The 122,667-nt window shown below is 39.7% G+C and overlaps 1 protein-coding gene across 1 annotated transcript; it reads left to right on the forward strand.

Moving 5' to 3' along the window:
* Window positions 1–41,669: 41,669 nt before the first annotated feature.
* TMC1 (transmembrane channel like 1) lies at window positions 41,670–111,559 on the forward strand. Its single transcript, XM_082497790.1, has 22 exons — window positions 41,670–41,858; window positions 46,955–47,111; window positions 48,511–48,691; window positions 56,488–56,553; window positions 56,681–57,053; window positions 60,285–60,425; window positions 73,197–73,287; window positions 74,524–74,605; window positions 79,055–79,161; window positions 80,559–80,657; window positions 85,151–85,293; window positions 87,967–88,111; window positions 90,137–90,331; window positions 97,208–97,387; window positions 97,608–97,760; window positions 99,065–99,193; window positions 102,422–102,489; window positions 105,295–105,534; window positions 108,126–108,251; window positions 109,905–109,983; window positions 110,080–110,215; window positions 111,164–111,559. The coding sequence occupies exons 3-22, from the start codon at window positions 48,652–48,654 to the stop codon at window positions 111,427–111,429; spliced, it is 2,859 nt and encodes a 952-aa protein (XP_082353916.1). The 5' UTR covers window positions 41,670–41,858; window positions 46,955–47,111; window positions 48,511–48,651; the 3' UTR covers window positions 111,430–111,559.
* Window positions 111,560–122,667: the final 11,108 nt, after the last annotated feature.

Genomic DNA, 122,667 nt, shown 5'->3' on the forward strand with positions numbered 1-122,667 from the left:
TTTCAAGTTATGGCCTAACTACAGAATGCCAAGATTTGGGTATTGCCCTAAAATGCCACAAACCAGAGTTACAACCATGTCAGGGTCTGGAGGCTGAGCTGCCAGGGCCGCTGAACACCACCGCAGCAGTCAGAGATGCTGCTGGGCCAGGAGACTGCAAATTCCCTTGACACTAATTCAGAAAGCCTGTCAGCAAATGGCTGGCAAATGGAGGACATTTATCTCACTGTTTCATTATTGCTGCACAAATGCCACAATTCTTCTTCCTCAGCGGCTCTGCGAGGGAAATGATAATTTAAGTGCACGAAAATAAAACCAGGCTGCCACTCTGAACACTGGTAGAGCCAATGCTGAGATGAGAGTGACAACTGGGAACAAAAACTCCTTTCTTCTGTTCACAATTTTCTTGTCTTCAATTCATTGTCCAGCTTTCTTTGTAATGAAAACCAAAATTTAATAAAGTGCAGCCACATTTGCTGAGTCTGACTATTGTCTTACAGTTATCTGCTGCTTACTTATTTGCTATACATTATGTAAGGCCACAATTTCAATCCACTCCCAAACTGCATGAAAGAAGACAATGTGTGTATGCATGTGTGTGTTCAAACAGTCTTTTCTTTGTGTGTGGTGAGAGCATGCCAAGCACATTGTCATCATTACCAAAATGCAAATGAATAAAAATAATACAATATGCAATAATCTGTTTTACATGTGCACAGGGTGTGCGTGCAGATTCTACTGGTGTAGCTCAGCCTAAGCTTGAAAGCTGTGTTCTGCAGTGTCTTGACACAAATCTTTCTGTAAGCTATGTTGTATGCTGATGCCTTGATATTTAATTTGGCAAAATATAAAGACACCATGTATCTTCCCCATGTATCTCCCTGGGTAAGAGGGAGGAGGGTATAACAATTACAATCTTGCAGGAATAAGTGGCTCCATTGGAAAAGTGGTCAGAAATACAGCAATTGGAAACTTGCAGTATCTGGTTAATATTCAGCGTTAGCCCTAATTCTGAAAATACTTGTTAATTTATTTAAATCTGAACACATTTTCAAAGTCCAGGGCCCTTTACTGTCCTTCCTTGAACTGACAACATAAGAAAACAAAACCCTGGGCAATTTTCCTTCTCCAAGCCTACTACTATACCTTCTCTATGTTCTCTCAGGATCATATGATTTCCTTGGACTCTTTTAAAGGTAATATTGTAAGTATAAGCAATTAAAGTTGGAGCCTAACCTACCCCATCGGCACTGTTTGACTCTGTGCTAATGGTGAACTTTTATGGCTGACAGTGCAGTTCTTCTGTGAACCCTAGTGGTTGTCACAGTTCCTTGGGGAATTGTTATTAAGATGTAAGTGTTGCTTAATACTTAGTCTCTGTGGAACTATAAAATTACAGGCAGTTTTGCACAAGTGTCTTTTAAATGACAGCAAAGCATCCCTCTTTCTTCCATTCAGAACTGATTATAAAACTCCCTCGCACACATCTTCCCTGCTTTTAAGCTGAAACATGATGGGTTTTTCTCTCTCTTGAATAAAATTTATTTTAAGGAGGTGTCCGCAACAGGTTTTTGCATGTGCTGAATTTCAAATTATTTATACTTACATTCAGAACATGCTGGAGTTCACCCACGGCCATACACTGTACATACTTTGGTATACATGAGAGGAACAAAACAGGAATTTATTTACCATATATTTAGACTGGCATTTGCCATGGTGAACAAAACAAAATTAAAATGTGCAAGACTACATTTCTGACAAGCTTTCTGTTGGAAAATGCGCAGTAGAAGTGTGTAAATATGAAAATCCCGAAGAAATCAAGCCTATTTTGTCGCTGGAATTTCTCTTAAAAAAAGTTTACAGGAAAATGTTTGAGCCATATGAATATTTACCAATCAATATTTAAGCTGAAAATCTCCAGTGTTTAATAAATGGCTTTTCATTTTGAGCATTATATATGTGTACAACATACCTTATAATATATATATAATGCGATATAACAGTTGAAAAATTGACATTAATACAGCGTGATTTTAAGATGTTTTGACCATTCCAAAACTTTCCTTTTCTCCCCAGGTCCTGGAATTTCCTTCCTGAAGAATTTTGAAATTTTGGGTTGTTGGCTATACAAAGGGATAAAAAAATGAAAATCCCACATAAAACTTAATTCCTGGCATTGCTCAGTGCTAGTGATGACTGCTGTATTGACAGAGTTTTGGTGGTGGTAATAGATTGGATAAAGCCCTTCAAAGAAAGTGGAAGAAACTGATTTGAGATGGCCACAATATAGAAAATATGTTTAGGGAACAAGCTAACACAAGACTAGATGAACTAAAATGGCTTCTGATGGCATCTTTTACTTTTCTGATTCTGTGTCCCTCTACTATGTGCTGTTTACCCATTAAAATAAGATTTGCGTGCTCACCATCCATTTCCCACCTCACAGTCAGTAACAGCAAAATGAGGTGTATTACTCATGCTCAGACTGCTGCCTGGCGCTAGTGGGTGTGCTGTGATCTGACACCGTCAGAAGATGATAAACCACCATTCTGAGCCTCCTCCCTGTCCCAAAGTCACTGTGTGATTTAGGAGATAAGTACTATAGTAGTCAGATTTTCTTTTTCTCACCTTCCTGTGTGCCAGGTCGGGCAATGTTTTCCATGAAGAAAGAGGATGGAGGCAACTGAAAAGTTCGGGTAAATTGAATGCTGAATCACCTCAGGGCAAACGATAAGCCGCAGAAGTGCTTCTAATTTCTATGGTATTATCACCTTTGTAGTGGGAGGAAAGGAGTGCAGGTAGGAAGGTAGTGAATACAAGTATGTTGTCTAGAGTCTGGTCTTTTAAACCAGGTTTCTGGCATACTGAGCAACTGGCATGCTCTAAAATGGGATATTTATTGCAGGACCTGCAACTTCAGTCTGAAGAATAGATAGAAATCATAATAGAAAATATATCAAAAAGGCTGCATCAGGAAGCTACCTGTGCACTTCTAACCAACACATACAATTACCCATGGATGAACACGACATTTTAAGGATGCAGAAAAGTTGCCCAGTTAGATAAATCTTTCAATTGCTATTACAGGAAGCTTTAAACAGCAATATGAAACCTCAGATTTTGACTTGCAGTATTTTCTTTGTGGATTCTTGTTAGAATCTGCATGAGGTGTAGCAACGTTCAGGAAAGCCTGTTGTTCCTCAGTAACGGTTCAGCCATGCCTCCACTAGCAGAAGTCTGTCCCTGTATTTTTGTGTAATTCTGCTTTTCCTTTTAACAGCTGCTCACCATCCACCCCAGCAGCCACACTGTTCTATGTAGAGCTGCTTTGAAAATTTTTGAGGATGCTAAAAACTGCCACCTTTGTGAAACTACTCCTTTGCTGTGGCATTTGACAGGAATGATGTGGCGGAACTGGAAACAAGAGGAAGGAGGCGTAAACATATAGAGAAGTTGCCAAGGTCATGCCAAGGAGGTAATGCCATAAAATTAGGCAAAAGCTACACATTAAGAAAGGTTTTCTAATTTGGGAGCCATTGGGCTTGTGCATTGCCAAAGAATTGGTGGAAGTCTGTGTGCAACTTTTATAAAAGGACTTGCGAGCAGTGCTGAATATATGGCAGGGAATAAGACTGGCCTGGCAGAAGAAGGATAGATGAGCTAATACATCTTTTCTATCTTTAATTCTTATGATTTGTAATCCATCAGTCAGCACATGGTGTAAGGAGAGGAAGCTTGGTGCCTGCCAAATTGTTGCAGTTTTACAGATGGGTTTGTATTCAGCAATTATTTCATGTCTGCCAAGAACCACTTGCATAAAGTCCTTAACCCACCAAACACGGGGACATTTTGGCATGCAGGGCCTCGTTGATATTAAGGGAAATAACAATCCACCTTTTAAAAAGCTCATTGTTCTCCTTCCTGAAGGGCGGTGCTGCACTTTGTAAGCAAAGTGGTTGTACCAGCTCTGTAGTGTTGACTCCGTGCACTTAAAAATCACAGGACCTCTAAGCAGTTGCACAACTGTAACATACTTTGGCTTCTTTGAATGATCATTCTAGCTTTAAACTTTGAGTGTTCACAGTACTATTAATTTTTTCTTCTTCAGGAAAAACAAATGGTAAATTCTTTTATAGATAGCAAAGATCCCCGTAATAAATGTGTACCCTGGGAACTAATATCCATTGTAAAATCGGATGTGATTCTGGGTGTATGATTCACGTACCCGCATGCACAAAAATGATGCTTAGAGACCAAACTAGGCCGTGGTGTAGACTCTTACGTGATTTGGAAATGCAGAATAAGAGCTGTAGTTTTGATCACGGACTACTTGGCAACCAGTTCAGTCCTTGTATTTTAGCCTATGCTGATGGCAAGGGACAGTGTTATTCTGGGTTACCAAAGCCAAAGAAAGAAGAATTAAGAAAGAATTAAGTCACAGGGTGGGATGAAAGTATGTGGGGATGTGCAGAGTTGGTTGGCATTTGCACATCTGGCACCTACACTTCAAAGAAGAGAAGCTGTTGTCACCCCGTGGTGACCTGCATGGTACCTCATGGGACTGGGAGTCTAACCACAGCTCCCTAACAACCTGCTAGAAACACTCCTCAGGTCCAGCTGGGGATGTGGTCCTGTTGTAATAGGCACTGCGTGACATGGCTTGGGTCGTGTCTGCCTGGTTGGTTAAATCCTAGGCCCAGCATCAACAGCTTGCTTCTCAGTCTATTGACCTGAGATGCCAGCCAGACAGGTCGTGTTGCTCCTTTTGAGACAAAAGAAGACACACGTAGGTGCGTTACAATCATTTACTGTCTCCCGCGAGATGCTGTTCACTCATGTCCAGAAATTCTGGTCTGTTAATATTCAGGAAATGTGCATGTTCAAGCACTGTTTACTTTCTTGGCAGGTCCAAGGTTCCTCTGCTGCAAAATAATCTTGCAATGACAGGGTGTTTAAAAGGACAAATACCAGGCAAGGAAGTAGGCAAAGCCATCTGGGTCACTAAGGTGGAGATGACTCCTGTCCTACCCTTCTGTCAAGCTTCCAGCTTTTCAGGTTTTGAAATAAATTTGTTTACCAGTTCTTCTGAAAGCCCCAATGTCCGTGGACTATCTCTTCTATTAATCTTGGAGCAGATACATGTGTCAAAATTTTCCAGTTCCCTATGCACACTGATTCCAGGTTGAAGTGGTCTGGATGTTAGGTATACCTTCCAGGAATTTAAAGTTATAATCTCATCATTAAATTCAGCTGGAGACATATGTTAATAGGAAATAATTGCACAAGGAAACTTTACTGTGCAGGGAACAAAACATCTCATTAAATCACTAGCTAAGATCTGTGTTAATGTTATTTCCTTTTTTGCAAGCAAGTGAATTTTTTTCCTCCCCTTTCCATCCTTCTTCTGTGGAAGGCTGTCCTTCTGCATATTACTGTCCTGGATATAATTTATCCACAAGCAGAGTGGTAGGCTAAACCTTTAAATCCAGCTCTCCTTGCGGAACATAGAAGGCATATTGAGGCTGATTATTCATTAATAATTTATTTCTCCCTCGATAGCTATTTTTAACACAAACTCCACAAACAGTTGGGAATATAGATCAACCTAGAAAATGAGTTGTCCCATTGAAGTTAATGGGATAACTTGCATGAATAAAGTAGGTTTATGATACTGTCTACACACTGTGCTTTATGGCATGGGTTTTGCAGATGCGCAGTCTTAAGTCCTGCTCTGAACAGGTTCTTGTTTGAACTAAGCAAAAGCCAAGTTAATCCAAATAAAACTACAGCTGTATCCCTTTGAGGTTCGAAAATTGGACAGGTTTTTTTGATTCCTTTTAAAATTTTACTGACCATTACTGGGCCCTGACACAACAGGGTGTGGAAAAGCAAAACATTAGGTCAGCAATCATTTTTTTGCAGCATTTTGCCTACATTGAAAAGGATTATAAAATTTGCAAGAAAACCTCTTTCGTCATCTCTTTCCACTTTTAAATTTGGAGCCCTTTCCACAACAAAGTCTTGGGTTTTCAGAGGTCATTTTCAACCAGTGTAAGTAGTCCTTAAGGTCCTATATATTTTGGAAGTCTGCTCAACTCCAAAGTTTTTCTATTGAAAGAAAAAGGAAGGTTGTACTCCTTTAAAACAACCTTATGTACCACCAAGAGAGCTCACTGCTTGGTAGCAACTATTTGCCGTCTTCAGCTAGTTAGACCAGAAGTTTTTCTATTTAAAAAGATGTAGCAAAAGTGTTGATCTGGACTGTAGGCTGACCTTGTGTGCAGGTTGTCCAAGGGCTGGGGACTCCAAGGCACTGGACAGCCCTTTCCTGGGATGGGGCTCAGGAGATGGGACAGCTCAGGTTCTTGCCATGGCTTGCCTCAGCCAAGTCCAAGGCAACACCGGCACGAAGGAAAACGCTTTCCCTGAAACCTGACTCTGGCAGCTCTCAGGACTTAGAAACTCTTTGCGGAAAAAGTGGAAGCCCTCGGAATGGTGTCTTTGGCTGAGCCCTCAGACTCTTGGTTTGCAGGTATAAATTTGAGGCTCTTAAAACTTTTAGATTGCTTATTCATCCATAGCTGCCAGTATTTTAAAAAATCTGTCTCTTTTTCACTCCTCTAAGGAAGAGTAAAGAAGAGTAAGGAAGAGTAAAGGCAAGAAACTGCGGCACCCACAGCTGTGAGGATCCTTAGGGTTGCTACCTTCATTTTGTGCAGAATTCCTCTGAGCAAAATGTTCCAGTTGTTTTGAAACAATATGATAGAGGTGTGGATGTTTTCTCTGCCACAGGAAATATAAAACCATCCTACTAAGCTGCTGCTGTGGTTCCTTACACTGTTAGTAGAGGTTGAATGGAAAGCATTTTTAAAATTGTGAGTGTAATGGTCTGTATCCAGTTGTAGCTCCTGACTGATAGCGGTGCTCGGCAAGGAATTAGGTCTGGCCTGCCACCAGGATATGAGTGGGGGGAGCAGGGTGGTGCTGCATGTGGGACTCAGGCTTAGTTCAGTAACTGTGGAAGCACAGCTACACAACGCGCAAGGGCGAGCGCCGCCACATGATGTCATTTGACCTTTGTGGAATAAACACCAGAAAGTATGAATGGAGGAGCTATTGCGGGCTCAGAGGGCTGTCACGGCCACTTGTTCTGTGAACTTTGCACAAACAGCGGTGGGGAGAAACTCAGGAGCCCTGTGGTGTGATGCTGGGCTAATACTGGCTAAGTTGTGGACATGGTTTTCCAGCTCATGCTCTAGTTTCTTAAGATGGTGAAGTTACTGTAACACAAGGGAACAGAAGATGATTAAAAAAACACAAATAATTCATTCGCCAAGCTGCAATATTTGAATCACCAGTGTCCTGTATGACAATGTTCTCCACCTAATCAATTAGGATGCACTGACTAAATTATTACATGCACATAACAGCAAGTACTTTCAGTCTGTCTGCAAGCAGAGATGAGTAATCAGTATTGCAGATACGACACACTCATAATACTTTGTAAGAGTAATATCTCCATCCAACGCGCACACACACACAATGTCATGTTAACCTAGTTAATACTTAGTCAAAACTTGTTTATGCCTTATCATATTCCTCCTGCCCATTGAATTATGCATTAGAGATATTAATAATAATAATAATACTCCTATCATCCCTTGAAATAACAATAACAAAGTTCCAGTCTTGTGATGAATGCTAATTTGCAATTGATGTTGAAGAACCAGTTCACTGTCCAAAACAGCTTCTTTTTTCATAGTTGGCTTTATTGCTTTTGCTGTATTGAAACTCCTGCAATGCACTATTTGGATATACTCAAATTAGATTTCATGACAAAATAGTAGTTCAAGCAGAATAGTGTCATTTTGGCATTTCTTCTGGAAAAATCAGGCATTAATATTTTTATTTGGAGAAAATACCATTTTCATTGAATTTACATAGTGAATCGGGAAATTTTTCAGCAGGAAATTTGGACCAGCTGTAAAAATGACAAAATTATTATTTTTCTTCTTCCCTTCCAGTAAGGAATGGGCATCAGGGAGCATTTATTCCCTCCCAGTGATACATCTAACTGTGAGAATAAAGGAAGGAAGGCACTACTGTAGTGATAGGACCGTTTGTGTGAAAAGGTGGTTTTGCATTGACCTTGCTGTGCACTGAGCTCAAAAACTATTCTCACTTCAGCTGGCAATTAGGTACAGCCTTCATCCTTCTCCCGATAAAATTTGCGTCATGATTTTGCCTGTGTGAATAAACATTTCCTCTCTAACAGTGGAACAGGGCTGTCTTGAGATGTTCTGGTCTCAAGAAGAAGAGAACTGTCTCAGGTAGCTGGAACCAAATTCATTCAACTTTTAACTTGAAATAGCTTCTGAGTTCGGTTGTGAAGTGGGACAGACATCAGCAGACTGATTCTAGGTGACCTATGCTGCAGCAGGAGCAGATCATAAGGTGGGCTTAGAGCATTACAGGAGTTTTAAGTAATTGGACATGTTCATCACAGCTCACCTCTAGTACCAGGATGTGAGATGTGTATTAATGCTGTGAAGTAATTTTCTGCCCGAGCCCACGTCTAGTGTTTCCCTCTGTAAAATTCATAATGAAGACATGTTAAAAGAGAGATAATATCTGCAGAGGAATGAATGCAATTGGTGAGATGTTTGAATCCCCATTAACCAAAGTTGACTGGCAAAAAACCTAATAAAATAATTAGATCCTACAGTTTTAGAAACTTTTTAAAGCATTCCTTCTAAGAAGTTTTAAGGTGTTGTTTTTTTTTTTCCCACATTTACGCAGGGCAGTTTCACTGGGCACAGTGCTAGTTTTTCTGCAGTTCTCAATGAAGTACCCGAAGTACTCGTTTCCAGCAGCAAAGCCATCAGTGACAAGGTGATAAAGAGACATGGGCAGAGAAGGAAAATGAGGGAGAGAGGAGAGATGCTTAGGTTGATAAGCACCATTCCCATTCCCCTTGTTTCTTTCCCCTTCAGTAGCTGTGAATATGCAGGAAATAAGTAAATAAATGAGAAACCCCAAAACAGCCTGTCCCAACCTCCTCTTCTTATTGTACTCCGGGGCTGTACCAAATGTCTGGTGTGTAAACACGACCTGAGGGGGATATGCAGGCTATTCTCCAGGACCATTCCTACCTGCCACCCATGTGTTTCCCAGGGGTTAAGGGACAGGCCTCTTTGCTTGGCCATTCCTGCACCAGCCCCAGGTGGAAACGTGCAGGAGATCATGTTGGTTTTTGATGGCGGTAACTAGGGAGTAACCTTCACCACTTGCATCTGCCTCCAGCTCCAAAACATTTGACCAGTAGAAACCTATATGGGGTTCGCAGGGTTCAAATAAACAAGCGTCGGCTTATGCACTATATGTTAGTCAGATGTCTTGAGGGAAGTTATTTACAGCTAGTTATGCCTAACTCTTGGCCTCTCTAGCCTTCTACCCCTCCTTCCCCAGATTCTTGATTGACTTCCAAGGCATGACTAATGCATTTCTATAAATGCTTTGGGCTTCACACCCCAATTCTTTTACTTTGATGATTTGTTTCATCATATTCCTCTTTACTAAAGTTTCAGTCAACAAGAGTTTGCTGCCTGGAGGGAATGCAGGAGTAACAATGGCTTAAATTATTCCTAATCAAGTTCCAGCTCCTACCTGATGGAAAAGACGAGAGATTTATTATTGTCAATTTAATCCTTGTGAGACATCAGATGCTTTGGTGATGGGCATCAAGATAACAGTTCAACTACATAAACAGTGAATGAGATTAAAGAATGGTGGTATTAAGGATTAAAATGAAAGACTGTACCCTTCTGCCAGTGAATGCAAATCGGTCATCAGAACAGTCGCAAACACTTTCTGTTGTTTCATTTAAACTTGTCTAGGCCAGCATTTATCAAGGGATCTACTACTGTTACAGCTTCATTACAGTGAGACTCAAGCTTTATAATGTAGGAGAAATTATGTTATTTAATCAATCCTATCCCTGGTTTAAATACCATTGAATCCTGTCTGGTAAATTGGGCACCAGGCAGCGCAAGAAAGCTACCCTAAAGAGACACAGAAGAGAAGCTGCAAACGCTGGAAAGTGGCCAGCTGTGTGTCTCCCATCTGCATGCAACAGAAAGGGCAGGTTGGGATCTGGCAGGGGTTAGTAGCCGGTAGGAGGCATCTGGGGAAGTCCAACAGAGATCTTGTGCTCCCTCTAATCCTTGGTAATGGTCCTGTGGGTATGGGGTGATAATTATGACTACGAGTGTGATCTAAGCTGGGGTTCAGGATCAGGGACTAGAAAGGTCACTGGGATGCTTTATATTCTTCTTCCTCTACTCTCTTGTACTTGGCTGAAGTGACATCTTTCTCCATCCAGCACGTGCATGAATATTTGTGTTCTTTCTGCACCCTGTCACCCTAAAAGGCACCATAATCTTGCTGAGTTGTTCACAGAGACACAATCATTAACATGATTAATGGACCACAGTGTCACGATCAAGATATTGTGCTGACAATATGGGCAAACCAAATATTTGTGGAAAAATTAATTAATTTCAGCACAGGTGAATAATATGCTGAAAGTAATCTATCCAGCTGAAAAAGCAGGTGGGCATAGTCTACTAACAGAACTTCTGCGTTGCTTCTCTTTAATCTCATGGTATATGGAGATGCAATACTCCACTGAACACGGGATTGAAAGCAACTGAGTCTGGAACCTCAGCTGGGAGGAAAGGGTGCCATTTCCCACAGAGCAAGACGAAATAAGACTCTCATAGCCTAGTGCATGCAGGCTGATGGTGACAACATGGGCGGTTATCTAGGAAGGTCCTAAGCCTTTGATGGATTTCCAGGCACATAAATTGGTTTTGTGCAAGAGCTCTCTCACACAGTTTTCTAAGTTCTGGCCTGTTTTAAAGACTACAGTAGTCCATGTAATTAACAAAAAGCACACTTCTGCTCATGCTGAGATCCAAAAAGATCAGAAAGCAATTACACCAAGAGTATTTACCATTCCACCTCCCTTATTGCAGCTGCTGTTTTATCAGTTGTTGTTCCTAGATAAGAGCAGGTAAATTCCTTCCGATTTTTACACTGCAAACCTTAATTGGCTAAACTTCTCAGTTGTTGCTTTGCAGACATCATAGAGCTGATAATAGAGCTGAACACTAGTAATACCAAGTGAAGTTTCAGTTGCTTTCTCCAAAAAACATATTGAAAGCCAGACATTGTTCACAAAAAAAGAACTATAGTGAAGTGTCTGCCACATCTAACCCAGCTTATACTTCATATGCTGATAGAAGTGTTATAGCACTTAAAAAAACCCGTAAACTAGATATTTTGGTTGATATTAATTAGGTGCCATTTTATATTTGAAAGCTGCCCCACAGATATTTTCAAGTCTGTCCACTGCTTCTGATACTCCTCCATTTTAGATTAATTTGGAGGTAGTTGTTTTTGTAACATTTCCTTTGCCAGGGGAAAGAATTTTGCAGCTTGCTTGTGTGTTTCAACTGGCATTTTTTTAAGACTTCCTCCATTAAATTGCACATGCTTAGCAGCAAAGGAAGTGCATATTCTGCCATGTAATGTGCTAAGGTAAAACTAGTACATGCTGCTGCTGAAGGCCTGTGTGGTACTTGGATAAGGAACAAATTGTTCAGTGAATTTTTGCCTTTTCTATTCCCAAGCGTTATTAAAAAAAAAGAAGAGAAAAGAAAAGAGAAGAAGAGAAAAGAAGAGAAAAGAAGAGAAAAGAAAAGAGAAGAAAAGAAAAGAGGAGAAAAGAAAAGAAAAGAAAAGAAAAGAAAAGAAAAGAAAAGAGGAGAAAAGAAAAGAAAAGAAAAGAAAAGAAAAGAAAAGAAAAGAAAAGAAAAGAAAAGAAAAGAAAAGAAAAGAAAAGAAAAGAAAAGAAAAGAAAAGAAAAGAAAAGAAAAGAAAAGAAAAGAAAAGAAAAGAAAAGAAAAGAAAAGAAAAGAAAAGAAAAGAAAAGAAAAGAAAAGAAAAGAAAAGAAAAGAAAAGAAAAGGAAAGGAAAGAAAAGAAAAGAAAGAGAAGAAATGAAGAAATAAAAAGACTTAATCAGTCACCATGGCTTTTTAGGTTTCTGGCAAGGATAAGATGTACTGGCACTGGACTCAATGTGCTCATCAGTTAAAGTCTGTATTCTTATCCAGCCTGTTCCTCCTCTGATTAGCTCACGCTTGACCATGGAAAGATTAAATTTTCTTCCTGCAAACAGTTCCCAAATCCCATCAAATATGAGTATGGACATGAGTAACCTTTTGCTGAACTCTTGAGTGAATTGTCAGCAGTATGTGTATGAGGAGCTAGTGACACCCAGGTAGATAAGGACTTCCCAATGGACTTCCACACAATCCCCTCAGTATTTTCCAACTAAAGTTAAACTGTGTGAGCTGCTCAGAAGAAAAAGGATTATAAATGATGTGATAGGAGGCACAGGGTGGGCATTGTGGTCTGCCTCCAAAGCTGCTGGCTGCTGTGAGTCCAGCTTGACCTTCTGCTGAGCACATGGTGGCCATTTCAGTCCAGCAGGCAATAGCTGGGGAACTGGCAGAAGCAGGGGACATGCACAGTAAAGGGACTCCTATTCCTGTTAGGAGTAGGTTTCTAGGAAGTTGCTTCACTGGTGAGAAGCACTTACTGGGTTTCCTAAGAAGCTTGATCTGGTTTTAGAGAGTGGCTGTGTGGTGGGAGGGGGCACCTGGATGTCAATCAAAGGTTTCTCAAACTGCAGTTCAGTGAACTTTCCTGGAGTTTTGCCCCATGTTCCTGCAAGGTCACTGCCAGTAGGAGTTTAAGTGAAAAAAGATGAATACAGATTTTTTATTGTTTGAGGATTCTCTTTCTCAAAAGGTCTTGTCTGTCCTGGTTAAACTCCTTAAGGTATGAGAAGCCAGAGGGGCTTCACAGCTGGTTGCCATGGTGGTTTTTGGTCTGGGGTCTTCTAACACCTTTTTGGATTGTTTTCCTGTGTCCAGGCAGGCAGGCTGTTGACCGCTCTTATCTTGTTGATTTGCAGCCTCTGCTGAGGTTGTAGCCTCCTCATCTTCTGGTTTACACTTCTTGTGTGCCTGCGCTTAGTGGCAGAACATGGGGAACTGAAAAGTCCCAGACTGGGGGAAAACACTACCAAAACATCAGCGTGTTATGGATATTTTCCTCATACTAAAAAACTAAACACAGTGCTGCACCAGCTGCTAGGAAAATTACTAAGAAAATTAACTCTCCTGCAGCGTAAAGGCTTCAGCAAATCTAGCTACTCATGACAAGTAAAGCTAAGCAAACAGCATAAATCACACCATCTGATAACCTTAAGTAATTTGTTCTAATAAAAACTTTTATGTTACTTCAGTTATGTAAGCTAAACAACTAATATCTCACAACACTAAGCAAACATGATAACTAACCAAACAGACAAATTCAAAGATTGGAAGAGTCAGAAACTTTCACATTTCCTGGTGTAAGGACAAGAAGCTCAGGCACCTGGCAAGATTTACTCAGACACATAAAAGAAGAGCGATAGAAGAAGAGGTACCTCTTCAATGAATTTCTACTAAAGAACACTCCTGTAGGAGAATAACATGGAGTGAGGGAATGGTGGGTTGGGATGTTGCTGTCTGTTTTTAGCAGGGGCTGTTCATACCAGGGGTGATCCAAGTTGCTGAATACGGGAAAGCTTTCCTTCCTGCCCCCAGAGGGTTGACTGGTAAGACTCAGCTGATCGCATGATTGTACAAATTTCAGGAAATAGCATAGCATCATGTTGCATGGGAAATAGGTTAAGAAGATTTTTTTCTTACAGGAGTGACAATGACATACTAGGTACTTTCCAGACACACCAGAAGAGTCTCTAGTGGAAGGGGTCATTGTCTAAGATGAATACAAAGTGGCAGAGAAGAGGGACGTAGAACAGAAAAAGCTAATTGCTATGGAAACAAACAAGATTCCCCACAAGAAAAAAGTAAAACAAACAAAAAACCTCAAATACCCCAGTAGTGTGGTTTTGTGCGGGTTGAAGACAGAATTGAAACTGGAAATAATAACGGCCTGTGGAGAAATTAATGCATGGGCTGGCGGAGGACTATTAAAGAAGGCATATAGATGACTATGAGAAAATGGAGGTCACAGAGACATGGGCAATGGCTTAGCAGAGTGGTGTGACATGAAAGACAATTAATGTAACAGAATCTTGAAAATGAAAAAAAAAATTAACAAACAATCCCATAATTTCAGGAAGGACTGAGAAACTGGGCAAAGAAGAGGAAGGAACAGTGGAAAGATAAATAGCAAATAAAATGTAGCATGCAGAGCCTACATATTCTTTTTTTGAGTGCCATGACACATTTCCATTTTGTGGTCCTGTCTGACCAGCAATAGTGAGAACACTAACACAAATAACGCACCACCAAAATCGCCGCCAAATTCTTGCTTATTCTTAAAGGCAAATCACCTTCAGATAGAGTACCCAGACATGAGGGGAGGTGGGCGGAATGGTGGGAGGACCCAGAGAGGCCCTGGAATAAAAAGGGGTCAGGAAGATATTAAGAGAAATAAGCAAGCCACTGGACACATTGCTGTTCCTCTTCTAGCTGAGTCATCTTTATCTTCCTTGTTTTTACAGGTCATTCTGTGAAGACCTTGCATATGGAGGAATAATGTCCCTGTTAAATGGCTAGGGACAACAAACTTAATTTGTTCCAAAGGCTGAGGCTCTTAAATGTACTCTTACTATGCCTCCAGCCTACTTTTTCCTCCTTCCATTTTGCATCCTTGCTTATTTCTCTTTGAAGTAAGTCTTAGTTGACCTAGATGATCTTTTGAGGTCCCTTCCAATCCCTAGCATACTGTGACCTAGAGTGAGGTGCAGCCTGCATGGAGTATGAACCAGGCCAACATTCAGCTGCTTTGGTCCCATCCCCTGTGGGCTACACAGCTGCAGGAACAGAGTTTCTTTCTGTCTTATTCATCCTGGCACTTTATTCCACATGCATTGTCATGACTTCCATGGGAAGTGAGTACTCTTTGGTGTACTCTTAGCAGCAGTGCCATTTGGCCCATAGCCATGTGCCTGTGAAGTAGTGAAGTAAGTGCATTGCTTGAAGTTCCTTTGTCTTTGTGACCTTGGCAGCCCGTTTTTCCTATGGCTTTGTTCCTTTCCATTTATACCAAACAGTGTCTAAACTTGGATGCTAAAGCAGTGGAAGTGCAGACAACAAACAAAGGAAAAAAATCCCAAAGGAAACAAAGTGCTGTAGTTTGGCATCACTTTTTGCTTAACTGTGCAAGGAGATCTGAGAAGATTACCCAGGCAAAATGGACAGAGTTAGCTGTGAACTTCTCCCTGGTAAATGAATACGTGTAGCAGAGTTACCTGAAATAAAAGTGTTCCCAGTTTCTGTAATTGCATGTTAACATATCCATTGCCATAGCAGCGCTAGAAGATAAGGCCAATCTTGCAGCCTGTACACTTCTATCTGCTTATGTTATCATGACTGCACATGGCACTTTGACAAAGAAAATAGACAGGATGCATGCAAAGTAATTCCTCTGGGGTCTAAAACTTATAAATTGTGTTTTTTCTTTTCTTTTTTTTTTTTTTTTCAAGAAGGCCACAGTCATGGGTGAGAGTTGTGAAGAGAAAGGCAAAGGCGTAGAAGGTAATCATGTGAGTCAATTCAAGAAGTTGTTTGACAGACGACTAACGTAAATGAAGGAGTAAAGATTTTCTGTGAGATAAAGTGTTCTGTGCAGCCAGAAGGGGGAAGAAGAGCTATTGAAGTCAACATTATAGTAGTTTGCCTTCCTCCCAAGACAATAGCTCAAGACATAGAAAATGGAGACTGAGTAGGACTAACAGTCATGAGAGATCAGCAGGGAGGTGGAAGTGGAAATCATGTCAGTGGGTGAGAAGCACTGACTAAAAAAGAAAACTGAAACCTGTTTGGTGCCTCAGTGAGAGTGGGAGAGGAAGGCGGAGGAGGACCTACTGAAGAATCATTGCCGTGACTTCACTGCATCTTGCCATGGTGGACTTAGTTCTACTTATTTCAAAAGTACTGCAGAAAGGGTTGCCTGGATTATCTGATTGCAGCTGCGACTCGCCTCATGTTTTTAGTTGTTTTATCATAGATTCTGCTAGAAGTGTTAAGATATTATTACAAATATCTGCTGAATGGAATGATTCTTTTGGAACAAATAATTACGAAGTTGTTGGGGGGGCGGAGAGAGAGAATGTGGGGAGAAAAAAAAAGACTAGTTCTAACTAATTGAACTCTAATAGGAGTCTTACATTTGTATGGAAATATTTAGTAGTGTTTCTTTGCACCCCATTATATCACTAAGCTACACATCCTAATGGTCAACTCTATTACTTTCTGGACAAGAAAGGATTGCCAAATCAGCAATTTATTGACTATGGTTAGTAGGATACACATATTTTAAGCTGTGTGAAGCACAGTAGTGAACCACAATTGTTTTCAAGAGTAAATGAGCTTAGACTGCAGTATCCTCAGGGCAGGGATTTTGTGGCTTATGCTGTGCTTGCCTAAAGAAGCCTTTGTAGAGTAGCATGTTCACCTGTGGTGCTGCTGAAATGCTTATAAATAATCACCTCTTTGTAGCTTAGTGAGCCTTTTTTCGTCAAAGACTTCTGGCTATTAAATGATTGAGTTACACTATGAATATATCCTGCTCCGGGGAGGCCTTCTTTTCTGACGTGAATTCATTGTTTGGGATTCACAGCCTCGAGGACTGCAACTATTTTGTCTCCCACAGAACAATGGATAATGGGGAACAATAACTGCTAACCGTACCTGCTTGTATTTTTACATTGTTGTATTTTATGGCAGTGCTCTGACCAGCTTTACTTAATAGCGAGTGACTCTCTGGGGATGCCTGCAGTATAATGTCCTCTTAATTTCAAGGCGCTCATTCAAGGACTTGGCTAATCTATAAATATCTGAAAGAAATGGGTTTATATTATCAGGGAGAATCTTTTTTCTGTCAGTGCTTTCTCTTGACATTTGTGGTAGGTAGAGTGCTTTGTCCTGCACCTCCTGGGGTCCATCAACCACAGCAGCTCTGGGTCATCTAAAATGGGGACTGACCACTTTTGAATGTTTCTCTGCCAGATGAGGAGATTACTGTTAGCAGCTTTTTGCTACCATCTGCTAAGCAAAGGTCACCATCCAAAGGCTTGTGCCAGTAGAAGGGATCCCGTGAGCTGTGAGTTATCCACATCAGGAAAAGTCAAGTAGGTCAACTCAATCCACCTACCTGGATAAATCAATTTTGAAATGGACAAGGGAGTGCTCCTGTAATCCCTTTTCCAACACTGGTTGTGGCTGGCAGAGGATGGTAACAACAAATTATTGACAAGAACAACCATTTGCCAGCTAAGCATCTGCCTAACCCCGCAGAATATTTAGTTTATTTGGGTATTTTTTCTTTCCCTGAGGGTTCTGTGAGTCGGGGATACCAAACAAGAGCCTGCCATATATGAAGTATTCCCATATGATGTGTTCGTGACAGCTTATTCATACTTAATTGCATTTGCCATATTCAGCCAAGCTGACAATGAAACCTGAGGTGAAATGCTCAAGTAGCTCATGATGGATTTGGTTGCCAACACAATGCTTGCATAAATTAAGTGCAGGCTAATAATTTGTGCCCTGGAAATCTTAGAAGAATGATGGAAAGAGTGATGTAAGAGCTGAAGTCCACGTGGAGCCAAATGTATTTTTATCAGGCAGCCACTTACCAAAAGACCATCATGATCAAGGCTGGGTTTGCTGAGAGTGCAGACAGGGCAAAAAATAGCAGAAGCAATAGTTTCAGTATGCACCCAAACCAGCCATTCTGAGTTTGGCTTGGGGTCCTTTCTATTACTACTGCTTTTCTTGTGAATGTTAATAAGCAGATGCATTGCCCAAGAGCCCTGATAAAAAGACTTTCATCAGAAGGAGCTGGTATCGAAAGTATGAGTGAAGACGAGGAAGATAAAGATGATTCATCTGGAACGGGAAGGGCAATGTGGCTGGTGACTGTCATGACTGCACTTCCACTGTACAGCTCTGGGCAAAGCAAGGCCTTTTGTTACTGACATTAGCCTGTTCCATCCTGCTTAGGTCTGTTGTGTTTTTTTTGCTTTGCTGAACATCTTTTTACAACTTTAAAATATTTATTAAAATATCGGGGGGGGAAATGTCCTATAGTCATAACTGTCACAATCCAATACCACACAAAGACATTACCTCATGGAGGAAAAAGAAGGGACTGTTGTTACACCTCTCTTTGTTCCATGTTAACCTTCTCTCAGAATTTTATCTCTCAGTAGCCAGTCATCATGAGGGAGGTTTTTCTTGGAAGAACTTCTTTATTTGATGACATCTTGGGACAAAATAGGTTTAAAGCACAAGGATGTTTTACCTGCTGTAGATGATTTCACGGGATGCCAGGCAAGAGAAAAATAATTCATTTACATTTTTACATTTTCTGTGTTACTAGCTATAAGAAGTGTCCATTTTCTCTGCAGTATGACATAAGGTTCAGTTTCTGAACAGTAGACAGACAGCAATTGAGGTCAAATCCTCAATTTGCAGTGCTGGTTTGTGAGGCTTTTTTCCTTTTTAAGGTGCTACTCATTGGTCTATTGCTTTCCCACTGTGATCTTCACCCTTTTTGCTTTAACAGTTCTCTTTCCTGCAGAGTAAATAAATAATAGATCGTCTGGAGGTTATGTTTTTCCTCTGTGTCCTATGTGTAATATTTAGAAGTTTAAACATTTCAATAACTTTACCCCTTTTTGCAAATTAAAAAACAATCTGGGTTTTCAGAGAGTGATTTCCTTGAAATCCTTGAGGATATTCAGTTTTGCTGCTTGGAAAAACACATACACATTTTCAGAAGACATGCAGAACACTTTTCAGGGTTGTTGATTGGAACTGATTATAACTGCAGTTTGTGGTATGCAATCAGATTACATTTCAAGTCTTGTACTGATTTTTTATACCACCTGTTAAAGACCCCAAGTAAACAATAGAAAAAATAATGTAATTTTTTAGCCAGTTGATCATGACTACATTTGCATGGAAAAAAGCTTTTCGTAAATAGTCTTTGGAATGGAAGGAAAAATATAATTTAATGAAAGGTAGTTTTCATAATAAGGGAATTCAAACTGTGACTTGATGAACATTTCTTTTAGCAGTGGTGCTGTTGTTAAGGGCTCTTACCCCTTGCATTTATGCTTGTCCTGGTATACTTGAATAACCTTAATTCTGCCCTTTGTTGTCAGAAGTGAAATGCATACCCAACCCAAATGCACCTTTATTTGTGGGTTTAGTTCAATATAGTCACATACACTCTCAGTTATAAAGACACAAACTGCTTGTCAGGCCATACAGTGGATTGGATTAGAGAGCTCATCTGGGACAAAAACTTGAAGAAAGAAAAAAAATATTTCACAGGCAAATCAGCTCCATGGGCTGTAACAACTGAAGAGTTGAAGCAAGGATGCTTCAAAAGAAATCATTACTTTTTTAAGTTCTTTCAGCAGGTTAATTTCCCTGTGGCTGAATTTTGCCTTAATATTTAGTAAAGGGGTTTAAGGACATTACCAAACCATTTCATACAGTGATGGGGCTAATTTCTGCTTCCTTGCTGAAGTATGGTAAGAGTACCCAATGGGTATCAGATAGTGCCTGGAGGCTCAACATGGTTCTGTTGAAATAGTAACTGGCAATGTTTTGACATACATGGTCATGTAATTTCCTTGCCAGCTTTTTGCTTCTCTGCCCAGTGAAGGTAGTAGACAACATACACTTCACAAGACTTCAGCAGACCTTTCTGGTGTGAGCAGGAATGAACGGGACCTTGCCCAAACTCTGTCCCAGTGTGTCCTACTGCCTCCATGCTGTCCTTGGAAGGGATCCTTCATGGGGGCCCAAGTACTTCTGTGTCTGTGACAACAGGACAGAGAGACCGCAGAGTCCTACCTGCACAGGAAGCCTCTATTCTTCCTCCTCTTGTGGGTTCGTTTGTGATTTGTATCCTCCTGAAGCTGATTTAGGCAAAGAGAAATGGTGTTACTCCCTGGTGCCACAAGCATAGGCAAATAGTGTGCCAGACTAGCATGACGGAGATGAAGGATGTTATACTGATGTAATTCAATCATTGTAATTATATCTATCAATATAATAATTTTATTATTTGTTTGGTGATCATTGGATGGAAGATACTAAAGATATATGGAGAAAATGTAGCTATTCTCCATCTATTAATGAAGACAATTGATGACAGGTAAACGTTAACATTCTGCAATGTGTCTCCATAACTTTCTTTTCCCTTTCTAATGAAAAATAAAGCCTAAAAAAGTTGCACCCACTGTAATATATGGTCAGCAAGCTACAAAATGGGACCTGCTCTGCCGGAAGTCTCGTAGCGTATCTGTTGTACCCCGTCCTCTTTGTTATTTTGGTCTGCCATGTATCATACTAAAAGAATGATTAACATAGCTGAGTAGTGCTGCTGTTGTCTTTGACTTTTTCCTCCTTCCATGACTTAATGCCTCATTCTTAATAAACTTCTGAAGTAGCTTGGAAAGCCTGCCAAGAATTCTTCTGTTCCATGAGTAGCAAGTCTGTTTTGGCAGGCATATGATGTCATGCAACATTACATTTAGACTGGATTTGTTCAGATTTGATTGTGAGATCATTGCACATCACAGACACAGTGTATAATTCCTTGAGAATTTTTTTTTGTTTTTCTCATTTTTCTGCATGATGAGAGAGACACACAGATCTGTATCCTTGTTTTCATTACAATGGGATTGCTAAGTTATTCTAGCCATTATAATCAGAAATCATTCTGAGGTCCAGAGAAAGTCCTGAGCGGGTCTTAAACTGCCATCTGAGAGTCATGCTGCACTGGCAGCTGGTGAAATGTCCAAACACAGCAGGAACTAAGGATTTGCTGAGTAAGACCTCCTATATTCAAAGGAAAAGCTTCTTACTCTGCTTCCCATCTGCCTATGTTCTACCCACAATGGCAATGTGGCTTTGGACATCAGTTAGCATCTCTGCAGCTGTTCAGCACAGGTTTTGAAGGAAGTAATTGAGCTCAGTGTCAAACTAATTCTCACCTGTATAGAGATTACAGAGAGGAGGATGTGGGGATGAGATGCTGAAGCAGTTTGTAGCTCTACCTTGGCCCTTACTGGTATTAACAGAGTCCAGAAAGTTGTGCTCTTACAAGTGGACAGCGATCCCTCCTTTCTGAGCAGGCATTTCAGTGAGTGGTGCCCTCCTCTTCCCTCAGTTTGCACATCAAAGTGTGGTTTCTGTTAGCTAAAACAGAGACACGTGGTACATAACTGTTTGCAACTCAGTATGCGATATTATTTGAGACAGATTTCAGCCTGGATTGCAAAGGCCTCTCTTGTGTCCCTGGCTTGACTGCTTTAGATTTTGGGCAGGATTCACAAAGTGTGGGAACTGGCTATACTAAAACCCCCAACCTGATGTCTCGGAGTGGGAAAGGAGTGGTGGGAACCACCAATGTTTTTGTGGACAAACCCGAACAAACAGGCTTTAGAGAGGGTTTGGGGTTCTTTTTGGTAGCTAATATCCAATATTTAATATTCAGAAACTGCAACTTCATCTTGTAATAGTTCACTTGCTTCTGTGTTGTTTTTTTTTTTTTTTTTTTTTTTTTTTTTTTTATATATTACCTGCTTGGGCAGTATTTATCCAATATTTCTGTTTCTGCTTTAAATTAATTTTACTCCACCTCTTAGCAGATGTGTCTGTTTGATGAAAAGAAAATCAACCACAAAGGCGAGGTCTGGTGTTTCCAAACACATAGGTGAGAGAATCTTTTGTAAGATGAAAGTTGTAAACGTCCAGCAATACAAGGGGTACAAGTAGTCTGAATCACAGTCTGTCTCCTCATTCAGGAAACTGTAAACAGATTCTTACCCTCACAACTGTGCAGCAATTCTAAAGCCTGTAGAGTAGTTGAAAACCAGTTCACTGACTGAGTTGATCCTGATCTTGAAACAAAAGTTTTCTAAAGGTCTTCTTTCCAGAAGCTATATTCACAAAATGGCATTTCAGATGGCTCTGTATAAAGAAGGACGGGAAATTTGTACTTTCTAATTCACAAGAATACCTTTTATTTCTAGCTATTTTTCTCTGCTGCCTTAAAAGAACAGCTAGGTGTATAGATATTCATCCATCACTGCTCTTTGTTATACGATGGTTATGATCTGTTCCTTCTGTTCCATTTTGTACAAGTCTCACTTTTTAAATGCAGTTATGTGAAATGCATAGTTTTGGGTCCCATTTGATGAAACAGTTTTGGCAATGGGACTATGATAGCGAAGAAGTGAGGTGCTTTGATAATAAATAAGCGTACTGTGAGAGCGTGAAAGGCTTCCTTGCTTGTGCTGTGCATTTGTGGTGCAGCGAGTTGGAATTGTCATGCATTCCTCAGGTGTGCTGTACCATCAGATGTGCGCCACTTCTCTACACCGCTAGTCCTCGCGAAGTGCGCCTTGTATGGATGGCACCACAAAATAGCTAAAGCTTTAGTGATTACTGTGATTTCAGTGAAATCCACTTTGGGGAAATTTGACAAGTTGTTTGTATGAATATTTTCACACACTGGAGGTTTCTGTGAGCTGCAGCTACATCCAGTTTTAAAACAGGTTTACGATTTGGGGATAATTTCTCCTGCATTCACTCAGACTTGGTAAGATACAGCTTTGGTCTGTGATATCTGACTCAGTGGGTCGGGCAGTTTTGTGTATATTTTCCTAAAGGATATGACACAAAAAAGACAATTTTTTTTTCAACTCATAGGAGGAATAATTTCCTGATGGGGGCTGATGTGAATGAGTGAAAGGAAAGCAGAACCCTAACCCTATTTACCAGTAGAAGACGTTTATTAATTTGAAGCTACAAAGTAGTGTAGCTTGATAATTTCCATATTTTCTTGCTTTTATTGAATGGGAAGGAGGAGGACAGTGTGAGGTGAAACTCTTAATATAATTTTTTTCCAGGCTCGGGAATGCCAATCACTGTTCTCACTGTCAGCTCTTCCCACACAGCTGATGAGGGACAACTGGAAACTGCCTGAAGGACGAGGTGGATTCAGAGCTATACAGGTCTCTAGAACATATCTGTGTGCCCCTCATGCCTGTGCCTAAGCACCACATGCCATTTTGCTATAGTTTTTGGTTTATATCCTTCCCACTATAACAATATCTCTACAATATGGTCAATATGGTAAAGGTCTCAGCTTCCCCACCCTTTTTTTTTTTTTTTTTTTTTTTTAGTACGTAGGTGGCGTTTTCTTATATGTAACAGTACAGTGTCAAATCTAAGCACTCAGTTTTCTGCCTAAAAATTAAGGGCTTTATCTCAGCGAAAGCAGAAAGTATTTTAAGAACATTATGAGAAGACTTGCCTCAGGCAGGTTTTTAAATGAAGTTTTCTGTTCCCTAACATCGGGCACGTTACAAACTACTATCCCTCCTTTATCTTATCAGAGAGATTGCCTAAATTAGACAACTGAAGATCTGCTGAATAAAACCAAAAGCATGTGGGTTCTTCAGACATTATAAAAATCATGTATTAAATGGTTAAACTGCTAGTCTAAAAAGGTCACACTGAACAGGACACAAGAGCCAAAAGATGCATCAGATGACCACAGATTTATTAGCCATATTCAGCATGAATACTTTAAAAGGAGGGAACAGAAAACAGGCTTTTCACAGCATAGACTTTTCAGGCACAGCTGTATTGAGACTGGGAGCTAGTGCCTGAGCCCTGGTTGCCTGTGGTGTCCTGTCCAGCAGGACCAGGCATAATGGAACGAGTGATATATAACTGTACACACAGCATCTTCAGCTCCTGCAAAATGACATAGTTTCGCTGAATTCAGCCGGACTCCTTTTTCAGCTCAATTAAATCATCCCAAGATTATTGACTTCAGCAGAGCCCTCTTCATGTCCCTGTTGCGGTGGTACAGTGTCTTAGCCTTTCCCCTTATTTCAGCTGCTAATCAATTAGCTGGTTTGGAGGGAGCTCTGCATTCATCATTCAGCTTTCCTTCCCGCTCACCCCCTGACACAAAGCAGGGACACCCGGCTGGTGTCTTTGCCTTTCCCTCTCTGGCAGCGCTGCCTCCTTTCAATGCTCCTGGAGCGCCTGCAGCCAGCGTGAGGTGGTGTCCAGGCGGAGGGAAGGAGGGATGACAGCAGTTACCATGCTTTTCCTCAGGTTAACACTGAGCTCAGCTTTTGTAGTTTAGGACATGAGAAGACCTATTTTGCTAGCTAAGATTTAATAGTAACAAAAGACTGCAAATGGCTCACAGTTTTAACACTGTTCATCCAAACGGCGGGGGTGGTTTTCGTGTTGAAACGAAGTCCTTGCATTGCCTTGATTGAAATCAGCAGAACTACGGGGTTTAAAGCTGGTGTAATGGAAAGGAGGATCAGGCCCACTCTTCAAAGAGATATATAGCTGCTTTGGCGAGGAGCACTGACATATTGCTTTTGCAGTCATTTGTAAATAGGAATACTTTGGCTGTTAGGCAGTGCCTTTGAAGCTGGAGTAGCAACATGGAAAGCAGACACTTTGAATGCCCACCCCCATGTTTTCTTAATATGCAGACTAATTGGGAGCGTCATCTGATATCAGCTCTGGGGAAAGATATTTCCCTTGTTTGAAAATAGGTCAGGAGGAAACCTGACATTTCCTTGACTACCTGATTGTTGTGCTTGCCAGTCCTGGCAGCCTCACTCAGGATATCTTCCAGGAATGAGAAATCAAAAAAGTGTGAAAGGGGCTGGGAGATCTTACTCGGCCAGCTTCATTTACCAGTTTCAGCTCTTTTTTTTTTTTTCCCCAAGAAGAAATGACTCTCAGGCTTTGCATCTGCAGTGTTGTAAACATCTGATTAATTTCTTGGGTAATCCAGAGCAGAGAGGGGAAGTGGCTGGTTGGAGATGACTGTTTCTTACTGGCTGGGGAGATACTGTGAGGTGTGGCTTTGATCACAGCTTCGGGGGTGACTCAGCAGACACTCCTATTGTGGCTCGGTTGAAAAAGTCGTTCAAAAGCAGCTGGTGCTTCTCTTTCTATTTTTGTTCACTTCATCCAACTGAAACAGTGAAACACCCTGTAATAACAAGAATGAGTCATTTCTTACATTGCTCAATATTTGTTTTGAAATGCTGATGCGGATTTGAGCACCAGGCTGCTCCTTCTTCCATGATGACTTGGCTTTAAAAACAAATGCAGAAGCGTTGAACAGTTGGTTTAAGGAGTTACAACAGGCAACAGCTCTGATAAAACGAGCATATTCTGTGTGTTTGAGGGTAGGGTTAGTCTCGTGGATTTTTTGTGTGTGGTGCAGCATACACTGGAGTGATGCTCTGGCTGGTTTCAAAAAGAAGAGTTTTTTGGCCTCCAGGCACACAGAGCTACAGCATCCATGCATACAAACAGGCAGGGAATGTGCTTTTGTACACATACACGTACCTACTTGTGCAGTTGCAACAAGTGCTTTCTTAAAATAGTGAGGCATCAGCAGCTCATTTTGAAAGCTTGCAAAGTTTCAAACCCCAAGTCTCCAGGGCTACCCACCTACCTTCTACATAGCAGGAAAAGGAACAGAGTTCAACCACTGTGCGCAAAGGCCGTAATGAAAATGGAGCTGCACCCACCAGAAGATGGTTTAAAAGTCTACACGTTAGGGCCAGCCTTTTTCTCTCTGTCTTCTGAGGTTTCTCTGAGCTGACTGCTCCATCTCAGATTACTTCCCCCCTCTCTCCCCCCTGCCTGCAGTACAAGTAGGTGATACGAGATGATGGATGTGAAAGTCACAGGATGCTAGCAGCTGACTTGTCCAGCTCAGGAGAACTGTTGCAGCTGTCTGTGGCGTGCTGCCCTGTGTGGACCTGAGGAGTGCGGATTGGGGACAGCTGCCATCACCCTCTTTTCAGTGCTCAGCAGCAAGTCCTGGCAGCCCGAGGGAAGGGTATTAGAGGAAAGGCAGGTGTCTGTGACCATTAATAACACAACAGGGTTTGTTGTGTTGTTAAACTTGCTGGGCCTATTCCTTCCTGCTGAAGGGTGGCTGTTCAGGACAGCTGAGGCAAGGTCTGTGGTTTCCTAAAACAGCCCCTGAAGGGGATGGAGGCTCATACGGTAACGCATTTTCTACCCTGTAGGCGAAATCTGGCTGATCCCACAAGGAAAAAGTAGTCACTGGTGTGGCTTCGCCTGTATTTGCCTTGCAGTGAATTGGTACTTACTAATTACCCCAATCAGTAACTATAACTTCCTTTGGGAAGGCAAACCAGTCTGGTGCACGCTGCAGCATCATGAATCATGGGCTTTGCTGCTCCAAGCTACTTTTATCATGGATGGATGAATGTGCTTAAAGGATATAGGAACCCTGTTTAAAACTGCACTGTTCTGCTTCGGGGACTGTGTCTTGAAAGGTTTCATGATCTGCAAACAGAGAGTGAGTAAATTTTGTGGAACATGGCCCTGGACTGAAGAATTCAACTGTCCCAGAAAAGTGAGTGATCACAGATGTTCCCTTCCCTGAGGGCACCAAGCAATTCCAGTGTCTCCTGCCTCTTTCCCTGAGCGGATCTGTGCCTGTTACACAAAACGCACAGGTCAGGTGAACACAAAAGAGTGACAAAGACTTGCCAGACTTGGAGGAGACACATGTGCAGATCAGAGCTCTGTGACGGAGGAATCGCTTATTGCAATGTAAGGAAAGGAGAGAGCAACTGAAGGGTGGGTAAAAGGGCAAAAGTGTAGGTAAAGATTTAGCCATGTGGTAGAGGGTAGTTGAAAAAGGGAGACAGCCAAGACCAAGAGGAGATATAGGGTGAGGCCGTGTTTCAGTAACAGAACTTGAGTAAGGACATTAATTTCCATCCCCACACTGCGGCATGCATAGCACGAGCACCATTGTACCATTCTGCACTGCATTGTACTCTGCACCTGGGGAGGAAGAACGTAAAGCACCAGTATAGGTTAGGGGCAGACCTGCTGGGAAGTAGCTCTGAGGAGAAGGATCTGGGGGTTGTGGTAGACAGTAAATTATCCATGGCCCAGCAATGTGCCCTTGTTGCCAAAAAGGCCAATGGAATCCTGGGCTGCATAGGGAAGAGTGTGGCCAGTAGGTCGAGGGAGGTCATTCTCCCCCTCTACTCTGCACTGGTGAGGCCACAACTGGAATACTGTGTCCAATTTTGGGCTCCCCAGTTCAAGAGGGACAGGGAACTGCTGGAGCGAGTCCAGCGAAGAGCAACTAAGATGATTAAGGGCTCGGAGCATCTGCCTTATGAGGAAAGGCTGAGAGAGCTGGGACTCTTTAGCCTGGAGAAGAGAAGGCTGAGGGGAGACCTTATTACGGCGTACAAGTATCTAAAGGGTGGGTTGAAGGAGGATGGAGCCAGGCTCTTTTCAATGGTTCCCAGTGACAGGACGAGGGGCAATGGGCACAAGTTAGAACACAGGAAGTTCCGTTCAAATACACGGAAACACTTCTTTACGGTGAGGGTGACAGAGCACTGGCACAGGCTGCCCAGGGAGGTTGTGGAGTCCCCTTCTCTGGAGACTTTCAAGACCCGCCTGAATGCAGTCCTGAGTAATGTGCTCTAGGCAATCCTGCTTTGGCAGGGGAGTTGGACGAGATGATCTCTAGAGGTCCCTTCCAACTCTGAAAACTCTGTGATTCCGTGATTCTCAGGAGTATTGGGATACGGCCCAGCAGGGGTGGGAGGAGCTCAGCCCCATCCCTGGCCAATGAATCTTAGCTGATGACACCCATCCAACTCTTTGGAGTAAACGAGAATTCACAAAAGGCCCTTATCCTTAACCCTGAGCCCTAAAGGCCCGAACCCTCAGCCCCTGTACCTGCGCCACTGAGTCTCAGCCAGGGAGACCACCCCAAGGTGGAGAGAGAGGGATGGGAGCGGGAGGGGGAGAAACTGTGTGGGACTGCAGACAGGCCCCGGCAGCAGGAGCTTTTCCAACATGCACGTTCTGACTCAGGGTGTTAGAAGTAAGCTTTGGAAGATCACATTCCCGGCACACACGGACGTCGCAGTGTGAAGCAGATTGCTTTAGTCATTTTTTTGGCATGTAAAAAGCCAAACTCCTCCTTGTCCCCTGTAGAAGAAAAGAACATTGTTCATTAGGCTCCGTAGAAGCTGGGGATTTTTCCTTCTCTTTTTAGTAATCAGTGAAAGAAAATGGTAAGAAGAAGGAATAACCAAACAAACAAACAAGAGTCAGCTTCTTAATTCCCAGTGGCAATGTGTGTCTTTTGCTCTGGGAATCATGCTTGCCTCCGTACAGAGATTCCAAGGGTCAAAATTACCCTTGCTCCACTTTTCAGTAGGCATTTCTGACTGCAACTTGTGGTGACTTACCCTGATATGTTCTAACAGGATCTCGCTCTTACTGCCTCAAGAAAAAATAGCAGTAGCCCCTTTCTCCTTGTACCATGCCACTATGTCAGTGGTGTCAGTCCCATCAAAGGTCTGGATTCAGAATATTTCTTCTACTGGTATGAAATCATTTTGTTGGTTCACTGCCCAGCACACAAAATTAGCTCAAAATGAATCTTCCAAAAATAAAGTGTTTGAAATTCTTTCACATCTATGCTTATGGCTATTTTCAAGCTCTTACCAGTTCTACATGCAAATTAGATAAGCCGCTTAGAAAATAAAAGACTTTTGGAAGCTAATGTTTGAGAAGAGGGAAGAAAACCACCCTGCCATGCCTGTGTTGCCACTGAGCTCTGTGGCAACTCGACAGCAAACCTTCAGCTGGCCCATGCATGGCATGGCACGTGGCAGGACTTGGCAGAAGCTGGCCATGTCTGAGATACCAGGCCAGTGTGACTTGTCCTCAGGGATCTATCAAATCATGAGTGCAGTGCATCAGGTAGGGTCATTCATTTGCAGTCTCTCCAATACGAGTGCTGGGGGGAACCAAGGGGGAGCTGGATTCAGCACAAGCCAACATGCTGGTTCATGAGGCTGGTAGGGATCAGAGTGTGGAAGGGTGCCAAAATAATGAATGAATAATGGGGGACAAATTCATGGAAGAGAGGTCCCCTGAGGACAGGTTAATGTACAGGAATCATGTCAGGCTTGGGAGGTCTGTGAACTGAAGAGGGTTAGAGGCTGTGAGGAGGGCACTAGAGAGGAAAGAGTCAGAGATGCCTGTCCTCCATACCTTGTGCTTGTGGCCACTGTTACAGGCAGGATGGACCTTTGGTCTGGTCCAGAAAAGCTGACCTTAGTTATAAATATGCAAAAGTACACAACCTATTTTGAAATAACATGTCATTAAAAGAATGGAGTGTTACTTTGAAAAATGCCCTAGAAATATTTTTGAAGGTGACAAAAATGACAGAGGATTTTGATTTTCCTGGTAATTTTTTAAAATATTGTTTTCTTGCTCACTCTTCTAAAATGTTCATATGTAGATGAATAATGGCATTGCTGGGAGGAATCTCCCATGAGTAAGGATTGGCCTTTGTCATGGGGAAACATTTTAACTCAGAATTTTTTTATAGGCTTTCAGCATAAGTCACAAGCGGATAGTCGTATATTTTTTTAGGAATTCCATGTGTTAGAAGGCAATTACAATACAAAATGTAGGTGGAACGGTTTCCAGAGGCAGTCTCTGCCTTTGCAGCAAGCATTCCCACACACAGTGTAGTACCTGTGACTCACCGTGGAGGCTAATATTAATTGTTAGTGCCAGTGCTTTCATGAGAGCCCACTGATTTAGTGTGGCTCAGTGTTTGGGTGCTCAAATGAACATGTCATCAGGAACTGCCTCTAACTGACTAATTCCCACTAGCTTCAGCCGGTGTTAAGTGCCCAAATATGTAAACAACCTTTCTGAATCTCACTGGCTAGTCTTCTACGTTTTAGTGACTATCTTTGTGCTTTATGTTCTGTCCTGGGGACAAAGGTGTCTAGAGGACTTTGTTTGCTCTCACATGTGCCTCTGCTGTGGAAACTGTCCTTAGAAGACCCCCATAACCTCTGCTCACCAAAAATTGATTTAGCTGGTGTTTGGGAGGGCATTGATAGTCCAGCACAATGTTTTCTTAGCTTATGAGGCAGTGAGTAACCTAGCTAGACTTGGCATTGTCTACAAGAGTGGCACAACTCTCACATGACAGATCAGTGTGGTTAAAACCAGGAAGGACTACTTCCATTTTTAAATCATGGGACACTGCATAAACAGTAGCACACGTGATCTTTTTATAGCTAGCACTGATCAGTGCAGTTAATTAATGTAACTGGCATAATGTCACAAGCTGGTAATTAGCCTCAAGCATGTTTTACCATGGTTGCGCTCTTTACGTTGTCTCATGATAAATCAGCACAAATAATGAGACACCCATGATATAAAATTTGTATTTTTTGTTGCAACAAAATAGAACTCACGTGCTGGATTGTTTGCTGTCTAAATTGTAAGAAACTGGAGGCAGAGCACAAATGATAAGTCCTGGTTACAATTTTGTTCTGGGGCTTTATGCCAATTAGGAAGACATTGCTTTATCTTGAGCATGCCCTCTATAAAAGCAGCTGACAGTTGGTATAATGTCATCACTGGGAATAATACACTACTTGTGTGCCCTGCGCTGATTTGACTGACTTAGTGACAGTATTGATTTAATTACACTGAGAGAGGCACAGAATCCAGGTGCATACCCTTGCAAATGGTGTGTGTATATGAACAAGTTCTTCTTTAGTGGTGTGGTGGGTTGACCCTGTCTGGATGCCACGTGCCCACCAAAGCTGCTCCAACACTCCCCTCCTCAGCTGGACAGGGGAGAGAAAAATATAACAAAAGGCTTGTGGGTCAAGATAAGGACAGGGAGATCACTCAGCAATTACCATCACAGGCAAAACAGACTTGACCTAGAGAAACTTAATTTATTACCAATAAAGTCAGAGTAGGATAATAAGAAATAAAACTAAATCTTAAAACACCTTTCCCCCACCTGTTCCTTCTTCCTGGCCTCAACTTCACCCCTGAATTCTCTGCCTCCTCCCCTCCAGTGACACAGGGGGACGGGGAATGGGGGTTGTGGTCGATTCATCACACGTTACTCTGCTGACCCCTCCTCCTCAGGGGGAGGGTTCCTCACACTCTTCCCCTGCTCCAGAGTGGGGTTCCTCCTATAGGAGACAGTCCTGTATGAACTTCTCCAACATGGGTCCTTCCCACAGGCTGCAGTTCTTCATGAAGTGCTCCAGTGTGGGTCCCTTCCATGGGGTGCAGTCCTTCAGGAACAGACTGCTCCAGCAAAGATCCCCCATGGGGTCACAAATCCTGCCAGCAAACCTGCTCCAGTGTGGGCTCCTCTCTCCAAGGCTCCACAGCTCCTGCCATGAGCCTGCTTCAGCATGGGCTTCCCACAGGGTCACGGCCTCCTTTGGAGCACATCTACCTCCTCCATCGTGGGGTCCTCCATGGGCTGCAGGTGGCTATCTGCTCCACTTTTAACCTCCATGAGCTGCAGGGGGACAGCCTGCTTCACCATGGCCTTCACCACAGGCTGCAGAGGAATCTCTGCTCTGGTGCCTGGACCACCTCCTCCCACTCCTTCTCTGACCTTGGTGTCTGCAGAGTTGCTTCTCTCACATATTTTCACTCCTCCTTCTGGCTGCAGTTGCACAGTAACTTTTTTCCCCTTCTTAAATACATTACCACAGGGGTGCTACCACTGCCGCTGATGGGCTTAGCTTTGGTCAGTGGCAGGCCCATCTTGGAGCTGGCTGGCATTGGCTCTATTGGACATAGGGGAATCTTCTAACAGTTTCCCACAGAAAGCACCACAGTAGGCCCCCTGCTACTAAAACCTTGCCACGCATACCCAATACAAATGGTTAGTGTAAAACAAACTAATTGATAAACAATCACCAATATTTATACTAAATCTGACCAACTTAGAGCACAACAATTAGGCTTCTGCTTATAGAGGACCACTTCTGTTCTCTCTCCTTCAGAAAGAACCTAGGGAGATAAACTGATCATGTTATTTCATTAATATAGATACTGAAATTTGAATTAAATGTATACCCACATTACATAAACAGTGTCATCCACAAAAATGGGATTTTGTATGATTTTTTTCTTTTCTGAATTATATAATTATATAAATGAATTTTTGACTTAAAAAATGAAATCCAATGAAAAAGTAGCATATTAGTACAAAAGTGTCTTTTGCATTAGTCTAGCCCAGTTTAAAATTCTAGCTGTGAAAATCATCTGGTATACTGATACTCTTTTTTTGTTTTTTTTTTTGTCTGTCCGTGTCCACTGTCCCGCCTGAGCAAATGCAGTAGGCCTTATACATAAAACACAGCACTACAAATTTGCAAGTTTCCCCTGCTGCATTTTATGGTTGAACAGGCTCTACTGTGCAGCTTCTTCAGATCTTTCAATAAGGAAATCTATTGACATTTCATCTTATCTAAAATCAATCTTTTTGGTTGAAAAGATTTGTGTAGTATTTTTTTAAATTAAGTTATGAGGGCAAGAAAAACGAGTGAAAACAAAAGGGGCAAAGGAGAGACCACTCTCTTATAAAAGGATAAGCTGAAAGGAAGGTAAGAGAGAAATTTATATTAGATTCATCATTAATTCTAGCCAAGTAAAATGTTAAGATAAGGAAAAAATAGTTCCAACAAAAGATTTGAGAGTTGCTTGCTGCTGAATTACATCACTTTTATAGGTTCAAAACTGGTTTTCAATGGAGTTGCATGTCCAAAACCAGAATAACGAAACAGTGAATTGCGACGGTGTCCTGCCATCTGTGGGAAGACTCCCACAAACATCCACGGTCTGATTTGGGCCCTCTTTGAAGCATGTGGTTAGGCTGATCCCTAGTCACTGACCTTGACACGGTCTGTTCTTCACAAGGGGCTTGCCATTGGCTTCACTGAGAATGAAACAGCTCATGCTTATTCTGCTTGGTAAGTGGGAACAAAGTTAGTCACTTAAATATCTAATTGCTAATTGTTTTCCTGGATGAGACTGCTCACATGCTTCAGGGTAAACATGTGCTTCGATGTTCACCTGAACCAGGGTCTCCCCTAGTCATCTGGGCAACCTCTACTGCAGTCTGCTGTCTCTCTGTAGCCCATGAGAAGGTGGCTACACTTTCTGAAGGTTTCATTTCATGTTTACAGAGTCACAGAAAAAAAAAAATCACATTACAGTACACTTCAGTTAATTCCTAAAAAAACACTATGAAATATAAATAGAAGATGCAGAAGTAGAAGTAAAAGAAGAAACAAAAGGATTGTGGTAGTCTCTTACCCTGTACTAGTGTGGCCAGGCTGCAAATTTTCTGGAGGAGGAATGGCTATATGTTGTGTACTACAACTTAGTTTGTACAGATGCAGTTTTCTGTCGCTAGATCTCAATGTGCTTATATCCCCTTGTAGGAAATAAGGAAGCAAGAGCACAGAGAGGTGAGATGTTCTGCCTAAAGTCACCCAGCATTTTGATATTAGATCCAAGTTCCCCAAACAGTAGCAGTCCTTTCTCCATGCAGCAGGCCAGAGTCACTCCTAAATACATTCAAGGTTCTGTATAGACAAATAGATAATCTAGCAGGTTTTCTGTCTGGGTAAGAAAAAGAATAATAAGAAGAGAACAGTAGCAAGTTGAAAAAAAAGCAGAACTGATAACTTTTAGACACATCTAGAATACTTGGAAGCTCATAGTCTGATGCCTTCTTGTCCTGGTTTCAGCTGGGATAGAGTTAATTTTCTTTCTAGTAGCTGCTGTGTTTTGGATTTAGTATGAGAATAATGCTAATGCACATATTGTTTTAGTTGTTGCTAAGTGATGTTTACATTAGTGAAGGGCTTTTTCAGCTTCCCATAGAAGCTGAGAGGGAGCATGGACAGGACAAGCTGGCCAAAGGAATGTTCCATAAACGTCATGTTCAGTATATCAATGGGGGCTGGCTGGGGGCCAGGAATCCACAATCTCTGCTCAGGACAAGCTGGTCAACCGATCATTGGATGGTGAGAGTGACTTGTGTTGTATCACATTATTTTGTTTATTCTCTTATTCTTACTCTTACTCTTACTCTTACTCTTACTCTTACTCTTACTCTTATTCTTATTTTTATGCTTACTCATACTCTTACTCTTACCCCTATTCTTATTATTTTCCTCTTCTGTTACTGTTCTTTTAAACTGTCTTTAACTCAACACACAAGTTTTTGTTTGTTTGTTCCCCTCCTCCTTTTCTCCCCCTTCTCTCTACGCTACGGGGGGTGGGGTGGGGGTGGGGGAAGAGTGAGCAGCTCTGTGGTTCTAGTTGTTAGCTGTGGTTAAACCACAGAAGCTCTCAATTAAAAATAAGCATGATAATCTCACTAATGCATGACAGCCACAACTGTTCTGAAATCGTAAGTCTGAACAGCAGCATATAGAATGTTTACATATACCTCCCAGCACTTACAGTTTTAAGAACATATTTGTAAGCTTATTATGAGGGCTATTCTTTTGAAAGAGAGCCTGTGTTCAGATGACGTGTTCAGAACAATAATTTTAAGAAGAAATACTGAGTATTGTGAAACTTCAAAACATGTTGCTAGCGTAGCAATGTTATTGTCAGCTACTAGTTAAAAACTAGGGATGGAAGAAAGAATAGCAAAATCATTTGTGTCTATGCCAAAGTTGAATCAAACATTTATGTCTTCTCAGTTCCAAAATATGTAATTGCTGTGCAGTTTATTTGCATTCCTGATTTTGCCTGGTAAGGATAAAGAAATGCTAATATAGTAAAAGGAAGAACAATTTTTCTGCCCTAGCTTGAAGATTTGGAGATTTTATAAATGTATCTATTCTTACAACATTTAAAGTTTCTTTGCTGATGCAAGGGGCTTGTTTAGATAATAAAAGGCACTAGTTCAGGACTTTTGTCCTACACCATTACTTGAGGTTTGAGTTTGAATAGTGAACCAAAGTGACTTAAAACTTTACTGATATTATGTCATCTTATAATATGGAGGATGTACAGTTTGAAATGCAACTGCTCCCCAAAGCTATACATAATAAAGTGAGCCATTTTTCTACATCAGCTGTACAAGTGAGTTCCACCATATGCAGACATAGGTGTGACACATTAATTCTGTGGGAAAAATGATTTTTTTTCTGGTAATTGCACTTTTTCATAGTGTTACAGGTTTGTGTGCAATGAGGAACATTTAGCCCCATTTACAGTGATAATTAAAATATGACAAAAGAAAGAGTCTGGGACATCATAAAACATGACTGAACTTTGAGGTAGACATGGATGTTTTCTTTTAAAGCTATCACCCTGTGTGCACTCCAGTGACAGGCCAGCCTTTGTCTGCTGAGGAGGAAGCCCTTTCCAGAGATGGGTGGGTGACAAAGATTGGGTTTTAATGTCAGTGAGACAGAGCCTCTTGGTTATCTCCCTTCAGCTCTGTTCTGCAGAAGTGGCAAGAGAAACCTGCGTCTTTTTAAATTTTCAAAACAACTTTTAAAGAACTTGACCATGATCTTTTAGAAACAGAAGTGTGCCAAAATCCCACAATGAAAAGGACCTTGGTGATTTATGAGGAGAATATCCTTAAATAGTAATCGCTAAGTGAATTGGAAGTGCCTACAACTGACAATGGCTGTTGCCAACATGGCTGTGAAAAAGGTTGACTTGAATCAGCTGTGTTTTGTGGTTACTGGTTGCTGTTAGTGTCTATATTAAAGGATCTGTGAGACCATCATCTGGATTAAATGTGCTTTCATTTACAGTAGTGAAATTGAAGACTGTTTTGTGTGAGGGTGATACTGCAGAGAGCAGAACATGACCCATAAATATACATGCATATCCCCAAGGCAGACTTAAATGAAAATCCTGAATTTGAACATCATAAAAATTTTAGTAATGCTCCCATGCAGTATTGAATGTCATGTCTTTCCTTCTTCTGACAAAAGTCTGATCTCATTTACACAGTTTGCTAGGTGTGTTCTTTAGGGTTTACACCACTGAAAATGAAATTAAGTTTCCTAGATCTAATACGTAGAATCTCTGAAAGGTTTCGACCCTGTTTCAGGCACAGACTCATTTAAATGACTTATATTCTGCTCTGTGTTAGAAGAAAGGAGGATTTGAGTCTGCTTTACTTGCAGAACCTTTCCAGAGAGTTCCAGAAAAAAATCTTTGTCTCCACAGCACCGGTCAGCTTCTCCATCTTAGACTCAGGTATCGTGTTTACATGAAGACAATGAAAAATATTCTTCATAATTAGAACAATATGAAATTTTAAAGGAACTTCAAGCCATAAGCAAGGCCTCATTATTTAAATAAAATAAAAATGAAAAGACGTGAAACATTTTATAAAGGATCTTATGGATGAAACATGATACTCAACAGGAAGACTGATCCTCTCCCCAATTTTTTTGTTTAGCTGCAAAGTGAAGCACAAAATTGAAGAAATACTTGGATTTTATGAGCATTTTAGTGTCAATTTCTTCATTGAAGGTATCAGAGCTCATTGGAAGGATTTGGTGAAGCCTGGGGCTGCTTAAGTGCTACCTCTCAACCTCCAGCTAGGTATGTGGCCAGGCGCTGCAGGCTGCATCCTCAGTGCATCACTTCTGCCCATTGAGCTATTTTCATACAACACAACCACTGCTGCACCAAGGGAGAAAAAAACATGATTGGCTGTAATTTTGGACACGTTGATGTTGGTAAAAGAACACTCTTTAAAAAAGCACAACAAAAAGTTGAATATTGTCAGAAGACAAGAAGGGTCTGTGCATTCGAAGCACAGCTATCCTCTGCTGGTTATTTCTGTAAAACACTTTCCTCTGTCAAGTTAACAACTACTCTGATTTGCACATTGACTTTGACTATCTGACTTTTGCATCTTGCCCAGTTAAGCAGCAAAATTCTGGTGATTCAAGGTAGAGGCCACAGGGTCCTTCCAGCACCATGGGAACTGGAGGCCTCCAGGAACAGACTCTTATGGACTGATATGTAGATGACTTGTTCCTGCACCTGCATTTGGAGCATCCCCTTGTATGTGAAGGGCAACACACAGCAACCCATAGGCATGTACAACAGCAAGTTTTATCTGTCCTTGACAATCCCAAGAAGAGTGCTACATATCCTTGAGTACTAGATACTGCCACTTTCCCTATATCATAGGTACAGGCATACTTATAAGCACCTTCATATTAGCTCCTTCATAATAGCTTTTACTACCAGCTGTAGTGATGGGCGTTACTTTATCCAGAACTGTAGGGTAAGCTCTTCACCATGCATCCCAAGGAGGACTCTTGCATCTCCCACTGCATCCATGACCCAGACCCCCAGGGACCCTGTACCCAACTTCTAGACCTACAAAATCTTCATGTTGGTCCCCAGACAAACACCATACCTATCTCAGCACCCTAGTTCTTCACCTGAAATTGTTCTTCCCTCTCCTTATCTTTCTGCCACCTTTGAAGGTATCTTGGAACAGAAGCTCAAGTGCCTCCATTGAGTCATATAAACAACGTACGCATAGCTAATGGTAAAACAGCTAATCATAGAATCCTAGAATATCTCAAGTTGGAAGGGACCCATAAGGATCATTGAGTCCAACACCCTCCTTTTCGCAGGACTACCTAAAATTAAACCATATGCCTAAGAGTGTCATCCAGATGCTCCTTGAACTCTGACTGGCTTGGTGCCATGACTGACCACCGTCTCAGTGAAGAACCTTTTCATAATGTCCAATCTGAACTTCCCCTGACGCAGCTTCATTCCATTTCCTCCTGTCCTAGTGCTGGTCACCAGAGGGAGAAGAACAGCACCTCCCCTTCTGCTTCCCTCCTTGAGGCAGTTGTAGACTGCGATGAGGGCACCCCTCAGCCTTATTTAAGCTAAATAAACCAAGTGACCTCAGGTGCTCCTTGGAAGTCTTGCTCTCTAGGCCTTTCGCTGCCTTGGTCGCCCTCTTCTGGACGCACTCTAGCAGTCTCTTGTCCTTCTTCTATTGAGGCGCCCAAAACTGCACACACTACTTGAGGTGGGGCCACACCAGTGCAGTGTAGACTGGGACAGTGACCTCCCCTTGACCGGCTAGTTATGCTGTGCCTGATGCACCCCAGGACATGGTTGGCCCTTTTGGCTGTAAAGGCACACTGTTGACTCATATTCAAGTTGCCACCAACCTAAACCCTGAGATCTCTTTCTGTGGGGCTGCTCTCCAGCCTCTTGTCCCCCAATTTGTATATATAACCAGGATTGCCCTGTCCCAGGCAGAGAATTCAGCATTTGTTCTTGTTAAATTTCTAGTCTATCCAGATCTCTCTGTAAGGCCTCTACACTCGAGGGAGTCCACAGCTCTTCCTAGTTTAGTATCTTTGACAAACTTCCTTAATGTACATTTGATTCCCTTGTCCAAATCATTTATAAAAACATTGAAGAGAACAAGCCCTAAAATCAAGCCCTGGGGAACCCCAAACATTACTCACCATTATGGACTTGTCACCCAACATTATGGACTTGTCTAACTGTGTGCTATACATATTCTTCAGAAGGATACTGTGAGTAACAGTATCAAAAGCTTTGCTAAAATCAAAAAAACTCTACTGGCTTTCCTTGGTCAACTAGATGGGTGACCTTGTCATAAAAGGAAATTAAGTTGGTTACGCAGGACTTTACCCTTGTGAACCCATGCTGTCTATGACCAATTACTGTGTTGTCTCTCAAGTGTTTTTCAGTAAGTCCCAGAATAACCTCCTCCACAATTTTACCAGGCACTGAAGTGAGACTGATGGGTCTGTAATTACCAGGGTCTTCCTTCTGTCCCTTCTTGATAACTGGGACAATGTTTGCCAGCTTCCAGTCAATTGGGACCTCTCCAGACTCCCCAAACCATTGAAAAATAATGGAGAAAAGTCTCACAACTACAACAACCAGCTCTTTCAGTGTTCTGGAATGAATCTCATCAAGCCCCATAGATTTATGTGCACCCAGCTGGAGCAGCAAGTCTTGAACAAGTTCAGGGCTGGCGGTAAGTTTATCATCCCCCTAGTCATGCTGTTCCAGCACAGGGCTCTGGAGGTCGCAGGACCCATCATTGGTGTTGAAGACAGAGGCAAAAAAAGCAATAAATGTCTCCACTTTGTTTACATCCTTTGTTTACTATTTGTGAGGTGACTCACCTTGTCAAGCAATGGACCACTGTTATCTCTGATTCTCCTTTTGCTATGAACAAATTTAAAAAGCCATTTTTCTTGTCCTTCACAGTGCTGGCCTGCTTGAACTCTAATCAAGCTTTGGCTGCATATACTTTATCCTTACAGTGGTGAACAGCATCTCTGTGGTCCTCCCCTGTCACCTGCCCTTGCTTCCAAAGTCTGTACACCTCCATTTTCCACCTAAGTTCTAGAGAAAGATCCCTGTTGAGCTAAGTTGGCCTTCTGCCCTGCTTACTTGACTTCCAACAGTTTGGAATTTCTTGCTCCTGCGCTTTTAAGAGATGGATCTTAAAAAGTGGCCAGCATTCATGGACCTCAATACCTTCAAAAGCAGATTCCCAGGGGACCTTACTAACTAGCTACTTCAGCAGCCTGAAGTCTGCTCTCCCCACATCCAGGGTCAAAGTTTTGCTGGTGTTTTTTCCCTTATCACCAACGATTTGAAAATCAACTATTTCATGGTCCCTTGACCAAGACAGCCACTAATCACTGCTTCACCCATGAGTCCCTCTCTGTTTACAAACAACAAATCTAGGACGTCACCTTTCTTAGTTGGCTTCCTTAGTACCTGCACCAAGAAGTTCTCTCCAACAGAAATTATCTGGACCTGTTTATGTCCACTGTATGATATTCCCAGTTGATGTGTGGGAAGTTAAAATTACCCATGAGGACAATGGGAATTGATCTAGAGATATTCCTTAATTCCTTGTAGAATAACTCATCAGTGGTGTTGTCCCAGCTGGGTGGCTGATAGTAGACTCTTACAAGAACATTCGCTTTATTTGCTTTCACCTTCTTCCTTACCCAGAGGCTCTCAACTGTATCATCACCAGCTGTAAGTGCCATACAGTCCAGCCCCTCCTTTACATACAGTGCCACCCCCCGACTCACCTGCCCTGCCTGTCCCTCCTGCAGAGGTCATAGCTGTCTATCACAGCACCCCAGTCACAGGACTCATCCCACCAGGTTTCGCTTATGCCAATGATGTTGTAGCTCTGGGACTGGGCCAAAGCTTCTGTCTCCTCTTGCTTATTCATTACATATCTTTATATACTTGAATAGAAATCTTTGAATGTGATGGTGAGGATGGAAGTAATAGTCTTAGATTTGCAGGGATGATATGGGTAAATAGATTTTTTTGGATGACTGACAGAGGAAAACTGGACTTTATTTAAGAAGTGGGGACAGGTGGATGGCAGGGTCAGTATATTTGTAAATAATTATTTACTCTTGTCCACCAGGTGGTTCACATTGCTGAGTGGTGCATTTTGTCCATGTCCTTTTACTGTTAGAAACAACAGTCAAAGAAATGAGGTTTGTGTGTAATACCAAAGTGGACTGTCTGCAGAGCCTTTATCTCCTGTAGTTAGCTGCAGTCCAGATGTTGTTCTGAATTTGTATCACTTCAGCCATACAAACATACTTAAACAGAAGAGAACATTGTTTCCGTTACTGGCAAATTGACCAAGAATCGTATTTTACCGCTGCCATCCAAATGTTTGATCAATTTAAATCTAACAGGTCATGGAAAGCAGGGAGATAACAGACATGATGAAAGATTAATGCGGTTTAATTTTGTGCTCTCTCTTTTTGCCGCCTCTAAAAAAACCTCTCGTGGATCGTCCTCTGCTTTCTGAGTAATGAGACCGTAACTTTTCTTTGACTGCACGTTTTCTTGCGAATGGAGCCTTCGCTTTAAAGCAAGACTGACTCACATGCATTGCCATCTGCTGGCAGCATCTGAAACTGCAGCTTCTACGGAGGGGTCTTCACGGCCTGGCGTTTCTCACAGGAAATTGTAATCCAAATAGTCTAACAAAACATCTGCCTGCCTACCTACCTGTCTACCTATCTATCTATCAGCTAGAGATATTACATAACATTCATCAACACTGCCTGTGTTTCTAGCTTTGTATATTTTTGGAAACTGAGTGATATGCTTTGAAGATGTATGAAGGCTCTTTCTTGACATTTTTCATTACTGCGATAGTCAAAGAATGACAGAAATAATAAACTAACTATCTTTGTCTGCTTCTGGAGAGTTAGGTGTACTAATTAAGTCAATTAATATAATTTTGCAGATATGTGTGTGTGTGTGTAGACCTGAAATTAATGGGTGAGTGTTGCATCACATAATAAAAACAAGTATAAAGCAAGGACAAACTGTCATATTCTTTCCCCGAATTTGACCCAGTGGCCTTGGCCAGGTCAGTGCAACACAGCATGTTAGGCACAGAGAGCAGATGCTGAAATCTCCAAGGCATTAAGAAACACAAAGAGGAAAAGAAAAGAAAGCTCTTTCCACGCCTCGTGCTCAGCTGCCTCACCTCCTCTTGAGGACGGCTGGAAAGCTGACCCAGGGTTTGGAGTACCAGGACCATTGCCGATATCAAACCTTTGATTGTTGCTTCTTATTATGACGGCGCTGGAGTCCTGTCTGCTCAGGAATGCAAGGCTGTGTTTTTCCCAAGGATTTTCCCTCAATAAAGGATGACACAATGCTGACATATTCGGGAACAAGGACAAGGGTAAGCCGAAAAAGCTTTTGCAAAATTGCCTTTGTCTTTAAACAACTAACAAATTTTATGCAAAAAAAATCTCACTCGCAGATTATAATGGTGTAGTTTTATGTAATTTTTTCAGTAGCTGATGATCCGCATTTTGGCAAAATCATAGTAATTTTAAGACAAGCTTTAGTCTCTGCCATATTTACTGATATTTTTTCAAAGCATCTTAGATGTTGTAAATCATTCTTTCAAGGGTGCTTAACTTTACAGCTTTGGTTTTAATGAGAATGGGATTTTATGGTTTCAAGCCATATTTCAAGCCTGAGTTTGTGTGTCCAAGGTTGGAGCCTAATATTGTTTTTCCAGTTATTGTTGCTTGTACATATAATTGTGTGGTTTTTTAGGCCTTCATGTTTTGTTTTAAAAAAAATTATTTTATCTTTGGTTTGTTCTGTGTTCACTTGATACAAGCATATTTATTTCCCTCATCAGTTGAATTGCTAGATTTGGGTCTCAAGGGATCATTAATAGTCTAGGAAACACTTAGTATGCAGTTAACTTGTTAAAACTTTAACCTATTGTGTGAGTTTCTCCAGGGTTGCCAAATAATAAAACTTATCACTGTTCAGCAGCTGTTCATGAGGTCAGTAGAGAATGACTTAATAGTTTAAAAATCTTTCCTGACATTATCACTGACACTGACTGGCATCCGTTCTGGCACATCAGCTCACAAAACTGTGGTTGAATGTGTATAGAAGTTAGAAAATAACTTTTTCACTCACATGTTTTATGGGAAGTTTGCCAGATGGGTAGTTGAAAAGACTCTAAGTAGTATGGTTTTGGTTTTTTTTCCCCTTCATGAAATCGGTTTTCTTTCTATTCTACTAACAGTAGGCTTTCCCAGTACTACAATAAAGACTGGTGGTGTGCTTAGCTTGTTTGACCTTGTCCTCTCAGGATACTTATTAGCTCCTAGGAGCAGGCACTGATTGAGTGCACTGGAGGACTATAGCCAGTGTTGTTGATAATTTTCATTCAGTGGCTGAAGAATTCGTCATTGAATTGACTACTGGTTGCACTGTCCTTCCCTGAACTCCTGTCTTTCACTTGTGTTGTATTCAACTGATTTTACAGGCAATATGAAAGAGAGGTATGAATAGACTGGTTCCTCTGGCTAAAGGCACCATGCCCTCGGTCATTCAGCAGAATTTGGGTTTTTACCTCAAGGTTTTGTTATTTTGTTGAAGCTTCACATTGAAGATTCTACTTTCTAACTCCTGACTGTGATGGAACATGGCGCTGGGGCTCTTTGCTCTATGACTTTCTGGGGAAAAAAAAAAAAAAAGAAAAGAAAAGAAAAGAAAGAAGGATCATTGTTAGTTTTATAGCATTTGCCACTTGCCACGACAGCAGAGGAACCAGAGTGGGGTACAAATACTAGCTAGGGAATATATGGAGCTCGTTATGATCCTAGTGCCTTCATGAGATATAGACAGGTCTGCTCCAAGAACATGCAATGGTCAAAGTCCAAAGAGAGGAGTCCCTGATGATGATTACAACCTTTCCACTTCCTCTGGCAAGCACAGGGGTAAGGAGAGTTTTGAGCTGTGTCACCTGTGCCTTTGCAAACGGGCTGCCTGAAAAATGCTATGAAACCTCGGAGTAGAAAGTAGTCACTGTTGAATGTTATGTTGTCTGAGTGATAATGGCTTGTGCTAGTGTTATCTGGTGTAGTAGAGTACAATAAAGTGGACATGGTATTTAGGAGGACGTGATCTATGATTTATGTGGAGCATTGATGGCTGTGCAGTCATAAAGTCTCAGGATTTTAGTGGTCTTGAGTACACCTTGCCTCAAACAGTCTTTGCAGGCTAAGACTTCTATTCACCACTTTTTGGCTGCTCCAGCTGCACTTACTGTACAAATAGGTACTTCAAGACATGTAACAATTAGAGTTTTTTAAAAAAATCTAATTTTAGAACAAATAAGCAATAAAGGGTTGCACTGACGAAGTAAGTCTGGAGTCCCTCCATTGAGTGCAGTCACAGCTAAGCAGCAAATCCAATTATGTGAGCAGTGTGCCCATTCGTCAGCGTAGCAGGTGCTGTGAGCAGTCAGACATAGACAGCAGTGTGTGATATCGGATGTTATTAAAGAAAGCAGCTGTATTAATGACCATTCAGTGAGCCATTCATTTTCACTAGGATAAAGACAAGAATATGATTCTGAGTAGAATTACCTAATTATAATTGGCATTATCATTGGAGGAAATATATATACATGTATCTTCAGATGAACTTGCCAAATGCTTGTGGCTACACATTTTTGGAAGTTGTCTAAAGAACTGAGCACATGGATATGTAGAAACTCTGCTAAATATTTTCCTTTTGAATAAAAAAAATAATTTGGCAGATTTTTAATGAATGTTTAAGAATTTAAAGCTGGTTTTGAGCTTTTAACAAAACATTCTGATTAATGATGGAGCAGGATATATCCAGTGATCAAGAGCAATTTGGATAAATTCCTCTCAATTGTATATCTCACTAATTTCTTGTGATCCACATTACTTGATTGAAAATTTTTAAAAAATGGCTTATTCATGAGACTCCTGATGTTTTTCCTCTGAACCTGGTGATCATGTCTACCAGGAGAGTGTAAAGCACCTAAGTATAACAAAAAATACATCACAGTGTACTTTTGGCTTAACTTCAAGTTTTTCAGAGAAACTTGAAATACAGTATTTCAGAAATGTCAGAAAAGCTACAAACGGCTTCAGAAAAAACAATTGCAGAACTCTGTTGGAATTTCCTGTATTTTTTTGACTTAGCTGTTAGATTTCCTTTTCACGAGCTGCTCAGAGACCTAGACCTAAATAAGGTTTCATCTGCAAGTAGATTTAAGCTATAGCTGTTTTCTCTGTGAATACCAGCGCAGCATTGCAGCATCAGAACAAGGTTACTTGTGTTTCTGTCACACGGCATTCCCTAATCAGTGTTCGAGAGCTGAACATGTTGGTTTGGGAGTTAGAATTTGAAAAGAATGCGAGTCGGCTTGTGAAAGCTCCTTGCATTAAATTAGTCAATCTGATTTGTCAACTGACTTTGCACGCCCACCCTCGCCAGGGTCCCCCCAGCGCCACTGCCACCACCCTGCTCTGCTTGCACTGCTGTGGGACTGGTGCCCCTTGGGGGGTTTTTGACCTTCGTCCCTCCTCGGCTGCCTCCTGATGCAACCTCCCGCCGCTCCCAGATGTGATCGGCATAGTCATCCACTCAGCTGTGGAAAGATGTGGGATAATGAGGACGGCAGGCACAGACTTACCGGTTAATGCTGTCGGGCTCATCTGACTCATTTGGATGCAGCAGATTAGGGAAAGATAAATCTAAGTATTACATTACATAGAAAAGGTGTTTTCACTGGCACGGCTACAATGCCATGACTTCAGCTTGTTTTCATATTTACTTCCAGAACCGCTTGATTTCACCATGTGCTTCAACAGGGCAGAATACATATTTTGTGTCCCTCAAAACAAAATGGTATTTTAAAATCCCATCCTGAAAAGAGTCACCTTTAGCAAAAAGTCTGACAGAAAATCATTTATCGCCCTAAGTTTTTCAGTATGTTTAGAAATCGATGGAAAATGCACCTTGAAACATGATAAACTGTACACTTAGGGCATTTCATTGTGGTAGAAAGGGTTCACAGCTGCTGTGCAGAAGTGGCAGGAAAGAAACTACAGTGGTTATTTCTTTGTGAATAGGTTGTGGCACTGCAACTTAAATGCTGATTAGAAGCAAAATTGATGCTTGCAGATTTACTGAGGCACAAACATAGTTATGTCGTTGCTCTTTTGTGTCATCTTTATTTCCCTTGGCTGGATTTAACTGATTGGCAGGTGGCTATCAAACGGGTTATCAGGTTAGCGGTATGAGGAAGGGTATGTGGACCAATACTTTCCGCTTCTTCATTACAGGTTTTTTCATGAGTTTTGGCTGTGGTGAAGGGATAATTGTGTATTTCCATCCTCATCTTTTGTGTACCATGCATGCTTCAACACTTTGAATATATAGTAAGCATCTCTGACAAGCAGATACAGATTTGAACAATGAAACAAAAATGTGGCATATTTGCTAATAACAGAAGTATTTGCAGTGTTCAACAAACTCATTTATGAATGAGCTCAGTTCTCTGAACCTGTCTGCACTGGGGCCATTTTTAGCATTTTTTCATATATTAAAACCACTCTGTGTTGTTTTGATTTTATTGCTATTAAATAGACCTGAATTAAATGAAAGGCCTTTTTTTTTTCTTGCAAGACTGGTGTCCTGTAAAGAGAACCTTGTGTAAATGAAAACCGTCCATGCTCTCTACACAATTGTTTATTTATATTTGCACTAGAGAAATTGTAGGATGCTATGAAGTTAAATTCGCACAGTTTTGTCTTCAATCTCTGCTTAGTATTTGGTCTCCAAGGGTAAACAGAAACATAGGATGTAGCTCCGTGCTATGTTATCTCCAGTGGCAAGTCTGTCTTCAAAGGTTTGCACCCTCTTTCTGCCTCCTGACCCTGGCTGCCCTTTCCCACATCATGTCACAATTTGACTCCCCCTTCTGTGCTCATACAATCGTTTGTGGGACCGTGCTGTGGATGGGATCACTGCACTAAGCTGACTTAAGAAAATGATTATTTGCTTTGATTAGTGACCCAGTTTACAGGGCAGCCTCTTGGACAGTTTTAGTGGTACACCGGTGAGGGCAGCAGGTGGTGGAACTCATGGAGACAGTAAACTCCTGCAGCCACAAAAGTAAACCACAAACCAGACTGGATCTGCCTCATCTATACTAGAAATTTGCACCATGGTAAAGGCATTTTACTAAATCTGAGCACTGTCTGAGTTGGGACACCTTGAGAAAAAAATAAGATGAAGGGTGCAGTTCACCTATGTCATAACAAATGTTCACGCGGAGACCACATTCAGACTGTGTATATGACCTTAATTCTTTTATTTAATGATCTTTTTTAATACTGCATTTGTATCTTTGATATTCATGTAATGTCATTTTTGTTGGTAAGATTAATAAATCAGCCCTCAATGTATGTGCCTTTCCTTTTCAAGGATCCAGTCAAATATTTGCCGATGTGGCTAATAAATGAAAGTGAGGTATTATTGACTTAAATTTCTGATGAAGATTTATACAGTTCCATGAAGACTATGCTCCTGATTTACTGCAACTGTGAAAAATCTCATTACAATGCTTTCACTGCTTCTTTTTGTAAGTACTTGCAGTATCATTAACTTGTCATGCTAATCATTCCTCCCAAGACATTCTCCTTTCTGTTATTAAAGAAGTACAGAAGTTTACAAACTGAATTTTTAGAACATGATTATTCTTTTTCTGTGCTCTTAAACCCATGGTGTATTAGACATGGTCTAACTATGGATTTTCAGAGATGATTTGATGTTTTCTTGCTTTTTTTTTTTTTCACGCATTGTAGTTCTTTCGCAAATATATAAAAGCACAGGAGCTAGGCAGTTATATAATGACTAAGTAAGAAGGCAGTAAAGGAAATAATATTAGTTCAGAAAGCATGTTTTATTGACAAAGGTGTAGGGCCTGTTATAATTTTATATGTAATCTCTTTGGTAATATTTGAAACATAGGATGTTAATGTTTTAACAGAAAAAGGACTAAACACCTAGAAGTGTTTTGTCTGTAAACTGAATTTCAAGTCAGTCCAAACAACACTCACAAACATTTTCAGCATTTCCAAAAAAACCTCAGTGCTAAAATTTGAAAATGAAAAGGTAAGGTAGCTGGCATCACTGGATGAACTTCCAGATAAACTTCTTTCAGACTTCTGAATGACACCTCCAAAAAAGTCCATAATGGCTTTCGTAGTCATGTGGATCCAGAAACCACTCAGGAGCATCTGAGAATGTGGGTTACTCTGCAGATCTTTATACCTTTTTTCAAAGTGGATCACACTGAAAGAATTCCAAATGAGGAATACTGGGGAAGCTGTGAAGGAGTTATCTAGTTAAATACAGACTGAGAATTGCATTTTAAGTTGTTTTATTTGTAACGTTGTTTTATTTGTAACAAGTTTGTTCAAATCTTTTACTTCCAAGGCTGACCTGTCTTGTTAATTAAATTTTTCCTTTGTTTTACCATTAAGCTTGTCTGGTGCTGTAGATACAAGGTGAATTGGAGTAAAACTGGTAAACTTAGGAACTGCAGGGAGATGCAAATATAAACCAACAGTTATATCAGCATCCAGCTCCTTTTGCTAAGATGTTTTAAATCAGTATCAGGATGTTAAAGTTATGCAATTTAAATATGTCTAAGGTAAAAGCTGTCTTTCATGGGAAAAAATAAATCCATGTGACAACCTTCACATGCTGAAGTGTAGACCCATATACAGCATCAGATTGTGCCCGTGTAGACAATGTGGAATAACCTTGCTCAGTAAGGCACTTTTGCATTTAAACGTTAGTGTTAGTCATAGGTAAGTACATTCCAGGAGAGTTTTTCTTTTTTCAGTAATAATAATAATAAAGAAGGTGAACAACTTCTTCCATTCTTTTGACCCTAGCATGCCAACCCTAAATAGTAAACTAAACATTCATGAAAGATTAATCACTTAGGAAATTAGTATCTTCTTGTATTTCAGCCAGTGAAACTTCACCAGCACCTCCCATTCAGTGACAGACAGGACAATGTTGATGGGGTACACTTCATCTTGAACCATTCAACCTTCAGACGGTCTCTTATATAGGTAGCAGCTGGAGCAGCCCCGTGAAATACAGTCACGATGCCTAAACATGAAACGTCAGCCGCCATTGAAGGAAATGGTAATTAGAACTATAATTATGCATCTTAAACACATATTCATTTTCTGCATGTAGCTCAACAGTGTGCGAGTTTTGTTGTCTTCTTGTTCTTTCTAATACAAATTGTCCTTTGTCACAGCTCACTATCTTTTGTTCAGAAATGTATTTTACTTGGCTTTTGAAGGCAGCTTTGCTGTACAAGGTGGCTAGTTGTAGCATGGTGGTGTGGCTTTCCACTGGCTAGTAAATCAAAAGGGTGCAACCGCAGCCCTGTTATTTGTCGTACATTTATACGTAGTTTAGAGGGAAGATTAAGAAAACACAGGTATTTTCTGGCTTCCGTAAGGTGCACTTAGGAATGCCTTCTTTTCTTGTTGCTTTTAGTGTTTGGTATGAAAGGTCAAACATCCATAATAAGATCAACAATATTTCTACTCTGATACTGCATTGTTCTGGATGTAAGAAAAGGTTTTGTAGGATGATAATGGCTAATAGCTTATTCTGGCAAAGTGCAAGGCAACTATTAGATATGGGAAGTGCTTTCAATTCTCATGGGCAATCCTACTCTTTACAAAATATGGATCTTTTTTGTATGAAACAGCCGTGACATTTCTGATCTTCAGCATGGAAGAAAATTGCCAGGGACCTGTTTCTAGACTGGTTTCTGAATGAATTCATTAGGTTTTGCTAAGTACCAGGGCTGGTACTACTAAACAGTGCTCTCTAGATTTTTAATCTACATATGTAACATGCAATACTAATAAAATAGGTTCTACTTCCATAGAAACCATCAGAAGGGACTGCTTAGCATTTCATGTAGTTAATTTTAAGAGTCCATCCTATTTTCTTTCCTTTTGTTGTCTGAGCACCTTCATTGTTGTTTTTTTCCTCCCTTTTTTATTCTACAAGTGCCTTTACTGACCGATTTTATTTTCAAACATTACATGTTAATGGAGCTCATTTTAACATAAGAGAAACTCAGAATTTAATGTAGCATAGGCAAAATACTTACCAGCTTCAAAAAAATTTTTATCTGAATAAGAAATGTAATGAGCATGACCATTGAACATACACATTTTTATAAGCATTTCTAATGAACAAATTCTTAGAATACTGAGGTTCTAAGTTTACTGTAAAAATCTGCCTTCTACTTGCAGATTTCTGACTGAATTGGCTTATCTTCTGATTCAGAGACTTTATTATTCATTCAAAGTACAGAGGTTAGCATTACCATAGTGAACAAAAGTGACACATTTTTTAACTGGAGAAGGTTGAGATCTTCAGGTTGCAGAATCATGATCACTCACGTCACATTTTGCATGAAAAATTATCCTGTTGATAATTTACAATAAAATCTAGCTACCTTAATGAGAGTTATGATTATATTTGGAGATGACGTTGTGTGAGTAAATTCAAGACTTAGTCTTGATTTAAGAAGACTTAAAAAACTGGAGCTCCGCTATAAGTAACTATGATACACTTTCAGAATGTGGTTCCGAGTCCCCTTTTGACTTAAAATGTTCCAGGGGCTGGACTTGGTCAGCACAGAGGTCAGGCATTAATATAGTTGCAAATTCTTTACAGAAGGTTTTGCTTCATCATTGCTGACTGTCCTGAGGTACATTCTTGCAAAAAATGGACAGCCCCAACAATTGCAAAGATGCAGTCTAGGGCCATACATTTTTGCTTTTTGATATCTTTAGCTCTAGTGAAGGCCTGGTTTGGCCATTCTTCTTGTTTCATAATGACTTCTACAAAATCCATGATAGTATGAGATGTATGGCTAATTGGGTGAAGTTCATGAATTCATTGTTCTAAGTTTCTCATACAGGAAAAGAAGAATTAGGGCACATATCTTCAGAGTGGATGTTTAAAAGAGATCAGATAGAAAGTGCCTATTATCTTTTAAAAATAATAAAGAGAATCTGTGGTGAGCTGGCCAGCTGCAGGTATCAACCTTAAAAAAGCTGTCTTGTCACAAGGTAGTCGAAAATACTGTTGACTTCAGATGCTCTAAGAATGCTACATTTGTAACTTGAACATAAAGTGCTTTCTCCATATTAACACTTGTTCTTCCCATGTTGACAGTATTATGAATGAATGACAGTAAGCTAAGTAAAACACATTTCAGAACCTGAAAAGGTCAAATGATTTATTGCAGCCTTACACTTCCCAGAATGCTTTGAACACCATATCCTGATCCTAATTCTTTCAGTGAAGACTGAAAATAAAAAATTGCCATCTATGTGATGAAGACTAAATGTGAATGTGGCTTCTTCTTGTTGTTTTATTACAGTAACTGATGGGTCCTGCAATCTTGTCAGATCTCTAGGCTTCTCTTGGCTCAGTCTCTGTTGCTTTAGTAGAACATTTGTAATTTTTCCTTACCAGTGTAAAACAAATGAGCAATTTGTGGATGTGCATTGAATGGGTTCCATTTTTTGCCTATGGTCCTCATCTGTAATTTTCAAATGTTGACTGGGCTACAATTTGTTGGGCAAATTCTCTTTAGTGGCAATCTGCAGAGAGGAAAGCTTATTGCCCCTTGGGCAAATTCTGGAAACTTTTTGGGTGTATAAGTCTGCAGGCCTCAGCATATACATTAAGACTAGTACGTCTTCCAAGACACTAATGGCTTTATGACCTTGTAGTATAAATATTCTGCCTACTTCAATATTTACAACCTTGCCAATTCAGGTGCAGAAAAAACAAGCAGTATATTTGCTAGTGTGAGTGTAGCTGAATAGGAATTATTATTTTACTTCATAAATTCATAGCTATTGCTGGACAGGATTTGTTTTTTCAGTTGTGATTTTTATTTTAGTCCGTTGGAAGAAAAAAAATCACGACACTAACTGGGAAAAACATAGACGTAGAATCAGGCATGGTCTCAAATGCGAAGTGTTCTAGTTGTGCTATAAATGCATTTTTTATTTATAATTTCTCTGTTTTAAGTCCCCTTCTCCTGTGCCCAAGGTGGGCCAAGCTGTTTTTCCCAATGTCTGGAAATATGCTCAGAGTACTGGGTCTATAGTGTTAACATCTTGAATCTTGGATGTTGAAGTCTGAGCCAATTCACTCTTGCCATAGACTTTCTGTGAGATCTTGGTATATTATTTCTGGTGTGTTTCACAGCTGTTACTTCTAGTGATATTTATTCTCACAGAAGTGTTGTGATACACTCTCATATTTCCATGATCAGAAAGAACATTATGGAAATACCTGTAAATACCTAGAATTCAATATTATATAACTCTTTCTATAATTTTTTACTAATATTTCCCATGCGTTTGTTGTCTAATATGATCTTGCATTGCTGACATTTCTACATGTTGGACACCCAGTTTATTAGCTATCTAGGCTGATGTCCTTCTGGCACTGAAAAAAGTCAAGCACAGTCCAGTCCAGAGGAAAACAGTAATTGCTTGCAAGGTTCTATCTGCATACGATTCATTTCATTGACTTGAAAATTAATTAATTAAGTAGAAGTTTATCTTCTGACATATTCAAAAATTTTGATAGCTCTTTTTGAATTACAGATTACTTTGCATGCCACTGAAAATTTTTTTATGGCACCAGTACATAGAACTGCTTAACACTGGTCAGTTTTACATAGTAGTAATATGAGCAGTAATATTACAACAGTGGATCGTGGTTTTTTACAGGTTAGTTCCTAGAATCATTATCCCACTCACAATGAAAAATTAAGGAAACTTTGTTAGTATAAAATGTGTTTAAAAAAACCCCAAACCATGAAATCTGAGTAGTACCGTGTGGTAAGTTGTGTACAAACAACTTGGGAAAATAAGGTAAGGATACAACAGCCCCCACAATCTGCTAAATGGCCACCTCATATAGAAAAGACTGCTATGGTTTTATAGATTTTTTTCTGTCTTTAATTTCCTCACCAGCCAACATGTCAACATTTTGAGCTGTCTCCTGAGCTGTCTGATGTTTTCTGTCTTCACTGCAGTCTCTGACTTGCGGGTTAGTCTGAGCCCGTGTTCAGGACGCCTTCCTTTAGTCTTATTGGCTCACTTATGGCTACAGTCTAAAACATAAATAAGACTTCAAGTAAAATGATAGCTTACTCACATTACACCTTCTCTGCCCATAGTCTAGAAAGATGAGAGTTTCCCTTAAACTACTGTGGAAAAAAAAAAATCAGGAAGTGATTGGGTTTCCTAGAGCATAAGGAATTGCAGACCATAGCCCCAAATATACCTAATGATATATATATCATTAGGGCAGGATGATGTATCCTGGAAGATGTAACAGCTGAGTGATAGTTTGCGGTGGTTCACATAAACTCAAGTGAGCTGACTCAAAGCCGATGTACCTGATATTAGCCCTATGAATATTAATACTGTGAAGAAATGAGATCATGGTAGGATCTCTTCCCTTTTCTGGAAGAATGAGTAATTCTAGACAGTGCTTTAGTCAGATTTAGTAGATTTCAGTGGACGATTCACTGAACTTTTGATGAATGGGATCACATGAAGATCTGTTTAAAAAAGCAGAAGACAAGTATATAGACCTAAAAGGATACCACATAATGATGACTTTGTTCCTGCATCAAAGACTATACATTTCTATTTTCACAAACCAGAGCATCAAAAGTGTTCTTCAGTTTCCCTACGGGATGATAATACAGTGCCCGAGGAATGCACTCTACTGTTTCTCTATGTTGTGGTTTATAGAAGATCTACATTTAGTGCTAAATTGCATTTAGATTTAGTGTCACCATGAACTGTAATTTGTATATTGTTGAAATGCTTCTACAATAATTCAATAAGACAGGGTTTGCCACAAGCAGCTAAAGTGCTGAGTTATGAGCTGCCTAGCCTCTTGCTTTCCCCTTTGAGAAGTATTACAGAGTTAATGGCCTGAAATAGCTTCCTAATAATAATGATGTTAAACACAGTAATGGTTATTTATGTCTCTTATTGCTTAAATATCCAACCAGCTAACAACATTGCCCTTTTAATGACATGGGCAAAACCACCAAACACAAAAAGTCAATTATTAAAACACTTTGTCTGAATTACAAGTCTCCACGGATAGCTGCAATGTGGGGGTGGGGTGGCTATGTAGTTTATATGAACAAATGCATATATGCTGCTCAGGACAGACCTCAGGGATGGTAAAGCTCCTTCAACCCCCCTTCTCAGCGATTTTGTTCCTTCTAAACAGCACCAACTGCTATCACAGCTGACACATGTGAACAGCTTTTAGTTCTACCCTGAGCTTCAGCTTTTATGCTAGTGACACAGCTCATGACATAAAGCATAGAGTGAGGAAACCAGAGGATTGGAGAGTTCTCCTTGGCTTCCAGCTTCTTCTAAAAATAAATTCTAGTACAATTCCTTCTGTATCGTACCCAAGACCTGGGAGAGATCTCTCGTTCTGTGGATACACCAGAATAAGAAGGACGACCCTCATATTCTTCATATCAAGATGTTCCGTCTCTATATGAGCATGGGGTTGTGAAGGCAGGAATGTTCTGAAGTTCAGTTTAGTGCTATAATTTTAAGTTTTTGCAGAAATAACTTCTGAAGCTGCACTTGTGCTTGTTGTGTATGTCTGTCGTACTGGCTACTTTTCTAGCTGTATGATTCCATGTAACCACTGGTCATTTTTTATTGTGCCAATAAGTACTTCTAATTTATTTTATGCTTGTTCTTAATTTCTTTAAAAACTTTTTCTTTATCACTCATGTGCCTGAGCTTTTAGATTAAAAAAAAAAGACATAAACGCCCAGGAGTCACTATCCAGATACACTCCCCTCTAGTTGTGTTCCCAGTGCTTTCTTCAAGCAGCCTGAAATCTATTAAGTAGTTTAACACTTTATTTAACCTGAAATGCTATTAGAATTAATGAAGCCCCAACAGCTACATTTTGCCCTGCTTGAGCCTCTGTGTTGCATTGTCTGTTGCTGCTTTCACCATTATGTCAATACGATGTCAACTTGAGCCTGATACACTTTCACTGCTAATGCATGTTTCAGTGTATATGATAAACCTCCAGCTGTTTGCCTGTTGTATGAGCTTATCAGAAACTGCAGCAAGGCCAATCTTGTACCATTAAAGTGCTTCCATGGCAATTTCTGTTTGGCTGGAGGAGATCAGCGAAAGCATTATTTGCAATAAAAGACCATGCCCTATTGTCACATGCAAAGTATCTCTTTAGAAGTGTCTGTCTTCATCTTTGCAAGCTTTCAATAGCAACGTAATGATCTTTGTCAAATAGAGATCCTGTTACCATCAGCGGCAGAAGGCATATGTCCAAACAGAACAAAGGCGCACTTATTTTCACATTCCACTGGTGATATTGAATGGTAACATTTCTGCATAGTCTTAAAAAGTTATTGTGCAGATGCTGTGGAAATGTTAGAAAATGTAATTATACTGAAATGTTTTGTGCAGGGAACTTATACTCCCTATATATATTACAGTTTTAAAATGCCTGTCAAATTCTGGATAATAACTCTTAGCCCATTATTGAACATAGTGAAACAAGACCATAGATTCCTTCTTGTTTTATACATATTTTACTGTTTTTCTTTGGTACTGGGTAAAGCTAAGAAGTTGTGCCTGATAGCTATCTACAGCAGTCCCTAGAAAAATTGATTTGTGTATAAATTTTCAATTAATCACTAGTGGCTTAATGAAATTTATAAAAGGAACTAGGGAAGTAGGGAATGGGTGGGGAAAGACAGAATATAAAGAAAAATTCAAAAGTATTAGAGATGAACAAAGAAGAAAGATAACTCTGGTTTCTTCTTGACCAAAAAGTACAACTATGACATGATCATGACATGTCACCTGTCCTGCCTGTACAGAGGGGTAATTAGACAACATACATCTGGAACACACGTAGTATATAGGGGTGGAATGACAGCGGCCTATTTCTATTTATGGTAATATTTCTTAGTCTTCTCATTGATCTCCTACTACCATACATTTCTAGATATTTCACTGATATGTCTCAAGTGCTGTCCCACATATACAGGCTGAAAGATACCTCAAGAGAGCCTTAGGTCTTAGTTTCTCAGGTATTAGTTGGAATGCTTCTGAAGAAACATTGCTGGTGAATGCCACTAGCAGTTTCAAGAGTTACCTGTTAAATAATATGTTCATACCAATATTTGCAGAACGTGTGTAATTAAATATTTTGATGGATATAATGCATATGAAAGAGAGGGATATTTTTCTTTCTTCTCTATATATGCATGACCCCAGTTTCAAGGTGTACCAGGCAAACAAATTTGATGCTTTCCTGGTTATTGATGTGTAGCAGAGAGCATCTCTTACTGAACTTACTGAGACTGCAAAATTTGCAAGAGACCCACCCCAAACCAAAGATGTTTTTGAGCAGAAATGCTACTTGCTTCTATAAAAAGGCTTTCTCTCTGGAGTCTCCAATGTTTTTATCATCTCCTGAGTGGTAGAAGAGGACTGTGGTACAGCGTATGAGCAAGCTGGGTCAACTTTTGTCACTATGCTTGAAGATTTTGTTGCTGGGCCTGAGAGTCAGTCTCCTCTTTCTTCTGGGACTGCACTCTTCTGCCATGCTGCAGCTGTGAAGATTCATGCTCTTCAGTTGGTCAAATAGGAAAATGATTCTTTTAATCTTTAATCTCAGCCGGTGCTTATCTTTCACATGTTTAAGAAAATCTCTGAGAATTGCCTGAGAAGCATTTTCATCTTCCCCAAATTGTACAATATTGCTATCGTGTTTGTTTTGGAGGGTTCTCCTGTCCTACGTATTTCTTCCATGAGAGGGAATTTGTCATGACCTTTGTTTTCACTCCACAGATGACAGTGATGTTGACAATGAAGAAGGCAGTGCTGCTGAGAATGAAGAAAATGTCAAAGGAACAGGTCAGCAGTGTGGATAACTTTGAGGTTGCACTCAGATATTTTCTGATTATCTGTATGAATGAAAGAGGGAAAAGGTCTCCCTCTAACATACTGCCTTCTCTCATGCACTTTTTTTACTCCATCGCAGATAAAGGGGGGAAGAGAGCAACACCAAGAACTAGAAGGGGACATGCCAGAGGGAGAGCCAGGCGTGGTGGTGAGGAGGATGAGGATGATGAAGATGGGACAAGGAGAGCTGGGCATCGCAGGCACAGAAACCGTAGAGGACGGGGACGAGCAGCTGGAAATGAGGGCAGTGATTCTGATGCAGACCCTACAAAAGCCAGGAAGAACCAGGCGAATCAGAAATCTAAGGAAGACGGTGAAGAAGAGGAAGATGAGAAAGGGGGTAAAAGTGGGAAAGGCAAAAATGAGAAGAAACAGGACAAAAAGCCTGATAAGAAAGGGAAAAAAGAGAAGGCTAACAAGAAGAAAAAAGACAAAAAGAAATCAGGATCTGGGTAATTCAGTAAATTATTTTTTTTTTAATATAGACCCATAGTCTTACATAAAACCTGCTTTCATTTATAGCTGTGAAATACTGAGAGTCATTATGACTCCCTTACTCATTACAGCCCAATTTGAACTGGACAGATATTTTTTCCTGCAGTGAGGAAATGCTAGCTGAGTATAATGGAAACTTTCCACAAAGCCATAGCTACTTTGGTGGAATGAAGTCAGGGGTTTGTCACAGGTCCAGCATAGGACCTCGGGAAATGACCAGCAGGCCCTTCTGGGACTGCCGATACCCTGAGGATCAGGCCAAATCTGGTCAGGTAAAATGGGAACTGAAGCCAGGGTCACCCTTATTGTAGTTAAATATCCTAAGTTTATGAGCTGTTCTCTGGATAAAGGGAAAGTGACAGAGAAGAAAACCAAATGACAGAGGTGACAACAGGAGAGATCTCTCCTGATTTTTCCTTTCCCTAAAACTAAAATCCTCCAAACCCCAAGTGATAACCTTCCAAAAACCCAAGGTCTAGTTTTGTTTCCAGTGCAAAACTAAAATCTTGACACTTTTCACAAGATTGAGGTCTTGTTCCCCAGCCAGTTTTAAGCCAGCTTTTTACAAAAGATCAGTGCCAAAGTTTCAAGAAGCCAAAACCAAGGACTGAGACAGTATTTTCCAGTCTGTCTCCCTCTTACTCCCTCTGAAATACTACCGTTCACTTTTCCAAATTGTTTAACGCAACTTGGGGTCTTTGGAAGACCCCACCAGCATGGAGCACTTCAGAAAATTCTTTTGTATTTTTCTGCCATCCTGGCATTCTCTTGCTCCCTGTCCCTTCTTGTGCTATTGAAAGGAAACCACCCCTGGGAATGGCATAGGATGGAGCAAATGGAGCTAGGCATGCTTATCTCAGTGGAGAGGGAGAGAGATTCCCCTTCCCCCATTCAGTACTTGCCACAGCTGTTTGTGTTCCCAAAGGCATCACTGGAGAGCACAGCAGGAGTCAAAGGAAAGGCAAAAGTACAGTGAGACGTGCTGTTGCATTAATTTGTCCGTGATCCCATTTCAATATACTTCTACTTAATTTCTTTTCCCTACAAGAATGCCTAAAATCTTTCTTTGTGCTGGCTCTTCACTGTGGTGCCAATTACACCCCTCTGTGCAATTTCCTGTACTCATATAGCAACAGTACTGAACATTCCTTTGCTTATTGTTGTCTTCTATTGTAAACGTTTATTGAACATTAATTAAAAAAAGACCACTGAAAATATAAAATTAAATGAGGGCACAATGTTTTTCCTTGTCTTCCAAAGTTCTTAACATTAAAATACATATGTTTGTGTTCAAGAATTAGAAAATGCTACCTGGATCATGACTTCATTCTTGAAGTAGTAAGCATATAATCTAAGGAAAAACTGAGGATGCTCTGGAAGATACCTCAAGAGCATTATATTGTTAGATCTTTAGGGGACCAGCTGACAAGATTGCAGAGTGATAAATATAAGAATATTTTTAAAGATTTTTAAAGGAAAAGCAAAAATAATGTAAGAACAAAAGGAAATAAGCTGGTAATCAGTTCAGCTGTGATTCAGATAAAGGATTTGCAAACCTTCAGGACAAAAGAGCAGGGTGGCAGCACAGAAATATAGCCTGTCGAGCAAGTCCATGAGGACCTATCACGACAAATGCTATATACTGTCTAACAGTACATCTTGCTGATGTAGTTCTTTAATTGCCAAGACATTTCACCATGAAAAAGCAAGATAAGGGTAAAATAAGAAGTTGAGAAAGAAAATACCAAAAAACCCCTGAAACAAAAAGAAAAGTAAAATTAAATGTGGTATTATTTCACAGGGAGATAATATTGTATTTGATGCTGTCATTATGGATTTTGCTAAACTCTACAAATACTGCCCTTTTTGGCTAGGTCACAGTACAAGTCAGTAAAACCTGGTGTTGTTACCCTCTTCCTCCCCCCTACTTTTCACCTAAATCAGGAATACCTCTTTATGCCCTAATTATTCTACATAAAGGATGTAAAGGAATCCCAGATGAAGCCTGTGTGGATTCTTTTTTTTTTTTTTTTATTTTATTTATTTAATCTGATTATTTTGATCTCTGCTAATTTGTGGTAGTGAGTTTCATAGGATAATTCCATGGTGAAAGGAGTTATTTCTGGGTGAGTTTTAAATCTTCTGCTCCTAGAGGCTATTGGTTGTTGATATGGCTGATTGTTACCTGTTAATGAGGGTGTGACGAAGGCCTGGTCTACACTGTTCGTAATCATCATCCCTAAAATACTCATGATAAATTTCTCCTTATAGTCTCATTCTGAAGGCCTTTGATATTCCTAGATTGAAAAGCTATTTTGTTCCTTATTGGCTTGTCTAATTGTGACTGATTGGTCTTAGATAGAAACCATATGCAGTCACTTGACCTACAAATCCTCAGAGAAGGAGTCTTATATTCCTTTTTGTCATTTTCCTGGTTGTTGGCATAAGAAGAGGAAACACCTGTTGCTAATGAGTTGCTATATGCTGTTATATGAGATGTAAGATTGCTCACAGAAAAGGCTATCTATGCAGGTTTTAGGAAAGTGGACATTGCCTTAATCAGCAATGATTTCCAAACATGCTACGAGTCAGTACAGGGATAAGAAGTTCAGATTAAAGCCACAACACATCTGGACATGCCATTACTATTGCATCCGCTTACTCTCAGTGCTAGGACACGTCACAGCCTTGCTGCAACATGACTTTGAATGTTTCCCATCACTGAAATGTTACTGCCTTCATCAGTGGACAGGTTGTCATCCAGTGTTTAAGCCTGTCTTTGCTGTGGCTGTGGTGTCTCTTCTCTCTCTTGTAGCACAATGAATTGGGGTGAACAAGTTAATTTTTATAGCTGCTGTTATAGTGTCCTCACTTGCCCCTTGTGATTTTGGGTTGGACTTTTAGGAGGCTGGTTACTGCTGCAGGAAAAATCAGTGGCCACTCTCCACGGGGTGCTCAGAGTGTAGTGCTGATTTAGCTGTGGCTCTGCACTTTGTGTGCAGGCTTTGCCTTTCATGTTAAAATGAATTACAAATCTAAGTGAACTGTGTCTTCCTTTCTGTGCAACAGTGGAGGCATTTATCCAGGTCTCAAAGTTAACAAGATCTAACACCAAGTATGTGCTTCAGTGAAAACTTCTGTCCTGTTTGAGTTTTGGTGATGGTTTTTGTTCCTGCTTTTGTTTGAAGCTCTGATTCTGATTCTGAGGAAGAGCCGATTACAGAGGAGGAATTGGCCAAGCTGAAAGAAGAGGTAGAAGAAAAAAAGAAACTAATTGCCACGCTACGAAACAAGCCATGGAAGATGAAAAAGAAGTTGTCTGTCCTGAAGTATGGTTTGATTTCCATTGTGAAAATCTGCTATCCTGCTTTGCACTTTGCATTGTTTTTCTGAACTTTCACTTTATTTCTAGACCTATTGACACAATAAACTTCAAACCATCTCTAATCTCTCTTTTACAGGACATGCTTTCACATAAAGTAGAGGTAAATGGCATTGCAGATCAGTGCTTTCATGTTTCTGTAGGCCTGAAATCAAATATGAAAAAATCAGATCTTTTTCTTTTTAGAGTTTCCATTACACTCCCCTGCAAAATCTTTCTGTTTCTTGGTAGGTTAATGTTGGTAAATGCCTTCATTGAAAAGTTTAATATCTCATTCAAGAAAAGTGATGGAATTTCAGGAATACCTCAAGATTACTGGGGTGGGAAGAGAGGATTTATTGTTCCATTCTAACTTTTTAGAAAGAAAAACAAGTTTTTTGTTTAACTTATGAGAAAGAAAACTGATTGGAAAATGAGCTGACATTTTCACGCATTTTTAGGTATGCCACACATAACACTGTATCACTACATTTTCGTCAAGGCTAAAAGTTAACTTTTCATATTCAGTTAAATTTCCACTGAGCACAGGAAACTGAGTAAACACAGAGAACTTTATTCTTTTGCCAAAACTGTTACACTCCTCTGTTTTCAATAACTCATTCACTGCAGTAGTGCCCAAACACCAACAAAATCATGTTTGGTTAGACACATCTAACAGAGAAAAAAAAACAAAAAAGCATTCTCTCCTGCAGACAGTTTTTGGTATGGATAGAAAACACAGACATAGTGATAGGAGAGAGCATATGAAATATGGTGTGGAAGGTCTAAAATTTTTCCTTCTAGAACGTAAGGTAATTTTGGGAAGGATACAGTTAGAAAGAAGAAATAGAATGTACGTTGTGAAAGAAGGTGACATGGAAGGGAGTAAAAGAGAACTGAGTACCTAGAAGATGTAAAATGGAAACAATGTTAAGTGAAATTTCAGAAAAAATAGGTGAGCAGATTAGATGATCAGATAACAATTACTTTATTTTGCATAGTCTATAGCAGAAGGTTCCCTATATACATAAAGTTAAAATTTGTTATCTTCTTACTCTGTTCATAGCTTCTATTTTTATAGCCATTCTTCTATCCCAACATTCCTAGCAATTCCTAGGTCCTAGGAAACTTCCTAGCTTGGTACAGCCCTTGGACTATTACCCATTATTGCTATTCTATGTGGGTGGCTATGAAGCTGCAACATAGTCCAAGGCCAATCAAAAGAGACTTCTGGGCCTCGGGACAATTCGTAAGGGAAGCTGGAGAAGAGGTAATTTTTAACTCTGTCCTTCCAGTTGCAGGAAGTGATATTGGAAGAAACAGACAAAGCCAGTCTATTAATATATGGCCCCGTGGCTGGTGTCACTGACAGAATTTTAGATTTTTCAGTAATGGGATGGTCTACACAGCACCAGGCTTGCTGGTGTCAATGGAATTCTCTTTCAGAGAGGGAAGAGGGTCTTTTCTCACAAGCTAGCGGGGCTGGTTGACAGAGCTTTAAACTAGACTTGAAGGGGGAAAGCAGTAACATCAGGCTTGCCCATAACAAACTGTGGGATGACAAACCAAGGTTAGGGAGACAGGTCACTAGTGAGGGCCCTCAGCCTATACCTCTGAGTTGTGCTGGCTACACTGCCGCACACTTGAAGTATTATGGAGATGAGCCAGGGGCTCCTGAGGTAATTGGAGCCAACAGGGAAACACCAATGAAATACCTCAAAGGAATTACGGTGTGTGTCTCTAAAAAGATGACATGGATGACAGCCCAGCTGAAATGCCTCTACACCAATGCATGTAGCATGGGCAACAAACAAGATGAATTGGAAGTCACCATGTTGCTAGACAGATACGACCTAGTTGCCATTACTGAAACGTGGTGGGATGAATTCCATGACTGGAGTGCTGCTATAGATGGCTACAGGCTGATCAGAAGGGACAGGAAGGCGGGACAGAGGCATTGACCTCTACATCAAGAAATAGAATGTGAAGAGCCGCCTCTGAAGAATAGCCACGAAGAAGTTGAAAGCTTATGGGTAAGAATTAGAGACCAAGGCAACAAAAGGAACCTTCTAGTCAGCTTTTACTACAGGCTGTCTGATCAAAGGGAGCCTATTGATGAAGCCTTCTTACTCCAGCTACAAGAGGCAACGTGCTTGCAGGCTCTCATCCTGCTGGGGGACTTCAACCACTTTGAAATTTGCTGGAAAAGTAGCACAGTGAGCTGTAGGCAATCCAGGAGACTCCTGGAGTGCATCAAGGGTGCCTTCTTAGGCCAGGTAATAGCCCTACCAGAGCGGATGCATTACTGGACCTGTTGGTCACCAACACAAGTGAGCTAATCAGTGACGTCAACATTGGAGGCAGCCTGGGCTTCAGCGATCATGCACTGGTGGATTTTGCAGTGCTGAGGGTTACAGGTCAGGCAAAGACTAAAGTGAGGACCCTGAATTTTAGGAAAGTAAACTTCCAGCTTGTCAAGGAGTTAGTCAATGGGACCCCCTGGGACACTGTTCTCAGGGGCAAACTAGCAGAACAGAGCTGGCAGACCTTCAAGGATGGTTTCCATAGAGTGCAAGAGTTCTCAATCACCGGGTGTAAGAAATCAGGAAAGGAAGGCAAGAGACAGGCATGGCTGAGTCAAGACCTGCTGGTCAAACTCAAGGGCAAGAAATCAATTCACAGGCATTGGAAGCAGGGACAAGTGTCCTGGGAAGAGTATAGGGACATTACCTAGATGTGTAATGGGATGAGGAAAGACAAGGCTGGAGCTAAACTTCTCAAACAATGCAAAGAATAATAAGAAGGGCTTCTAAAGGTATCTCAGCCAGAAAAGGAAGGTCAAAGAAAGCGTACTCCACCCAGTGAACACTAGTGGCAAACTGGTAACAACAGACAAGGAGAAAGCAACAATATTTTTGCCTCAGTGTTTGCTGGCAACGTCTCTTCCCACACCTCTTGAGTGGATGGACCTGAGGGCAGGGACAGGGGGAGCAAAATCCCTCCCACTGTAAGAAATGATCAGGTTAGTGACCACCTGAGGAATCTGAACATGGAGAATTCTATGGGATTTGATGAGATGCATCCCAGAGTCCCGAGGGAATTGGCTGATGTACTTGCTGAGCCACTCTCCATGATATTTGAAAAGTCAAGGCAGTCAGGTGAAGTCCCTGGTGACTGGAGAAAGGGAAACATTGCACCCATTTTTAAAAAGGGTAGAAAGGAGGACCCTGGGAGCTAAAGACCTGCCAGCCTCACCCCTGCCTGGGAAGATCATGGAACAGATCCTCCTAGAAGCTATTCTAAGGCCCATGGAGGACAGGGAGGTGATTTCAGATAGCCAGAATGACTTTTCTAAGGGGAAGTCTTGCCTGACCAACCTAGTGGCATTCTAGTGACTGCATCAGTGGACAAGGGAAGAGCTATGGATGTCATCTGTTTGGACTTCTGTTAAGGCCTTTGACAGGGTCCCCCACAACATCCTTCTCTCTAAATTGGAGAGAGGCAGGATTTGATGGATGGACTATTCAATGGATAATGAATCGGCTGGATGGTCACATCCAGAGAGTTAGTGGTCAACAGCTCAATGTCCAGATGGAGATGTATTCTCAGTGTTAAGAGAAATGTTCTTCACTTGAGCCAAACATCAATTCCATGTTCGTACTGTATTAGCACCAATTTTTCCCAAGAATGGAAAAAAAATGGTCCTGAGGAATGCTCAAGGATTTGCTACATATCCATGACAAAATAAGACCACTTTTTCATATTATTTTGAAAAGTGAATATTAGGGTTGATTAGGACTTTTCATTTTAAATATTATTCCTTTAAAAGAAGCATTAATTTGTCAGAACAAACTACTTTTCAGGAAAGATTTAATTCCCAGTAAAATTTCTGTTTTAAAAAAGTCATAAGAAATTTTAAATTGTTAATCGAACAACCCCCTCACTTCGACGATTCAAAACCAGTTTCTTCCCAAGGGAGTGCTTTTTCATAACTTGAAAAGTATATCATGGGAAAGATGATTTCTGCTTAGCTCTAATGTCTACTTTTAAAAATAGTTGATATTTCCCTTCATTCTTTTGTTCTCAAAATGCATGCATGAACAATAACTTTAGAACACAGATGCAGAACTAGTAGCTCCGTTGAAAATGCCTTCTGCCAAAACTTGGCTGAGATAGTTATTGCTGAAATGGCATTCTTAATAGAGCAGCACTGGTAAATTAGATGAGCTCTAATTTCTAACTTACATCCCTGTGTCTAGAAAGATGCATTTCAAACAGGCCTTGATTATTCCGTGAAGAACTGTGACTGAGGATACTGCTCTGCTGCAGAGTGTCCCTCTGCAGTTTGAAGTTAAGCTGTACTGGCACTATTAAACTCTAACCTCACCTTGAGACATCATGGTCAGAAATTTACAGGTCTGGAGGTGTGAAAAAAGTAAGGAAGAGCACATGGAGAGGAATGAAAAATGTTATGCAGGAAATGGCACCACCGCTCTCCCAGGCCCTAAGCAATAGATGTGTTAGGCTGCGGGCTGGGGACATAGTGGTCTGTGCTGCTGAGACCATGAGCGTGGCTGGAGTCCAGACTTTTTCTCATTTGTGATATATTCTCCTTCAGAGGAGTTTTCTTGTTCTTTTCCTTTTCCTTCCACTGTTCTACATGGTTTGTGAGAACTGCTGTTGGGCCTTTTCTATGGGAGATGATAGTTCATGCCTATTTCCCCTTAACACTGCCTACTTAGGACAGCACAAAGTTACCTGAAGAGCCATGAGATGATAATGACCATCAATCATTATTTAAAAGACTGATATTTAGAGAGGTGGGTAAACTACCAAAATGATTTTTGGATTAGAAAAAGCTATAAAAAAAATAAAGCTCACAGGCCACAGCTTCAGCTGTTGCATTTTGGAAAACCTCCAGGGAAAGCTATCCCAATTTACCTCCGAGGGTCTGATTTTGGGGACTACATTCCTGTCTGTGCATTCTCCTGGCTTAGTTTTGCACAGATATGAAGGAAAGGGTAGGGTTTAAAAGCTGTGCTACTGTGTTTGGCTCTAGTATACTAGTTTTATGCTACAAAATAGCAAAGGCTGTTAACTACAGCTATGTCTTTTATATCCACCAGCAAAGCCTATTATAGTCTGTACAATTGGAGAACGGAGCACAAAAATCCCGAAATGTGCCAACAGTAGTCTCACTTTAAAGCGGTACCATAATCCAGTTAGCAAACTATTAAACCAAGTGAAATAACAATATAAAAAGAAAAAGGCAGTCAAATGTCAAGCTTTGGCTTTTTAAAGGGCTTCCAATTAAATACAGACCATAAAGACAGCCATGAGAACTTCCTGGTTTTTCTAAGAAAAACAGAGCAGAGCAGACCCATCCCCTCTTCATCTGCCAGGGACAGAATATAATGTGGCAATTTTTCAGTACTTTTTTAGCATCATTTATTTTATTACAGCACTTAGATTGCCCATCAAGACAGGTGAATTGGAGATGGAATATTTTATAAATATACAAACCTCAAAGATACATAAGGTGCATGTGTGGGATGGTGGAAATTTCTCATCTTTGGATGCACTCTTTGTACTCCAATGAATCAGTATTTCATCTCTCTTACTGTGGACATAACTGGCAGTCCTGGAGGCCAGCCTGGATGTCCTGGAGGCCAGCGGGGTATTAAATAACACTATAATTTGCCCATTATTACTACGGAACTGCTTTTCAGGTGAGCTGTGCCTGACAACAGTTGTTTTGCTGTCAGTATTTAGCCAATCTTTTTAAGACTTGGAGAAGTCCTGGGTGATCAATATTGATACGACATTTGTTTTTGAAGAGTTTTTAGATCTTGGAGACTGAAACCTTCCTGAACTGTTACTGAAAAAATGTGAGCAATCCCCCTGAATCCTATTCATTAGTAACAGCCTCTGAGAGCTGTAATTCATCCTCTCCGTAACACTGAAGTGCCCGAAGTACCGTACACCTAGCACTTTGGAAGCTGTAACTCCACACCTAGTATTAATAATTAACTCATTCTCCTCTGGGACAATAATGCCCAGCCCCATGCAACATTTATTAGTTCCTTGTGTCTGTAATTCAATTAATAAGGTTTCTCTGAAGCTTCTTTAAATTCACAGTTAGCTAACGGGGCACGCTTTGGCCTATCCTGTGGTATAGATAATTTACCTATAACACATGATACCAGTGATTACAAAGCTCAGTTTTGTCGCTCTGCGTTGTTTTTGACACGTCCTCATGTTAGTGAAGTTGCACTACTTCCAAGTAGGTGTGCACATATATGTGTGTGGTTTTGGTTCTTGTTGTGGTTTCTACAAGAGTTATATGGGTTTAGGACTACTTTTTATCACTTGATTGTTCTTTCTGCTCCCACATTTTATTATTAGCACAAAAGAAATAGAGGAAAGGGCAAAGTGTGGCAACAGTCTGCAGTGATTTACAGTTAGACGTCTTTCAGTGAGACAGCTTAGACATCAAGGTAGAAACCTGAATTAAATAACATATTCAATTATATTTAACAAAAAAGAGCATGTGTCACAGGCATGGAAAGGGCACCTCAAGCCTGTTCCCTGACTGAATGGTGTTGAACTTTGAAAACCAGGAAGCTTAAGCAGAAGTCAGGGAAAGGTTTCCTTAACCCACAAATCACAGAGGTCAGGGGTAACCCAGTGGGACTAATCTGCTGCAGAGCTGGTGAGGGAAGAAAAGATGAGGGGGAGAAGGAAAACATGTTCTGTTTGACAGCTCCAGCATCGTCTAGTAGTTATGGTTTCTGTATACATAACTGCACACATGTTTCTGCCTCATTACCCAGAGGCCTTCTTTCAATCTCTGCTTCTGCACTGAATTTGGTTTTTGGATATTTCATTAAAACTCTGGTGGGAATTTTTCATAGAATCACATTGTTATTGAGATTTGCATTTATATTCATGGGTGCAGCTAGCAGATAGGCTGCCGTGGGGCACTAAATAATCCTCTGTATATTTGCATGTGGTGGGGTTCCATTGTAAGATTTAGTCTTTCTATGTGAGCAGTAGAGTGAGTGGTATGAAAATGCTATTTAGAATGTTATTGGTAAAATCCACCATACACCAAAAGGCAAGACATGCTTGTAGAATATCGTTTATTCCAAAAATGAAAGAAAAATTTCACTCTTTTTCACAAAATAATCTATTTTTTTTTAAAAAAAAGAATTTCATTTCTTTCAACTGCATAATAATCATAGAATCATAGAATCATTTAGGTTGGAAAAGTTCCTTAAGATCACCAAGTTCAACCATTAACTTAACACTGCCAAGTCCAACACTATACCATGTCCCTAAGTGCCACATCTATATGTCTTTGAAACATGTCCAGAGCTGGCCACTCAACCGCTTCCCTGGACAGCCTGTTCCAATGCTTGACAACCATTTGGTGAAGGAATTTTTCCTAATAACCAGTCTAAACCTCCCCTGGTGCGACTTGAGGGTGTTTGTTCTTATCCTGTCACTTGCACTTGAGAGAAGAGACCCACCCTCCCCTTGCTACAGCCTCCTTTCAGATAGTTGTATAGAGCTATAAGGTCTCCCCTCAGCCTCCTTTTCTCCAGACTAAACAACCCCAGTTCCCTCAGCTGCTCCTCATAAGACTTGTGGTCCAGACCCTTCACCAGCTTTGTTGCTGTTCTTTGGACACGCTCCAGCATCTCAATGTCTTTCTTGTAGTGAGGTACCCAAAACTGAACACAGTATTTGAGATGGGGCCTCACCAGTGCTGAGTACAGAGGGACAATCACTTCCCTAGTCCTGCTGACCACACCGTTTCTGATACAGGTCAGGACACCATTGGCCTTCTGGGCCACCTGGGCACACTGCTGGATCGTATTCAGGTGGCTGTCGACCAACATCCCCAGGTCCTTTTCTGCCAGGCAGCTTTCCAGCCGCGCTTCCCCAAACTGTAGTGTTGTGTAGGGTTATTGTGACCCAAGTACAGGACCCAGCACTTGGCCTCTTTGAATCTCGTACAATTGGCCTTGGCCCAGATCCCTCTGTAAAACATTCCTACCCTCAAGCAAATCAACAGTCCTGCCCAACGTGGTGTCATCTGAAAACTTACTGAGGGTGCACTTGATCCCCTTGACCAGGCCATTGATAAAGATACTGAACAGAACAGGCTCCAATACTGAGCCCTGGGGAACACCACTTGTGACCGGCTGCTGACTGGATTTATCTCCATTCACCACACCTCTTCGGGCCATAGAGCTTTTGCTACTTTTTTATTAACTATGCGATGATTAATAACTATGTGATGATTTTGGCAATTATTTCATAACAATGGGAAATATTAATAGCCACAGTTTTTAATGCATGCTTGAAACAGCCTCTTGTCAGTGTGAAATATCCATTAATTCCCTAAGTCCTATTAATTCCCAAAGTCACAATGTATTCTAACTAGACTAGAGTGCAAATACAGTGTAAAAGGAAAACCAAAATACTACCTTAAGCTTACCATACAGAACTCAGAGGGTTGTGATCAGCGGCACAGAGTCTAGTTGGAGGCCTGTAACCAGTGGTGTCCCCCAGGGGTCAATACTCGGTCCAATTTTGTTTAATATATTCATTAATGACCTGGATGAGGGGACAGAGTGTATCCTCATCAAGTTTGCTGATGATACCAAACTGGGTGGGGTGGCTGACACCCCAGAGGGCCGTGCTGCCATCCAGCGTGACCTGGACAGGCTGGAGAGCTGGGCAGAGAAGAACCTAATGAGGTTCAACAAAAGCAAGTGCAAGGTCCTTCACCTGGGGAGGAAGAATGCTAGGCACCAGTATAGGTTAGGGGTGGACCTGCTGGGAAGTAGCTTGGAGGAGAAGGATCTGGGGGTTGTGGTAGACAGTAAATTATCCATGAGCCAGCAATGTGCCCTTGTTGCCAAAAAGGCCAATGGAATCCTGGGCTGCATAGGGAAGAGTGTGGCCAGCAGGTCGAGGGAGGTCATTCTCCCCCTCTACTCTGCACCGGTGAGGCCACAACTGGAATACTGTGTCCAATTTTGGGCTCCCCAGTTCAAGAGGGACAGGGAACTGCTGGAGCGAGTCCAGCGAAGGGCAACTAAGATGATTAAGGGCTTGGAGCATCTGCCTTATGAGGAAAGGCTGAGAGAGCTGGGACTCTTTAGCCTGGAGAAGAGAAGGCTGAGGGGAGACCTTATTATGGCGTACAAGTATCTAAAGGGTGGGTTGAAGGAGGATGGAGCCAGGCTCTTTTCAATGGTTCCCAGTGACAGGACGAGGGGCAATGGGCACAACTTAGAACACAGGAAGTTCCGTTCAAATACACGGAAAGACTTCTTTACGGTGAGGGTGACAGAGCACTGGCACAGGCTGCCCAGGGAGGTTGTGGAGTCCCCTTCTCTGGAGATTTTCAAGACCCGCCTGGATGCAGTCCTGAGTAATGTGCTCTAGGCAATCCTGCTTTGGCAGGGGAGTTGGACTAGATGATCTCTAGAGGTCCCTTCCAACTCTGATAATTCTGTGATTCCGTGATTTGGACTTAGTTGATTTTTTCCAAGATTTATACAACAAATTTGATACTAGCCTGACACTATCCAAGATGCTATTGGCCTTGGCACTAGCCTGGGCACACTGCTAACCAGTACAGGAAAGCAATATATGAAAAAATGAAAGGAGTTTCTTCATATTTCTTTCATAAAACTTGAAAGTAGCTTCACAAATATTGTGCATGCATGGATCCAACAGGTTTTGTGCTCCAGTCTTGCATGCGTAACTCACTTGGCTTCATGCATAGGGAAGAAGGGATGCAGGCAGAAATAAAACCTCAGCTACTGACAAAGTAAAACCCAGGGAAGCATCCAGAAGAGTCAATAGCATTAAACCTGGAGATCCAGATCACCACCTTCAAAAAAGCAATGTTTTGGTGTGTCCTGGAGAAAAAGCATAAATACTGCTAACACTCTAACTTGAAAGATTCCTTGATGGAGAGTCTAGGAGTCATATAGGGATAAGAAATACTTTTTTTTTGTAGAAAACCTTGAAAAAGACATTTAAAACAAGTGAGCACAAGGCTTGGATTAAGAGTTTAAAATAAATATTTTTATGAATTTTGGAAAGTTCCTTCCTGTTTTGGCTTAGCTTAATTTTATGGCAGAATATGTTTTTGGAGAACATTTGTGCTCAGCTACAGATGCAAAATATGTTCATATCTGTTATGGAGGATTTTTTACATTAATGTTTGTTTTCATATTATCCCCCTAAATTTCTAATTTACTGGTCCACTGTAAAAAAAAAAAAAAGCCAACTTAAAATTTGAAATCTTCATATACTGCAGCATAACTGCACATAATTAGTCACTGAAAGCACAAGTTTTCTACAGGTCTGTAGGTTTTGATTTCGGTAATTTTTCATGAACAAGCTCCAATGCTTGAATTGCCTAGTGATAGAAGTGGTTGTAGAAGGTTTTCCTCTTAAGTCCAGAATACGATATGTTGACATGGGAGATTGGTACATGTCCAGTTTATTGATTCTGGCTGCTTTTATGGTACTGCTCCAGCACTGACTGCTAAGTTTATGAGGAATCTGCCATCTGCTGTTAGGACTGCTTTATATCTCCTGACAATGCAACAAGAGTCTAAATCCTGAGGACATGGATTTAAAAGGGTGTCAGACACTAGTTTCCTGAAGCTGAAAGGATCTTTTTTCTCTTACTTATTTGAGAGTATGAAATTTAAAAGTAGAATTTTTTGAAAATCAAAATGAAAGAATGAGATATGAGCGCTCAGCCAGAAAATCTTTGAAGGACTCCAAGTGGCTTGGAAAATAATGAAGGCTCAGTCACTGTCAAAGTTAGCTAAAGTACAGAAAGATCAGATTGCAAAATCCAGAATATAAATGTGATCCAGAAGAGCAGAACTGAGAATAAGGGATCTACAGCCTTAAAAAGACACTGACGCCATCCCCTAGGAACACTTTGAAGTGGTGAATAGGTAGGATGTGTAGCTGGGGTGGTGGCTGGGCATTTTAGCTTTTTTATCTCAGTCTGTGCATGCTTTGTGCCACGGGGGGTGGGGGGGTGGGGTGGGGGGGAGGGGAAGTGATTGTATTGAGATTCATGTCATTGTGTGTAGTTTTTTGTTTCTGCCAACCTGTGTCTTTGAAGGAGAAAATGGGATCTCAGATGGTGGGAAAAGGCATGCTAAACTCCTATGGAGGTCAGGTGAACTAGCGCTGGTCCTGATGCTTCACCAGCTGGGTTTGCTCTAAGCACGTGCAAGGTGAAAGTGCTCAGAGGGATTTCAAAGAGGGAAAGCTCTCACAGAGTGGAAGCTAAGTTCAGTAGCTCAATTTTGCACAGTCTTGGGAAACACAGAAAAAAAGGCTCTTCAAAGCCCTGGTACTGCAAGCCAAAGAGAATGGTGTGGTGGGTGTCTAGTGGGGAAACGTTTTGATAGGTCTTCAAATGATAGTATGAAGATGACTCTAAGCATTTGCAGTTACTACAAATACACAGTATTTTTAGATATGTTGAGATTTTTAACCGTAAGTTAAGATAGTTTATGATGCAGCTGATAGCCGCCTTCACACAAAATTTTAATTTTCTTTTATTGCAGCTACACTACTGTTCTGCAAATGCCATCGTCAGATTTTGCAGTTTAACACAATCTTTTTTGTTGCTTACATAAAATATGCGAGCAGAAGATATAAACATGATAATTGGTTTCACTCAGCAAACCTATCTGGAGCCCTTCTGGACAGACATGCATCACAATTAATATTTTCCCAATAGTCTACCTTTTCTCAAGGGCTTAATGTAATACTTAATATAATATACAATGCTTTGGAGGCATCTAGTGTGATGATAAAATAGTTACACATGCTTGTGTATACATTGACTAAGAATTCTTACTCTATTTTCCAGTGTTTTAGATCAGGACATTTAGCCTTTAGGGCATATTTTCTCAATAGAGACACACATGAAAGTCATACTTAAAAATGAAAATGAGGTGAAATGGAGGAAATATTAGTATGCTCTTGATCTCATCTGTTTATTGTTTTAATCCATGTTCATTATGCCTTTTTGAAACAATTTAAAAATCTTCCTTCCATATCTGTGTCACCAGGGTCTTATTTAACTTCCATATCTTTATAAGCAAAATCTTAGTCTTTTGGGGACCACTGAAGCTACACTTCTAAGAAATGGAACAGTTAGAGATGATATATGCAGAAATTCTGAAGACTTGAATTAAATCTAGTCTTGAGAAGGGTAGACACAGGGGAACAAGGCTCCAGTGTATCCATATCTCAGAAATAAAAGAAGAAAATAAATTTCCCTTAGGTAGCTGGACAATAATTTATATTAGGTGGAACCAGGAGGAATAACAGTTTGTAAGCGGCACGAAAGGGCAGCAGCTGAACTACAAAAGAAAGTCACTGTGACTAAAAATATTTGATAACATTAACTAGATGCAGGCAAATCTCAGAGCTCCAAATGAGTTTGGATTAGAACAGATGACTGAAGTTGCTTGTTTTGTTTGTGCTACATATGATTAGTCTTCTGTGAAATACAAAATCTCAGATCTTATCTTTCTAAGCATTACTAAGGGAACAAGAGTGTACAAAACTCTATGAGGAGTTAGAACACATAAAAAATTACCTTGCTATAGTAGACACAATATCATGCTTACAGTAGTGTCATCTATCTCTCTCTTTTGCCCTCATTTTTCAGGGAAGCCCAGCTTTTTGTGGAAAAGTTTGAAGGTGCTCTTGGAAAAGGAAAAGGAAAAAAATTCTATGCATACAAAGTGATGATGACTAAGGTAAATTTATTATTTCTTTAACTTCATGTAATGCAAACAGAGAGCTTTTTGCAGATTATTGCCATATGTATCCATCTTCCAAAACAGAGTTCCTTGTCTTTCTTTGCATGTTAACATTTTTATTTCTACTGCTCTTGCATGAAAAGATTTCTAATGCAAGCTCACAGTTTGATTGAATGTTGTAATCAAGACAAAAAACAACTGTTTTGCAAGAGTGTAAGTTTTTAATATCTTGTGAAAGTTAATTTCTCTTAGTGTAGATTGGGTTTTTCTGTCAACTCTCTTTCCTTTGAGATAGCCCTCTGTGAAGAATCAAAAAGTGTATTTTGCCTCAGAGCAAAAATACTGGAGCCATCTCCACTGAGCCCAGGCTCTAGGGCCACGTATATCCTAGGAAGCAATATGGCTCTGTAGGATTGTGACTGAAAGGCTGAACAGTGGTTGCTGAGGACCCACTGTCCACACAAAATGCGTTCTTGCAGGTCTTTCTTTAGGCTAAGTCCTGTGTAGTCCCAAGGACTAAATACCCAGTACCTGTGGATCATCATGCACCTCAACTACACTCCTCAAGTATATCTTTTGATTTGGTTTTATGCTGTGACACTGATTTACAGTGCAAATGTAAGTGTGGTAAATTGGGATGGTTTGGGAGGTTTACTTCAAAAACACACTTGCCCCAAACTAAAATGCCGATGAAGAATGATGTTAAGAATATTTGGCAGGACTACTTCTATGGCTGGGTTTACCCTAAGTTACACTGGATTTTCTATGAGCAGTTGTGTAGACACATCTCATAAGCATTAATGTTCACAAAAAATAATTAGTCTTTCAAACGCAGCTGGGCACAGGAAGCTCAATTATAGAAGTTACACTTATCCAATAGATAAACTACTAGGTACAGTAATTGTAATTAAATGACACAGCTTGAGCTCCAGTTCTGAAATTTGAACAACAAAGAAAAAAACAAATTAAATTCTCAGAAACAATTCTAAAAAAAAAAAAAGAATGGTATGAAAGGATGGGATTATTTAATCATTCTTTTTTTCACAGAAAGCCAGTAAGAAACATATTCAGAACAAACAAAAGGAGATGGTTCTTCATAAGCTAGTTCTTCTGTTGCAGTGGGCTCTGCCAAAAGATACTGTGGGTGATTAAGGGGTTACATTAGCTCAAGGGGAAATTGAGCATCTGGGCACTGAAATTATGGTGGGTTTTTCTGTGTGTGACCCTTTTCAGAAATGGATGAAATTTCAAAGAGATTTTGAGAATTTTAAGACAGCCTGCATACCCTGGGAAATGAAAATTAAGGAGATTGAAAGTAAGTACTTATGCAAGGTAATCAAGAACAGTATCTAGTATCATGTTTCCAATGTATGCCAAAATAGTAAATTACTTTTTGATACTTTAGAAATTCAATGTGTAGTATAAAATCAATGAGTATTTATTTTTCATTAATATCTATTGAGTTTGGTGTAATAACTAATTGAAAATTTCCTCGGGAGAGTGTTAGTCACCTTACAGATAAAAATCCTCAATATACAGGTAACAGTTCAGGAGCCAGTGTTGAATTTAATCATGAAAAAGTGGAATTGAGTTTTACCTATTGCCTATCTTCACTTTATTTTGTCTGTATTTATAGTATAATTATGTCTGTGATGTTTTTTCATCATCTTGAGCCTCACATATGAAGTATTTTGGTGTTATTTCTCTCATTTTCAAGCATATAATACAAAACAGAGAAAACAATAGTGGGTTTGGATGTCCCCATATATTAGGCATAAATATAGACAAAACAGTGTAGTTAGTGCTACAGATATGTTTGAGAGGAGGTTTTTAGCACAAGTCAATTTTGTTTTTCAGTTCTGGTGATGAATTTAAACTGCAACACTCTCTTTGAAGGAAATTTGGCTTAACTGTATGGGTACCTGAGTGAGGCTCTGCCACTAATGAAATGCAGATTAAAGTGTAATAGAAACTGATTTTAGAGAAGTTGCCTTTGGAAAAAGCTGTGGGTTGCATCAAAAGACAATAATCAGAACAGTAGAAGAACAGGAAAATGATAAATTGTGAATTCTGTGGAGTTTTGGACTGCAAAATAACCCTTGAGAAGAATTTATAATAGGTCCTTAAACGTATGGTCTACAGACTGGTGAACAGATTACCTACTCACTTGTGGTGGAGTTTAGAAAGAAGCTGCTGCATATGTGTAGTTAAACTCAGCGATAAGATGCATGTGATCTCTTGCTGGTCTGGACATAGAATACACATCTTGAGGATTTGTGAGAGAGATGTTTCTGAAAGTTTCTGTAAAGTAGTCCTCGCACAAGCTGTTCTGCTATTAATAACCTCCAACAGACACATTTCTTTCCTTGTAAAATCAGAATGCAAAAATAGAATAGAGTCATTTTTTTCCAGTCCTGCTTTTATATGTCTTTATTTTTTCATTTGAAATGAGTAACGTTTTTGCCGTCACCTGGAAGGTCCCAAAATCACAGTGGGATCGTACCTTTTCATAATCTCAGTGGGGTAATATTGTGAAGTTTACTCTTTTTCTATTTTTTTTTTTTCTGTTCAGCATACTTCTAAGGCAAGCTGCAATTGCTTTTATTTGCAGAAAAAATCCTCTTTCTGAATATTATTAATTTAAGAAGTACAGTTTGGTCCAAAACTCTATAGTCTAGAATAAGTCTTGATTTCAAGGGAACAGCTCTGAAATATTGCTGAAGAAAAGAATTTTAAGTCACAATTTATTTGGTTCTGGTTAACTCAAGCAGTAGCTCTCAGTGTGTACTTCATATTAGCAAATTCGTAGTACTAAGATCAAGGTCATCTTAATGATGACACTGACACAGCTGCCAAGTCCCAGGAAAAGAGTTGGGTTTAGATATTAAAAAAGGAGAAGTGAGGGAAACTGAAATGGAAAAAGCTAGTCTGTGGATAAGCGAGGAGTAGAGATTAAGACACAGTGCTCCTCTCTGCTTTGAAGAAATAATTCTGTCTTTATTTCAAAGCCACTTGTAGATACCGAAGAACCACCTTGACCACATCAAGTAAGATAATTCAACAGTTACACTACTGTGCCTTAGATATGCTACAGAAGAATATAGGAAAAAAAATATTATTCACTATTAATCATTATTAATTCACTATTAATATTGGCATGAGAAGAAACATCCCTGCTTTAAACTTTTCATACTGTCCCCTAAACTACAAACTTCATTAACCACATGTTTAAATTTTACACAGGGATCATTTCTGGTGGAGCTATGGACTGACAGCAGGGGGTTTGTTAATGTTTAGATACTAAAATTCTTGACAGAATTTTCCTTTCTGTGATAATTATAATCAACAATGTCATTTAATAATATTAAATAAAAGAATGAAGGAATAAAGAAGGTAATAGAAAGAAGAAAAAAGGAAAATACTAACTACATTCAATCCTTAGCAAGAAAATTAATCTTTAACCTCTGCTTAGTTTCATAATGCTCCCCACTATAATAAACAGGGTCCTTCTTATCACAGCCCTCTTCAGTTGGGTCTGACTCTTCCAGACCACCAGCTGTCTAGAAAGACTAGGCATCAGCATGAAGTGATGGGCTATCTCAGGTAGGCTCCCTGCTTAAAAGAGAAGTCTCTTTTCCTTACAGAATAGACATTCAGTAATATGTGTGCAACAGGACTTTATGGGAAACGCACATTCCTGTGTTGGGACAGGCTGAGCCTCTTCATTCTACTGCTAAAATGTATATAATTTGTGCCACTATGTGTGAAAATGCATAGTATGGTGAGGCTGTGGGTACGGGAAAAGATGGCTAAAGTCTACTTTAAAGCATGACTGTTTCATTCATACCTGGAACATGCTGCACCTCAGAGTGGATTCAAAATACTGGTGAAACTTGGACTGGTTTTGTTGGCAGCTGCTGCAGGCTGTTTTACCATTTTCTGTGTTCTTCGTTGCCCCTGTTTGGGCCTGCCCACTCCGGAAATGTAGTTAAGGGCATCCATAGCTAAACTATCCTTATCCACAGCTAAGTTTTTCACTTATCAGAGGTTGCTGTTCTTGCCTCATTGCTGAAAAAGGATAAAGCCCAAGCGCAGTCTGTCTGTTGTTACTTGCAAGAACTATACTGATACATGCAATTCCATTGAAGTGCCTTAATGCAGATGTTCCAGATGGATGCATGGCATCGATTTCATCAGGGTAACTGATACAAGAACTCTAACTCAATGCATGTAAAGAAGACATTCCCAAAAGAATGGGGATATTAGGATCTGAGCAAAGGAACTAACGTGGCATGGAGAGGTCTACAGCATCAAAAGTGTCTTAAAATCAGAAATCTTCCTCATTTCCTGCACTTCATTTTTTTGAGACCATAGGATCCCCAAAGACCGTAGCTGGGTTGTAATTGGGTAATTGGCATATCACGGCCAGACACTGACTAATTCAAAGTCTCTTGCTTTATGCCTCTACCAGACTTTCCAGTATGTAAGCCACCGCTAAGACTGGCTACGTCTTCACGCAAAATTTCAAAATTCCGTTTTCGTTCTGAATTGTGAATAAAGCAGATTTTGAAATGTTGAAGTCCTTGACAGAATTCCTTGTTCCTCCCTTTGTATAGCCCTGATAAATACCTTTTACCAGTCAGTCTCTGTTTGTACTCTGGGGTTATACCAGTTTAAAAGTATTAAATTTTCTACTGATTTTGTTGTTAAACTAAAATATGCCTATATATGCCCCAAATTACATTAGTCATGTTAACCTCATTTTACAGAATGGAAGCATCTGTTACAAGGCTTGTAAAACAGTGTGGAAATACCAGTGTAAACTCTGACAGAGAGATTTGTTTCTCATTATTTGGCATCAGAGTGTATCAGGCTCCTTAACTAGACTGTGTGTGAAAAAGACTGTTGAAAGGTCACCTTTTTTTTTCCTGTGAAGCACTGGTAATGGAAATGAAATCTGGTATTTTGCTTAATCTGACAGACAGGTGAACCCAGCTGCCAGCTGCCCTATATATGGCATAGCCATGTTGCAGCAAGCTGGGATTTATAGTTGAACTGTTATTTCTGCTTGGTCTGACTTGCAAAGTGTTGGTCAAATCAGGCCCTTAGTGCTCACATCTTCCCCTGCGACGTCTTCTTTGCACAGGTCTGGGTCAGGGGTCCAGAGCAGGTGGAGTCCAAGGCTTCATCTGTGCACCTGGATATGGGACTGCCTCCACACCTGGGTGCAGGTGGAACATAAATAGCAAAGTAAGGAAAAGAAAGGGCACAAATGCAGATCTTTTTGTTCTTCCCCAGTGAACAACTCTGGTGAGCACTCCAATAACATAATTTACAAGTACTTTGTGCCCTTGGAAAGTCTGTTGCCACTGGCTAATTCTGTGTTGCTTCCTATTAAAACTGGGCTGGTGCTGGCTCAACCTGTCAAGAATGCTTACAATCCATATCAGGCAAAAAATAAAAATAATAAAAAAAAGTGTGATTTGCTTTGAATCTTGCTTCTAGAGGATTTAATATTAGTGAATATCACAGCTTTTATGTGATCCTAAATACTCTATCTTCTAGTTTCTGTTTCTCTGCCAGGTCATTGAATGCTAATATGTAATCTGGAAGCAAAGTTATTAGAATTACAGTAATAAAGAAAATGAAAAGCCTCCCCCGATTTTATTTATTTTAAAAAAACTTTGAGCAACTTCATCTTAAGGTAAAATAACAGAAGAGGACTAACTTATTTGCCCTTTTTGTACATCTCATGTTTTTATAGGTCACTTTGGCTCATCAGTCGCATCTTATTTCATATTTTTGCGCTGGATGTATGGAATAAACATGATTCTCTTTGGACTGACCTTTGGACTTGTAATGGTGCCTGAGGTGGGAATCTTTTAAATTATCATTGAGAATTGTTATGTGAATGTCTGTCTTTGCAGTGAGATTTCATAAGAACGGACCTTTGAATAAATTAGTAATCTCTTTAGGCTCCATGTGAAATTATTAAGGTGTACTGAAGCTGTAAAAATGTGCTAGCTTTGTGGACAGTTGTCCTTACAGAAAGATGTCTTGAAATATAGAGGGTTGTGTCCTGAAAGTGTTTTGCCATGGTCTGGGATGGTGCTAAACTACCTCCCCCCCCCCCCCCCCCCCCCCCCCCATGGAGAACTAAGGAGAAGAACTGAGACCAAGAAGCAGACAAGTGGAGTATCTTGACTAAATTGTGCATTGCAATAGAAAGACGCGTTCCAGGCCTCTAAGGCACCATGGACCCTTTTCAGCTGCCTTAAAACTCACATGCTGATAAGGCCCAACAGGGCTGTAAAGTCACAAGAGAGACCCCTCATGTTTTGCATTGTGTGCAGCATCACTGTTAATAATGTTGCTCAGAGCAGATGTGATTCAGGCAGAAATCACTTATGTGAAATATAAGATTTTTCTAGTTCCTTTGAGCCACCATACTGTCTTCCTAAAAAGAGGGCCTATATGGAATTAAAAGTATTGTGCTCCTCTCCTCTCCTCCTCCCCTTCCTCTCCTCCTCCCCTTCCTCTCCCCTTTCCCTTTCCCTTTCCCTTTCCCTTTCTCTTTCCCTTTCCCTTTCCCTTTCCCTTTCCCTTTCCCTTTCCCTTTCCCTTTCCCTTTCCCAGATGAGAAAAAGTCAGGTAGGAATTTCCAACAGCTTCCTTGTTGGAAGGAATCATGCCATTTCAATAGCATGATCCATCTTCCATTGAAGCGAAAACAGAGAAGATGCCAAACAGTTTTCAAGGTGAAGCCTGGAAGGACCCTGTGAGGACATATACTGTGGCTAAGCAAGCCTCTCGCCAGCAACAGTGGGACTCAGAATCCAAAACCTGGATCCCTCGCATCTTCCCATATTTTTCAGTTTAAAAAAAACCAACAAAACCAAACAAAAATACCCAATAAAATCCATATTGCAAGAAAAATGAATCTTCTGGTCTTGTCTGTAAGACAAACAGCACTCATCAGAGGAATTTGGACTGCTGTGTTGCATTTGAATGTAAGAGGCACAGCTTGACAATCCGTTGATACTAGTGGAACATCACTTTAAATTTAGAAAACACCATTAATACATACTTTAAACAGAGTTTCAATCATTAATGTGAGGTGCAATGAAAAGAATTTGAGAAGTAGGTCATCCGCACTAAGGAGTTTAGGAGCACAAACCAAGTCTTCCTAAGAAATGACAGATCACTGTCCCTTCCCTCTCTTGGTATTTTGCTTTAAAATGTAAATCACTCTCATTGTTTGATTCCAGGCTTTGATGGGGAAGCCGTATGGCTCTTTACCTCGAAAAACTGTCCCAAGAGCTGAAGAAGCAAGTGCTATGAACTTTGCTACTCTCTGGGATTTTAGTGTAAGTGCATAAACTTGCAATACTGCATATTCACATGAATCTCTGATTATTATGGGCTTTTGCTTCATTGTTTGTTATTCAGAGAATTAACATGAAATATTTCAGGAGAAAATGGCAATAGAAATAATTTACATATTTTTTTCACAAGTTCTGAATATAAATGTTTCCTTCAGACAAAACATATCATGAATCTCAATGTCCACATGCACATTTCAGTATATGTAGCAATCCAAAGACACACGGGAAAAAGTCTCAAAGCTGGATTCACATCCCTGGGTACTGAATTTCCATTTCTTGTGGGTGAATTTGGTCCTCTGTTTTCATAAGATTAAGGTTCAGGATTTAAGGATGCAGTGTGAATTAGAAAAAAGAAAAGAAATTCCAATAATGTGCTCTGTTGCCTTTTTCTAAAACAAAAAATGCTATTTTTAGTTTTTCTCAGTCTTACAGAATATGCAGATATTTTAGCTGAACTGAGAAGCATGTCTTAATTCTTTACCGTTGATGTGATGCCCAGTCTAGCCTGAGGTTCTACACCTCCTGTACTGACAATATAATAGTATATTCCTCAGTATGTCATACTGCTTTTTCTTCCTGAAAACAACAGTTTTATCTAATTTTGCACGTGGCATGTCTCTGTAGTCAGCCTCTTTACATAAAGATGATACAACTTTGCATAAAGTCAACTGACGATAAATTTGGTTTTACAACATATTGCTTAGAAGGCTGTTAGGTTTCTCTATGGCATGCAATCAATGTCATCAAAAGGTACTCTTCACCTGTGAAAGAGTGTGACCATCTAGTTAGGGTTTTCCTTCAGATTAATGGAAGCAGCATCCATTGAACTAAGTGTGATTTCTCCCTCAATCTGCTGCACTCTTTCCCTTCTGTAAGAAGTCCCAAGGCCTTTAAAAAGTTATGCATATACATATCTTTTAACATTTGAGGTTTTTTAGCAACAGAAAGCATGAATATGACGTTGGAAGCAGAACCATTTCTTGGAAAAAATAAACTCAGGTGCAGGTTCCTCCAGTTTACAGCTCAGCCTCTCCAGCTGTCTGCATAACGTCTCATCTAAAAGTGGTGTCTCCATGTAGGTTTGGCCCATGTGAGGTCCCATTCTACCTGTGCTGATGGGGAGAACTGTGCAGGCTGTGGAGCTCTACAGAGGCAACCCCAGGAGGGGTACAGGCAGATTTTTATTCCTGTCCCCTTTTCAAAAGGAGGCTAGTTCTGATCTCTCCTGAAATAATATAAAAAGGGTACAGTGTCTATGCTTCTAATTAATATTGCCATTTTTTAGTATGGTTGAGTTGTGGAGAAATCCCTAATTTTGTGACATGTAGATCTCAAACGGGATCCATTGGTTTGCGGCTCAATACTTTCACGTGGAGACTCAGATGGTGCCAGATTTTGGTCCTTTATTTACCTTCCTTGGTTTTATTTTCAATCTTCAGCTATCAGTGGAGGCGGAATCAGGTTGTAAGATGACAGCACATCAGAAAAAACTTGACTGAGTATACCTGTTTTCTTATTTACAAAAAAATCTTTCAGGTTTATTCATTGTAGACACCTGAATTTAAAGAAAATGGTATAATAATCGGTAGAAATTACGATGTTTGTCTGTGTTTTGACTATAAAGGCAGGTAAAATGAAGAGATTACATCTGTTTCATTTTGCCACATAAAGTGATGGACACTCCTTGGCTACAAAAGGATATAAAGATCTGTCTAAACAGCCACTTACGTAACATTTTGCAGTGACTGTTGCATAAAATGAAATTGCATTTTCTTCATCAGGAGTAGTATATTTGAGTGACAGGAAGAATACATCTAGACTTGCAGCTGGGAAGTTAAATAATGATGATGACTTTATAAAACGAGAAATTAAAATTTCAAGGAAATATTGGAGAAAAAGGAATCACGGTAACTTGGAGATTTGGTAAAGAGAATAGAGACTAGAAGAGATTTATAGATCAAATGGGATCAAAGTTTTTAAAAGAAACGTATTTGAGAAAAGATGAATGAAGACAGATGGTGGAAAGAGAAGGGAAGTTTATAATAGCTGACAGAAACAGGATCTGACAGCTCTGAAGAAGAAAGTAAATAGCAGAGTAGCTGTTAACACAAGGAGCAAATGTAAAGGTAATAAACACAGAACAAGGCAGTGAAAGACATGTATCTCCTGAAACACTGAGGTGCAAAAAGAATTTTCTTGAGGCACGTCAGATTGACAAATACTCCATGAAGACAATGACATCTTTAATTAAACAGCACAGGAAGTAGTACCTTTCATCTGATAGCAGTTCTTGTATGCTACCAAGTATGTTACAAATAAATGAACCCACATCAGCAAACATTATTTCATCCTCATCATCATTTTTAGGGTGACAGAGCACTGGAACAGGCTGCCCAGGGAGGTTATGGAGTCTCCTTCTCTGGAGACATTCAAAACTCGCCTGGACGCCTTCCTGTGCAACCTCATCTAGGTGTTCCTGCTCTGACAGGGGGATTGGACTAGATGATCTTTTGAGGTCCCTTCCAATCCCTAGCATACTGTGATACTGTGATACTGTGATCCTAAAAAAAAAAACCCCAAACCCCACCAATCTTTAAGACAGTAAAGATGAGCGCAACGTATCTTTTGCTTTTTTGCACTAGAAATTGTACTCATTTTACTAACATGGCAAAAAAAAGCCCAGGTTTTGATATTGATATATTTTACTTGGAATTTAATTTTAACATTGCATACAGTTCAGATAATAATCCAAATCTTAAAAAAAAACGAGACTCTCAAGGCTCATTCCAATACAGCATTTGATCAATTTTCTTATCTCACCCCTCTTTTATGTCAGGCTCAGAAGAGAGTGAAAGAGATTTTCCATGCATGCCTACCTTTACACAGCTAAAGATATTTCAGGTCTCATGGTGAAATGCAGTAGGCAAAGCCCAGGAAGCAACACACTGAATAGCATGCAGTGTAGGAATTATCTCTGACTTAGCCAGACACAGCGACTTAAAAAGCACTTTAATACTCTGAGGGATCCAAAAGTCTCTCCAAGCCACGTTAGGCTGTATTGAAACCTGGGATAAGATGGAATTATAGGATGCTTTAATGAGAAAAAAAAATGCCAAAGACATAACTGTTGAATTTGAGTGTGTCCTGACCAGTGTAGATGATTTACCAGTAATTGGTAACAAATGTGTTCTATAATAATGTTTCCCTTATCAGAGAAGAACATACTGTCTATCTGTTATGTGTAGGCACACCTCTCAAAGCTAGTCTGATAAGAAGAAAAATGGGATATGTTGATTATCAACTCAGGAAATTTTGAATAATATTTCTGTTTATCATATATTAATATTTCATTTTCAGCTTAGAATTGCAAATTAGGTTTTCCAGATAACGTTGTGACTCATCTCATATATAGTAATACCTACAATAAATTAAATGCTTGCTTGGCAATAATATATAAGAGAAGGATATTATTTATTTTAAGTAAAATGAGCAACTGAAAAGCAGAAGGGAAGTAAATGGCTTTTTTAATTCACAAAACCCTCAGCTTACTGCATTAGTGTCAAAATAATGCATGGCCAATCCACCAATTACATGGTCAAATACTCTGTATTTGAGTTCAAATAATTAGATCTAGCTGGAGCTTTGCCACTGCTGTGCATGTGCTGAGCTGTTCTTGTAAAGGCTCTGGATACAGTCGCCTTCTAGGAGGCAAGTTCTTGCTCTAACCTGAGGATTATCAGGAGGCTTTTGCTATTTGGGTTGTTTTAGATACCAGCAGTTGCTTACAGTTAACCCTGTACTAGTAAATTTTGAAAAATCATCAATCCGACCTGTAGAAGAGAGGGTAATTCTCATTAAGATTTTTGGAAAAGGAGATACACTTTCAATTGCTGAGAAAGAAGGTACACTTGCACTGCACTTTTTACAGCCTTAGAGTCTAATTGTTAAAAAACCCTGCATGCTGCATAATCATCCATAAAACACAGCTAGTTAGTTAGCATATCTTGAACGATCACCCAATGAACAGCGGACAACATTGCTAGGCAGAGAAGGCATATGAGAATTTTATATCAAATAGGCTATGCAAGTAAATTCTAGAAATGTAAAAATTACATCCAAAATCTGGCATTTTATCCGCAAGTAATTTGTAAAACAAATTTTGGAAAGCAAAATGGTTTTGTCTTTACAACAAGAAGCATGTGGATGAAAAAGTTTTGACTCTTTAGATAATAGACGGAGTGCCCATGAAGAGTTTTAAAGATAAAAGGTTTGAAAGTTGACGTGGAAGATTTTAAGTCTTTCTACATGAGAGATTTTCCATCCTGTGAGCTTTATTACAGTGATGCTTTGAAATATCATGTATTGATGTAAATGTATGCATTGAAATAAATGTTTCAGTACATTGCTATCAGTATAATTTCTGATGATGCGCATATTTAGCAGACGTGACATTACAATTTTTGCTGACTTTTCAGGGCTTTGCACAGTATTCTGTACTCTTTTATGGTTATTACAATAACCAGAGGACAATTGGATGGCTCAAGTTCAGGATGCCGCTTTCCTATTTCCTTGTTGGAGTTGGGACTATTGGCTACAGCTTTATGATTGTCATTCGCACGTAAGTTCTCCTTGGCTCTCGAATAAAGTACAGATAAAGGGAGATAACTCCACTGTTGACCACAGAGACCACATTTTTAAAAAATGTGGTAAGTGTAAGGGCAGGACAGTGCAAGATCAAGTGCGAGGCCAAAGTCATGTAAGATTCCTTCAGCCTGTGTTTGTTTACCTATTATTCTGCACCAGCAGTTGTGTTGCGGTGTTCTGAACATGGGAAAAGCCTTTGCTGAAATAACATTACACTTCCCTCCTGCAAATTCAAAGTGAAAAATGAATGTATAAAGTACGGAACAGAGCTGTCAGCCTGCCTTTTCATAATACGCTGCATCTAGCAGAATGTCAGCTAACATCCAGGAAATTCAATTGTTCTACCTTTAACGACACCTTATGTGAGTTAAATTCTTTTAAGAAGGAAGAAGACAAGAAAGAAAAAAACATATGGTGAATATTTCTGTGTTTAACTCACAGTCAGCAGTAAATGATTCTCAGCAAGACTATAGTGGTTAAGTCATATTTGCACAGTGGTGTAGAAGAGTTAACGCTACTGGCCATAGCAAGGATTTAATGTCCTGTGGAATGCAAAATAATCTCCAGCAGTGTGAAAACTATGCTTAATATAATGTTAAGATCATAATGTTGAAACAGTTAAGAAGCACAGGCAGAAGTGAAACAGGGCCTAGGCAGTACAACTGGTGATATATTAGCCTTTTGGCTCTCAAATTCTGGACTGGAATTTTGCTTTAGGATCACAATTTAAATGAAATAAAATTATTATTTTATAGCCAAATTAACTACTGGAATAAAATGTGATAACTCTGATAGTTTCTAAGAAGTAGGCTGCTAATTACCATAATGTTTAATACTCTTGATTCAAGCAAGGTGACCACCTACCACAGTAATGCAGTTAGCTAGAGTGGTGGCTTTAAAAGACACCTAGGGTGAAAAAAACCAAAGCATTGCAGGTCAAGATTCGAGGACACTTATGAATATAGAGCAAACTGCAATTAATCTATTTCCACTCTTCTGTGCTGAAGACAGTATTTTCCCCTTGCATGAACACTAGATTAATTCATGTTCTGCTTTTCAAATATTACATGGTATCCTGCATAGGGCCAGAAGCATTTCAGAAGATGAAAAAAAGTCTTCAGTTATATGTATGTATTTTTGGATCAGGAACAAACTACTACAATAAAAACGTAATTGGTTTAGCTCAAAAATATATTTTAAAATATTTTGATAATATGGCTGTGAAGACTAGAAAAGTTTTAGTCTCAGGCAATTGTATTTCAATGACTGCAACCAGATCAAAATAGCAAAAAAATCCCTGTGGCCCAAACAAAGGAATATCTTTGAAAAAAAAAAAAACCCACGTTGTATATATTAACTTCCCATCGGGCCACATGACACTAATGCTGATGAATATTTAAGTAATATTATCAGCATTTCTTGCCAGCTTCTGCTTTTTACTCTTTCTCCAGAAAAGAATAGAGTGGGCACAGGAACTAAAAACAATGTAACAGGAGGTGCTACCATTATTCTGCTGTTGACTGAGATCTGGAAAAAGGAATGTCTATGTGAAAGAGGTAGTGAGGATTGTAAGCAGTATTATTCTATTTAGGGGAAATATTTAGATTTAGAGCTCCTTTCTGCAGCTCTCCGAGTGCATAACATAAAATGGAAACATTTCTGGTTTCAAAGAAATCATATCCCAACCACAAGACTGTTCACTATTTCATTAGGATCTCTTAAGGAATTATCTTAGCCTAGAAAACAGCAGCAGGGCAGATCCTACGAAGAAGCTTTCACGGTCTCTGTCCCTTCAGTATATGAGCAGTAAAACAAAAGAAACCCAACCCTGGTATTGGTTTATGACAGCTCAGAAGGATTTTCTATATTATTTACTTACTATTCTCTTCCTAGATTTGAGAGTATGTGTTTTACTGGACTGTTAGAAATGTGGTGTGTAGAATATATTGACATTGATAACATCACTCTGCTGCATTAGTGAGTTTTAAAATAAGCATTGCCTTTTCCTGACCAAGAAATCAATACAATGTTGAAGACTAAATGCTTTGTACCCTACTAATATACTCCATCCTTGTGCTTAATGGTTTGAATTAAGTGATAAAGCATGCAGAAGCAGGACTACTATTATTACATGAATGACAATGCTTTGAAATAAAGAAATTATTAGTAGTCAAGATTAAGTCAAATCACCAAAGAAATAATTTGATGTTTGTGGATACTGTTATTAATCTTGTTTATAAGTGCATAGGAGATGAAAGGGAAAAAGAGAAAGCTGTATTAGTGGTACTTCTGTATGCTATAACCAGGTTTTGTTCTGGCTTGTTACTTTAGAATTCTTTTTTTCTATGTTGCATAGAAATATGTTGCAGGTCAGGATTCTCTGCAGTTTTCTATGTGAGCCATCTTCTTGATATGCTTTTCCTATTGAGTTTCTTATCCAGCAGAGTTTCTCTGAGGTGTTAATGAAATAAATTCATTCTTTCTCATCAAAATGTGTGTTGTGAGCTCATAAATAGTCTATATATGAAAATCTCCATCCTTCTGTCTTGTTTCAGACTGAAATTTCCAGATTTAGTGTTTAAAAACCATGTGCACATAGCAAAACTAGTTCTAACAAGGTCTTCCTGTGTCTCTCTGGCTTTTGTAGAATGGCAAGGAATGCAAATGAAGAAGGTGGTGGGGATGATACTAGTTTTAATTTCAGCTGGAAAATGTTCACAAGCTGGGACTACCTGATTGGCAATCCTGAGACAGCGGATAATAAGTTTGCCTCCATCACAACAAGCTTTAAGGTAAAATAGAGCTCACTAAGGAGAGGTAACCCCATTTGCCTTTCACACTGGTATGAATCAGATGGAGCTAAGGACAAGTATTATCTGTCCCTGGGGCCTAAAACCTTAAACTAGAATTGGACAGCTATAGAGTTGTCCCTTCTAGGGGACCCTTCTGAGTCTGGTCTTTGTGCCTTGCCATCGTAATTTTTTCCTTTTGATTGTGGAAGAAAAAGCATTAATGCCATCTTTTGTGTTCTCTGTGACTGAAGTACTAGTTTCAGAAAAATTATTCTACTATAAAAGTAATCTTTTCCTTTTTCTCATCTCCGATGGCTTCCAGTTTCTATGGTGCTTGTCTGAATACCTTTTTTTTTTAAATGCTGGTGACATTTTGCCAACCTCATATTATCATCTTCTCTTGCTACACTGAAGAAATACCATAAGATAAAACAATAGGGGTGTCTACAAAGCGGTATTCATTGTGTCGGAAGAATTGGGCTCAGAATTTTGAGTGTATACCTGCTTTTCAGTAGGAAAAAAAGGTTACTTTCCTTGCATAATATAAAGGTTTTATTTTCAAATTAATTATGATATATAACATAGTTTTCAGGGCAGTACAAGGTGGTTTTAGGCCTATTTTCCGTTTACAGGGTATGTAGCTTTCAAGAGTCATTGTGTGAGGAATCTGAGCAGGATGTGAGATGCACTGCTGTGAAAACTGTCTGTTGAATGTTAAAGAATGTATTTCTGCACTGGGGTCACTGGGACACCCCAGTGAAGCATGTAAAGGAAAATTTAATTTTCAATTTAATAACACACAGCGAATACACCGACAACGCGTTGCCGGGTAATGAACAAGATGCTAGACTTGCAGTCACACATACAGCATGGGAGCTGGAGGACTGAGCACCAGCTGTACTCTCCAAGCACTCACAACACCCTTCCTTTCTGCAGTGGTGGTACAGCCAATATACCACCTCACCCTGCCCGCCCTCCCAGATGCAGGCATAAAAGACAACTGCACTCAAAGTCAGTTGAAAGAAAAGGTGCCAGGAAAACAAATATCCAAGAAATGCTAACTGAAAGTAGTGAAACGGTGTGAGCTTTCCCTGCCTGCCTGCTAAGGGCAATTGCTGAAAGCTATTTGGAGAAGAATACATTATCAGTGGAGACAGACACTTATTTTTGAGAAATAAAATCGTGAAGCTTTACTGCGTTCTTTGCAAATGAGCAAGGAACCTCAGAGAGAAAGGGTGAGGTCTTGGCTTGGGTGACGTCATGGGAGTTTTGTTCAAGAGCTGCTGCGATCTCCTTTCATTTATGTAACAAACACAAGAGGTAAGAAAAGCAGAGCCATGCAGAGTAATTATTACAAAGCAGCATTCAGCTTTCCCTCTGGGCAGCCGATCTCTATACCAAAGTAAGAAGCTGTAATTGAAATCCATTTTCAAGAGGACACTTCAGAGCAAAAGCTCTTTCTTCTGGCAAAAGTAGGAGCTGGAAATTACAGTTACACCAGAGTTTTAATATTTATTAGACGTGGCCAGGAGTAAATGTGGGGCAAACGTTTTATTCTGCAGTATGAAGCTGTGCACTGTTTGCCTTTTTGGGGATTCCTGCATCTAAACTCTCTTTTCATTCCTTTTGAATTACTGACTTTCAGAGTAAAACCCTTTGGTCTTTTCTCACAAATGCTCGTTTTTAAAGTGTGACATTTCCTTTTCTGGCAACTAATCACACGTTTATCCTGCTGGGTCACTCAGCCTCATAGCACCTTGCAAGCTGACAGGATGCGCTGGTTTCTTTTTGACACACGAGTGCAGGTGTAACTGTGTGGGGACACACTCAGCAGAAGCAAAGCGAACCCTGGGGAGCCAAAACCTCAGGGTCTGCCAGGGTCGAAAACAGATTTTATGAGACAATACGAGCTCATCTCAAAACATGATGCCCAGATCTGCATTTGTATTTATTTAACTGGAGAAGAAATGTGGGATCTTGACTGTTGAAGTACTCATAATATTCCTTTCTTTCTAACAAGTGCAGGAAGCTATCGTGGAGGAGCAGGAGAGCCGAAAAGAGGAAAACATTCACTTGACTCGATTCCTGAGGGTTCTTGCTAACTTCTTAGCCTTATGCACACTTGCTGGGAGTGGCTACCTCATCTTTTTTGTTGTCAGAAGATCCCAGAAATTTGCCCTGGAAGGTCTGGAGAACTACGGGTGGTGGGAAAGAAATGAAGTTCGTGCAAGCACATTTCTAAAATAGATGTGGTTTGAAACTGTGTTCCTCTACTCTGCATGTTGCCTTTTTTTCCTGAGAGTTTAAATACTCTGAGTGTGGGTGCTAAATATCTAACAAAAGAACTGTTCTTGTCTCTCTGCTTCCTGCTTCATTAAAGTGATTATTCCTTGGTTGGTTCCTTCAAATACCCCTTCGTATTTGTTTTTTATTTGAGGCTTTTACCTTTACTCTTTTGTGCTCTTAAGACTGTTTTCCAGCCACTCTATGGACTCACAAGATCTCTTCAAGGAGCCTACTCTCCTGTTGCTTTCCTCCTGAGACTGGCCCATGCAAAGTGGCTGGTGTGTGAGCGTATCCGAAGTTATTTGGGGCTTCATGGATACAGCTCTGCAGTGTAGCAACAGGATGGAACTCGTGCCTTCCAGTTCCAACTGCCCAGTCCAAGAGTCCAATACTATTTCTTTGTGCTTAATCAGCGTTCTTCTAGAGCAGATGCAGCCCTGCCTGATAGAGGTGTATCGTGACAGTGATTGGTTTTGCCATAACAGTGTGCAGTAAGCACTTGAAGTCAGTGTTGCTATATGAAAACCTGGGCAGATTTTACTTTCTTAGCAAACACATTGTTGTGGATGTTGTACAACTAGCTGTTTGTTACTTGAAGCTCATTGTTTGAGCTGGAGTGGAAAGCAGATATCTGATTTAAGGTAAGGCAAAAAGATGCTAGCCTCACAAAGTTGCTGGAATGGGTGATGATGGGATGAGGAAAGTCAATCCCTAATTTTCAACAGCAAAACCTGATGGAGAAAGTAACAGAAAAAACTCCAGCAGTCCCCCTCTGTAATCCTGAGAGATGGGGCTATTGAGTTTGGGTTAAGTTACTTCATAAATGTTAATGAATTTGGATCTGATGGGAAAGAAAAGTTGTGTACAGAACTGCTTGGCTTAAAGCAGCACAAGCGCCAAGTATGACAACTGGCTGGCAGATGAAGACAGCTCAGAGGGAATTCAGCTTTCTCTCAGTTGAAAGGTGCGGTAACAGATTTGTACTAATAAGAACTGTGCTACCAAAAGCTGTTATATTAGCTTATACTGCAGTCTGGAAAGTAGTTAAACATATGCATGTTTACATTCATTGTTTTACTTTTGTTTGCTTTACAAATAAATACTGCTCAGGAGACTCTCTGTCTCAGAACGAAGATCTGGAGCAGGTGTGCCTCTAAAGGAGAGTGGATCGGACAACATTGCCATTATTTGGCTAAAGATTTTTTCCTATTGACAGGTGATGAACATATTTGTGACATACAAAATATTGCCCTTAATTGGATATTATTATTGAATTACATAAATATATTTGACATATATGTAACAGCCACTTGAACATTTTTCTTATTTTCTTGATCAAGCTTTCCTATATTTGTATCATTAATAAGTTAATTTAGATTTTGATTAAAAAACCCTATAAACACTTAATGTACTACTTAGAGCAAATGAAAGTGCAGCTCGTATGTACATTTCAAGCAATGGTATGTAAAAATTGACTTTCTTCATAAAAATATTAAGCTGCTTCTGCAAGAAATTTCTTTTCATCACACTGGATGCATTAAGAGATTAAAAAATGCTTACACATAGTTATGGTGTCCTTGGAGCAATCCAGAGTATATACATTTTATATCATCTCTTCCTGAAGCTCACAACATAATAAAGTGCCACTGGTGACTTTGTGGACAAGACCTTTTTCTCTCTGACTATCCTCCTCTGTCATAATGAGGTAAATTTTTAAACTCCCTCTTCTTATCGGCAGTACCTAGTTCCATCAGATCACAGTTCAGAGAAAATTGTCTAGTATGTCATGGAGAACAAGAAATTAGTGGAAACAGGCAGACTGGGACTGTTGAGGGATTTCATCAGCCTTTGCATCTGTTCTCATACATGGCTGTGGCCCGGTGGTTGGTCATGGATGAATGTTGAATCTGCACCTTTTGACAGGCTACCCATGACTGTGGAAATTTTGGTAAAATGGAGAATAAGGCCACTGATTCACTTCGTAAAGTGTTCTGAAATTGGATAAAAATTGCTGAACAAAATTGACTTTTCTGATTTGATAGAAGATAGCTTGCAGAGCTAGAAGGCAATGTGAACATCTCTCTGGTGCTGATGTACCTTATTTTCTCAAACATATTCCTGTACTGTTTAAAAATAAAGCCACTTAAAAGCAGAGAAAACTTATGAGGAGATCGACTGATTTCTCTGAATCAGAATCATTTAGAAATGATTTAGGTAAAGAGGAGATAAGTTTTACACAGTAATTTTTTTTGCAGCAACAAAAATGTATAGCTTTAACATTTCAGATCTTGCAAGCAGAAACTACTCCATAGATCTTTTGCCAAAAATATCCTGCTATTTACTTTAATGTTCCCAGTAGTGGATATGGAGTACATTTATATTGAAGTTATTAAACAATGTTGTCAATGTTCTGTTGAATTCTAGAAATCATCAGGCAGCCTTTATTAGTATGAAATATAATTTCTAATTCTAATTTCTTTTTTAAAAATGAGACTATGTTTACTAGAAAAAATAAGTCTTTATTAATGCTTTCTGCAGCAGATACTAGACACATCTATCACTACTGCAGTCATTGCTAGTGGAAGACATGATTTATTTTAGCTAGACTACTTACTCTTAATGAACTTATCATTTAACCAACAAGCAGTCAGTGTTCAATATTTAATGTTGAGTTGGCACAGTTTAATATGCGGGGGGGGCTGGTGTTTAAATGTGATTGCAGTCACAGGATTTCTTACCAGGTTCACAGCAGCTAGAAAAGCTTGTCTAAGCAGTAATTTTCTAGGTTTCAGAGTGTCACGCAGGGACTTGGTATCTGGGGTAGTTAATGTCACAGAGAGATAAAAACCTGCATTTTGAACCAGAGTTTTAATAATTAGTGGGTGCCTCTTGGGTTTTGTCCTTTTCTTAGGGAAAGTTCTATCTCAGCAGGGCAGAGAGGCTCTTGAGATTTACTCAGCAGATAGTGAATATAGGGCCACATTGGCTATCAACCGTAACTCTACCATGTCTGCATGCTGGCATGCTGCTCCTCTTCTGGCACATCATTCCATAATTTTTAAGTCACACAGAGCAGTGAAACTGTCACTGATAAAAACAGTGAAAGAAAATCTGCTCCAGCACCTGAACTTCAAGTTGATAAGAAGTCCAGAATACAAATTAGCCCTTTTCTGTGATCAAACTAGATTAAAGTAGCTAAAATTCAATGGATGATTTCTTTGTTCAGCAAAATCCATCACAAGAGACTAAAAAGTATAATGACAATAAATCTATGAAAGTATATGAGAAATGTTGATGCTTTTGAAATATAGAACCCATCATATTTTTTGGACTTTGAAAACTCAATGTGCTACATGTTGCCTCAGTAAAACACTGCATTTTTGGTTGTAAGAATTTCTCACTTTTCAGCTTTGCAAGTTTTTGTGCCTCATTTCACCTCTTATCTTAATAATGTCTTTCCTCCAGAATTAGAAATGCTCTTTAGGTGGGGAGCATGAATAGTCAAGGCACAGAAAAATGTAGATAGAAAGCAAATGAGGAAGACTATATTTACTTTAGATAAGTGGCAAAAAAGGCAGAACACAATAAAAATATAGAAAATATTGAATGTTCAAGAGAAAGAAAGCTGTGACTTCCTGCCTCTCCCATGCAGCAACAAGGAAACTTTCAATATAGTTAGTGGGTATTATATTTAAAACTACCCGAAGGACATCCCTTTTCTTCCAAAATACATACTTACTATGTCTTCCAGTATGGGAACTAAGGGACATCAAATGAATTGAGTAGAAGCCAGGTTCAGAAAAAGCAAAAGCAAAGGAATGGTAGATGGTGGGTGCTAGTGCTATGAATGCCAAAATTTGCATCCGTCTGAAGGAAGACTGATCTAACACATGAAAGAAACCCTCTGGGGTTTAATATAAGCACATAAAAAAAAACCTGACTGAACAAATACCCAAACTGAATATAGTTGAAGTCTAGGACTTATTATTCATATATGTTTGCCCTTTTCTTGCTCGCCCCTGGGCATCTGTTGGGCTAGGCAAAACTTTGGTGTGACCTCTTATGCACACATTTGCTCCTGGAATCTGTTGTGCAGGAGGATATCAGACACCAGAGTCAGTAAGGATTCTGATTTGAGATTCGGCAGGATCACAACAGGACTGAGCATTTCTACTGATAAACAACCTGTTACAGTAAGTTTGAATTTTAAGAATTCATGATTGGTTGCGTCGGCTGTAGTTGGCTCCTGCAGCTTTGCCATCTTGGACCATATTGGGCATACAGTCTTTGGTTTAATGGTGATTGAGAAATAATTGTTATAAACTATGTTTATAAAAAGTTTACATAGTTCATTATGAAGAAAAAATAACCAATATTTTGATCACCAACATCTCATCACCTTCCAGAAATATCAAAAAATAGGAATATCCACAATTCTCATAGGAGAAAAATTATTCAAAGCACTAATGCATGAAACCCAATACAGCTGCTAATATAATAATGTAAAAGGTGGCAGGAGATTCAAATATAAATTCTACTTTTTTTCATTTACAAACCCAAGTGCTGCAAGAGATGGTAGCTACAAGTATTTGGTTGTTTTCTTCTCTTTTGAGTGTTATGAGATAACAGTGACTTCTTGTTATTTTAACAATTTAATGCCAGTTACAAGTAACACTATCTAAATACATAGGAAACATCCACATACTTCTTACAGGGTGCCACAAGCGATGCGCAGAATGCACTACTGATTGCCTACAAATACAAAAATCAAGCAATTAGCTCTAGAATTTGTTAAAAAGCACAAATAGAAAAACACCAGAAAGAAAGCAATTTATTTCTTTTCATTAAGAACACTGGTGTCGTGGATGAACCTTTTTCAAGAGTGGGAATGTATATATTTGTAAGTGAGTGAATTTACTTTTTGGCATAGTGCCTTTCTGCTGCCGTGTTATTTCTGAGAAGCAAAAGCAGTCCTAAATCTCTTGGTAGCAGGAAATTAAAAATGTATCAAAATTTGTAATAGTTGTAGCAAAATGAGTTCCAGAATGGCTGAAAATGCTACTTTCAGAGAAATTCTAAGACTAGAGTTCTGTGAACAATTAAGTTTTTTGTGACTAAATAAATTGGTTTTGCTTAATTGTTTTAATATGATTCATCTCAAATAAACATCTTTGCGTTTTCCAACAACCTTTGTGACTTAGACTGAGACAATGTATTGTTTCTTGTGTGTTGGGTTTAGTCCCTCAAAGACATACTTTTTGTAATGAAATTTTATTTTAAATTGAAATTGAGTATGCACTCTTAAACTTTTTCTATTATTTTAATTTTTGGCTGACACAATGAATTAGAAACAAAAGGTTCAAGCAGGCTTGAAATAATTTTCAGCCATCACTTAGGAATGTTCCATTACTGGAACACCTCACTTGTCTGGGCATTCTAAGAATTCATAAACTATGTTGTATTTCAAACTTTCTAAAAAACCTAGTTACCTGTTTTTCTCAGTTTGCTTTCAGTAAACTTGTTCCATTTCCACACTGCTAAGATAATGAGTTAATCTTATTACAGGTATCTAAGAAAACCGGGCAGAAAGAAACAGGGTTGATTTGAATTTGCTTGTGCAGTGAGAGCATGAGATCTAAGATAGACTAAAGATCTGGGCAATCACCAGCCGAATAAAATTTAACAAGAACAAGTGCTGAATTCTCTGCCTGGAACATAGTAATCCTGGTTATATATACAAATTAGGGGAGGAGAGGTTGGAGAGCAGCCTCATAGAAAGATATCTGGGGATTTGGGTTGGTGGCAACTTGAATATGAGTCAACAGTGTGCCCTGGCAGCCAAAAGGGCCAACCGTGTCCTGGGGTGCGTCAAGCACAGCATTTCCAGCTGATGGAGGGAGGTGATTGTCCCACTCTACATTGCATTGGTGCAATCCGACCCCAAGTAGTGTGTGCAGTTTTGGGTGCCTCAATATAAGACGGACATCAAACTATTAGAGCGTGTCCAGAGGGGGGTGACCAAGATGGTGAAAGGCCTAGAGGGCAAGAATTCTAAGGAGATTCTGAGGTCACTTGACTTGTTCAGCTTGGAGCAGAGAAGGCTGAGGGGTGCCCCCATTGCAGGCTACAGCTTTCTTAAAGGAGGCAGTGGAGGGGGAGGTGTTGATCTCCTCCCTCTGGTGACCAGCAATAGAACAGGAGGAAACAAAATGAAGCCATGTCAGGGGAAGTTCAGATTTGACTTTAGGAAAAGGTTCTTCACTGAGAGGGTGTTTATTCAGTGGAACAGGCTCCCCAGGGAAGTGGTCATGGCATCAAGCTGGTTGGAACTCAAGGAGTCTCTGGATGATGCTCTTGGTCATAGGGTTTAGTTTTAGGTAGTCCTGTGAGGAGCACGGAGTTGGAGTTGATGATCCTTATGGTCCCTCCCAGCTTGAGATATTCCGCAATTCTATGATTGGAAATAGATTTTGCTAAGTTCTCTAATAGTAGAATTTTGGTTAAAATGTAGGTTTTATTCAGAATAACTAACAGTTGAAGATTTTGGAGTTTAAGTGAAATGTGACATGAAAAAAAGTTCCCATATATCCATCTGCAGTAGATTACAGTTGATTTTTCATCCCTTTCTTCCTTTGTGAAAACATCTTGTGACCCCCAGAGTGGATTTTGTTTTTCATTAAATCAAAAACCAAATAAAAAGTAGTAATGAAAATATACCTTCCACCCAAATTAATAATGACAAAAGAACTTGCTGCTGATATTTCACTGTAAATTTCTTTTGCTTTTTTTTTTTCTTTTTTCCCCTCTCAGGTGAATATGGTTATGTCACTTTTAGGAATGTTCTGTCCAACTTTATTTGATGTAATTAGTTCTCTGGAAAACTACCACCCTCGAATAGCTCTAAGATGGCAGCTGGGACGAATCTTTGCTCTTTTTCTTGGCAATCTCTACACTTTCATTATCGCCCTAATGGATGAAATCAATCTCAAGGCAAGCTATTTACTTCCCTTCGTTATTTTTAACATGTAGCTGGGCAAGTATGAGGGTTTCCAGCCAGTCACAGACATGTCAGTGAAAGATGTTCTTTTCTTTCTGTACTCTAAATCACATCCATGCCTGAGCTGGTAATAGGAGTCTTGGAGTAGAGAAGGTTGAGAGTTGGTAATACGCCTATGTTGTTTTTTTTTTCCCCAATTTGTTTCTTTATTAGTTGGAAGAAGAAAAGATAGTCAAGTATAACATGACAATATGGGAAGCCAGTCTGTACAATGGTACTATCCCAGAAAATTCGACTGCTCCTCCAATACAGGTGGACCCTGCAGATGTCCCCAGAGGGCCATGTTGGGAAACGATGGTGGGACAGGTAATGTAACTGCTTTGAGCTCATATCTGAAAATAGATCATAGTCTTTTACAGGATATAATTTCTAAACCCTCTTTATTTCTACTAGTAAGTGCCATTAAGTTGGCAAAATGTGAGGAAAAGCAGATGTGTGCCTTTTTCCTGAGCTAAAAAGTTGAGAAAAATTTATTCGAGTTTCTTGGGACCCTGTCTAGTGGGGAATTCTTTCTTCTGCTAGTTGACAGCATTGAAAGCACTTCCTTTTTCCGCTCCTTTTCACTGTTCTCTTCATTTGCTTTCCTCTTCCTCATCCCATATTTGCCTTGCAAAACCTGTTTAGAAATTTTGAACAATTGGATTTGTCACAACCCCTAATAAATGTGGTAATTCTGATTAGAATTTTGACCAGGAAAAATCAGTTTCTGACTATAATAGACCTATAGAAAGGGTAAAAAAAAGGAGTAGCTCAACAAGGAAATATGTGTAAGATAACTCTTATGGCAGTGTGCTCTTGAGAAGTCATCTCTGTCTTTAGCCAAGTGACAATGCAAAAGAACAACAGTGGTTTGATGGTAAATCTGCTCAGTCATTTCATTTGATTCAGTTGAAAATTTATTCTTATTGACCTATTAATATAAAATGCCATTTCCAAAGAATTTTCTAACGTTCCCCTTTCCTCTATTTGATTATACCCCATTGTTGTTTTTTTGTGCATGAGAATGAATTCACCACTGAATCACAACTTTTTCTGTTGCTCCATCACTCTGACAATCTGACATCTGGCTACCTCCACTCCTGACTGAATAAATCACCAGCAGGGAGCAGACAGGCAGGAAGAACAGCCCCTCTAATTCTTTTCACTGAAGCTAAGGACATGAAGAGCTCATCACTGCACTAATTTTCTCCGTAATTTCAGAACAGGGAGAGTAATTGACTTTTGGGCAAAGTTTTGAGAAAACAAGCATTCACTTCCCCCCCCCCCCCTCCCCCAATGTTCCCAAAGTCAAAGGGATCAAAAACAATTTAAGGTATCAGCTCAGATTTCTGTTATAACAGCAATATTGACTGGAAGCCTTTCATGGTTTAATCACACCCTGGAAGTCTCATCTGATAATATGAGCACAAATTAGAGCAAAGGATACCTCTAGAGAATGTGGGGCAGTTTTTCTTCTGGCATTTTTCAGAATCGGTGAATATAGAGGAGGAGTAGAGTCTTTACCATGTTGAAGCAGAGTAAGCACAATTAGGGTTCTAGTCCAGTATTTCATGATTATGTAATTACTAATTGCTTAAATATATTCTTAAAATAAAATTTTGGTCTAACAGGAATTTGTGCGGCTGACAGTCTCTGACACCATGACAACATATATCACAATTCTAATTGGTGATTTCTTGAGAGCCGTCTTTGTTAGGTTTTTCAATTACTGCTGGTGCTGGGACTTGGAGTATGGATTTGTAAGTATCTGATTTGCTGTTTCAAATGTTTTGTCAGATTAGTGCTTCATATTTTTGTAGTAAATGACATTTTACTTTCAGTCCTACAGAGTTAACAGTTGGCTAGATATATCACCTTCAAAATGCCTGAATAACATTGTGTTAGTTTTTCTCAGAATTTGCTTATGCCTTAATATTTGTTGTATTCTTTAGACTTTGGTAAATATAGGAAATGTGTTTCTTTTTATTTGATTGTGTAAGAAAACTGAATACGCATTTTTGACACATTTCCGGGTTGAAGACTCATTCCTTGTTCCACGGAATACGATCTCATTGATTTCTATGGGATTTCGGATAGGGTCTTCTAGCATATTGAGGCATCCACTGTTTGTGGAGAAAAATATGAAAAAACTTGTTCTAGAAATCTTATTATACATATATTTTGCTAGAATTAATTTAGTTGAAATAAAGTTAGCAAGTCTCATAAGTAGGTGTAGACCCACTTGGGAGTTTTTAGATAGATCTGAGTGAGGATAAATTAGGCAGCTAACACACCTACATTTTAAGGTCTGATGCTGTTTTTTCACCTGCTAAGTAGTAGCCAGGGTACTGGAAAAGCTGTGAAGCTCTTGAAGCCTCTTTTGTACTTACTGAAAGGTATGGAAAAGAGCTAAGTATTTCAAGCTGTCTTGGGTACCTCTGTATGAACAGCCATCATAGCTGTTCTGACATTCTTTTGTGCTTCTTTCCTCAAAATTTTACCTTTGTACGTGAAAAAATTTCTTGTTTTACTGAAAGCAGCCTCTTTGGAAATGGTAATTTTCCAGAGGAAGAGAAAGTTTTGGTGTTTTCTATAGAAAAAACAGCTTTCTGGTGTAGCAATGTCATTGCTATAGGCTGGCTCCTATGAAATTTTGGCCTTTATAGCAAGGATCAGGTTTCTTCCTGTTAATTCTACAGTGTGTCTCAAACGGGACTGGTGTAGGGCTGGAGACAAAGACTGCCAGCCAGCCAAGTCATGGGCAAACAAGTTATAACCCTTGCAATATCAATATCAAATGCAGGAATTTGAATCCAGCATGGGCAGAGAGCCAGCACAGCTTGTGGAACCATGTATTTTCATATACTTAAATTGCAACTGGAGCTTCCTCATATTTTCAGATGTTCCACAGCCATTGCAATAGCTAAGGCTGGATGTTGGGAACACACGAATCATTGTAGCCAACACTACATCTGACAGGAAATAACTCAGGCATTGTCTTTTCCAAAGATGTTGAAGTGACAGTCTGGACCTTTTCCCTCTCAGGATATCCACAATCAATGAAAGAGCCTGAACGAATGCAAGCCTGAAAGCCATTCTGAAGACTGTAGGACAGACTCTTTAGCGAGCATGATTTGGCTTCCATTTGGGCTACCTGAATCCTCTTCTGTCTTGCTATTTACTCTGAATAAGCTGCTTTTTATGCAGGAACTTTTTGTTCCATGACCACAGGTGCCTACAACTATTTCAGATGAACCTGGGTATCCAGAACAGCCGGATGGGCCTACTAGATATATTTTTGTGTGAGATGCCTGCAGTCTCCTGGTGTTGGAAGCCACACAGAGAACTGTGAGACAGCTTGGCTTGAACTGGAAGTGCCAGTTGTCAAGTGAATATCTATACATTCATCCATTAACACTTCAGACTTAATTTTTTCTCTTTGTTTTTTTTTTTGGGTTATTTTTTGTTAACATTAGGGGTGTTAATAGAATATAATACAGTAATTCAGTGAATAGAACAGGGCCCATAAAGGAAAGAGCTTTAATTAAGGGTCTGGACTAAAGTGCCGCACAGATAGCACCCTTCTTTCTAGCCATTCATCCATATACAGAGTAAAGAACATAAAGACAGGCAATAAGCAGTGAGAGTGAACGTCACAGCCCACACCAAAGGGCTTCAACACTTCTAATGAAAGCTGTGGCATGTTTATCCAGTAATGAGAGGACACCTTATTTCCATGATATGTTATTGCTCTCAAAGTGTAAACAGCGCAGCTGCTGGTAGGGATGCTGAAGCCAATTTATTATTAGAATTTTTATTTGGCAGTATGTAAGAGTGGCTATAATGGTCTGGTCCATTATGGTCTTCAGGTCCAGTAAGCTGCCTGAAAAGCAGCCAGAAGTGGAAGTGCAAAGTGGAAATCATTGAATTTCTGGTAATACCTGAGTTTAAAATATTCCCTAGGAAGTAGCTATACCTGTGTCTCTGTGGTTAGTGGCTATGATGTACCTATCATCCATTAATTTTTAGACTTTTTCAATGCCCTAAATATTTTTGACAACCAAAATATCCTTTGGCAAAGAATTACAGAAATTAACTTGCATGTTGTGGGGAAAAACACTTTCTTTTGTTCGTTTAAAAATTAAATTTAAAATTATTTTATTTGTTAATGTTAGCTCTTATGTTATGAAGAACAGTCACACAGTATTTGGTTCTGTATGATCCTATTTATCTCTCCATGTCACATATGATATTCCATCCCTCTATACAGCTCTCCTTGGTCAACTGCTTTCCACGTTGAGTACTACTAATCTATTTAATCTTTCTTCGTATGAAAGCAGATTGACAAATACATGCAACATAAATATAGCAGTTTGCTGTAAAAATATACATATGTATGTATACATATACTCAAAACTGCACAGAAAGAGTGCAGGGACTCCAAATATTCCCACATATAATACAGTCCAATTTAAAATTGTGACTTTAATTGGTGATTTTAATAGCATATCTTTGTCTTAGTTCAGCCTTAAGGGAATAGTTATTTTTGTATCTCATGCCCCTTCCTCCCTCTATCAGTCATCTGTGTAATTAATACCTGGAAGGTACACATTATTCATGATCTTTTCGTCCACCCACTATGGTGAATTGTGCAAGTCACCAACTACGGTGTAGCAGAATATTTTATGAGAAAGCTGATTAAATAAAATGTGACAATGCAAAACCATATGGATAATATGCTTGAATCAGACATTTAGCTGTAATGCAAAAGTTCAGAGCCACAATTTATTACCAGAAAGTTTTGTTCCAGTCCATGTGTACACAAAGTAATATGTATGTGTGTATTTCATGATTCACTGATAAGATGCAACAAGAGGCCTTACAACGCAGTGCCAGTATACTGCTTCTGTTGGAAGTGACGTCTTCTGTAAGTCATCTTAAAACCCTTTGTGCAAGCCTAATGAAAGCATCTCTATTGTTTCTTTCAGCCATCATATTCTGAGTTCGATATAAGTGGAAATGTGCTGGGACTGATCTTTAACCAAGGCATGATCTGGTAGGTGTGGCAAAGCATGTTGCATCTGCAGGACTGCAGGATTTAGCTGTGTCTGTGAAAGATTATTCTGAAACGTGGATCCTGTCCCATTGTTTATTTGAGGGAAGTGTAAAGCAATATATATCAAACTTTGGTACACTGCCATAATTGGGACCACTTCGAAACTAGTTCTGGGCTAAGATTATGGGACCAGACGCAGAAGGATTTTGCAATGAGCTGGTGAGACCAACCAGTAAAAAGCTGCATAGATGAATATTATCTTTCTTTTGACTGACTGCAAGCACCTGACTGGTACTCTTCTGCTTTGAATTTCAGCCTTTCAAAATACCTTAACACTCTTTTCCCATGTGTCATGTGAAAAAAGACCTTAAAACAAATGTATGTGCACTTACCTATGCAGGCACGTGAATCTGCATAACATGCTACAGGTGCAGTATTATTTCTTAGCTCTAGAGGAGAAGAGGTCTATGTTTCATCCCATTTTTGGACTTTACATAGGTGATAAAGAATAACAGTCCTTATGCAAGATGCTCAGTCTTCCTCAGGAACTGTCCTCCTCAAGCACTGTTGACTTCTCAAAGATAACTGTTGCTAAGGCCTAATTTTTCAGCTTTAATATAACTTTGCTGACCAGTCTTTTTGCCTGGCAAAAGCCCTCGCTTCTATAAAGCCCAAAGGTTGTGTGTTGTGTGCGTGTCAAATAAATGCCGCAGAAATATGATGAAGAAAGAGGCTGCAAATGTCTTGCAGCCTCTGCAAGCAAACCCTGCTGGGGGGATGCACTGAGGGCCCCGACAGCAGCACCATGGGCTTGCTCGGAAGGAGGATGTATTGCTGGGGATGAGCACGGCACCACCTGTGGCATTGTAGTGACAGCATGCCATAAGAGTGTGGGTGGAGGGAGTCCAGCCCTGCTGCTCTCATGTGAAGCACCTATATTGTGTCCTGCACCTTTGAAAAGCAGCTAAGGTTCACAAGTGGTAGGCTGCTATCTGCCTAATTTCTGATAGGAAACATTTCTCAGGCAGCTGTTCATCAAAATGATGAGGCTGCAATGTAAACTCTGCTTGCAATTTTATACGCAACTGATGACACTAATACTTTCTATTGCTGTAATTAACACTTTGGAAGATAGGTTGGAAATTATTATCTACCTGAGAGATGTTGAGGACTAGGCAAGGAATTCCTGATTATTCTCTAAAAAAACTTCAATACATACCTATCAATTTTATACTTCATTACATGAACAGACTCTGCGCACTTGTAAGCTGCCATGCTCCAATATACGCATTCTGGCACAGAAACTGTGACTTATTGCAGAGTTGGGACCACATTTACAGGCTAATTGATATTTGCAGGGCCAAGTAAGGCACTAGAGCTGTAGTGTTTTTCAAAATAGTGTCTGATGATTTAAACTGAGAGCAAAAGAAAGTTGACTGAATTATAATAAACATACACTGCCCAAACAGTGTTTATCATTAATACATACACAGGATAAACTGGTTGCTGTTCTATCTGAGCTATACAAATTCTATTGCACATACTTGTGCTCATCTGAAACAGAATGAAAAAGAGTTTGAGGTGCAGCTGGTGAGCTGGCCGTAACACAGAGCTAGAAAAGATGCAAGAAGCATGTATGTGTGCATCCATTTTTTCATACAAGAGCAAGACCATGTGGTTAGGAAAACTCTTTCTCTGTGTTTTCACAAAGCAAGTGGGATGCAATTCATTTACATGTCTTCTCCTTATTAATAAGCTTTGGCAAGAATTTTTTTACCATATAATAAATGCTATACTGAAATATTATGATGACAGCCATAAGTTACCCAGATTTTAAACATCTTGAAAGGGAGTATTTTGCAACTGATTTCCATGAGGGTAATGAACAGGGCCATGAGGTGCTCTCTCCCTTCTACTGTAGACTAGCAAACCTTTTATCTTTTCATTGAAAATCTGTGAAAAGAGGAAGGAGATATATTAATATAATAGAGTCTGTCGTAATATTTGTGTAGTTGGAAGGTCTTTTTCCAGCCATGTAGATCTATTTCCTCTTTTTTAAATAGAAAAACCGAGGCACTCAGAGGCAAAGAAGCTCAGCCCTGGTCACGTGGACAATGATTAGGAAAAAGTAGATTCCTGATCTCCTGTATTCTGTATCACTTGGCCAGGCAAATGAAAGCAATTGCTCTTCAGTTGGCATGGCACAAGAAACAAGGTGTGATAAGAATAAAATGGTCCCAACTGTTTTAGTCTCATAACCATACATGATAAGGAAAAAACAGTATTTAGCAGAATCAATAAAAAGTTTGTTGGACTGAAGGTCTAAATAACCATGGTAACAGAAATAGAATAAACGTCAACTGAGCAAAAATGTCCTTCCTAAAATGGTGCTGGTAAATTAAGAAAGTTGATAAAGAATAAACTAGATTGTTTTGGTAACACCTAGCTTTAGGGCTATCCATTTTTATACAACACAAGCGAGATGATACCTGAACTAACGGGACAAAGTAAGAGTGGATAACATTTCATCAGGTGATCATTTAATTTGAAGAGAAAGGGGGCTTTGTAACTTTGAAACACAAAGTTCATATGGGGAATTCTCTCCATACACCTCCAGTTCCTCTTAAAGCAAGACTGAAGAGACAAGAACACTAAAAAGAATATCAAGATGTTTTTATGAACTTGATTTCTGAGTGCACAGTGTATATGGCTGCAAAGCACATTGACGTAAAAGATAGGTGGCTTACCTAGGAAGACAGAAGTCCTACAATGAAGTGGTTATTTTTTTCTTTGCTTCTTTTCTAGGATGGGATCTTTTTATGCACCGTGTCTTCCAGCAATCAACGTATTCCGCCTCCACACTTCCATGTACCTGCAGTGCTGGGCAGTGATGTGTTGCAATGTCCCCCAAGAGAGGGTCTTCAAGGCTTCTAGATCCAATAATTTCTACATGGCCATGCTACTTTTCATCCTCTTTCTCTCCACACTGCCTGCTGTTTACACCATTGTCTCTATCCCACCATCTTTTGACTGCGGTCCTTTCAGGTGTTTTTGCATTTTACATCCATCTTTTGCTGTTAATGTAATGAACTGCCTCATCACATCACAGTGAACAATTTAGTAACGAAAAAGGGCTTCTGTAATACGTGTTAGCACCTGATAGGCTGAGTGTTTAATTGTGTCACATTTCTCATTGTGGATAATTCCTGAAGATTGAATCCTAGGAAACTGAGTAATCCTTTAGAATGTTTTATGTGAAGTGTAGAACAGAAAATCTATTTTAGTTAGTTGTAGTGTAAAAAATTGTAATTCCCACTGTAATTAAGCCCAAAAGTATTCTTAACGAGTACAGAAGTGACCTGTTATGCATCTCTGGTCTGCTGTCTTGAGATTGATGGCTTTCAAGAAATATCTACATATGCCCTGTAGGAGGGGCACATAAGAATGTATGGCTGTGTGCTAAATGTATGGTGGTGCAGTCTTTGAAAGCTGTGACTCCCTTCAACTGACACAGTATTTCACACATCTGTATTACTACTGTGAAGCTGAATCTGTTTCTGAAGTCTTGAAGACTTCTAAAAGTCAGGCCTGCCTTGCCTGTGCAAACACACACCTTGCATTGAAGCTAACTTAGATGTTGCCACACTTTCTCCTTCTGTGCACACTACCTGGAAAGTCCAGGACCATTTTCATCATCTTTACTTGCCAGGTAGCATGATATATAGCTGTAATGAGTACAAAACAACAGTCAACATATGAAATGAAAATTTTTAAAATACTTTAGTCTTTGGTTTTGAACAAAGTATTAGCAAAGCAAGAGCAGAACAGTCAAAGAGATATCCTGATTCCAATGACAGGTTTGAATAATATATTACTGTTGTGAATAAAATGATATCTGCATAATCCCCAGTGCACTTTGTAAAGGAGCAGAGTCTTGCCGCATTAACTTTGAACAAAGGCAAAATACATGGGAGATTGTTTCTGGCCTCCTGCGATAATCACAGTCACCTAAGAGGGACAATTACATGACACGCCAAAAATTCTGATGAGACGGAAAATTGCTTGAATTTATGGAAGCAATGGTAACAAAGCAAGTGATGCAAAGTAAGGTTTTTATTTGTCACAGCAAAAAAAGTACAGAGAGAGACATCTGGAGTCAGATATGAGTAGTTGCAGTTATTCAATTGGATATTACTGAAATGGTAAGATTACTGTCCAAAATGAGAAAGATAATAGCGCCTGTAACTTTTTCTCTGTCAAATGCAGATATTTTTTATTCTTCATAAAAAATGTGAAATCTTCAATGTAAATTTTAAAGGGGGAGGACTTGAAACTAATGAAGCTTCATTAAACCTGGGTATAGGGAATGCTACTATTGAGCAGTCAGTGGATAAATACTGGTAGTGCAGGGTTCTATTTAAAAAAAAAGAAAATATTTTCCTGTTAGAAACTCAGTGTCTCAACTATTATGAAACTTCTGATTCTTTGGGTTGTGGTTTTTTTTTTTTTTTCTGTTTTGGTTTGGTTTGGTTGGTATTTTAATTCATCATTAAAGGCAACATATACAACTCAACACAGACTTGCCAGGAGTAGGGAAGCCGAAACAGAATTAAAAAAGTTGCAACAGAAGAATCTTTGTGCATGCTGGGGAAAAGATAAGGAGAGCAGAGAGCGGAATTTCTCATATACCATGGGTGGGCGGGGGAAGTGGAGACAAAGACCTAGCCTGAAGACGAATTCTACCTGCAACCTTTTTACATTACTGGGAAGGGGGTAAAGGTTGAGAACAATAACTTAAGAAACAGACCTGGTTGTCAGAAATGTTTTACAAGAGCTAAAAGGTGACAGGAGACCTCAATGACTGGAATATCGGGTGGCAATTTGATGGCAATTCCTTTAACCAACTAAAACTACCAGGTAGTCTCAATACACATAAAGACCCATTTTGCTGGTTTTGTTCAGATAAAAAAATCCAACCTCTATATTGTGAGGCACAGCCAAAAGCAAAATAAGCAGGGAGGGACTTTTTGGAACACCTATTAAAATGCTTCTGCAAGAAAAAATGTTCATGGACTAGGGAGAAATACTTTCTAGATAAGCTGTCCATGGAACAATTATGCATGAAGGTTATTAGATTACTGTAACAATAATGAAAACCTCCTAAAACGCAGACCTGGACTTGTGTAGCACAGCAAAGAGAGAGGAGAACTAGGCTGAAGAGTGCTGAACAGAAACCAGTTGCAAGTAGACCGTTTTTTGCTTATCAACTAAACAAAGATGGGATTTGAATTTTTGACGAGGACTTTATAGAGCACAAATTGCACTTCATGCTTTGGTTAGTAGTATGGAGTTCACAACTCAGTGTACTGATTCTTTCAGGAGTAAACTTGGTGGTAACTGCAGACAAAATGTATTACCATATGATAAAAATATTGGTATTTCTTTTCCTTAAATGCATAAATACCATTTTAAATAATATTCCTTTCAGAGTGTCAAGTTTTAAACAAAGTTAACATATAGTTTATTGTCCTTTTCCCAGGTTTAATTTGTTATGATTAACCAATATATTCATACTACTGCATTGATGTTGCTGTAATATTTGTATATGATGTATTGTCAACTTCTCTGTTTAATAGTGGGAAGACAAGAATGTTTGAAGTCATATCAGAAACTCTGGAGCATGACTTCCCTTCCTGGTTCGGGAAGGTATTTGGTTATGCCTCTAACCCTGGACTCATCCTACCTTTTATATTGCTGATGGTGTACGTATAGAATATTAAGTCAAAGCGTGCTTAGTCTAAGGTCTGTTAAGTTTCTTTCACTCTGAATCTTCACTGCCTGAGTAGCTAATTAAACACAGCGATGATTGCCCTGTGGTGAGGGACTTGAAGAATTCATGAGCCCTTTATTTGATCATAATTAATGTGCGTTTGCACAAAGGGTAATATCTCTTTTTTGTTCAATGGTTTTCTTTTTTGTTTTGTTGTTGCTTTTCAAAAACGTTGCTGCGATAATGGCAAAGCTATTAAAATGCAGAAGCCTATAAGGGATCTGAAGTGCTGTGACTTTGATCACCTTGTCCAGCAGGCAGAATAACACATCATAAATCCTTAGCAAGTTCAATAGAAACATGACCACCATGAAGCGGAGTTATTTCTCAGTAACTTTCAGTGAGTCTGATTGTCAGCGCCTTTGGTTTTTCCTTGATAAATGATGTACTCTATGCTGTTGGGACAGGAGTGTGAGACAGGGTGTTGGAGACTTTATGAAATAGGGCTAGTAGAGATTTTTTGTAAGTCAAAAAAATAAAGAATAATGACTGTAGAATAGTCTTTCTCAGAGACTGTATTGAGTCCTGTTTTATAAAGACATTTTAAACAGCTGTATACGTATATCGGATTATTTAGCATACTGTTGAACTAAAAGTTAATTCTACTTAGAGATGAGCTGGGATTTAACCCTGTACTATAGACCTGCCAATAGGTATAGAGGCAATTACATGATACAATAGAAATTGCAGAAGGATTTTACATGAGCAAAATGAAGTTCTGAGGTTAAATTTTGCAAAGATTTACTTAACATCATATTCTATTTTAACCCTGGGCTAGAAAAACAAAGAAACCAGACTTTCCTCTGAAATAGATGGTCAATTCCTACTGATTTTGATTTTGAGCATTGCTGCTTTCTTGGAATGATCCAAGGCAAAGATACTATAAATAAATAAATAAATAAATAAAGGAAAATACAAGGCAAAATCAGGCAAAACAGAGAAAATTGCATATGCAGATTAATTTACTGCTTACATCAATAAAAAACGTCATATCAGAATTTCTTTAATTAAATCAGTATGGTGAAAAATACTAATTTTATAGAGTTATCACAAAATTACTACAATACACAATAAACTGAAAAATGAAACTGCTTTATGCAGTTGTGTCTTTGTCTAGTAGAAGGAGGTTGTAACTTAAAACAAAAATTAAAACATGTGCTTTTGGCTGTTTTCTTGGCATACTTGAGTTTGCCTATTGTGTTAGTTCAAAAGGTTTTATAAATACGATTTACTTATTTTTAAGGGAAGTCATACAAATTAATTAACTTGTATTTTAGAACACAATTCATATTGAGGCATAGCCTTATGGAATGTCTTCTTTAACTACCATAAGAATGAACACGTAGTATTGACAGACAGAATATTTTTTTTCATCTTTTTTTTCCCCTGAAATAACAGTGCCTTCTTCATACTGTAAGGAAGCTCACTATTATTTATCAAAATATTACTACTGATTAGTCATGATAAATGAGGAAAAGATACAGATTTTCTATTAGCATAACCGTAGTTGTTGCTATAGGAATGTTGTAAGAGTCTATATTTAAATCATTACCTAACAAGAAATATTATTTTTCTTTAAATTTAGCTTGAGTATTTATTATCTCAACGCTACATCCAAATCCTACAAGGAAGCTAACTTGGAACTTAAAAAGAAGCTACAGAGTGTAAGAAATAGAGAATTATTGATTTTTGGTTTTACTAAATATTAAAGAAGCCATTCATATCACTGACAGATGCCCTCTCTATCTCCCCATCATTAGCAAGCAGAAGAAAATAAAAGAAGAAATAAACAAAAGGCACAGAAATCAAATGAACAAGATGAAAATCCATTTGAGACAGAACCACCACAGCCAAAGCAAAAAGAAAGCAAGCAAGAGGAAACCACTCCAAACCAAGGTAAGGAGTGTTTTGAAATCCTCAGGGTGAATTCATGTATGCCAGATCGTAGTCTTCCTCACTACCTTGACTACTTCCTTGGCCCTGATGTCCTGAAAGATATCCACAATACTGAATTACAAGTATTAGCCTAGTCTCCAGACTATTTTTTCTTTCTCTGGCTTGTTTAAGAAATACTGTAACGTTATTCCACACCAGGCAACACCAAATTAAAAAACAAACAAACAAACTGTAATATAGCTATAAAGAATCACAAGATCCAAGCCCTAAAAAAAAAAAAAAAACCAACACTTAAAGACTGGCTGAATGTCAATGAATAGAAACCTGTCACAAACCAGTCAGGTCCAAATCTTCCACCCTCCTGTTGTATTTCATTGGTCCAAGACTGCTCAGGACAGCATTTGCCAGGTTCACCAGGAGAAGGTATAGTAAGAACACCATATGGTAGCAATCCTTATCAGAAAGCCTAGCTTGGTCAGGCAGGCTGCACAGGGTGTTTCCTTTCTTTCCCTTGGACACCACTAGACTTTCCCCATCATGCATGCATGCCATGCAGCCCGTATAGGTTCAAGCCTAGCAGAGAAACCAAGATTACAAGTGACTGTCTTTGGAAGAGCCACATGCAAGGCACGTCTGCAGCCTCAAAACCTACTCGCTTGACTTTGAAATTGCTTCCTTTGTCATCATTTATAGATGATATGTAAGTGTATCTAGCTACTTGGGAAAAGCCTCCGCTTTCCTCCATTGGGGCCTTGCAGAAAGGACTGGAGGGAAAATACAGTGTAAAGGTCGTGAAGGTGCATTACCCCAAATTTCAGGCTGTTGGCAGGGGAGGCCCCAGATTCCCATCATATTCTGGAGTGGACAGGCAGCTGCAGGATTTCCCTCTCGGGGAATTTCTGGTTTGCGTGTTCATTTTTTTGATTCTGTTCTCCAAACACATTTCAGACAACAAGAAAGGGCAGGATGGCAGTGAAGCAAAGAAGACAGACCAACAACAAGAAGCCAGCTCCTCTCAGGCACTACAGCATCCAGGCCCTGCCCTGAATGGCCACTATCCCCCACAGGGCAGAGGAGGAAACCTTCCCCCGTCCATAGCTGTGACAAGGCCACCAGGGCCCAGGGGATATGGAGTGCCAGGCTATCCACCCGGAAACCCACGCTTCCCAGGGCCGCAGCCAGGAATGCCCAGGGGCCCTCCCAACTACAGATAAGAAGCCTCAAGCACATTGTGAGATGATGAAGGATGCTGAGGAACAGAAGAATGGTCCTAATCCCAGACACACTCCTGCAAATGCAGAACCCCGCTCTGTTTGTTGTAAATCTTCATGTGCGTAGAAGTTACCCATGCACTTCAGTTTTTGCAGGATGGGAGACTTCAGAAGAAAACATTGCAGAAAATCACAGAATCACAGAATTGTTAAAGTAGGAAAACACCTGTCTTCTTACACTTGAAGGCATTACAAAAACGTGTTATCTGTGTCAATAGGTTACTAAATTTGGGGATATTTATTGGAAGATATTTATTAGAAGAATGAAAAATGGTTTGTATTCAGTTGATTACTTTCTTAGAAGACTGAAAGTGTGTCCCTAACATCTTTTCCTTTTTCTTAGAAGCACACTTCACTGAAAACATAACTTTGTACAACATGTATGAGAGTCAATCATATTTAAACCCTGCATACAGCTTGTCTTCTGCTGGTCGGATATGCTTACCCAAAGATTTCAGATTGTACATGGAAAAACTATGATCTTTTCAAAAGCTGGGTGATTACCTCTAAAGTCTTTGGGAAAGTATTAAGAAGGTAAAAGAAAAACAATATCCTTCCTGCTGTTATAAAGAAAATTTAACTTCTGTCACAGTACCACTTTTAGTTAATAATAATCTTATCACATTCTGAAAGACTAAAAACAAATTTAAAAAAATCAATGTGCTGAAGAAATATCTCCTGTGCAGAAAAACATATTTGAGGAATAGAGGTAAGACAGTTGTGCAATTTCTCCTAAATCCTCACCAGGATTTTGTTATGGCACAGAGACACTCACTGCTGCATAAGAATATGTGCTGTATAATCTGGTGTGTGGATTTATCATTGTACACTTGTATGGACCTCAGTAGACTCCAGGGTGGAACAAGTCCTTAGTTTGATAGGTCTTGTGGAAACACAGGATAGATGCAAGCCCATGATGTTACTAATTCCAATTAGACAGCTTTATTTTTATGTTCTGATTTTATTTTCTTGTCCAGAATTTGGGCTTTGATAATTATTTTAAGACTGACAATATTAATAACAAGGAAATTAGTCAACTGACTCTCTTCTAAAAAATAAAGGTAATTCCATTGGGGGCCTTCTATATAATACAGGTCCATTTTGTACAGAAGAAAAACTTTAACCATATCTCAGCATAAAACAAGTCTGTGAAATCACAAAACAACTTCCAAGTAATTACATTGTGGATCTTATTGAAAAAGACTTACCAAAAAACCCAGTATGAATGCCCATAAAACACAATGATCCAGATGCAATTTCCAGCTCAGGCAGTCTTTAAACCAACTTCCAGAACCTGGGAGGATCAACCAAGGGAAAGTTCACTTTATACTTGACTTGACTCTTGTACTGCTCCCATAAGCATCTGCTGTCAGCTGGAGATGATGTTACATCAATCAGACCTCTAGTGAGCACCAGCGTGGCTGTTCTGCATGTAAACACTAAGCTCCGATAACCCAACCAAGAGATAAGCGTAGTGTAATAACTGCAAGAGAAGGTCTTTTCTAGCAAACAGACTGGAAATTCACTGTTACTAGGGAAGAGGACAAACGAGTTAAGACTGGATCCAAAGATGTGTCTGCATCTGGGGTGCAGTGAGTCTTGTATTTTAAATCAGAGAAAGCACAGCTAAGTGTAGTGTAAGCTGTTTCATCTTTCTCAAACAAGATTTCTAATCTATGGACTTCAGACATGTGGAAAAAGCACAGTATTTCAAACTGTCTTTAAATTTGAAATGTTCTTCTAACATGATTAATTTTTAAACTGCATATGTTTTTATCCCAGAAACTGATAAGATTGTCAGTAGTCTTACTGAAGTTAAGCATGGGCCCTAGTGCTCTAGGGATTCCATGCTTTTAAGATAAACTTTTTCCTACAAGTTGGGATTGATCTGTCATGTGACACTGATTTGCATAGAGGTTTTAGCTCGCTGTTAACATTTTATAATAAGAAAACACTGGATACTCCTTAGGAAAAGGAAGATTGTTTATAGAACAAGTGAAGAAATGGATTTTAAAGATGCTTGGTTGTCTATCTCAGTTTTTCAAGGCGTGTTGGAATAAATTGGAGTTGTAAACTGGTTTTGATGCAGTCTGGTTCCGCTCCTATATTCTGAGTCTTTCAGTTAAAATCCTTTGTCTCTACTTTTTCTGAAAAAACACCTCATGCAACCTTCATCCACTTACCTATACAGCTACTCCTCTGTTTGATTCCTGTAGTGTGCTGAACAAATACTCCTGACAGCAGGAATAATACTTGCTGTGATTCAAATCATGGCAAATGATCTTGCTTATAGAAACAGAACATATTTTGTTTTCATTGGTGACACACATACTATTTTCGTTCTTCGATGTTGTTAGACCTGCAAATTGTGCTGGGGATACCTCAGAGCTCTATTATACAACTACTTACCATGAAAATCAGTGCTCAGTGCATCTTAGCATGTCCCACATCTTTCTCTGCACAATTTATACATCGTCTTCATAGAATTTGGCTGAGCATTTCATATAATTTTCTGTGCAATAAAAATTCACTTCACTATATTAGCATACTGGTACAGAGTGACCTTCAAAATATTTTGAAGTCTCCGTCAAAGTTTTAATTTCTCACTGATCCGTGAAAATTATAATTACTGTAAAATTATGGTTATTGAATACATCTCCCTTCTCCTATTTGCCTTTTTTTCTGCTGTTGAATTAAGTATTTTTACTCAATGACAAAGTCCTGGGACTGTGCAATGCTCTCAGATGAACAGGAAGCAAAAGGATGAAAATAAAGTCCAGACTTGACTGAACTCACAGCAAGTGAAAGACATATCTTTTATAACATATTCTTTTCAACACTGGATTTGTGGTAGCCAGGACCTGAAAGTAACAAGTTTGATACATGCGATAGTAACATCCATGCAGGTGTGCAGAAAATTAGAGCTGTTGTAAAGCTGATAGAGATTCAAATCCAAGGAAACTTTTTATTACCCTACACTGTTTTAAAAAAACCCAACCAAACAAACACAAAATGCTCACTGGAAAATCGGATGAAGTTTTTCTCTCTACTGAAACCTTTGCTTCACTTTCCAATTCTCTGTGAAAAATCAGGCAGTTAAACTCATTATGCCTAGAGATAAACCAAAAGCAGGTGACGTCTGCTCTGTTTGTCCTTTGTTGAAAAATAATGCTGTATGAGTTCACTATGAGCTTTGTACTGTCTGTGCCATACAACCAGTCTGTACTAATTCATTGAAATAATTGAATGGAAAAAAAAAATAATTGTAACAATATAGTTACAGAAACAATACTCCCCTACCTCCTGTAGAAAAGGTCATTATAATCTGAGGACCACCCATGCTCAGTGATTATAAAAAAAAAGCTATGAAAAACAGTATTTCCCTAAACTAAAGGATGTCCTGGGGCCATGACTAGCTGATGGTAAATGTGATATTTCAAAACTTTTACCTTTCTTTCTGTCTTCCTTTTTGCTAGAAGGCTGAAGCAAATGTATTCTTAGTGTTATTTTTGTTCAGAGCACTCCCTTCTTTTTTTTTTCTTCCTTCTTTTTTTTTTTTAAATCACTGAAGGACTGACTGCTCCTCAGACATAGCCACTGCTCCAGCTACCTTGCATAAAGAACGGTTTTAGAAAATCCGCAAGATACAGCCATTGGTTTAAAGGAATCATAATTAAAACATTGAGAACATTTGTCCAAACACCCTCTAAACCTTGTTATTGCTTGTAAATAACCAAGGCTGAAAGCCTCAAAAATCTCATACCATTCTAAAGGCATATTCTTGTCACCAGTGTATAGCACCAGTCTGGCACCTTCAAGTATCTCTGATGACCACACATAGCAATAATACTGGTGGACCATAAATCAGCTTATGGTCCAACTGCAACTAGATTAAAAATGTGGAAGGGTTGTTGTTTTTTTTTTTGTTAATAAGTGGTGTCTTTTTGTCAAGATCAGCCTCAGTCCTACATAGCATGCAAAAGCACGCTGACAGCGCTGTCTCTGCCACTGCTGCTCTCATGTGCTGGATTAGCATTATGCAGATGGGTATTCTCAGATCGTAAACTGCGCTCTCGCTAATTTTGTCTGCTAACATAAGATCCTTGGCACTCGGCAGTTCCTCTCCCCAAATGAACTTTGCTGCACAGCAGAGAGCAAACACTCTGTCATTTTCACACACAGAGGACAGTGGCGTTACATGCATTGGAAGTCAGATACTCTGGGGCATGGTGATGAATTACTATAAATAGCATTTTTCAGAGAAACTGAGTGCTCACCGTCTGCCAGTATAAAATGGGGTTACTTTCATCACCAGGCAAGACTAGGAATAAATTTATCTAACTATCTGTTTATCTGTCTACCTACATATAATAGTCTGTATTCTAGGTTCTGTGGCAGCTTAGAAAATGGGACATGAGCTATAATAAAGAACACAAGACACATTACGTGTAAACATCTGATTTCCTCTCCTGCTTCAGTATTATCTCTCAGGGGTTTTCTGAATTACCTGTCATTAAGGCAGGTTGTAAAGGCAGCTGCCTGCTACCCCAGCCATCCCCTCCACATCAGGGTGCTGCTGGCACTGGGGATCCTGGTCACCAGCTTGCAGGCCCCCATCTTCTAAATATTGCCTTAAATCAGAGAGGGAGCCTGATTCATCTGATTCAGCAAACTGAGCAACGAGATAGGAAATCTAGCTCTCTCCTGCTTTGTACACTAATCTTTGGGAGAATGATGAGTTAAATCAAAACAAAGTAAACCACAAGGCAGCCACAAGGAACTTTCTGTTGTTTATTGCTGGACTGTTGCCTGGCAGATTTGTTCAGTGAAAATAAAAAACACATCACTGTCAGTACAGAGCTGCCTCTAACCTTTGCTTGGTCTCCAGTTTGGTTTTGCTTTGCACCAGGCTTTTAATGATAATTTAGTGGAAGGACGCAGCAGGCAGAATGAAGAGCAGACAGACACTAACAAGAACAGGGGGGTAACGTGCTTTTCCTTCTCTGCGCAGCATTGTGGTGGTGCAGCTCTAGTGACAGCCCTGGCTGTAGTCCCACCGCCCTGGTGACAAGGTGGTCCGGCCACGCACTATGGGACCACCCCAACCCAGCAGAGGCAGGGTCCGTTTTTTTGGAGGCTGTCACACTGTGTATTTGCAGCACGCCAGAGGCTTCTCACCCTTTACCAGCCCTGCAGCTGATACACCCTCATGCCACAGCTCAGCCCCGTAGCCGGGACAGGGAAGGCACGTTCCTATTTCCTCTCTGTTGATGCTACGTACCCATCTGCTTTCTGTGAGACGTGAGGCTGGCAACCCCCGTGCATTAGGCTGTGCGTACTGCACGAGTGGCACTATGGCGGCCACCCCACGGCTGAGGCAGGAGGTTTAACAGGTGCCCTGTGTTTAACCAGTGTTGTTGGAGGAGTATCCCTGCCAGACAGACTTTATCTGACATCCGAAGTCCTCCTTTTACACATGGGATCAGCTCTCGAGGCTCGGTGTCTGTCTTTTTTACATAATTTCATGTAGGTCTCTTTCCCTTCCTCCCCCCCCCCCCCCTGCTTCTTTTGGCTGCAATGTGTATGATTTAATCAACAAAGGAAATTCCTTTTGGACTGCATTTTAATGAAGAAAGCCTGACAATTCTAATTACTTTTTTCTACCACACTGCCCCCCAAACTCCCATCTAGATAGTGGTTTCTTTGCATGCAATTTTCTCCAAGTCATTCCCATATGGGAGAATCCAGCATTTCACCCCTGTTTTGATGAACAGCTGAGAGAAACCCCAGTACTCTTGTTGCTCTTTTTCTACTGTTTCACTTTTACTGTCTCTACTGTTTCACTTTCTTTACTGTTTCACAGCAGAATTTAGTTAAGCAGAAGCTAAAATTATATTTTCTTAGTTTCCATATGAATTTACCTCACTGCCTTATACTTTCCATACTCACTTCCATGCTGCAATTTTGCATAATACCATTAGAAAAAAACCCCCACTGGTTATACGTAGAATTATTTAGTCCTTTATCTGAGCAAGCCCAGGCTGGATAGATTTACTTTTAAAGATTATATGATATCTCTGACATGACCCTAATATTTTCCAAAAGGCACTCATTAACCCTTTGAATCCCACCTTTAGCCTGTTTCTTTATTAGAAGGTGCCCCTAAGACAAATTAAATTAGGTTGGTTAAATCTCTTTTGTATTTTTATATTCCAGAGTATTTGAACTAGGAGATAGTTTGTCTCAGTAGTTCATCATCTTTAACTGAAGAAAGACAAATATGCCACTTTTTTCTTCTCAGTATCTGAGCTTAATGAATTGTGTCCCTGAATTCTTCCTCGTCTTTCTCTCAATCTTCAGCCCTCTCCTGAAATCCTGCTCTTTGCCTTTCCTTCTTGCTGTTAACCTTGCTTGTAGTTTAGCTTCTGCCTTATTCATGCTATCGCTACAAAATATAGGTAGAGAGATCATAATGCAGTGTTTAAGTATGAATTTAATAAATAATTCACTGACTGGAGAAGGATACCTTGTTTATTCACTTTAATAACTGCTGAATTTAAGTTAAAATGAATTAATGAAATAAAAAAAAAATTACTATTACCTTCATCTGCCTATCCACTTCCTTTTCAGCTACTACATCGTGTCTTATTCTATATGTAAACTCTTTGGGGTAGCTTAGCCTTTTTATCTGTTTGTGGTTCTCCCACTTCGGATCTGCTCTAAATCCGACCAGGATCTTTGAGTGCTACTAGTAAAGTGAACATCTAGCCAGTACTTAACCATTAGTTTCACATTGATATGTGCCATCAGATATGAATTAATCTATTACCTGAACGTATAATAAGAAACGGTTTAAAAGCTTACAGTGAAGTAAAATGTGACTTTTTTTAGCTCTTTTCAACTTGTCCCCCCGTCCCCTCCCCCCCCCGGAAAAAAAATAAAATTACATGTGCCTTCGTCTTTTCTCCAGCAGAGGTCACAAGAATATCAGATATTGCCCTGCATCCATGTGACAACTGCCTTAGGAAAGGATCAATTCTTACTATTTGATCCCGTAAAAGCTGAGAGAACTAAGGCTGCTAGTAGAGTTTCAGATCAACTGGGAATTCGTGGGAACGCCAGAAGTTTGCTGATGCAACGTTTGGACTAGCGCCAATAGTACAAGCTTTGTTGTGCTGTGGCTATCTAAAAGGAACAGAGACAAAAAAATTTCATAGGCCATTTGAAATAGTGTGAAAAAAATAAACTTGCCACCATTTTTGTGTTTTTCAGATATATTAACTGGTCGTATAACTGCTTGGGAATAAGTCTGTTGGTTTCTGTTTTTAAAAGCAGCATTGTTGAATCATATGGTCTGACCCATAGGTATTTCTCAGGTCAAAATAGTCCATGTATTCTCTCGTTTCAAACAAGACAACATGTAACGCTTGTTCAAAAGCCAGCTTTAAACATTATTTATAAGTACATAGAAAAGGCAAACTGCAAACTCATCAAAGTGAGTTTTCATTTCAGGAACCTCTATTTGGGAACGAAAAATAGTACCCTCTGTATTATGATTTTACATTTTGCTGGATGAATGCATAGATATATGGTAATATTCAGATAGAAAAGCCTTATCAAGAATAATTTCAGGAACATTTTTCAAATCAAAGATGTTTGGACAAACTAAATTGCTATTCCCTCAGTGCAGGTAGCAAACAGCTCTGCAAAGAATCCAGCAGTACTCCATACCATGGAACATGTGTAATGGCCCAAACAGCACAACAATGAGAGATCACATGCAGAGATATGATTAAAGAGAAAGCCACGGCCTTTATAAGCCGTGATAGAATAGGGTGGAGTAAGAAATGGTCCTGCCTCGCGCAAACTGCCCATGTAGGTGAGTACAACACAGCTTCAAAGGCTGAAAGCTGAAACATCCATTGCAGGAGGTTACAGGTACCTGTCCCTTCTTTTCCACATCATGGGTGAACAGGATCAAGATTACTGGAGACTACATCTTTCGGTTCCCTAACACAAAACAAGTATGAAGGTGAAGGAAGGATCTAATTTCCAACACAACGTAAGGCAGAGGTGCAGTGAGGTTCCATGCACAGCAGTGGTATATCCCACCCCCACTTTGAATTTCAGTTAACTGCAAGAAATAGATGCACAATGGCAAACAGTGCTCCCCCTAGACAACTTCTAGCATTGCCCTAGAAAAGGTAAATACTACTTTAACTCCAGCTACCACGGTGCAATGTGGAGTAAGTTCTTTCTGTCTCCTAAGTGTCACGGGCAAACTAAAATAGTGTGGGAATCTCATAGCAGGAAAGGAGGAAAGCTGACTCCAGGGAAGTATGAATACAAAATCTGGCATCACTAGAATGATTTTCTTCACTGTATTCACTGCTGACAATATTTGACTACTTATGTAGGATTATTTTTCTGTGTTTTTTTTTTTTTTTTTTATGGTGTGCCAAAGATACATAACAGAATTGCTCATGCTATGTTTCAAGTGATGGTACAGTCTCTGAGTAAGCGATTAACTTTTCTCACATCCCCACAAGGCTGCAGGAGATTCTGCTGCTTGAAACTGCTCTATTTGTTTGGTTTCTTTTTCTAGGTTTAGTCTGCAAACAAATGCATGGCCATTGGAAGTGACTCAGTTGAGACCTCTCTACAGCATGACTGAGGAACTAGTGGACACTTCTCCTGTGTCAGCTGCACCTAACTGAGATATATAAAGTCAGGGCAGTAGCTGAATCCACAAACAAAGATAGGCATTCAGCTTCCGCTTTCATTGTGTATATTCAGAATTACAAAATAAAAAATCTGCTGTTCTTGCTGCCTTGCCTGAAGTTATCTGAAGTTTCTGTGAAAACATCTTTCCATTAGCAAAGTTACTCTGGTATCCAAAAGTTTACTAGCGCTTGCATAGACCTGCTTAAGACTTGATTGTTACAGGTGCTAAAAGCCAGGTGACCTAAAGCCATGTGCCTAAATTATACTGAGAGTAATTAACTCAGATTCAGGCTTAAACACTGCCAGCTTCAAGTGGGTGAGCATTGTAGAGCATGACTAATGCTGTGTGAACAGTCAGGCCAGTGCTCCCCTTTTTCTGCCCTAGGGTCCCAGTGGTAAATGGATTTTGTAGTGCAGGACTCCAGTTTAAGATCTCTGGTACCAGACTTTTCCCACTGCGTTTCGTCTCTCCAGGAAATGCCGATACAGCAGTCTGCTCTGTAGATGATACTTTCTCCTTTTCTCCTGTTCCACTTGCAACAAAGCATCCCTGTGCCAGAGGATGAGCCAGAATAACTCCAGAGCCTAGTCATTTTAGGGGCTACTCCCTGCAAATGCAGTAAGCTGGCTTCTAGTCCGTGCTATGTTTAGTTGCCCCGTTACTCTTGACTGTTCTGCAATTGTTAGCTCTGTGCTTAGCATAGAAGATTTTGCAGATTTCATGTCAATGTTCCTAATATGCCCACTTGGACACTGAGAGATCAGGGCACCTTCTGGCAGCGTTCATGGACAGCAGAGTGCCTTCCAGTTAGACTGCAGCCCTGAGCAGGGTAACTTTTATGCTATTTTGTCAATCTCTTAGGAGTTCACAGGTGTGTTCTAGGAGGAATTTTGACGAAGAGTAAATTAAAAAAAAAAGTTTTGTTTTTTTTTAAATTATTTAAGTCAATTGTACTGTAGCTCTACACATAATTTATATGGGATTGTGGCATAAAAAGCGAGTTTTTTTCTCCCAGGCACATAATTAAATAAATACTATTTCAATCATAGGTTAAAATAGGATCCTTCTTCATTGTGCAGTAACTATATCGTTGTTCATTCATGTGTTTCTTATTTCACCGACAGATGAGGCAAGTCAAAGTAATGTTGTGCTGTCACCTCCTTGAGGCTAGGAACATTTTCTTTATATAAGTCCTTCTGCAGGTATTCTTTTGACAGATGATTTTTCTTCATATATAGCTGTATTATTTTTTGTTGTTGTTGTTGAGGAAGTGTTTGTGTTGCATTATGGCAAAGAAAAAATGTATTCACTGTGAGGAGAAAACAAGACTCATCTGTCACAAATGTCATAGCAGTAGAATCAGATTTCACAGATAAGCCATTGTTCAAAGCCTTCTTGAGGTCCACATTAATAACTACACCTCAATGGCAAGCCACCCATCAGCATGTTTTCTCTGGACATCTCTGCTCTGTTAGGCAACTATTTCTTAAGTATCGACAAGAAAGGAGAAAATATAAAAAAGCTGAAACATAAATTAAATTAAATTAATTAGTTGTTCTAAGGGTGACATAGGTTCTCAAATGGCTTCTCCTTTGCTAACTACAGAGTATCACTGTAAATATTACTGATGTCTGAGTACATGATGTACATGCCACATGGTGTTTTTTCTACCTTACGAACTTGCATTTCTTTTAAGTCTAATCTTAACTATGAATTCTCTGAATCGGTCCATTATGCTGAGTTTGTTCTGTGTAATTATTTTTTCTCAATTCTAAATTCTTCATATATATGCTGATCTCTAAGCTTCTGGGATATGTATTTCTTAAGGAAACATATCAGGAAGAGCTATAAAGCTTAAGAACTGGATTTTTCAGAACACCAAAAAACGTCATGGGGTGTAATGTTTAAGTTATTATTACTTTCAAATATAGTAACAAAAATCTCATTCTTACAAATGCTAAAATATCCTAATTGCCTTAATTTTCCAGCCTGTTACATAATAAGAGACATTTTCTTTCTACCTCTGTAAAAGGTTCAGGGTGTTTTTCTACATCAAATCCCCGTTGACTTTTCTGCTAGCATAGCTTTTCTGTGGGCATATGTATTTTCTCCCTTCTCAGTTAAGATTCTTCATTTACTTGATATCTTTGCTCCTGATTGGTTTTTTTGAGCTTTACTTTTTAAGCCCATAAAAGTTTTGGGAGATAAAATCTTTCCCACCTTATTCATTGGAGTTCGTCTGCCTTCACCTGATTTTGATTTGACCTCGGCATTATGGATTTTGCTCGGTGGTTGTAGCCCCTGTGCAAACATACGCTGCCACTCCCACTCTCAGATTTGTGCATCAGTACTTTAGAGAAGCAAATTTTCTCACAGAAAGCACAACGACTAAAAAGTAAACAGATATTTTCTGTTTAATCATGTAATGTCTTATTTATACAATGAGAATTTAAGTT

This window comes from Vanellus vanellus (genome assembly GCF_965231255.1).
Source record: "Vanellus vanellus genome assembly, chromosome: Z".
Lineage (NCBI taxonomy): Eukaryota > Metazoa > Chordata > Aves > Charadriiformes > Charadriidae > Vanellus > Vanellus vanellus.

What these genes read in the sequence shown, in the direction of transcription:
- TMC1 (XM_082497790.1), top strand. Translation starts at nt 48,652, where the DNA reads ATGCCTAAACATGAAACGTCAGCCGCCATTGAAGGAAATG. An exon ending in GAAAATTAAGGAGATTGAAA is followed by an intron (nt 74,606 to 79,054) that starts GTAAGTACTTAT and finishes ATGTTTTTATAG; the next exon opens with GTCACTTTGGCTCATCAGTC. An exon ending in CCTTTTATATTGCTGATGGT is followed by an intron (nt 108,252 to 109,904) that starts GTACGTATAGAA and finishes CTTTAAATTTAG; the next exon opens with CTTGAGTATTTATTATCTCA.